General features: G+C 41.5%; 1 protein-coding gene across 1 annotated transcript; it reads left to right on the top strand.

Annotated features, from left to right (window-relative positions):
• The first annotated feature begins 42,816 nt into the window (after nt 1-42,816).
• SPOPL (speckle type BTB/POZ protein like) lies at nt 42,817-102,576 on the top strand. Its single transcript, XM_032801699.2, has 11 exons — nt 42,817-43,041; nt 76,052-76,188; nt 76,379-76,500; nt 76,783-76,934; nt 83,197-83,324; nt 92,483-92,660; nt 92,763-92,818; nt 95,847-95,969; nt 98,938-99,080; nt 99,180-99,233; nt 101,726-102,576. Exons 2-11 carry the CDS (start codon nt 76,111-76,113, stop codon nt 101,868-101,870), a joined length of 1,179 nt encoding a protein of 392 aa, XP_032657590.1. The 5' UTR covers nt 42,817-43,041; nt 76,052-76,110; the 3' UTR covers nt 101,871-102,576.
• Nucleotides 102,577-144,179: the final 41,603 nt, after the last annotated feature.

Here is a 144,179-nt window from a genome sequence, read left to right as displayed (position 1 = left end):
TTATTATATTTAACCACAAAACAAAGCAAAAGCAAACACTTACCTTTGATGTAGGTCTTACATGCATTACTATTCATTTAAAGTAATAGGAATTTTTGAAATCTTTGGAAGTAGAACTGGACCAGTAGAGAAGATGCTAAATATACTGAAAGCTGGTGGTGGTGGTGGGGACTAATATCTTTTATAGGACTAACATCTGTTGGTTAAAGAGACAAGCTTTTGAGCTTACACAGAAAGGTGACAGACAAGAACTGGTGCTACTTCTGCTGTGAGCTATGTGGCTGGATTTCGTTGTACTTAGTTTAATGATTGCATTACAATTTAAAATGCAAGAAAATCCTATTATTAAGCCTAGTGCTCGATCTGAGATAACACAGAAACATCTTTCCTTATTGGTGCCAACTTCTAAAATGTCAAATCATATTGATGCAAGTCTGATGCTCCAGAGAATAAAGTGTGTGTGAGAGAGAGAGAATATGAAAAGTTCTCATTTTGCTGTTTCTGCTTTTTTAGGTACATCCCACAGCTCCTCCTCTATACAACTTGGGGCTCCTACATACTGGCATCCACATTTCTGTCTATGTTTTTTGATAAGGAAATGCAATACCTAAGAACCAAGGTGGGAAAAATCCTCTGGTGATGAATTCATTAGTAATGCCCTAGATAGAAATGCTTTAATTATTGCCTTTTACTGTTATATTTAGGGAATGTCCATATGCCCAGCCAGATGCATGGTCACGTTGCACTTGGCACTATATAAACATATATCAAGACACAGTCCTTGCTCCAAAGTACTTACTAGCTCTGAAGTCACCAACACCTAAAAAGATTAATTCTATTTACTTCTCATGAACTGAAAGCCAGACAACAATACAATTAATCACAGCCTGTCTTGATTATGCCTGTTCTTATGGTAGGTAAATTGTCCTCCTTCTAGCATTTATTCAAAACTCACTTTCACTGCAGCTGGGAATGTTGACAGTAGCCAAGCAACTGACCTCTAAAAGGGTAGCAACAACACAGAGACCTTTCACTCAGAAGATGCTGCTACTGGTACAGATGGTGATGTAGACTTTGACCGAGTTGTGCAGTTTATATAGAGTCATATCAAAACCAAACACTCCCTCTTAACATTATTCCCATGGTTTCATACCATCATTTGCAAATAAAACCTGACTTTCCCATGGACCATCAATGCTAACCTTACATTGCCAGATGGTTTTGAAAATATATTAATAGCAAAACACATAGTAGTTTGTTTGGAAAATTTACCCCATTCTGGTACAATTACTTCAGTATAAAGGGATAACAACTGATTATAGTTGGCAGGGGTGACTCTATGTTTTTTGCAGCCCCAAGCACGGCAGTCAGGGAGCCTTTGGCGGCATTCAGGGAGGTCTGCCGGTCATGTGGACTCGGCAGCGGTTCTGCGGGTGATCTACCAGTCCCACGCCTTTGGCATCCCCACTGCCGAATTACCGCTGAAGCTGCGGGACCAGCAGACCTCCTGCAGAAACGCCGCCTAAGGCTCCCCGACTGCCGCCCTCACGACGACCGGCAGGCCTCCCCCCCGGCTTGCTGCCCCAGGCACGCGCTTGCTGTGCTGGTGCCTGGAGCCACCCCTGATAGTTGGACAAAGGAATAAAGGGGCTATAAGCAACACTCCTGGCCAAAGGACCAATATTTCCAGCAGTCCTATCAAAAAGAAAGGTTTCAGAGTAGCAGGCATGTTAGTCTGTATCTGCAAAAAGAACAGGAGTACTTGTGGCACCTTTTGAGACTAACAAATTTATTTGAGCACAAGCTTTCGTGGGCTACAGCCCACTTCTTTGGATGCATGGAATGGAACATATATTGAGGAGATATATATACACATATAGAGAGAATGAAAAGGTGGGAGTTGCCCTACCAACTCTAAGAGGCCAATTAAGTAAGGGGGAAAAAAAACTTTTGAAGTGATAATCAAGATAGCCCAGTACAGACAGTTTGATAAGAAGTGTAAGAATACTTACAAGGGGAGATAGACTCACTGTTTGTAATGGCTCAGCCATTCCCAGTCCCTATTTAAACCTAAGGTGATTGTATCTAGTTTGCATATCAATTCCAGCTCAGCAGTTTCTCATTGGAGTCTGTTTTTGAAGCTTTTCTGTTGCAAAATTGCCACCCGCAGGTCTGTCACTGAATGACCAGAAAGTTTAAAGTGTTCTCCTACTGGTTTTTGAGTGCTATGATTCCTGATGTCAGACTTGTGACCAAACATTTCCATTCTATAGCCAACCATTCTATTAGAGGACAACTGTATGTGTACTGACATCTTGCTCCAATTTTCACAGGATTGTCTCCCTCCTTGCTATAGTAAAGCGACTGACCCCTCAAATCTATAGTTAGCGTAGAGCCCTCTGTTTTCTACCATAGTGTTAGCAACTGATCTAATTGTTTTATACATATTTCTTGCTGATCTGATTTTTTCCAGATTTCATTTTTAAACCTCAAATGCCTTAAATTAATCTTGCACAGAGTTTGTAAGCCCGGGAAACTCATTGAGTTTGAAAGAGATTGCCTATAAACACAATGGATGGTAGTAGAAACAGTAAACGTCTTCTCCCAAGTTTATTTTCAGTGAATTTCAGAAAGGTTAATTACCTTGTGACAAATGTAACTGACTTATCAAATCAAAACCCAAGAATGGAATGAAAGATGGCTAAAGAAAAACTGCACATGATAAGTCGTTTCAATTCAGGTGAAAACCTCCTTTTGGAGGTTACAGTATATTTGTCGCATGGGGAAATTAACCACACACTTGTTTCTACAATTAAGGCATAGCCATATCTTTATGTGTACAATTGATTTCCGTAAACAAACTCTTTTCTTACTTAGTGGTATGTTAGGATGGCAAAATAAATATTGGTTGTACAATGAACTCCAGAAAATTCTACTAAAGCATATAAGTGGTAGCACCTGCTGTTTCTACTACGATCCATTGTGTTTATAGGAAACCTCTTTCAAACTGGGATTGAGACACACCGTGATACAGAAACAGTGCTTCTGTTCACGTTACCAATGCCAGGGAATGTAGGGGCAATAGAGCTGTGATGTGAGCTCCTGATGAATATTGTAGTTGCATTTTATAGCCCTATTTTCTAGGGAAATAAATGACATGTTTGAGACATTTACTGTAGTACAATAATCTCTTGTTAATTATGAAGAACCTCTATTCATAGTAATAACTCCTAACCTTTCCCTATGTCCTGTAAAGAATGAAGGTCCAGATACTTCCATCTGTTCGCCTGGGTAAGAGGATTATAAAAAGCCATCAGCTGTTTTTAAACCAGTGGGAAATGCTCTTGATCAACGGAACATAATGTGTTATACATCAGTCAATAAACCCAGATGAGGAGCTGCCTACCCGTTTGCTAACTTTCTAAATAAATGGCTGCATATTCATTCTGTAAAGCAAGGCAAGTTCAGTACAAGACTCCTTGATTAAACGGGTACTGAATGGATATTGAATTGAGGGAGAGAGGGGCAGACAGATATAGCCATTACACCGTATACCATTTTCATGCTAGATTTCTTGCCACCAATACATTACCTGGAATATTCTGAGCTGAGGAACTCTACTGCTAATAAAAGAAGGGTGCTGGTCACCAAACTCCCCCCCTATTCATTTTATACTCACGTTAGCAGCGTTACAGAACACAGAGCGTTTGAGCAGGCCTGTGCAGCAGTGTAATTAATTTCCAGGCATGCTGAGCCAGCTTGAGCACCTGTTCTGGGTTGGCTGTTAACAGCAAGGTTCCACCTATTACACAGAGGCAGAATTTGCCATGGAAATTACCCCTTGCTTCAGAATTATCCCTTGGAATCTCAGCTTTCACTTGTTAAAATAAATAAGCATCTAGGCCTTATAGTTATGAAGAAAACAGTAATCTAGTGTAAACTGATGCAGTGATGCCCACTGCCTAAGCCTACAAAGAGCTGAAACAATGGCTCTGAGTGGTGTGAACTGCTCCCATTCATCTCAATCAGCACCACATGCACTTGGAGATTCTGTGGCTACAGAACTATGCAATTCAGCAATACTATTTCCCATTTGACATTTTGCTGTAATAGATGCCCAGCATTTTTCTTCCTGGCCTGCTGGGACCTTCCTGCAGCTGCTTCTTGTTCTCCAGCTTTCCTAACAAGGTAGAATTCATTGGAGTACAGCATATATGCTCGCTACATTGTTCCATTGAGCCACAGAGCAGGATGGCTGCAGAGCTAAAGCTGGAATCCAGCTTTCGGTCAGGGAGCAATGGAAGCCAGAAGTATAGGCTGGCACATAAAGGGTGTTCACGTACTGTGGTGATAGGTACAAGAAAGACCCAGATAAACTAGGTTCCAGTTGGTCTCTCTGGGATGGATAAGAGAGTCTTTACAAAGTGTACCAACTGCTTCAATAAACAAAATGTATGAGGATAGGCCTTGGGTTACTGTAAAGTGTTACTAGTTTCAGACAAACCCTAACATCTAATCTTGAAACTTCCCTTCTGCAAAGTACTTGATATGTTAATTACAGTCATATTAAAAGAGGCATTCTGGAGATTATGTGCACTACCTCTTTTTCCTTCTTTGTTATTAGTAGTCTGACTCTGAAAGCTAGTTTAGACTCTTCTAATGATTATCTAGCTCTGTGTAAGTGTTTTTATGCAGTATCCACTGAGAAGACTACCAAATTTTAAAAAAATCACTCATATTTAACTGCAACAGCAATCCTATTACCTTATTGCTATTCTGACAAGACATTAGGCTGACAAGATTGTGCATATAAATTACATATCCATTTATTAGCTAAAAACCATTAAAATAAGCTTGCAGAATGGACCTTTAAGAATTGAGAAGGTAAAAGAAAGTAAATTATGCAGGTGGAACAAAAATGAATGTTTATTGATCTTAAAGTTGTATTCAATTCATGCAATTTCACTCTACAAAAATGTTTCATTGTTTTAAATGCCATTAAGATATCCATATTAATTGAGAGTTTGTGTCTGTGAAACATTTAATTTCTCCTTGTCAACTTTTCGATATTTGCACTAAATACGTATCAAATTTACTTCCAAGATCTTCACTTCAGTCAACTCAGTTCTGTGTATGGCTTGTTTGTTTTTCCACACCACAAATAAATTTAAATGAGACCTTTCATAATAGATATAAAACATCAATGTATTGCTTGCAAACAGCCTGAAATAAAGCTAAATGGGCTCTATGGCTTCAAATGAATTTCAATCTAATCAAATTATCACGGGCCTGATCCTGAAGAGCTCTGAATGACCACAAGTCCCAGGGATGTGCTAGAGGATGGACTCTACAAGTAGGCTCTTGTAGCCATGATACAGGTGGGGTGGGTCTCTCTACCACCTCCAAACTGTGATGCAGGAGTCACACTGATCCCAATGCTCCATTTTTCTCTCTTAACTTTGTCTGTTTTAAATACTTCAAAGCCCAGCTCTCTATTCATCTCCCTGGAACAGCCCAAGACAGGTGTGCAGTTTTAATGCTCCACACAAAGGCTCTAAAATTCAAGTTGCCAGTTTTCAAACCTTGACTGTGGTTGCTGCATATTGCTGCTCCTTCTTAGTCTGCCAAATTCACCCACAGAAGGAGCTTGGGACTCTTAACTCATTTACTTGCCCCTCTGAATAATAGAGCCAGTCAGCCAAATAGCCAAAGCATGGATTAAGGAGAGAACCTTGGCTTTCCTAGATGATCCATTGGGTTGACAAGCCTCCAAGACACCAGTTTGGTTTAAATGATGAGCCAAACAACTTCCGGATACACTGAAGCAAGTGCTGTTTGGACTATTGTTAAATTAATAACAATGGAGCTACTGTAAATGGATAAAGGTAATCTGTTTATCCACTTGCCATTACTGACTGCTCAGTGCTATGATGCTAGAAACCGCTTAAGATACTCTGTACAATGCCAGATGTACCATGACTCAGAGGCAAGTGCTGAAGGCATTTTAGCAGCTAGATAGACCCAAGTTTTGGTAGGTCCCAATAAGCACATAGCTACAGCGAAGGGATATTTTACTAGGACTGGCAAGAAAGAGAAAGGTTGTAAACAATCCCGGGTACAGTGGCTTAAGCAGTTACTCTTCAAGATAAAACAGTAGCAGTTCTTAGTTTGACCCTGGGGCCATCCAAAAGAGGGTTGGGCTCCTCAGGCCTAGTCCCAGAGGTGCCTGTTCCAGTCCATTTATCTATTAAAGGCGAGTAAGTGTCTGCATTGGGGTGCCCTCTGTGCAGGGCCAGCTTCAGCTTTTTTGCCCCCCCAAGTGGCAAAGAAAAAGAAAAAAAAAGATAAAGCCGCAATTGGCCACACTTCAGCAGCGGCTCTACTGCGCTGCTTCATTCTTTGGCAGCAATTCGGCGGCCAGTCCTTCCCTCCAAGAGGGACTGAGGGAGTCAGCGTCGAATTGCCGCCCAAGACCTGGACGTGCCGCCTTTTTCCATTGGCCGTCCCAAGCACCTGCTTCCTGCGCTGGTGCCTGGAGCTGGCCCTTCCTCTGTGTTGTTCCCCTGCTGCTGCAGCAGTGCTTCCTGCACAATTCCTTGAATGAAGTAGCTTATAAATAATGACCCTCCTCCCCCATATTAACTTGATTCAGTTTTTGTTGTTATTCATATCCATTTAAAGTCATTATAATTGATTGAAGGCATGAAAGATTTACTGGATTCTGAAGACAAATTTGGTCAAGATAAACACTCTCATATTCTAATCCAGACAAAGCTGAACTGCCAGGACTTCTTGCATATAAAGAACAGTGGTACAAATCTAGCCAAAGCCTATTTTCTTTTGAGATTTCATACGCTTTCTGGTTTCACTTGGTCTACAAATACTGGAAGAAAGAATGATCTGGCTCCAGGTCAGAATCAAGAAGGGAAGAAGCACAATTCAATTAGGTTCTAAAATGTTTGCAGTTTGTTTTGTTTTTAACTGGGTTGATTCAGATTAGTTCTGTTTCTGATGAAGGTTCAGATCAGTTCTTCTTTTATCCTAACCACCTATCACTATTTAACATATGCTTAAGATTTGGACCTGTAAAAAATCAAACATTTTAGATGACTCAGACGCATAGTACTATTGTATATATTGCAACTTCATCCATTAATATTGTGTTTGATTTAGCACAGCCATGTTATAATTTTGTAAATTCTGTATCATTAAAAACACTATTGACCAGCTTAGTTGAGCGTTCTAAGACTCCATGTAAATTATCCTGATCATTGAAATAATACAAGACAGCAATTTTTGCTGCCATAATAATACAGTCTCTGGAAGAATTGTCTTTTCCTGGGTATATCATCACATAATGAGATTCTGCTTGCATTTCAGAGTAAAAACTGAACTAGGTGAATGTCAGGAAAGAACCTAGCTATTTTAAAATCATAACTACCCATTCACAGCCAAATATAATTCACTTTCATTTGCCCAATTGGCAAGGAAAAGATTTAAAATTTCCTAAAATGTCTTAGGCCTATTTATCTTCCTCCTGGCCTAACTTACTTCCTCCTTTTGTAATGGGAGTTCTAACTATTATCTGCTCTTGTCTCTTATCACATTATCTAGCACTCCTCCAATGATATCAACCTCAACCACTTTCATTTGCCACTTCTTCCATTCCACTCCTTATATATGGAATGCCCTCTCTGAACTGATCCCTACAACCACCGCTCTTCAAATTGCTTCTCAAGGTCCACATTTACCATGACGCTTGCAAGCTATGAGCCAACTAATAATGGCTCAACAGAGGGGCAACTGGCAAGTACTTCATATTAAAAAATATGTTTTTTTCTAAAAGCCTTTGTATGGTTTATTCCTCTTCCCCTCACCATTCATATGTTGCCTGCCTATAATACTTAGTCCTGCCATGAGTGCAGGGGACTGGACTAAATGACCTCTTGAGGTCCCTTCCAGTCCTATGATTCTTAGAAACCAAATCTGCAAATACTCAAGCATATAATTAACTGTACTCATGGGACTAATCCCATTCAAGAGCTTAAGGGTTTGCTCCTGTGAAGTGCTAAGTACTCCCTAAGAGTTACTTAGGGCCCTAAACTCTCACTTGTCCTAACTTGCACCTTTTAGGATTAAGCACCAAATGCTTGCAGGGTTCGGCCAACAGATTGTAACATTTGTGGGTTAAAGGACTGAGTCTAACTATACATGGGCTGACAGTGCCTAGCACATTGTAAGCCCTCCCTTAATGGAAATATTGAATAATAATGACTTCTAACATCAGTCAAGATAGCTCATGTCACATGAGTGAGTATTTGCAGGATTGGGATTTGAATGTGTAATTGTACAAAAGAACTCAAGGCAACAGTTACCCAGGGTCAGAAAATGTTAATAAATTATGGCATCAAATTATCAAAATCTTGTCCCTTCCCATCTTTGCCTCTTCTACACCCCTCCTCCAGCCCAATCTCCCTGAAAGAAAAGCCCAAAAGGAAGAAACTATGCCATGGGTTGGCAGAGGAGGATTGGCTCTTTAAGGCTATAATAGTATTTGATTAACAGTACAGCTGGCACTGGACAAACAGCAGCAGAATCTTCCAAAATTAAAACAAGTAGCCTTTCAGATAGATGAGCCATAGTACTTATGGGCCCAAATCCTGCAAACACACATGTGACTAGTCACAATGAAGCCAATGGGACTGCACATGTGAGTAAAGATACTCATATACATGCTTGCAGAACCAGGCCCTGTAACTGTATGTTGTGCCACCGATGAAAATTATCTCAATACAAACCCTGTTTACAGGACTATGTCTCTCCGCAGGCATGACTATAGTATAACTCTCAGAAGTATGGTTGCTGCTCATGCTGCATTTTACAGGAAGAATGAGAAATGTCTAGTGTTGGAACTGAAGGAAAGGCGATGCAAATCTACTGTACGTGACTTGAAATAGTGGTCTGAGGTCTGGTCTACACTAGCAAATCAGGTTGGTTTAACTACTTCAGTCAAGGGTGTTAAAAATCCACACTGCTGAGCAGTGGTGTTAAGTTGATCTAAGTCCCCATGTAGATAATACTAGATAGCACCTCCTGGTAAGTGGATTACCTACACCAACGGGAGAACCCATCCTTTTGGCGTAGGCACTGTCTACATTGAAGCACTACAGCAGCGACTTAAGTGTGGACAGGCCCTAGGAATCTGTGTATTATTAAATCTACACATATCCATAGTATAGAGAAACAATGTTTGCTAAGAACAAGTAGCTAGAAAACTCATATTGCAGTAAAGGAAATCCACACAAGGTCTGAATGTCACAGAATGGTATAAAGCACAGGAGTAAGTGAGTTAGCCTCACAGATAAATAGCATGTGGGATTATTTTCAGGAAATAATCTCCTTGTATACAGGACTATATGATTAACTAAATTATTTATACTAAAAATGATTTGCTTCTTACGATCTAAAACCTTTTTAAAGATTTATAAACTATAGTATGTGCGCGCATGTATATAGGTATAATATATATGTAAATAAAATGTTAAATATGTTTAAAGAAAGTTATTTGTCAACATTATTGAATCTACAAACATTGAGGGCCAAATCTTGCCCTGAGGTGTGTGACTGCAACTCCCACTGAAGTCATGGCTACACGGCTATCTATGTGGAGGCCACGAACTGTGGTACTTGGTTTCCAGAGGCAGATTAGGGGTTTGTGGGGCCCTGGGCCAGAGCAAGTGGGGGCCCCTCTTCACCCCTTCCACCTGACCTGCAGGCCCCTCCACCCTTCCACGGGTGATCCTGCTGGGGAAAAGTGGTCAGGGCACAAGGTCTTCCTCTGCCTGCCCGGCACTCCTGGTCAGGGAGTGGGGTAGAGGTACGGGGGCTTCCCCTGCTCCCAGGCAGGACTGTCGGATGGGCGGAGCAGGTTGGGGCAGCACCCATTTTTCCAGGGTCACGAGCCCCATTGGCCCAGTGGCTAATCTGTCACTGTCAATTTCAACAAACTGCTAGGCTGCTTTCCCCTTATTTTTCATTTGTAGTAGGACAGCTTTTAAGATTGATCAGACACCTGAGCTTCACTGTAACACTTCCTCTTGACATCTGTTTATTGCTTTTTCATACTAGAAAGTCCAGGAATAAAAATATTATTTAAATTAAATGAGGATTTGGTATTTGATTTTTTCTAATAATAATGTTCCATAGAAGTTTCAAAAATATTTTTATTTTCATCACCTAAGGTGCAAACACATTTTTAAATACAAATATTAATTTGATTGTCAAATACATATAAACAAAGATACTTTGCCTCTGGATCAGGAAAAATATATATACTGAGTGTGTAATGTTGAATGAGATCAACAAAGCAGCAATAATGGGAGACTTCTACCACCCATACATAACCTGGTCCTATGTCATGTTGGGACAAGGTTTAAGGAATCAATGTCTCAACATCTTGAGACATTGCCTCTTGAAACAGCTACTTCTACAGCACAGTAGAGGAGAGACTATTCTCATTTCATGCTCTGTCTACATTGAAGAAATTTGCACTGGGGTAAATTTAAGTCCTGTCTATATTAAGAAAAATATACTGGTGTAAAAACATGCTTTTCTGTACATTGCTGGCTAAAGCAAAACTGGTGTGCAAATTCCACTTTATGATAATGCAGTGTATTTACATAAGGGCTTTGTATATATGCACATATATATGTATATATGTAGATAGGGTCGTAGTATGCAAGGAATTTGGTTCAAGAAGTAACTATTTTCAATCAAAAGTATTAGTGACCGGAATATCAGCTACAGCTATATAGCTTATGACACTCACTCCACAAAGGGATTTTAGCCAGTGCATCTGGCTGTCACCACTCTCCCAACCCTCTTATAAAACCCCTCTGTGAAGTTCTGCAGAGCTGACTACTAAAGAGCCTGGCTCCATTGCACACAGGAGACTTTAGAGTTCCTCCACTAGGCCCTTTTGTATCTCAGTTCCCTGAAAAACCTAGTCTTAATCTCATTGTTTGGTTTACATTGAGGCCTCCTGAATTGCTTCATGCTGTGGGGCGGGAGGGAGTGACATTCTTTTGGTAAAGCAAACTTCTGTGTGGAGTCGAAAGGGCACCCAGCCTCGTGACGGGTAAGTTGGGTGGCTCCCATGTTGTGAAAGGGCATTAAAGGACAGCATGGGCCAAGTTCCTGTAAGATTTCCAGCTCCCATAAGACTTCTGTGGCAGGCCGGAGATCTCGCAGGATTTGGAACCATAACAGGAACCCTGCATTCAGGACCACTTTCTGTTTGCCAGTTTGCCTAGCAGTCAGGAGGACCAGAGCATGCGGAGCAGCTCTGTTCGGCATGGAGCATAGGCAGCTGTCTGGCAATAGCCCAAACCTGCTTGACTGTGCTGGGCATATGGCTGGCAGGCTGCAGGGCTGGGACCATGGGTGGCACAATGGTGTGCCAGGGCTAAGCAAGCATGAAAGGCAGCCACACCCTGTGATGCTACAAGACCAGGTGGGCAGCAGGATGGGCTAACTGACTCGTTACAGCTGCTTGATACAGAGGGCCATTTGTTGCCTATCCTGGACCAGGGAACAACTGGAAAGGTCAGGAAGGAGAAAAAAAAGGAGCAAGAGGCCAGGAAGGGAGCCGTGTCCTAAGCAGCCAGAGATCGGGCAATTTGTGAGATGATGCAGTTGTAACCCTTCTGCCCCTCTGAGTTGGCAGCAACAAGGGCCAGGTTCAGTATCCAGGGGTTCCGTTTCAATAACACAAGGCATAACCGGCTCGAGCCCCCACCCAGTGACCTGGGACACTTACATACCATACCCTCCTGGGCGCCTCTAGGAGGCAATACTTCCCCTCTCGCAAGCACGGAGTCTGAGTGTAGCGAAATCTTTTTAATAAAGGAAGGAATCAATGCGGCATCCCATTGGAGAAACACCACAAACAGAGTTATAACACAAACCATAACCACCCCCCCAAGTACATTTGGCAATGTCCTTTTCCCCTTAGGGTCTTAAGTCCAATCACTCCAAAGTCCAACAACCCAAAAGTCTCTGGTCAATGCCACCCCAGAATTCAAGAGTCTATCTGTAGAGGTCCCTCCCCCCAGCCTGGGTGAAAGGGGCACCTTACGTGGTCCAGGGCCAACTGCCCTGCCTCTCCGTGGGTTCTGCTTCCGCCTTCTCCACGAACTGCTCCGCCTTACCAGCCGCTCCACTCTGCTCCTCCGGCCGTCCTCACAAACTGCTCCGCTCCACCAGCTGCCTCGTGAGCTGCTCCAGTTGTCCCAGCAAACTGCTCGGCTCCGCTCGCTCTGTGGGCTGCTCCACACGCCCCACAGCTACTCCGCTCTGCCAGCCGCTCCACTCCACCAGCTGTCCTGTGGTCCGCTCCAGCCATCCCCATAAACTGCTCCACTCCGCCAGCTGCTCTGTTCCACAGTATAGCTTCAGGCTCCCCCACTAGTTAGCACAGTACTCAGTGCTCCCAGCTCAGTAATTTCAGCTCTTTTGTGATTTCAGCTCTTAGTGATCTCAGCACATAGTAGGGGAGCCCAGTGCTAGTGCACCATTAGCCCAAAGTGAGTTCAGCTCAGCAACCTGTATCTAGAGTCTTAAGGGAATAAAAAAATCAACTCTGACATTCCACAGTGGAGAGAGGAGGGGGTGCAACTGGTGCTTCTAGCTCCACAAGGAGCCTGCACCACCAGGCACAAATACCTGTCCCCAACCTTTCTCTCTCCACAGGGTTTTGGAACCCATGTCCCTTGTCTAGCAAGTACCACCCAACTGAGGTAGAGTCATTTCTGTCACAAAGCAGTCCCACAGCTCGGCAGTCTGGGATGGGGCAGGCATGCCTATGCAAATATTTGAGATTTCGCATTCCAGACATTCTTTCCACACTTCCCATACTTCACCACCAGATGTCAGGGTCAAATATTTGAGATTTCGCATTCCAGACATTCTTTCCACACTTCCCATACTTCACCACCAGATGTCAGGGTACAGCTCATCCTGACTCTGCTTACACAGTCCATTTCAGATCCTGCAGCAGGATGAGTTCACAAATAGTCAGGGTCCAATGGGAGTGCAGGGAAAAGATCCAGTGGTCCAGGTGTTTGGGGTTCAGCATATTCCCTCAGTGTGGCTGCATAGTCTCAGACTGGCAGTTCTGGTGTGAGGAATGGGTGAGGTTCCGGACGGCTTCAGGGTCAGGCCTCTGGGGGATCATATGAGGGAATATGAACAGAGGATCATAGAATAAGCCAGCTGCCTGCAGGCATGCGGCATAGGAGCACCCAATGCCCAGGCACTCTAGCTGCCAGCTCTCCGTCTGATGGCTCCTCATTTGGCAGCCTTACAGCTTTCAGCAACACAGCTATTGGCCCCACAGCCCCATGCTCCACAGCCTCTGGTTTCCTTGTTCCTGGACCTAATGCCTCAGGATCCCCACTCTCTGCCTTTATTGCAACAACCAAGAGGGTCTACTAATGTTAGTCTGAATATGGTCTCATATGCAGCCACTTCTGATCATTGGGGGCGCGTCTTCTCAACACATAAGACGACATGACGGATTGAGTATATGGACATATTTTCTCTACTGTTCTGGAAACCTGTAATGGAGGAGAGGGATGAGGCCCAAAAGGAAAGAAAAAGATAGGACAAGGCACCCCAACATAGGAAAGAATTGCAGCCTACATGTGGGTGATGGTGCAGTTATGGCAATGTATGGGCTGAAATATTTGCTTATTATATGTAGAGCATATAATTCATTTTCAGACACTTCAGGGCTTTTGCATGATGAGCATGTTAGAATGAGAGCCACCCAGAACGCTTCTTTGCATTGGGATAAAATTGATCAGGAACTATGACAGGAGAGCATGGCTCAAGGGCATTCTTTAGCGGAACCCTGCACCAATAGGGGACATATACTGATAAAGTCAGGGCATGAGAAGGGGGACAGGTCTTAGCTTAAGGATTTCATGCTGGGAATATAATGAGACGGGGGAAAAAAATGTGTATCTGGTAGGTTTTGGCAGGAATGTGGGCATTGTGGAGGTGGGCACACATCTCCAGGTTGCCGGTGTGTTAAGTGCATCTTCCCCAGGGGATGTGGGCAGCAGCCCAAGCCCATGCAGAGTGGGGCTTGGGCGAACATGGCTGAAAAAGGCAACATATCCAATTAACTTGGGTGGTTTAGCCCCCCTTTTAAGGGATAGTCTCAAGAAGGAGAAAGCGATAAACTTGTGGGATGGCTTTGTTCAGGATTTTAGGATCCCCTATGAAGGGAAGAGGATTCACATCATGGCAAATAATCTCAGATCTGTTAAAGGCATAGGGGGCCCAGCCAGGGACAAGATCCACAAAGGAGGCTAGTTTGGGCAAGCATGCGGGTCTTTTCCAACAAATACCATTATCTAATCTCCATATTTCCCTTTTTTTCTTGATAAAGTATCTGGTGAGTGTCACCTCATTCACCATCTCTCATAGCCTAAAGAGGGATCGGTAAACAATGCAACTAACCCCAAGCAGTGCACCCTGTGCTATGCGTCATTCAACACAGTGGTGCACATGATCAACTCATGTGGTCCTGCTATTTTGTTTTCAAAGACCAACATAAGTTGGCATTCTACTTCCTGTCTATCCAGCAGACTTTGACCTCTTGGGCTTTTTTCCCCCCTATTGTCAGTTTTATGTGGACAAATGCCCAAGGGCTGTGCTATTTTGTGGGCAGCCTTTGAAAAAATTCAGTACAATGCTGGACTAGGTGGTCAGGAGGCACCCAGAGTACCCATGGATAATGCACTATCTGGACAATTTCTTGTTTGTAGGGAGGGCCAAATCAGGTGAGTATGAGGGCTGCTTTGGGTTTTTCAGAAGTGGATGAAAGAATTGGGCGTGCTCTTAGCTAATGAAAAAAACTGAAAGCCCTGCTACCACATGCCGTACTTTAGCATTGAGCTCGATACAGTCCAGGGCAGTCACAGACAAGCTCACAGCACAAAACCATATGGTTGTCAGTGGCAACAGGACCAAAGAGGTTTGTCTGAGGGATCTCCAATATCTATTGGGCCATTTGAATTTTCTGTGCAAAGTCATAGCCCTCAGACATGCCTTCTGCATGCAGTTTGCTACTGTGACAATTGGGGCATAGGCCTCACATCATTTGATAAGGGTCACTCTGGAGATGAAGGAAGACCTGGGATCATTTCCTCATTCACTGTAAAGGGATGTCCATCTAGAGGTTTGTTTACATGTTTGAGGTTGACCTGCAGGTCCACTCAGATGCGACAGCTGTGAGAGCTTTTGACTTGTATTTCAGAGGCACTGGAGTGCCTGGAAGTGACCCTGGAAGTGGATGGAAGCTGAAATTTTGAGGAACATCCACTTTTGGTGGTAATCATCTTCTGGGGTGGAGAGTTCAGGGACAAGATGGTCAGGTTTGGATGCCACAATCAAGAGGTTGTCCATATAGTGGACCCTCAGTTCGCTAAATCTGCCAAGATAATGAGGTTGGTGAGGCCTTTCATTCTCCACAGGTCCAGTAAAAGATATTACCTCACCCACCTTGTCTCTCTAATATTCATTTCACTGTCAAGCATGTACCTGGGCTTAACAATGGCATCACCTATGGTGCTTCTCATTTGCAGGTTGACAAATTCTGAGCACTGGACTCTGTGGAGGTGCCTGAAAAGATATCAGCAGCCCTATGGAATCTTGGTTGCTAGAAGCAGTATCCATGGACAAGGGACCACTTAAACCACACATCTTTTTGGCTTACATGATGGTGTTTGAGGAGTCCTTGTATATTCCAGGGGATTGTAGGTCTATCCATGGCCTACCCTATACCCCAAATTTGTTGGTTTGTGATCTCACTACTTAGGCAGGGGCTCGCACCACTGACAATAGCTAACCAGTTAGCCACGATGCCTTTTCCTGCAGGTCTGGGGGTCTTTCAGATCCTTGTCAGGGATTCATGGTCTGAAGGATGCTGGAGGATTGGGCCCAGGCTGCCGGGACACTGAGTGATGCCAGAATGCCGCTGACCTTGCACGTCCTTAGGAAATTAATTAAGGTTCTTCCTCAGATCTGCCACTTGGAGGTGGGGGATTAGGTGGGACTCTTCAAGGCAGCTTTTCTGTTGGCTTTCTTCAGCGCTTTCCAGGTCAGTGAGCCAGTCCCTTCCACCAGAGGACACTTCCGAATGGGCTCTCAGACTAAAGAACATAAAGTGGGAAGCAGACTCCATCTGACTCACAGTCCACATGTCAAGAACTGATCAAATTGGGGGTTGGCAAGGCTATTGCTCCACTCCACTGTGGTGAAGCGAACCTGTGACTTTTGGACACTGTGGGCATAAGTGGCTCAATGGCCATCCAGTGGGAGTCCCCTCTTCAAGCATGGCAACTGCTCCTTCCTAACCAAACTCCAGTTTGTGGGAGTGTTTAGGAAGGGACTGTCATTTTGGAGCTTGCCACCCAGAAAGTATAGCTCCCACTCCCAAATAGGGGCTGGGAGAGTCACTACCCACTTGGGTCTGTGCACACGAGAGCTCCAGGCTATAGAACACTAGCAATCCAGGGGCTATATGTCCTACATGCAGTTGCCTAATGAGAGGCCAACACAGGTGCTGGGCCATAAGTGTCACAGCTTTTAACTGCATCTGCTTTCTTCCTCATGTCTATTATATAGGACGTAATGGCGCACACTCTAGGCTGAGAATATGGATTTGTGGGTACAGCCTTGTGCATGGGGCATAGAAGAGAGCATATAATTCAGTTAGAGGTTCGCAGCCTGGTCTTGGGAGGGATGTGATTTTGTCATTATTCTCTCCATGGTGAACAACCTGGGAACATGCTCTGGGCTCAAGATGATTCAGAAGGCTTAAAGAAATATTGGACTGCTGGCAGATGTGTTTCTTGGTATGAGGATAGTTTGGCTGGAGATGCTGGCCTGCAGTCCATCCACAAAACTTGGATAGGGCCAGGGAAAAGTCCAACCAGAACAGTGGTGGGCTGCATGCAGCCTGTTAGCTGCAGGTTGCCCATCGCTGAACCAGAAGGTATCAACATGGCTGGAGTCATGAATGCAGCCCAGCTTTATCAAGAGGATGGAGAGTGCCTCACCAATACAGGTCCTGATTTGTTCCTGGATGATTTCAGTATTGAATTGGCCAAACTCCTCGATAGCCTATGCAGACAAGCTTATGCTGGCATCTCCTTGTGGCAGGTGCCCAGTCAGGAATTAACTGAATTACGCTTCCTATCCAAAAAAGGTAACACAGTGGACATTCTGAGGACATCTCCTTACATCACAAACATCTCAGATGACTGTTCTCCCTATAATTTAGTTGGTCAGAATGCAGTTTAGAATTTCATTCTTCCTCTTTTGTACGCAGTGTTGTACCTGTGTTGGTCCCAGGATATTAGAGAGACAAGGTGGGTGAGGTAATATCTTTTATTGGGCCAAGTTCTGTTAGCTCAAAAGCTTGTCTCTCTCACTGTCCCCACCTTCACAAAATACATTTTTCCTGGTGTGCTTGTTATTCACACTCTGGCATCTAATTTTCCCAGGTGGGTTACCTGAACATTGATTTAGACTGTGCTCTGAAATGACTCATTTCTGCATTAGTGTGATAACTCTGTTAGACATCACTCATTCAAACAGATCCAGATGCCCACTTTTCGTCTCATGCTGGAGGCCCTACCTCATTCGTTGAATGTACTATGAGAAACAAAGATAAGCTTACCAGTAATTATAGATGCGTTTACACTGCTCTAATTAAGGTGGTATCAGTGGTTCCACTAACCTTTAAGTTGCTAGTATTTTTAGATTTTGTCATCTAAGTGAATAAATAACATACAAGAAAAAAATATCAGTGGATTTAGTGCATATAAAGAAGCTAGAATATCAGAACAAGGTGCAACATATCCCCAATGCCAGAACAAGCATCTCTCCACAGTGCTTTTACCTGGAAGGACCCACAGCTCTCAGGATTGGATCCTCAGCTGGTATAAATTGATAGTGCTCCACTGTGTTCATTGGCACTATGGCTGTAAGGCCAGATCAGTTTTCATTCCTTTTGACTTCTTGGCCAACATATTTCTCATAGGCCACTGAACGGAAATTGGATGATAGAAATTGCTACTGACATAAGCCCAAATAAATAAATAATAAAAAACCTCATAAAACTAAACATTCAAGAACACAAAAATAGAAATTGTTTGTTTCCTTTTTTATGGTCCAACATTTAGCTGTCATGAAGTTTCATTTTTTTAAAATCCAGTACAAAGCCTCCTGTATTTTTGCTGCAACTGACCTCTGAATGGAAAACTTGCTCACATTTGGAGAGTTACAGAAAGGATGTACATGACAGAAACAATGGTTTGTGAAGTAGAAGAACTAAATCTTCTGGATGTTCTGAAAAGGATGTTTGCAGATGTAGCTGTGTTTAAGCAAGGGAAGATTTTTGTCTTTCTATATTTCCCAAACACTTCAAAAACCAAGATTCATTCTTCAGAAGCAGTCTATGAAAACACTTCCCACGAGCATATGAACATCCAGGAACAAAACATAGCCTTTGGTAGGATTTTTTTTTATTTATTTTATTTATTTTATTTTTTTTAAAGACTGTTTCTGCCAACAATGCCTTTTCCCTGACTGAATGTCCTGCTCTGCAGGTACAATGACAAGAAGCACTCCTGCAGTTATGTAATCAAAAATTCTGTTAACTGTAGTGCATTCAGCAGCTTTGTATAGTGAGAATACAGGAGCATCAACATTGGAATAGACAACCATGCCACCTTATAAACCACTCTAAAAACCAAAATAATTCTATTTCCCTGAGAAATCATCTACCAGTATTTTATTTTTCTGACAGCCCTAACTCTAGAGGGAATAGTCCAGAAAAAATAGTGCGGAGACCTTTGTGGAAATTTCACCTCACTGGATCCCACTGCAAGAGGTAGAGATGTAACCTATCGAAACCTTACCTAAAATTGAACAACATTCACAGTGTCTTGTATCACCATAGACTGACTCTAGTGTCTTTAGCAGCACATGGATAATTTGGATATCCTATGGATCATCCCTTCTTTCCCTCAAATAGTATGGTGAGCTTGTGTAACATGAGACTCGCTGTTCTCCTTTCTTCAGTGTTCACAGGTTAGTCTAGGTTCTGCCACACAGACTCCTGCCACCCCTTTTCTGGCAGGACCCTCCACCAGCACAGTCAGGCTACAATGAGGGGCGGCAGCAGCAGGGGAGGAGGCGCACATGTGATGGCAGACCCCCCTCCCACAGCACCCAACACAGGGGAGGTGAGAGGGTCTTCATGGATCTGAAAGGGGCCCTAAGATAATGTGCAGTGACAGTGGTGCAAGGTGAGTGTGCTGCAGGTGGGGAAGAGAGAGGAGGACTGCCCCCTGCATTCGCCCCAGCCCCGAGGCAGCCAGCCTGCACCCTAAACTCCTCATCCCCAGCCCTGCCCCACCCTGAGCCCACACTCCTAGCCAGAGCCCTCACTCTCACCCCCTAACCCTCTGCCATAGCCCTGATCCCCTCCCACACCCCAAACCCCTCATCCCCAGCCCCACCCACAGCCTTCACCCCGGCACCCCAAACCTCTGCCTGAGCCCCTCCCACACCCCAAACCCCTCACATTTTTACATTATTTTTAAATATATATATAGGCTTACAAGGCAGGTGTCGGGGGGGCGAGGGTTGTGACTTGGACCTGTTCTGGGCACCACCAGAAATTACACAAACCTGCCACCCCTGCTACCACCTAGTGTACAGGAGCTGAATACCAAACTCTCAAATAAAGGCCAATGACCAGAGAAAATTCAGAAGCTAGAATTCCTACTTTCCAGGGTAATTCCATGATATCACCCTTCAAGGTTTCCAAGCACATGGCTAAAATGGCAAACTATCACACTTCCCTCTGTTTCCCCTTGTCATGGGTTCCACTCACCATGAATGACACCTCCTGTCAGCTGTCCTGGGGATTAGTTCTGCCAGCTTGTGTTCTCCCTCTGGTGTTTTCTTCTCCCATCTTGTCTTGCTCTGCTGCCCTGCTCACTCCCAGGTCTGCAGCTTCCTCTCCATGGCTAGGCCCTCCAGCCAGATCACTAAAGTCCTCCCCTTCAGGGAAATTCAGTCTTTCCAGACTTGCAGACTGGCTAGCACCTCCAACATCCGTTGCCACTCCACAGTGACTGGAAGGAGAACCCAGGTCTTCCCTCTACACCAGGTTCCAGCCACAGGTACCAACTTTCCAAAGTGCCAGGGGGTGCTGGGCCCCTGGCTCTGCCCCAGGCCCCACTCCCACTCCCACTCCACCCCTTCCCCCAAGGACCCATCTCACCCTGCCTCTTCCCACCCCTTCTCCCCTCCCAGTTCAACCCCTCCCCCTTCTTCCCACCCAGTTCCACCCCCTCCCCCAAGCATGCCACAGCCTCACCCTTCCCCTCAGCCTCCTACACACCTCTGCAAAACAGGTGATTGCAGCTGGTGGGAGGCACTGGGAGAGAGGGGGAGGCACTGATTAGCAGAAAGGAGGTGCTGCTAGGGGAAGGTGCTGACATGGGGCTGCTGGTGTTCAGCACCCACCATTTTTCCTTGTGGGTGCTTCAGCCCCAGAGCACCCACAGAGTTGTTTCCTATGGTTCCAGCCCAGAGACCCTATAACAAACAGTCACAGTCCCCGTGTGGTCCTATCTCTTGCTGCTGTTTTCCTGGGCTTCTTCCTACATATCTGGCTTTCCTCCTCTCTGGGTTTGCCAGCCTCCCACTCCCTCCACTCAGAAAGTGACTGCACCCTGCAGCCAGCTACTTGGCTTTATACAGATCCTGCCTGCTCCTGTACAGATGAGCCTGTCCTTAATCAGCTGCCTCCAGCCTAAATCTCCCTTGCTTGCAGCCTAATTCAGCTCTTGCACGGCTAGTGTGAGGAGTCCACCCCATCACAACCTTCTCCCTGAAGACTGCAACCCAGGAGTGGGCAGGTATTCTCTAAATCAGCTACTCCTTATCTCTCACAGCTGGGCTCTCAGGTCACCCCTTTCATATCTTAGGTTCCCGAACATGAGCCACAGCCTGTCCTCTTCCTCCATTGCATCTCTACACTTTTTCTCCAGGGTCTGGGCCCCCACATTAGCCCATTTCACCTCTGTGGTCATTCCCATTTCAACCTGGGCCCCTTCTGTCCCAATCAATTTATCTAGCAACCCCCTTCTTCCTCTCTCACTGTGGTCCATGCCTTCCTCTTTCCTACTCGGACCTTTTTTAAGAGGGCAATGCCTCTTTATATGGCCTACTTCATGGCAACCGAAACAAACTCTTTGCCTCTTGTTGGCTATAGGCATCCCTTTGGCCTATGACCAACTTACACAAAGTCTCTTTTCACAGACTGAAAACCAAGAGCCAGTAACAATGTAACTGAGGAACACCTGTGCTGAACTAAACTAGCTTCCCCGTGAACAGGCAAAATCCCTGCCTCCCTTCAGACACTGCACATACATATGCTAGGTTAGAGGTCAAAACTAATTATTTTAGTGAAGTTTTCTTTAGGTTTAATTAAACCTAATCTAGCGGTTTTTAGGGATTCCTCCCAAAAAGAGACCAATAAACCCTTATTTGTACCATAGATTAGAGCTCATGGGTGGCACATAACTCCTGCATTTGGGGAGGCTGGGCATGAGCACCGGAAGCTTCCTAGAAGTATGGGGGAGCCACTAGTCATTAACAGTGTGGTTGGTGGTGCTGTGGGGCTAAGGCAGGCTAGTCCCTATCTGTCCTGGCACCGCGCTGCACCTCGGAAGTGGCCAGCAGGTCCAGCTCCTAGACAGGGGGACCACGGGGCTCTTTGCACTGCCCCTGCCCTGAGAACCTGCTCCGCACTCCCATTGGCAAATTCCTGGCTAATGGGAGCTGGGGGGGGGGAGGTACCTGCAGGCGAGAACAGCATGAGGAGCCTTCTCGCCCCCCTATCTAGGAGCCAGACCTGCTGGACACTTTCAGGTTGCAGCATGGTGCCAAGACAGGCAGGGAGCCTGCTTTAGCCCAGCCCTGTAGCACCGCTGACCAGGAGCCGCCTGAGGAAAGCCATCCCCCAACCCCGAGCCCCACCCCCCTAACAAACCCCCCAGCCCCCACCGCAGCATGAACCCCTCATCCTCAGCCCCAGCCCTCATCCCCCCGCCCCCCTATCTAGGAGCCAGACCTGCTGGACACTTTCAGGTTGCAGCATGGTGCCAAGACAGGCAGGGAGCCTGCTTTAGCCCAGCCCTGTAGCACCGCTGACCNAGCCTAGAGCCCTCACCCCCCTGCACACCAACCCCCTGCCTCAACCCGCAGCTCCCTCCTTCACTCCAAATCCCTCAGCCCCACCCATTAGCCTGTAGCCCCTGCCTGCACCCCAAACCCTTCATCCTCAGCCCTATCCTAGAGCCTGCACTCCCAGCTGGAGCCCTCACCCCAACCCCCTGCCCCAGCCCAGTGAAAGTGAGTGAGGGTGGGGGAGAGCGAGCCACCAAGGGGGAATTAGTGAGTGGGGGCGGGGCCTTGGGGAGGGGGCGGGGAAAAGGGAATGAGCAGGGCTAGGGTGTTCAATTTTGTGCAATTCAAAAGTTGGCAACCCTACTTTGCCCCCTCCCTCCCAGGCCCCCTGTCTGCTGCTCACACTTCTTCACCCTCCCTCAAGTGCCCCCACCCTCCACTTGCACCTCTTCGCCCCTCCCCTGATGCCTCCCCACCCACTGCTCATGCCTCTTCACCCACTCTCCTGAAGGGCCTCCTGCCTGCCACTCGCACCTTTTTGCCCCTTCCCCCAAGAAGCCCCCCCTTTCCTCACAGAACTTTGAGCAAGTACAAAAACTGGGGGAGGATTCACAGCCCTCAGGTGCCCCTAACTGCTGCCTGCTGCTTACTAGAATTGTTCTGAAGGGCTCTGCGCCAGGTGGAAGTGGCAGGGGATCCTCCTGTCCTGGCCACTGCAGTTGGTATTGCTCAGCCACCCAGCTTAACTGGCACTGGCCCATGAATGGCAGATGGGAGGGGCCTCGGGGGAAGAGGCGGACCGGGGGTAGGAAGAAGAGCAGCATGGGCAGAGCCATGGGGGAAGAGCGAGATGCAGGAGGCGGGCCTTGGGGTGGAGCATGGGCAGGGCCGCCACCTGGGCACCTTTTTGGCAGCAGCACTCCAAAGGCAGCAGGCCTCCAAAGGGAGATGTGCTACATCCTGTTTGAGGAGGTTTAGCCTCCCCTGGCCTTTTACGCCTGCCATCCATGTTGGAGCAAATGAGTTCCATTGGGCTTGCACGAGTCAGTAGAATAGCTCTGCCTCTCTGTTCAGACTCCTAGTGTCTTCCTATCATGTTCTTCTGTGGTGGAGGGGTCATGTTACCCTTCCCTCTGCAGCAGCCAGTTTAATGCATGCTGCACCTGCAGCTCTACCACTGCAGCATATGCCCCCTGGAGTCCTAAGAGAAATTCTGGTTGGGTCAGCTGCAATTCAGTACGGAGCATGGACATTTCTACACTCCATTCCATAGGGATGTTTCCAGGGTTTAAATTCAGCTGGAGCCATCCAGAGCAGAGTTCCAGTAAATATTTTCAAACCAGCTGTAGCCCTGGCCCCTCCCGCAGGGCTGAAAGTCCTGAGTCTGGCCCTCTCGTGGGGAAGGAGCCCTGAGCCCAGGCACCTCCCACAGGGCTGAAGCCCGAAGTCCCAAATGGGGAGGTGTTCTGGGAAATAATCTCTGAGAATTTAAGCCCTGGACGTTTCAGTCTTGGAGAGCGAAGTAGGAGATGTTTGAGATGGGAATATACATAAATGCACAACTGAGATACTCCATCTTTGTTTGTTTGGATGGTTAGTTTGGTAATATGTACTGGGTCATGGTTGGGTAATGTGTTTCTGATACTGTGAGGGGGGAAAAACCCTGAACTAGCAGGATTTATAAATTCTAAGATAAAATGATATATGATTAATTCAAAAGCTTCCCTCAACATCTTAGAAGCTGTTCTCTACTATGACATATTGAGAGACTCCAGTACAATTTGTCTTTTCAAGCTGTCCCTGAAAGAAGATTGTGGTGGATATTTTTCAAGTGCAGAAATGTGTGCTGTCTTCTTAGCTTTCAGTTTATATCCAAGTTATAGAACAGAGAAAATTTTATATCCTGTCAGTTTTAATGGCATGGGACTATTTTTATAATTGTGTCGTTTGTGACATTTTGTGTGAACAGAAACACACTGATTTGTAAAACTGTGACACAAGGAAGCCATTTGCAATGATTTAAAGAGAATTTTCTTTCAGTAATCACTGAAACAATGGGTCACAAGCTATAAGTTCTCCTATGGAGGGTCTTGGAAACTGTGAGTTTCCTCCAGTTCTCCCATCTGGGTGATAGGATTTGCCCCCTAACCCTGTGGCAGGGGGTTCTGCTCCCTAAATTTGCAGGTGTCCTGTGATCTGTGGGTCTCAGGATACAATTCAGGAGTCACAATCATCATCATAGAAGCCAAGTGCTTCCATGCAACTGCCTGGACTTTTTTCTTATGTGGTGTCTTCCAGTAGCTGTTGCAGAATTCCTCTTTGAAGTGTAACAGCATGAGGGAGCTGCTGCTGGCTGAACCAACATTAAATCCTGGATTAAATTCTGTGTGGAAATTATCCGACACTCAGAAAGAGCACGCCATGTCCAGCAGCTGCTCTATGGCTCCGTCTCCAACTCCTGTCCTGCCCACTCAGCGTGGGAAAGCCCACTCCCATGAACGACTTTCCACAGTGTGTAAGGTAAAGAAGAGTAAATGCTGCACAGTTGCTGCTCTCCTTCACTGCCAGTTTAAGCCTTCTCTACATTGCAACATTTTGGCACTGCCAGCACTATTCCCTCTCCTAGCTTGCCTCTAATACATCATGCATCCAGCCACAAAAGTTTGCAGAGGCACACAACATGCACAACTCTTATGATTGCACTTGTTCTGAGTAAGCCCTTGTCTTCACTGCCAAAAAGATGTATTATTTTACCTTGGGATAATTAATACACATGAGCTACCCCAAGATCAAAAAACACAGTGAATAGGAGGCATTTTAATCTTACCACATGAGGCAAACTTGGTGAGGTCAGTGCTACAGGTCTGGTGTTTAACTTGTGGCAGGGATTCAGAACTGATCTCACAAAATTTACCTCACAGTAAGACTAAAGTGCCTTTTCTTCACTGTTTTGTCACTTGGGGTAGCTCACATGCATTAGTTTTGCCAAAGTTAAAAAAATACAGGAGTTTTGTTTTAGCAAGGAAATCAAGGCCTAGTGCTAAGCATGGTGTTAACCAGCATGTCACACTACACAATGCTGCTGTATGAGCTACACTGGCTCAAATTGATCCTTCCAGATCTGTCCCATGCTGCACCAGGCAACCTTTCAGGGCCTGTGTGTGTTTTCTAATGGCATGAGGTCAAATCTTCTAGAAAGTCCTTCATCTGTACAAAAATAGGTGCAGAAACCTTGGCTCTCATTGTGTTCCCTTTTTTTCCAGCATTTGCTACTGTGGGATAGCTGCATTCCAGGGTATTTTGCTAAACTTTCCCACACAGAGAATAGCATATGTTTCAATGGTTGTAAAACACTCTGAGATCCTCTGATGAAAGGCGCTATTTAAATGCAAAGTACCATGATTAGTAATACTTGTTATTTCAAGTAGATATTTTGATATAATTGTCTTTTCAAAACAATCAACAAAACACAGTGCCCTTGAACCATAGTCTTTTCATAGGTAGAAACATCTGCCCCTGCTGAGAGAACATCACACACTAATTGCTTTCAGCTTTCAATTTGCTATTGTGTGATCCTGCGCATTTGAAGAGAAAATAGCCAAACCTTTAACTTGAGGTGAAAGGGCACGAGGAGTGGTGCATATACTTCTGAGATAAGGCTTATATGCCTCTGTTTCCAGCTGATGTCCTTCTGGCAGCACATTAACACTTCCCTTACTCTTTGGGCATAATCATAGTTCCTATGAAGGCTTGCTCCTCAGAGAACAGGAGGCTGTCTAGAGGGAGAAATGTTGCTCTAGAAATGTGACTGGGATAGCTAACTAGGGTTTAAAATCCATTTGATAATTCTTCCTCTTGCCTAGGTCGGAGACCACATGGTTAATGATGGGACTGGTTAATATAAACTGACATTGGAAATGATGGTTATTTTAAGCTGGCTTTGGAGAAAGCCTGCTTGTTAGAAGTTTGGTCAGCCTGGACTGGTTCAGAAGTGACAATTTATCCTCCTAAAGGCATTCTATTGATGATGTTTAATGGACAGTGTGTTGGAACTTCCACAACCTCTTTCAAGGTTTGGAAGTCAAAGTTTTAAACTCCTTCCCTGGACTGAAGGAAGGGAATCAGAGATGTTTCCTGGGTTGTCAAATGGAGAGATTAAGACCTCAGTTGGGCGAGGCTATAGAATCTAATGGCAGAAAAGAAGCAGCTGGCTATAATAGGGTATAAAAAGTGAAACTGGATTGTGTTGACTCTTGTGTTCACCAACTCAGAGGTGGAGGCTTATTTTTTCCAGTCAAGGAAAAAATGAAATCTGTATAAAGGACCTGTCTTTTTCACCTGATCACATGCATAACCCTGAGAACATTCCTAGTGAAGATGTATAATGTGTGTGCACTTGTGCAATGGGGAAGTGTAGCCTGAATGAAGCCTCTCTGCCTTTGGTCTTCAGTTTCAGTGAATGTTTCACCTTCCCAAACATAGCCAGGGATTTACTCTGTTCTCTGAGCATCAGTGCTGAGATTATCACAAAGATGAAGACAGGTCTTCAGGAAGGCACATCTTTGCAGGAAATTCTGGGAGTTGGTCATTCATCAGAGGCTTTTCCATCACTTGAAGTCTCTATGCCAACAGTGGAGTACCTTCTAAAAGATGCGCACTAGCTCAACCGGAAGTTAGTTATGTTGATGCAGATATTACTGGTTCAGTGGCTAGGGCACTAACCTAGCACTTGGTAGACTTAGATTTACTTCTTGTCTGCTCTGCCACAGATTCCTGTGTGATTCTAAGCAAGTCACTTAGTCTCTCTGTTCCTCCTCTGTAAAATGGGGATAATAGTTCCCTACCTCACAAGGGTGTAGTGGAGATAAACTCACTAAAGACTGTGAAGCACTTTTAAATCTAGTAATGAAAAGTGCTATATAAGAGTTAAGTATTATTACTCAGTGAAATTCTATGGACTGTTTTATGCAGGTCAGACTAGATGATCACATGGCCCCTTCTGGTCTTAAAGTCTATGCATACTCATCAAAAATGCACCTTCGTTTAGGCCAAAAGTGAGAACTAGGGGCTGGGTCCACATTTTTTATGGTATTCACCATACCCATCAAAATTTACAACCATAGATTACCTTACCAGAATGGCAGACAGGCAAATTGGGAAATAACGGCCCCTTTAAACTACAGGCTGGTTGATGTGATTTTTCTGTTGATTCACTCTGATTACCTGCCCTTAGCTCCTTGAGAGCAGTTGCAGAGAAACCATATTGAAAAAAACAAGTCAGAGAAATTAATGTCCCTAATGGCTGATAATGTCCCCAATTGGCCAACAAAGAGAGAGTGATCAAAGTGTTAAAACCAGTGATCTTGACTATCGCTCCAGACACTACCAAATTATTTATTCTTTCATAGACTATTGGCTGAAAAATAAAAGCAGATGTCTACAACAGCCAGATACCAAAGCCACAAATCAAAAGTATTTTAAACAGACACTTTGATTAACTGAACTAAAGCTTTCTCTTGTGCCAATTCATCTCAGTTTCTTTTCTGCCAGGTATCATTGCTGATCTATACCTTGCCTCTCAAAACACACTGATCATATTCAGTAGTGTCCTTAAAATTATCATTAGCGAGACATGACTCGAAGAACCTTGGATTGCCTCAAGCTACACTATGTGTCTGTGACTATTGCTTCCTTTCCATCTCTTTATTTTCAACCCGCTGTTATTGTCTTCTAATATCTTACACCTTGTTATACCAAATAGATGTTTTGGATTACAAGCCTACTCTTTCACTGTACAGTTTGAATGCATTTTTTAAAAGTTTCATTTATGGCTGTCAATGACTTTGAGATAACACACTTTGTTTTCAAGACTGCTTTCAGGGTCAAATGACAATTCGGTTCTTTACACAATAGCACAAGCATCTTAATTTTAGAGGGGAGAGAAACAGGAGTGATTAAAGGAATTTTATCTTGCTCTAAAAGGACACTATCAGGATTGATGTAGATTTTCTTTTAACTAACTTCCTCATCTGTGTTAATAATACCAGCATAGAGTATTGAAACTGAAAGAACGTAATATGTTAGCTCTTGATCAGGCAAAGACTTAAACCCGTGCTTACCATGGCATTATGCATGTTAGTAGTTTCGTTGTCATTGCCATAAAGTTAAGCATATGCTTAAGTATTTGTATAATCAAGGCCTAAATCTTTGCTTAGAGATCTGACAGAGATTTGGACTTGCAACTGTTGCTCTAGTGATGCTCAGCCACATTTGGAGAAGCAAGGGTATTGCTGTGAAGTGTGAAATGAAATTGCATCAGTCTCTTGTTTTCAGTATCTTGCTATACGAATGCAAGACATGAACGCTAAAGAAACGAGAGTAAGAGGCATTCTGCTGTTGCACTGAAATACTACAGGTGATTGCAGGGTTTTAGCTATATGTCACACATGACTAGTGAAGAGATAGTCACTTGAATTTACAGCATAACCATGGAGTGATACTTCATATCATCAAGACGATCAGAAGTACAAACCTTGAGTTTGCAGGACATGTGGGTGAGATAAGCAGGGGAAGATTGCTGAAACAAGTTTTGCAGGGGATTGGACGAGGTTCAACAAAGTGGCTGACCGGACTGAATGTGATATGGTGTACTTCTCAAGTCCATGCGAAGACTGGCCAGTGACTCCCACGTGTTGCTTTTACAGTTCGTTGTGATGCCACTTTATGGTGCTTTGCACAATGAGAATAGTCTGTGCAGGTCTAGAGCCTCAGATCTGCAATTGCGGATGGACCTTTGTATCTGCATGGAGCTCTTAGCTGGGGCTCCCTATGAGAGCAAGTATTCACCAGTGTGGATCCAACTGCAGGATCAGGGCTGTAATTTCCTCTTTGCTATTTTTGCTAGCTGTTGTTTACTTTTTATACTTCATTAGGCTTATATAACAAAAATACACTAGTCAGCTTGACATCCTGCCTAGCCCCATGTATCAATGTTTGGATTTCAAATACTTCAGGGAAAGATTTAAAGTCAAACAAAAACTGTTTTTCTTGACATTAAATTCTAATACTATTTATTATTTATAGTAAAATATTATAAAACCTAATTTTAAGTCGAAATTACTTCTCAGGGTCTCGTTGAGAGAAAGAGAAATAATTCTTTATCAAACACATATTTACTCAACAACTTTATCTGAGTCTGTTATTCATTACACAACAAAAGATGATCACAAGCAATAAGAAACTAATGTAAACCATATAGGACCCACCATTGTCTCTGCAAATTAACCTATGTTTTAATTTTTTAAAGTTATTTTATTATAAAATTCATTTAAAAATCCCTCCTCGTAAGTTGGCACTTGTGGAGTGTGGGATACATATCGAACTGCTCATATAGCTGAAATGAAGTTCCTGGGTCAGGCAATGTAATCATAGAAGCAACAAAGAGAAGGATTCTCCTGGGAGACAGCAGACTGTGATGGCACCTGCTATCACTGACAGCGTGAAGGGCCTGACAGTCCTTTTAATATAAATGCCTAGTTTCAGATTTTTATAACTGTTCATAAAAACTCACTCTAAGCTGAAGGTCTCTGCCAGAGAACAATTTTTTTAAAACAAATGTTCACAAAAATACCTATGGCCATCTTTAGTCACCGTGGAGGCAGAAAAAAATAGCAGAGTATCTGCCCTGTACACCTTTTCGAGGCATAAACAACTCACCTAAACATGAGGTTCTTGTTTTAAATAAAACCCCCAAACATATTGTAGACTTTAAGCGATGTAAATATGCAGCTTTGTTTAACAGTGATATAAGAGTTTATGTTCAGTTGTAAGCGCTGCACCTATAAAAGGGAATTGGTAAAACACATTCCCACCAATAGGAAATTGGCTAATTAGTGGTTAAAGGAGGAGGGGGAGTGTGCCAGTTTTGTTTTCTCAGGTCTCAGTGATGTGGCATTGCATCTTGTGGTAAACAGAGGCAGAGCAAATGGAAGAAAATGGGGACTATCTTACCTGGGTTTTTAATCTGGGCCCATTACCATGGTATCTGAGCACCTAGGGGACATCTACACAGAGATAAAAGGCCCTTGGCATGGCCATGGCTAGCTTAGATCTGCTGACTTGGGATCCTGATACTTGGGCTGTGAGGCTAAAAATTGCTGGGCAGCCCAAGCCTGAGCTCTAGAACCTGCCACCCTTAAGGGTCCCAGAGCTCGAAATAAAGCCTGAGCCCGAACATCTACACAGCAATTTTTCAGTCCTAGAGCCTGAACCTCGTGAGCCCGAATCAGCTGAGCCAGGCCGGCCATGGGTTTTTTATCCTTGTGTAGACAAACCCTTAGAGAGAAAAGAGAATAATTATATCCAAAGAGTTTGTGTTCCCAAGCAGACTCAATGTCAAGCAAGCAAAAGTGTATGTGTGTCCTGTGTCTAGTTACATAGGGGCACATTTCCCACTCCTGTTTCCATAAATATTACCACATAAAAGTGACTAAGATAGAGAACATGTATGTCTCTTTAAAAAATCCAAGGGGTCGTTTCCCAGAAAGTTTTGAATTATCTGATGGGATTTTCTGCATGTTAGAAGATTAGGACATTTCAGCAGATTTTATACAAATTCTGTGTCATGCATCTGCAGGTCTGGAACAGTCCCTTCAGATCTCACTGTTTCAAGGTAAGCCAGTTGGCTTCACTGCCTTGGACCAAACTTCGGAGCCTTCAGCACCTCTGCGTCACACCGTGAGCTCCCTTCAGCAAGTCCACCTGACTTGGACACCTGACATATACCTGTACACCAAAGGGAGCAAAGCACCCCCACCGTCAGCATCTCAGCCAGCACTGTAAAAACAGAAGGATTTATTCAATGTCTGGAACACAAAGTAGAAATTCCTTAGTTAGCACAGAAAAGAAAGTTACAGCCTGGGCTATTCTAATTACCCAGAGCCACAGCCAAGTGGTGTCCACCCTTTGCTTTGGCTCTGTCTAACTATCTGTCCTCTTTGCTGCAGTTTCTGGGACAGTCCCATCTGGCCCCTCCTCAGTCCTTTGTTGTCCAGCTGGTCAACATGTAGCATATGGGGGAAACTGAGGCACTGCAGTGTTCATACAAAATATTACATAAAATTCCCACTCCATCACACTCTGTTCTTTATCATTCATCTGTCTCGGCATTCCCACCGGGACCCCAAGAAGTGTGTATGTGTATCTGTGCAGTCTGTCTTCCACTCTTGTCCTAGAGAAGAAGGGGAAGCATCAAGGGATTTCTCTCTTCCTTTTCCATCCCGGAGGGAAGGCAGAAACACAGGGGGACAGATTGTCCGTTAAAGAAAGAAAGAGATGCAGGACTCCTGATTGGGACTTCACTTCTCCCAGCAATTGCTGCTCCACCTACTAGCTGGAAAGGCTTGGAGCCCCAGAAACTCCTCAGCCAGGAATCAGATCTGCGAGCTGCTCTCACTTCAGGTTCCCTTGCCGACTGGGTCTTCACCTCACCAGCCAAAGAGGAGGGGAGTACTGTGATAGCAGGGCGCCCCCAAGCTGGGGTAAGGAACCAGGGGATGTTTCCTTATTACTAAGTAATACAGCAGGCTGAGTTTCAGGGAAGAGATCTCTATTAAGTATGTTGAATGGCAGGTATTATGTGCTAAGGCTCTACAGTTAAAGAGAGAGCAAGAGCAGGTGCATCCCCACCTACAGTCCTGTGCCTTTGATGTAACACCAAACTAGGTCTCTTTTGAAACTTCCATTCCAACCTTCTTTCTCCAGGTCTACTCATACTACAGGTAGAGTCACACTCCTCTTTAATTTACATTCTCCTCTGGGGCTAGTTACCTGTGAGATCTGAACTCTATAAGTAATCAAACAACAACACAGATGTGAATCATTCCTTAAGTTCGCCTTAACAAATATAGTAGGTACAATCATACTCTAGCCCCCCGAAATAGTGTGTGATCTTGCATACAGCAACACACATGCTGGTATATCCAGGCTTAATGTAGTGAGTTACAAAGGATTTTCATACTTAAATCTGACTATCTGTGAGTTATTTAGATTTAATTCAGCAGTCAATGATATCTCTGAACCCAGTTTCCTATTAGGATGATTCTTTTAAACTGTAAGCATGATGAAGGCTAGTACTGCTTCTTCTTTGTAAGTCTGTCATGGTGTTGAGAAGACTCAGCCACAGCACTAAGATGTCTTGTATGTTCTCAAAGCAAAGTGTCTATTAACATCACTAGCAGCAGAATGACTAAATCACAGTATACCACTTTGATAATGTAGGGGGAAGAGGCTAAAGTGGCCTATAAAGTCATTTTGATCTGAAATGTTTTTAATACACATACTGAGCAGAATCATTGAAACTCATCCTTTGATTGTAACTGGATAGGTCTAGTGTATACTGGTTCAAACTATTACAGTTTGCTTAAATGATACGAAAATTCATTTTGCAATACCCTCTTGTTCAAAAGGGCTACAATATATTTCTTCAATGCATACCTCAAATCATATCTTGGCATTGTTTCTCTAGTTTATCTGAAGTTATAAATAGCTGAATATAGACCATGAATTAACTCATCAGAATGCAGTACCATTTTCATGGACAAAGATATCAATCTGGCACCCATAACCAGCTTATGCTACTGAACTATTATTTATAAGTAATTTATTTGAACAAAATAACGTGTAACCATTATTGTTTTATGGTCAACCTCAGTTTTTTAAAGTTGTGACCACTGTACAACCAGCAGGCCTGATTATCTCTCCTTTACACAGATGTAAATCAGGTCTAACTCTTGAAATCAGTGGAGTAACTCAGGTGCAAAACTGTCAAGAGAGAAGTTCAGACCCTAAATTTCCTAGTATTTAGTGAAAAATGTTGCCCGAATATCAAGACAGAAATCAGTTAAAACAAGAAAAATGGTTTATCTTTGAATTTTAAAAATCCAGGGCTTTTTATGGACTTAAATATGAAAATCTTAGTAACTCTAGCACTAAAATAAATAATGGGAGAAATCTGCATATGAGAAGATACAATACAGTGCAACTACCAGAGCAGGGGTCAGCAACCTTTCAGAAGTGGTGTGCCGAGTCTTCATTTATTCACTCTAATTTAAGGTTTCACATGCCGGTAATACATTTTAATGTTTTTAGAAGGTCTCTTTCTATACGTCTATAATGTGTAATTAAACTATTGTTGTATGTAAAGTAAATAAGGTTTCAAAATGTTTAAGAAGTTCACTTAAAATTAAATTAAAGTGCAGAGCCTCCCAGACCAGCAACGAGGACAGTGTGAGTGTCACTGAAAATCAGCTCATGTGCTGCCTTTGGCACGTGTGCCATAGGTTGCCTACCCCTGTACTAGAGTCATGGCTTCCTTTTGTTCAGAAAAAAGAAACAAAGTGTCAATAGATTACTTCAGAAAATTAATTTTCTCCTTTGATAAAAAATGTGTTTTTTACCTTATCTGAACATAGCATGAATGAGAGTTTACTGTTTAATTTTCCTCACTAATTAGCATTTATGTTATGTAAATTTGGTGTAGCAGTTGACGATAAAATATCTAAGACATCAAATATAGCATTCATCCAATTACAGTATTATAGAATGATTCATGGGGCAAACAGGAGCTATCAGATCATTATAATTTATATCTGTGACTCAAGAGGCCAGTGTCTGTTTTAATACATTTCTCCTGACCACTAGTTTTAAACTTTCTATCTAGATGGCACATACAGTATTGAATGATGCATTCTACTTATATTACATTATTTCTCTGAGCTATTTGAGTTAATGCTGCTGCTCTAGGAATCTGAATGTTCACATTCTGATCTATCAAACTCCAGAGTTAAAGAAAACTACCAGAGTTATGTATTATAATATGTCACAAGATTTAAAATGCTTGTCACCAAGAGGACAAAAATTACAAGAAAACATCAGCAGTGGGATACCCCTTATTAATGAGAAATATAGAACTTACAACAACATTGAGCTGTAAGAAAGATATTAAATCTGGACTAGTGGCAATAACAGTCTATGATAGGCATCAAACACTAAGGAGATATTTCCATTGTTTATGACTTCATAGCAGCATTCTATGATTTTCCACATGAAATTTCAAGTTTGACTCCTGGAAATGTTAGCCCTATTTAACAATTAATTTCAACAACACATTAGAGTGTTTACTTAAAAATAGATATTTTGAATCCTAAAGACATTTCTTTAAGATTACACCCTCTCCATGGATGTGAATTTGTTTTACAGGTTTATGTGGGACTAAATTAGTGCATAGGACTTGTGCTGGCCTTCCACACGGGCTGAATTTTATTCTTAAAACTTCAGCTCAAAATAAACTACTTATAGATAAAACTTTCAAAAGTACTTAGGTAACTTGAGATCCTAAATCACTTCAGTGTTTTTGAAAATGTACCCTATGTCTTTTTAAAGTAGTAATTTTAGTCTGTGACAACATATTCTTCTGTCAGCCACCTAAATCAAAACACTCAGGAACTTTTAACAGAACTCAGCATTGTCTTAATACAGAACACTTCCTCACATACCTGCATTAGTCAACACTACACAATCATTTAATATTTGTATACTTGGATTCAGCAACTTTATTGGTGTCCTTTGTGATAGTGATGCAAGATATTATTACAGATGTTTGTGTATATAGTATAAAATATTGTGTATCATTATTAGAGTTGAAAATGAGTAGGGATTCAGATATTCTCTGAACTTCCAAATTTTGTTTATAAGGGAAAACTTCTGTAGCCATACTATATCTGCTCTTTAGACCTCAGAAAGCATTGCACTAAACATCATAGATATTCTTATAGCACTTTTTATTGTACCTGGGTTATACAAATTTGTTTTTGTTCATTAATAAACTTATATTATGTATCTGTAAGCTGAATAGAATGCTATTTAAATGCTCTTTTCCCCTGAGCTCAGAATACTTGCAACCCAAGCCAGAGCTACTGCAAAAATTTCACACCGGAAGTACAGACCAGATTGAGGTGAAGAAGCTGAATTCAGCAGGAGCACTGAATGGCAAAACTTCAAAAAATAGAGGCCTATTTTTTATGCAAAATATGCAGAATTGGACACAAACAGGTAACTGCATGTGTAAGTACCTCATGCAAAAGGGATAACGCATGTGTAAATGCACATTTTCACAAACTAATGCACATACAGTTATCTGCTGGTATATTTGGCAGGCACAATTTAGACATCTGTTAAAGGAAAATATTTTGCTTTAAGTATTTATATGGTTTATTAAAAATCATGGGTATAGTGTTTTACACTTAAACTGTACTTTACAAAGTAATTTTTTTCTAATCCAAAGAATTTACAATTTGAGCCCAGTACTGTGAGATGCTGTGTCTCTCAGGACTGGGTCCAAAGTTAGCCAAGACATGGTATAGCAGTTCAAGATAAGGTGAATGAGGGGCTTATTGATGAGAAGGTAGAAAGGATTCCTCCTGAAATAAGTGCTGTGTGGGGGTGTTTCCACCTAACACAAGTCTTGAAAGAGTTAAAGGAGCTTGCAAGTGCTAGTCACCTTGCTGATTGCACCTAGGGAGAGGGTGATCAGGTGGAGGATGGATTTAACAGAGGAGAGAGGAGGTCAGTAGAGAAGGAGACGTAGAGGAGAGGATGGAGTGGGTGCCTGCTGGCTTTGAAGGGGCTGGCTGGAAGGGCAGAAAAGCAGAAGTCTATTCCTTAGATGACCCTGAAGGCTGAGGAACGATCAAAGTCACTGACGGGTATGGCCTTCCTGAATCCTGATTCCCTGGGAAAGTGGAGAAATAGGCCAGCCCAGGACGCTGGGTGGAGTGAGGCACAGGAGCCACAGGATAGAGGTGATGATATTGGGGTGCACCTCAGGCTTGCCTGAAAGGGAGAGTGGGTGGTCAGCAGAGTGAGAGCTGAGGACTAGAAAGATGTGAGATTAGAGATGAGGATCCTCTTGTGACGGAGAGGGCTGGCCAGCTGACCCCAATAAGGGCTGAAGATTTAATGGCCTTCTATTTTTGTTGGTCTTATTAAAGGACTGTATGGCCGCAGAAGGGGTCAGACTCTTGAAGGTGATTAGACCAGAGGGTCAGACCATGCCTATGGCTAGACTAGGGTGAAGAACAGCAGGAAAACTGAGGCACAGATGATGAAAGGTTACATCCAGCCACTGGGGGTGTGCTAGAACAGCAACTTTGCTACAACCACACTTATGGATATTGCTTAGGGCTAAAAAGACAACCATTTCAAGGGGCAACATGACAGAAGTCACAATGTCCAAAATAACCTACTGCTGAAATACATATCTTTTCCCCTGGGGTGAGATGCATGTGGGGATTTTCGGTCGCCCCTAAACATGACTTTGGAGTACAACATGAAAGCTGGCAATATGATCTTTGTTTAATGACGTAATACTGAGATGTCATCAATGCTATTTGTGATGCCACTAAGCTGTTCATAAGATGAAGGTCTAAACATAATTCTGGACATGGAAATGGTGAAGCTTGTGTGCCCATAACAAAAGACTCAGGGCTTGGCTACACTTGCAAGTTGCAGCGCTGGTGAGGGGGTTACAGCGCTGCAACTTACTCGGTGTCCACACTTACAAAGCTCAGCCAGCGCTGCAACTCCCTGGCTGCAGCGTGCTGTACTCCTGGTCTGCTACGGGTGTAGCGAATCCAGCGGCTGGTGATGCAGCACTGCTCATCAGGTGTGGACACTCATCATTGCTGTTATTGGCCTCCGGGTATTAAGAGGTATCCAGAATTCCTATCTACAACAAACCGGAAGTACTCCCGGAGCTACCAACACGCTGCTCTTGCTCCAGCGAGCGAGCTGAGCCGAGCTTTGGAATGTACAGCTGTTTGCTTGAGGAGACAAACAGACACAGCGGTGGGAGGGAGTCCGTTGGAGAAGCTGCTTATCTGGTCTGAAAACTTTTTACATTTAAGAGTGATTGAGAGAGGGTGGGGGAAAATGGCCAGAATGTGCAAGCAGGGAGCTCACAGTGTCTGTCCAAAAATCGCTCTCTTTCTCCCCGAGCTCCCTGTCACACTCCACCCCACCCCCGGCTTTTGAATTTGCAAGGCAGAGCTGTCACAGTGTCTGCTCCAAAATCCGCCCTCTCTGTCTCCCCCACGCTCTCTGTCCATCTCCACCCCACCTCCTCTTTGAAAAGCATGTTGCAGCCACTTGAACGCTGAGATAGCTGCCCACACTGCACCACTCCAACAGCACTGCAATGCTGCAAATGTGCCACACTGCAGTGCTGGTAGCTGTGAGCATGGCCACACAGCAGCGCTGTCCTACAACAGTCTGTACGACCACAGCTGTAACTCCCAGCGCTGCACATTCCAAGTGTAGCCATACCTCAGGCTTTTGTTGTGTGTTTTTGCATTTGCTTTCTTGGCTGAATGTGACACAGACTTTAAACTGTTCATAAGCCATAGCCAGTATCTCTTGTCACTTGTAGTGTGAGAATATGAAGTTTGAATTTGCCAGAGATATGAGTATGTGCTCTGTTTACTTGGGCTCCAGCAATCGTCTTCTAACTGCCTAAACTAAAATAAAGCTTTCACTCTTTTTACTGTTCTTTTGGTGTATGAAATTGCCTAAGGGTATGCTACATTAGAAATTTCAAGCGACTGCCTGGCAGCGCTGCGGACGCGCTGCACGGCAGCGCTTTGAAGTGTGAGTGTAGTCAGAGCCGCAGTGCTGGGAGAGCTCCCAGCGCTGCTTGTAACCACATCCTTATGGGTGTAGCGTGCAGGCTGGGAGCCGCGCTCCCAGCGTCGCCCCTGATTACACTGACACTTTACAGCGCTGCATCTTGCAGCGCTCAGGGGGGTGTTTTTTCACACCCCTGAGCGTGAAAGTTGCAGCGCTGTAAAGTGCCAGTGTAGCCAAGCCCTAAGTGTGCCCTGAAACAAAAAGGTTTTGTTTTTTTTTCACCTTTAAAAATATCAGCTCTTGATTTCCATTTTCTTTAGGACTGGAAGGATATAGATATCACAATAAATTTAAAACTGAAATGTGGCTTTCTTGCTCTTTAACTACAGGAGAAAGTTGAAGTGAGTCTATAAGACCAACAACAGACCACCTCTCCTGTACACTTGAGAATTTTCTAGACTTCCTCACCAAAATCAGGAATTTAGTCTGTCCCAGGTGACTTCCTCCAGCAGATTCTTTTCCTAAAGAATCAAGAGGTTGTTCTTCTGATAGTTCTGATTTGCAGTCTTACTTTTATCTAGGGGGAGTGTGTGGTATTGATCCCCTGTTTTTGGCTGCCTGCCGCTTTTCATTATGAATAATTTCCCCACTATTTGTTTTTGTGCCTTGTTTGTTCATTTTTGTTTTGGAAATACCTCCATGGTTTGCAGCAACAATTTGAAATTTGCCAGAGTGATAACACTGCGATCAAGGAGTGTCTTTGCCTAGTTCTGTGAGTTTGTTCCTACTTCACTGAGTTATAAATTTAAGATGCCAAATATTGCCATTTGTAGTCTGCACTATACTGCTAAAAACTGAGTATTCCAACTGCACAGAGCATGCTCCGTCCCCATGGAACCTCCCCCTGGAACTTATCATGCTAAGCATCCTCCCTAGCATTTTCCTAAATAACCACATGGAACCATAGCCCCAAAACACAAGAGGGGTGGAATGGGAGTCATAAGACAACCTCCTCACAAATCACATTTTCCGGCAGTGCTTCCCAAGCTCTATCTCCTCTTTCTGGGGAATTAGTATCTTCCCTGACCCTCAAAACATGTTGCCCAGGGGGGGAAGACAGCTCAGTGGTTTGAGCATTAGCCTGTTTAAACCCAGGGTTGTGAGTTCAATCCTTGAGACAGGCCATTTGGGGATTAGCCCTGCTTTGAGCAGGGGGTTGGATTAGATGATCTACTGAGATTCCTTCCAACCCTAATAATCTATGATTCTATGATATTGCAGGAGTGTCATGCAACAGATTTTCTGCCCATGCCTCCCAACAGCTAATAGCACTAAGAGTGCTAAAGAAGCAGGAGAGTAGAGAGAGCATGGGCAGGAAGATGACAGAGCACAGCTGCATGGATGGCTGAGCTGTGAGTGGATTCTGGGGGTACTTGCACATGTTTGAATATCTGCTTGATAGGATGTAGGGGAAAAGAAGGTATGGGAGACTTCAAGAGGTGGTGACAGGAAAGACCATGTGCAATTTTGGGATGAGAGGCAGCAGAGTACATCTCCATTAGAAAAATACTGTGGGGAGCAAAGGACCACTTGTAAAAAAAAATTTGGTGGGGGAGAAGCAGGGGAAGGGTGTGGAATTGCTGAAGAATGCATGTTATTTGTTGTAGCAGCCAAAGTCTCCAATGAGGATTACGGCTCCAATGTGTTAAGCACTGTCCATACATGTACAGTAAGAAGGTATGACCCCTGCTTCAAAGAACTTGCTGTATAATTTAAGACACAACCAGTGAGAAACAAACACAAAACTGGAAGGGAAGGAAGCTATATACATAAGTTACCCTGTAACCCTTTGTTCCAATGTGTTAGTCATCATCCTTTAGTGGCTGGGCCATAAGGAGAGCTGCTTATTCCTGCTGCTATCTAATGTTGTTGCTATATTAGCTCTAGTGTGGTACATTTCTCTATAGTGGTGAAGTTCCAGCATTTGAATGCAATTTATGTGCAAACTAATAAATCATGCAGTACAACAGAACTTTTCCCTCTTTCCTTTTAGGAAGAAACCCTAGAAAATTACACAAACTGTTTAAAAGAAAACTGTTCAGGTTGTACAGTCAAGCATGGAAAGTTGGGAAATGCCTTGATCAGTGGCCCCCAGGTAGCTGCAATTGAAGGCAGCTGTGGCTCTTCTTCCAGTAAGGCAGTGTGGTCTGGAAAAATGGATGTGAAATTGGGAGTCAGGTGGTCCTGAGTTCTACATCTGTTTCTGTTACTGACTAATTAGATGGCCTTAGGCAAATCACTTCACCCTTCTCCCTCCATTTTCTCATCTATAAAATGGTAGTACTAATATTTAACCACCTACTACTCAGAGGTGTTGAGAGGATTCATTATTTAATGTCTGTACAGTGACTTGAATATATAAAATGCTAAGTATTCTGAAAAATGCCATAGGTGTCTCACATTCGACACTTAAACTTAGTGGACACTTTCACAAGTTTAGACTTTCATCTGTGTGCCTCATTTCCACATCTGTTAAGTTTTTCTACATAATTCCACTCTGATATATGGGGTTAAAGTATTTATGAAGAACGCAGGTATTATGGCAACCAGTGCCCCAGAAAAGCTCCAGAGTAAATGAATAATTCTGTGCAAATGGCATCAGAGGGGTAGCCGTGTTAGTCTGTATCCACAAAAACAATGAGGAGTATAGTGACACCTTAAAGACTAACAGATTTATTAGGGCATAAGCTTTCATGGGTAAGAAACCCACTTCTTCAGATGCATGGAGTGAAAATTACAGAAACAGGCATAAATATACACCCTGACTAAACTGGCCTTCAACATTGGTTCTCCACTTGTAAGGTAACTCTTAAAATAAATTTGCTTGAGAAAGAGGTGATCAAACGACTACTTTAAAACTTGGCTGAGACTTTTTAAAATTATGGTTGATAAAATCTAGCAACAGAATGTGAAAAATATTATTATAGCAACAACTCTTAATACAGGCAATATTACCTTTTTAGATACTGCCTTTCACGAAACAGGCTCCCAAGGAATGTTACTATATAGAAACATATAGTTTCACCTCTGAAATGCAGATAGCTATGGGTTAAAGAATGATAGTCACCTACACCCTAATCCTGCAGATCATATATTAGTAGCAAGAAATCTGTTCCTTATCCACTTGAGAGCTTTGGTTAAAAAAAAAAAATTGTTTGATAATCAAATTTAAACCTGATTGAAACAGAACAGTTGATGTAAAACATCTTCTAGACATGGCAGAAGCCTAGACTACGGATTTGACTACATCTGTGAAAATATCCCAAAGGAGCATGATTGCATCTTGATGCCATGAGACAGTATTTTAAGCGCTGAGATGGCCTGCAGTATGGTCTAGGCTCTTGGCATAAGTGTACAAACTTTGTGGGGAGCCCCTCTGAGGAGAGGGGACACAAGGTAGTTAGCAGGGGCATGTGAGGACCTGGTGAAATAGAACAGTTCTGTATCCTTGCTGGTGGCTAAAGATCCTATTAAAACCAATGAGACCCCAAATCTCGCATGATATTTTTGGCCATCTTGTTACATTTTCACATATATCTAGTAAAATATCATGCATATGGGGTGGGGACACAGAACTTCCCCCTGTAGTTTGGGGGAAGGTGCACTGTGTTAGCAGCCAGGAGACTCTGGATTGTAGTGTCACCTCTTCTATTATCTGCTGTTAATATTTTGGTGTAGCTCACAAGTCATATTACCATCATAGATCTTAACTTGACTAGGATTTAAAGGTGTGATGTTAGCTAATGTGTTTTAAAGATCTATTGTAGACTAGGCATGCAACCTTCAGTGTGTGATAAATTGATCATTTTAAAGCCTGGGCTGGGATTAGAACATGTCTCTAAACGACAGCATTCCCCTCTAGGAGCTGGGTCAGGTATCAGCTTAAGGCTAACAGCCAAAGGCCTGTGCTTTGGAGTTGAAGATCTTGCATTCAAATCCTCCAGTTGCTCATGCAGGAGAAAAACAGAATGAGCTCATTGCTCAAGACTGTCTACACAAGGGCACAGAGCCAAGGTCATAGGGGTAACCTTACTTCTGGTATTTGCTAACCATGGTGTGTAAAAATGACCCTTTCTTAAGTGGCACTTTTGAGAGGTCTGGATGCCTTCGGGTCTTGCTAAAGAGCCTTCAAGTTACAGGTCACCTCCTGCACGGACTGAAGCTCAGGGGGCATTAAAAGTAGTTCCCACTGAGTGGCTGTTGGACGCCCCCTCAGCAAGCTAAGCCTGGTGGGCCTGAGCTGGAAGCTGACTGCTACGGACACCCTGGGTCCGTGCCCCTGAGACACAATGCTCCTTTCTGCAGCGCTGCCACCACTCAGGATGTTAGGGGAGCGGGGGGCTGGGGCTGTCTGGACATGGCCTCAGCCAGAGTGGGTGAGGGCCCGAACTTGCGGGGTATGTCAGGGGGTGTCAAAGCTCGGGAGCTGGAGAATCGCGGAGCGCCCCCAGGTGCGTTGTGCCAGCCCCCTCCTGCAGTCTGGCTGGCAGGGCACGTCCAGCTCCGACTTGGGTCCCTAGGCAGCGTTGCCAAGGAAACCGGGCAGAGGCCGCCCCAATCCGAAGGCAACGCGACCCCCAGGCTGATGACAAAGCCCCCGCCCGTCACACTGGCTGACAGCCTGCGGGCGCGAGGCACATTCAGCGTTGCTGGCGCCGCCCTTACAGGGGCGCTCAGAGTGCGCGCGGGGAGGACAGACCTCATCACCGCAGCACGTGGCATCGCCCAGCCCGGCGAGAACCCGGATGTGAGATCATCCCTGCACGCAGCGTGACCCCCTCCCTGCCCGGAAGTGAGGCTGCTGGGGCTGTACGGGAGCCGGGAGGTATCGGGCAGGGGTGTGTTGGGGAGAGAGGTCTCGGCTTCGTCCCCGGCGCTCGTAGCGAGGAAGCTTGTGAAGTGGAGGAAATGTGGCTCCGCGACCATCGTGCCTCGCCGCTCCAGTCTCCCACCGGGCACCAGTGACCGCCCGCCAGCATGAGACCCGCTGCCGAGCCGCCTCGCCAGCGCCGCGCTCCGGTAAGTTCCCGAGCCCCCAAGGCTCCTCAGGCTGCACCCGCTGGGGGGTCTCCGCCCCTGGCCTGTGCTAGTAGCCCGGCGCTGTCCCCTAGGGCCGCGGCGGAGCACGGGCCCCGCCGGCAGTGGGGAGGCCCCGATCCCCGGGCCAGTGGCTCTCTGCGCCCCTGGGCGTGCCCGGGACTCCCGGGGGCAGGTCTACGTACCGCACCCTCCCCCCGACAGCACTGCTGCGACCGCGAGCTCTGACTGTCCCCGTCCTGCCCCCAGGCCCCAGCGAGGGGTCGCGATCTCGGCCCTTCTCTCCCAACACACCCCGGTAGTCATCGAGTAGCGAGGCCTGGCACGCTGGATCCCAGAGGGGTAGGGGTAGGGCTGTGCCCTCCCCTCTCCCCCATCCCAACACTGAATCCCAGGCAGGGGAGTGAGGCCTTGCCCCCAGTCCTGCACACCGGCTGGGACTCTGAACAGGCAGGCAGGCCCTCCACTCCTCTTCCCCTAGCAGCTACTCCCCAAGATGGGGGCATTGTGCAAGGAAGGCGTGTGGAGTTCAGCTTATCTGGGGGGTGATGCAGGGCAGAATCACAGAGAAGGGTCAGAGTCCCTCCGTCCCCCACTTTTTCCATCCCTTACACATCCCCAAGGAAAACAGGGGGGAGAGGGTCTTTTGGCTTTTCCTCAGAAACCTCTTACATTTCTTTCTGCTTGAAAACTCTCAGATATTCAACCCCTTCCCCTCTTACCTAGGGGTTTGAATAGGCAATGATAACTGTGGACTCCTTGTTTCAAATGTGGAGCTTGTATTCCCATTGGGGTAGTAGCTTGGAAATAGGGCAGGAAGGTTGCTTGGTTCCGTTTTCTGAGCTCTTGATACTTATGCGTATGAGTGCTGCAGTAGCTAATCAGTGAATGAGTGCTAGTCTAACAGATGAGTTAATTTTGGGAAATTTTTTAATGAACAGTGACTGTATAAAGCACTGGTCTCCATCCTTCCTTACATCAAAAATCACTTGTCTCAACCTGGTCATAAACCTATGAGAGGTAGAAAGGTCCATTTGTGATTTATTTCCTCTCTGTATATGTCTGTATAACATCTAGAGAGAGAGAGAGACACTCTAGTATGTCTGAGGGAGACAAGAAAGTGACTATCCAAAATCTTATGTCATTGTTTGTTTATCCTGTACTTGTTGCCTGGACTTTCCCTCCTTATTGTAACATAGTTGTCTAAGAAAATTCCACATCTTCCTCTTTGGAACAACAACAAACATTGTTTTTGTTGTTGCCTTGTTTTGGGTTGTGTAACTTGCTGGGGCCTGGAGCCCCCCGCGTGCACGCCAAGCGCGTGCTTGGGGCGGCATGTTGCGGGGGGTGCTCTGCCAGGAGGGCGGCAGGCGGCTCCGGTGGACCTCCCACAAACCGACTGGCAGAGTGGCCCCCGCGGCCTGCTGCCCTGCTTGGGGCGGCGAAATGTCTAGAGCCACCCCTGAAGTTGCAGAGCTTCATTCTAACTGATGGCAATGAATAGTATTTTCAATTTCACCCTTCATTCATCCACTACAGTTTGGGCTGTTAATGAATATAACTGTTAGGGCCTTGGTCATAACACAGTTGTCTCTTACCTGGTTAAAATTGCTACAATTTGGAGCATGAACAGGAATGCTGTCTCACGTAGTTATGTGATCCAATGAAATCCAGTTTATACCTCAAATTTTACTGTCAACTTCAGTGTCCCGATGTGGTGGTTCTGTATTGTAGGCAAGGCATTTTAAGACACGTGATAGTTAAAGGGCCAAATAGTATTTTAACAAGGGAAAGACTATGAATAAACTAAATTAACATGAACAAAAATATTACTAACTTTTTCAAAAGTATAACTTAAGAATGAAGTGTATTGTTTTGTATTATAATGAACTCTATTAACTTTGAAGATATTGTGAACATAATAGCTTAGTTTATTTTAAGTGACATTCCGCTCTGTAAAAGTATATTTGTATTCCTATTAATGTCTAGCTTTTATATGATGTCATTCATCCATACATATTTACGGGTTAATTTAAAAAAAAAATCATTTGTCCGATGTTTGAGGGTCAGTGACTTTCAAATCAAATGTGTTTACATGAATCAAAAGATGGAGTTTCTACCTGTCAGCCATGCAAAATCAATGTGGTATCTGAGATTCAACCTGGGTTCTTTCCTACACTTTACAATGGTTCTGCAGAATAAATTACACTGTCAGTGTTTCATGTAGTTAGAACAGTACAAAGGAATTCTTCTGGTTCTGGAATTGAAGTTGAGGAATCACGTGGGACAGTGTGGGGCTTTTTTAGTTAAAGTTTTCAGACAGAACCATCAATTTCTAATGGCTTTTCTGAGATTGATTTGTTCCTATTTTCATAATTTTGCAAATTGTGTTTTACTTAACTCTTTTACTTAACTGTTCTGAAGGAATAAAACATGGTGAGGATGTTAAGGGGGCTGGAAATTTAGAAATCACACGCATGTCTGAAATTTACTTAATGTTGTTACAGCTAACTCCTAGGAGTCCTATACCTAAGAGTAGGGAAATGCATTTTTTTCTCCAATTCTTGGTTTGTTCCTTGCATTTAATAGCATATTTGTATGCCAGGTTCACTGTTTCTGCTGCATATGCTGCATAGTCATTTTTCCCTTTTGTGTGGATCTATCAGACAGCCATAGGGAAAAGAGAAACATTTTAAAATAATATTTGTAAAACCACAAAACACTGCAGTGGCAAGTATAGTATCTGAAACTACTTCTAACTCAGTCCTTTGAAACCGACTAGATCTCAAGTTGACATATTTTTAAAATATCCTGAAATATTCTGATTGGGTCTTTGTGCCACACTGAACATATTAAACAGGCTTCTACCATGTTTTAGTTTCAACAACTAAGAATTTATTGTTGTCAAAGAATGTAACTTGTTGAAATTTTAGTTACTAATCAAGGCCTTATTTAACTTGTGATATTGCTGATTCTGCTATATTAGGCTTCCTCTGCATTTTTGACAGTGGGAGCTCCGGGGCACCTCTCTCTCAGCCCTGGGCCGCCAACAGTGGGAGCCCCCGCTCTGAGCCTTGGGCGTCTGACAGCGGAAAATTGCAGAAAAGTAATAATGGACTTTATTACCGCAAATAATGAGGTTCATTATTACTTTTCTACAATTTTCCATCGCTTGTCTGCAACTCAGCTGCAATTTTTTGACAATCATCCCGCAATTCAAGTACGGCCTTGCGCATGATTATCTATGAGGCCCTAGAAGACCATGGTAAATTAAAGCGGTTGCTAGCTATCCATAAATTTGTATGCCAGCCCCCTGCCCCCCCGCCCCCCGCAAAAGAGGGAAAATGAAACAATGGCAAAAATCTACTGATTACAAATCTTAGAGGGATACTAGCTTGAAGGCTAGTTACTTTTATTGAATTTTCTGAAAATAATTTCAGTTAGTAAATCCTTTTGCCATTTTTTGTGGTTTTATGAGTATCTGAACTTTTTGAGCTGTAAATAAAAGAAACTGACTAACTTATGCCGGGAAAATAGTTAAACCAGCTACTGTCAAATATACAAAGTAAACATATTTGAAAAAATATTTTTTCAAATGTTATGTTTATTGTAATAGGTGTTCAGATTCAGTTTTGAGTAATGTTTAAGTTGATTTTTTTCTACTGACTCTTGTTTGTTTGTTTTTTGTCTCCTGTTTGAGCTACAAGCTTTTTTTTAAACCTCAGCCTTCTTGTACTGTACTTCACTTTTCTTTTTACATCATGCATCCTTGCAGAACTTTGTACTCTGAAACTGTTTCTTACCATAGTGAGTTCTAGGTGGTCAGAAGCTGTGATGATAGGCCCTATATAACAACAAAAGTTTCAAGTACCAAGATTCCTCAGCATTTTCCTATTCTCTGTTTTTTCCACTGTACTGGTGAGAAGTAGATTTGGGATGGCGTTTCCTCTAGTAGCATTCTCTGACTGGATCATGCTATTGAGAAGCATTCCTGGGTTTTTGAAAAAGAAATTCCTTAGGCAAAACTTCAATAAAGTTAAGAATAACGAATTCTAAATGAGGCCATTAGATGTTAAACTAAGGTAACTGTTTACAAGCAATGTCAGAGTAAGTATTGCTTTTGTAAAATATTCTGATTTGCAGAGTATATTTAAGAATCAGTGTCTTTTTTAATTAATCCATCCTTCTTTGCTTTCTGGGTATCTTATTTAAATTTTTATATATGCAGCTAAATATAAATGAAAAAGACACAAATGTATTTATTCATATGTATATTAATTACTTGGGAATGTTACCCAACACCCAGTAAGGCAAGGATTAAGCCTAATCGCCAGTCAAAACACGAGTCCAGAGCCATGCCTTCTCCTGCTGCTTGAGTCCCTCCCTCACCACATGGTCCAGAAGACCCTGGTAGAGGCCTGTGAGGGACTATGACTGTGCACACTTTACAACAGCTCAGCTGTGCCACTGTAGCTGCGCCGTTGTAAGCTGCTCTTTATCGCTGGGAGCTCTCCTGGTGACAAAATAACAAGGCAAGGTGACAAGGGTCAGTAGCTTCGTCACTGGGAGCATAGCTCCTGCTGATGAAACACTGTCCATACTAGTGTTTTTCATCGTTAAAACTTTTTTCATTCAGGAGTATTTTTTCACACACCCATCCCCCTTCTCCCCCCCCCAAGCGACAAAAGTTTTAACAATGGAAGTGCCGTTGTAGATAAAGCCAATTTTTTTTAAATCCTACTTTCGTTCCACCCCGTAATATCCACTCCCACCTGCCCCCACATTGTTTCTTGCAAGTTTATCCCACTCCCACCTACAGAAACCTTGGATCCTGCAAACCCCTCGTGCTACAAAAAAAAAAAAAAGGGCCGGTTAATATATAAAAGGAATTCAGACACAATTTTTACTAGTAAAAAAACCAAATCTTGCTTAAACCATGTAAAAATACTAACTCCTGTTTATAATAGATATCACGTCTCTTTCTATCCCTTGGTTAAATTTAAGTATTGAAATCTTTATTTAAAAAAACAAAACAACACCCTTGCTTTACATTGCTGAAATTCTATTTGACAGACCGATGAGAGATTTAGTGTTTTCCTGCAAATTACTGCAGTCTGGTGGGTTTTTGTTTTTTGCCCACCCAGTACCATCCACAACAAAGTACATTTTACCTGGTCCTGCGATTATGGGAATGGATCTGGCCAGACCCGCCAGTTGCTGCAGGGCTCTAGACCCTGGCTTTCCATTGGCTGAACTCTGCATCCTGTTATCTTTCCGTTGGCTGAACTCTGCATCCCGTTATTCCTGCCCAGCCCCCCCCCCCCAATTATGCTGCCCTTCCACATCACTGTCTGATATTAAGGATTGTGTAAGGCAGCTGTTTATAAAAATTGGGAGTTTAGATCATAGAATCTTGATGAACTTCCAAGTTTCAGTGTCCTGTAGTAAAACAGATTTTACAGTGGTATTAAATATTCAATTTCAGTTTGGAGGACAAGAGCTCTGTTTCTCTTTTTTGGCTTTAGGGTTGCAAAGGCATGTTTGGCTTTTCCTATTCTAGCTCTAATATCTTTCTGTTCCACGTTTTGTTTACAGTGCTGCCAAGATGTGATGTCAGACCTGTTGTGATAATTGAACCTACAGATTTACCCTAATTGTGAGCTCAGCTGTGACAAGTGGAAGTTCATGAAGTGGACAGGGATGGTGTCCCTAGTCTCTGTTTGCCAGAAGCTGGGAATGGGCAACTGGGGATGGACCACTTCATGATTACCTGTTCTGTTCATTCTCTCTGGGACACCTGGCATTGGCCACTGTTGGAAGACAGGATACTGAGCTAGATGGACCTTTGGTCTGACCCAGTATGGCTGTTCTTGTGTTCTAATGACCTATGATAAATGTTGAAAGGACAAGGTGAAAAAGGGAGGAGACCGACTGAATTAGTGTAAGTGAAAAGGCCTACTGATATAATTCAAGGACTGTGTTAAGATAATGGCTGGTAATGACTGGAAATCCATGAACCAAAATTGATGTGTTGAAAATTAGGCCTAATTGGTGGCTGAAATAATTAAGGATATTCCAGCCATCATTCCCTTTTGAGATCCTTAAGAGGGGAATTTTTTGGGACAGATGTGAATTCTGGATGACTGAAAAACAAGAGAAGGGGAAGGAGCAAGCTTCACCATCGTGGCTACCACCCCATCCTCCTGGGCCTTCTTTGTTCTAATTCTGAAAGATGTCCTGACCAATCTGGGTCAGAGAAAGGGACCTCAATGACATCTTCTCTGGCTCTGGCTAAATCCCAGGATGTGAGGCTTTGTCACAAACCTCCCTGCCCAGTGTGTGTTCTTTTCCTTCCCCACCACATTTCTTTTTTCCTATCCTGTTTTTGCCTACTTTTTAATAAGAATCTGGCTCAATTGGCCAAGACTATATTTTACAAAACTGCAGTAAACCTGTGACCAAAGAAACGGCTAAAAGCAATGCCCTAAACAGCCAGATGCTGGTGCAAGTTTGCCTGCCTTGGGAGTGGCTGATAAGACGCTGTGCTGTGCTTGTGTTTTTTCGATCAGCAGGGTTGCAAGTGAGAGTCAACACTAGAGAAAGAAGCTGAATTTTCTATCTCTGCTGTTCTTTTCTTTCCCCTGTTGTGTGTTTGTTTTGTTTTGCCTTCTAGGAAACAGAATCAGTCTTGAACAGCAGCAGCAAAAACGTCAGCTTCAGCCCATCTTGGCTAACTTCTTTTTGGCGAAAAGAAAAGGACAGTTATTACCATCTTTAATACCATTAAAGATGGTAATAACTTTGAGACTGTCAGACCACAGCATTTTCTTTCTAAAAATTCTCTCCAGCTAAAGAGAAAACGAAAACCTTATTTAATCTTTTTTGTTTCAAATTATTTAACTGTTTTGCTTTTTCTGTATCTTTAATAAAAGTTACAAAAAATTAATGGTATGGTTTCCATGGTTCTGAATAGATTGTCTCCATATACCGAACCCTGTTTAAAACTGTACAGTTTCAGGGTCATACTAACACTTTTGACTCTTTGGACCCATACTCTATCAGAATTAATATACAGACCGTATCTATGTCAATTCCAGTAAATACTGTTGGTGATTTTTATTGTGTTGATTCTCATGGTTTTTGTTTTCTTGGTGTTGATTCAGCCCTATTAGTTGTGCCTAAGTGTGGAGATCATTTGTTTTATCTTGCCTATCTCTGTGGGTATAGGACATTACACTGATGCCATCTGCAAAGACGAGGTCTTCTGGCTTCTCTGTGAAAGTCCATTGTGTCTCTCTCGGTAGTTGGTTTTTTCTCAGTACCCCATCCATTACCAGAGGATGAAGGTCTTGACTTAGGTGACGTAAGACATCCTTGTCTGACTCTGGTTGTTACCTCTAATGGCTTAGTCAATTTGCTGTTATGTATTATTTGATGTCATATTTTTCAAAGAAACTCTGAATGATCAGAGTCATTTCTGGAGGAATTCCATAGTGGCATAGTAACTTCCATAATACATGTCTATCCACTGTGTCAAACAAAAAGCTTTTTGGAAATCAGTGAAATTCATAGTGTGTGACTGATATTTCATATGTGGGGCTACTGTTTGAGCTATGCATGATTTCTCCTGTTCAGCCCTGCCTGTTGTCATACCCATAAATCTACAGCTTTCTTCATTCTGTCTAGAATGATGCATGTAAATATTTTAATTGGGATGGACAGCAGTTGAATGCCTCTCCAGTTTTTGCACTGACTGAGGTCCTTTTCTTTGGCAGCTTCACTGTATGACCATTGTCCCTCTTGTTTGCTATTTTTCTTCCCCATATCTTTATAAGAGGCCTGTCAAAGTGTCTTCTGCGTTCTTTGAGTCCTTCTTAAGCAATGCTGCAATAAAACTAATTAATCCCACCCAACGAATGATTCTGTGGCAAGTTCTTTTTGTCAGAACCTTTCACTGCTACTCCAGGACAATCCTCTGCATGTTGGAGTGACAGGAACCTCTCACCTCCTTTCCCCCTGTCCTACCCCACATGTCTCCTTGCTAGGTTGTTTGAGTTTCCCAGAATACTTTTTCACAACAAGGCAATGTAAGGCACCTTACTTCCTGTGCGGTGGCTGTTCCCTTCAGCAGAGACGGTGACACCACAGTGCCATAACTATTTGTGTACACATTGGGCAGACATCACTGCTTTAATTTGATCCATGTTTGGAAGGTAATGTTTGCACCATAAAGGCTAGAAATTTTTTTAAATGAAAGCCTGGATTCAGTAGAAATTGTTTATCCTGAGAAGATGACTACTCACTGTAGCTTAGTAGATTTTTCTAGTACTGTGCTTGCATGTGTGTATAAGCAGAGTGTGGAGCTGTGCCTAATATAATGCAGAAATGTCTCAGTTTTAGTGACAAGGTGGGTTAGGTAACATCTTTTTTTGGACTCAATTTTGTTGGTGACAGAGACAAGCTTTTCAAGCTCTTCAGGCTCTGTGTAAGCTTGAAAGCTTGTCTCTGTCACCAACAGAAGCTGGTCCAATAAAAGATATTCCAGACACAGGGTGGGTGAGGTAATATCCTGGGATTGACACAGCTACAATAACACTGCGTACAACAATGGAAGATATTATTTTTAGGGGTCATTTTCATTTGTTTGTAACTTTCGCAGTTTTTTTAGCTTCTAAAAATGTACAAGATATCATGTATATAAATTGTTATGTGATCTCTTAACTGACTGCCAGTGTTCTTTGGATTTGTGTAGGCATGTGTCGCTTAGGAAACTTAATAGGGAGTGTAATGCATTTCTCTCTGCTGATTCAGAAACTCATTGCTACTACCGGATCTAGAAAGATTGAATCTACGAGTTTAGTGAATCAAGTTACTTATCTACATCACTAGTACTGGCTTATTGCTCTAAAAAAGTAACTTACTTTTTAAACTTTCCTGTCAAAATGAACAGCTACTGTTCTGCATTTCTGTAAAAATCCTTTGTTGCAGGAGTGACCAAAGTAACATGGTATAAAGCATGTTAACTAGAAACACAGTTTAATAATTTGACCTTTATTTTAATTTATCAATACAGCTTCCCTTCGTGTGCTGTTTTTTCGGAGGGTGAGGCAAGGCTGTGTTGATTTCAGGTGTACTCTACACAGACTGAATTCTAGTTACCTTGACAGAAGTATTGCCTCAGATACATTGAGGGTAATCAGTGTGTTCTTCACTGTGTTTTTGGTGTTGGATTTCTTGTGGGATTGAAGTGGGGAGTGGCTAGTTCTAGGGAATGTAAATTGTGAGCTCGTGAAGGGTTAGAACATGTTAAATTTTTTAAAAGCATCCTTTTTATCAGACATTGACAATGAGCTAAATATGTTTTGTTAAAATCAAGCCAAGAGTTTTGGGTTTCTGCTCTTTGTCTAGACTAGAGCACTCATTTAATTGTGCTTCAGTTGATAGCATCATATATACTGAAGTATCAACAACTGAGTGTTTTCACCATCAATTGGTGTAACATTTGCCCTTGCGAGCATCCTTGGGTTGCCCTACACCAATGTGAGGTGTGGGTTGTCATCTGATATACAACTTAACCCAGTGTTTTTACAGAGGTAAATTCAACATGCTGACACAACTGGGGCTCTGTCAAATCAGATTGCTTCCTCAGTTGGCAAATTCTACGCTGCAAAAAAACAAAACAAAAAATCTACTGCAACAGCGAGTCTCCAAGCCTGAGTCAACTGATTCAAGCTCACACTATGAGGTGAAAAATAGCAGTGTAGGTGTTCCTGCTGGTGCTGGAGCCTGAGCTCTGAGACCCACCCTCCTCTCTGAGTTTCGTTGCCCAGGCTCCAGCCTGAGCAGGAATGTAGCACAAGCCTGCATCAGTTGATCCAGGCTCTAAGACTCATTGCAACATTTGTTTTTTCCAGTATAGATGTACCCATAGTTTACAGGCTAAGAATCCTCTCTCTGAACTACTGCCACCATATCCCCTTCCCTCTCTGCTTTTCAGCAGAGGATCTCTGGCTGAGACTGCACTGTTTACCTCTTGGTCATAAGTGAGAGGGCATGTCTTCTTTCCAGAGTTAGCATTTCAGCCGGTGAACCACCGTTAGCTGAAGATTTACAGAGTTGGGGCATGGGAGGAGGGGAATCACGGTTAGGGAACATTTCTAGGGTAATGAGGGGGACTGAAGAGCCAGGCAAGGCAGAGAAATTGTTGCTCTGTACATGGACAGCTGTCAGAGCAGACAAATTGCTCATTTGACGTTGACAGTACACCAGTTGTTCCTTTTGTGTTGAGATAAAGCCTAGGACCCTGTTGTGCTGGGCACTGTGCAAACATATAATAAAAAGACTGTTTATGTCCCAAAAAGTTTAAAGGCTGTGTTCCAGTGTGGTTGCGGCTTAATCATTTAGTTTCTTAACTTTGAATGGACTAGTCATTGAACTGAAATAGTTGAGAACTGAAATGAAAAAAATATTCTCTGTACCTGCAGAAAAGGCTAATGGTATCTAAAACAGGTTTAGCACTTCAACAAACTCTGGTTCCAGACTTAGCCACTGCCTGCCAGGAGCTCAGTGATTTGACTTGCTTTAAAACTTATCAAATATGTATTACTTAATTTTTTTGGATTAGTCGATTTCAAATTTAATTTTCAATGTGTGTTTTTTAAAAAAAAAAAAAGCCTGTATTTAATTTAAACTTAAACTGATTTACATTTTAAAAAAAATCTGATTCTTCTTTCTTTTAAAACCCCCCTCAATTTTTATCCACCCTGTTCAAAAGTTATATTTAAGTTTACATTCCATTTTTGTGTTGCTTTAAAGATTTTTATAAGGGCACACTTTTTTAAAAAAAAAAACAAACAAATTGTTGTGAAAAAGTCTGGAGTTGGCTTGTTTGATGATTAATTGTAACCTAACGCAATCTCTACAAAATAAAATTGCAAATTTACTATGACAATGATTTGGCAAATTTGTCTGTACAATTTAAGAACCCTGTGTTAGATTATGAACTCTGCATGTATCTTGACCAGATTGCAAACTCCACTTTGAAGTTGCATGCAGCCTGTTGTCTTTACTGTTCTTTTACTGCCATGTTGGACTGAAATTCCAACAGGGTACTGGCAAAGGTGTAACAGTAGAGGATTGTTAAACCTTGATGGTGTCCTATTAAAAAAGGAAGCACTCTAGAAAAAAGGCTGACCCCTTCCCTTCACAGATGAACTGTTATCTGGGAGAGGTCACCTAGCAATGAAATCACCTGGGGGATTACCTGTTCTGGCTGACCAGGGAGTCACCTGACAGAGGAGACTGACTAGAAGGTTATAAAGAGGCTACCTTGTTTATTTTCTCTTTGGCCTTTTTTTTCACCGTCTTAAGATGAGGAAACTGCAGGAGCAGAGTGAGTCAACGGGGAAGGGGAGACACAATTTGTCTATTTGAGCACATATGGTCCCCCAAGCACTTCTAAGGGAAGGATGAGCTAGAGAGGGGAAATGTATATAAGGTTTGGGTTTTTTCCCTTGTATAGATCTCTGTGATTCTCATTATTAAAAGTCAATGCTGTATTTGAGTCCTGTGCAAACTGTGTCTGTTGTGTTCTGCACCTACCATGTGCTCTTTGAAGAGATAAATCAGAATGCTCACATTTGGATGGAATTCTAAGAAAGGGAATATTTAAGTTATGAGGGGAGTCTGAGGAGTCCATACTGGTTCCATAGGCTAGGTGTTTGGGCCATGTGGTAAGTTCTCAGGAGGGAGTATTAGATGAAGGATCTCACTCTGACAGTGCATCTAGGACTCAAGAACTGAGACATTGCCTGAGCCTGGGCTCTGTGCAGACTTTGAAGTCTTAAAACACCCATGAAAGCAGAGGCTGGGATTTCTTTCCTCTTTGGGCTGCCAGCAAGAGAAGCTCAACTGGGGCTGTGACAAATTTGGCATATAATAGTTATAACTGAAGTAGAATGGACAGAATTCAGTTTATAGAACTTGTATATCCTTCATCTTCCTGCAGACTATCTCAGAGCTTGTTCTTCTATCTGTCTGAATGCATACATTTAACAAAACTTTTTTTCACTGATTTTTGAAAAGAAAGTAGTAATAGTGGCAAGGGGCTATATTTATAGTAATCAAATATGTGGATGATTCATAGCTGGGAGGGACTGCAAATACTGTGGAGGTTAGAATTTAAAAACACTTTGAATAATACATTGGAGAAATAGCTGAAATTAAAAAAAAAAAAAAAGTGAAAGACATTTGAAGAATCAGTCAAAGCATTGGACACTCTAAATGGCTACTAATTTCATGGACAATTACACTGCATTCTTACTAAAGACACCTCTCGCTCCTGGGGGCTGTAACTAATTGAGATGAGTTCTCTCTGCAAGAACTGCATGAATATAAGAGGTGGGAGGAAAACTACATTAGTAACACTACAGAAGAGTGTGAGTAAAGTTGATGAGTTAGCAGTATAGCTTTACAAAGAGCCAAATGTTATGTCGGGTTATGTTAATAGGATTATCATGTGACTTGTATTCTTGCCAGTATTGGCTTGTCCTCAGTTTGCGTACTACATTACATTTTGGGCATTGTTTTCTAAAAAAAATCTTTTTATTAAAGCAAAGTTGCAATAAAATGTTAACATACATCATACAATCCTTTATTTGTTCAGCATCAGGTTAATATTCTAAGAACCTGTCTAAAGATCAATAAGAAATTGAAGCATTTCCTAGCAAAAATTGCAGCAAGAAACAACCTCCCAAAATAATGAGGCACTCACTGCAGTTAACTGAATTTTGTGAAGGAACAGTTATTTCAAATACCTGCATCATCAAATATACTTCTATCAGATACCTGATAACTGTAGTTTGGATTTATCTATAAGTGTTTCAAATAATACACTGTAATACAGCAGTTTTAAACTGTGTTCTGCAGAGAGCAGGCTGGTCACATGATGCTGGCTCTCTTCTTGGTTTCCAACTACTAAATTACATTAAACACTTCCCTATAATTTTTTTATTAAAGCAATTTTCTTTAGTTGCCACAGGGATAGTACATGATCTGCAGTGGGTCGGGAGGTGTTTGTGAGACATTCTAGGAGTGATCCATGCCGTGTGTCTTTGTCCATGCTATTGACGTTCTTCTTTGCAGGGAAAGCTTGCAGATTCATTATGATGGATCTTACCCCAGCATGCAAAACCTTGGAGGCAGAACCAGACCTATCAATCAAGGCAGTAGTCACTCCTGTGAAGATCCAGCCAGATTATTCTGCCTCCAACAGTTGCGGGGAGGCTTTACAAGACTTCCTGCTCAGAGCAATTAGAAAATAGGGCAAAACAACCAAAAAGGGATCCTTTTTATTGTTAGTGTTTGACAAATTTGATTATAAGCATCACTGGACTGTTTAGCAAGCTTGCGGGAAACACCTCTTCTGATACTGAGGTAGCTGGCTGTAGCAGATTCTAGTGCGGTCTATCTGTGAAGGCTTTGGTAAGGACATCTCTCACACAACCAGAGAAATAAAGAAGCTGACAGAACAGAACACAAAAATGTGTGGGCTAACTGGATCCAACTTGATGTGGATCAGCTATGCTACTCCTGCTGTGCTAACCAGAGCCTCAAACCATCCATGGACCATGCAACCGCTGCTTTCTCACTCTCTTCCAAACAGCCAGCTTTGGAGGGATGAGACGGAGAGCAGCCCACACATGGAATAACAAGTAGGGAGTAAGGGGCTCCATTTCTCATGCCACTCTTATGTAACTCCGCCTTTCTCACTGAGAGATAATATGAAACAAAAGGGCTGTTTCGTGTTCCTGCCCTTCCCTTGAGCAGGAGGTTAGGGAACGTATGTAAAATTCAAAGCAACTTAGGGAGTCCTGAAGAGTGAACCTTTCAAGTGTTATGCATACTTCTACAGCACAGCGGCAGTTGCTGTTTCCCCTTTCAATTCCCTTATCTCTGGGCATAGAGGCCATTCTCCCTCTATACTACAAAGAAGGGGTGAAAACCCTATAAAGAAAAGATATACACTCAGGGTATGTCTACACTATGGAATTATTCCGATTTTACATAAACTGCTTTTGTAAAACAGATTATATAAAGTCGAGTGCACACGGCCACACTAAGCACATTAATTCCGACGATGTCCATGTAGCCAAGGCTAGGCGTCGATTTCTGGAGCGTTGCACTGCGGGTAGCGTATCACCGTAGCTATCCATATTCACAGTTCCCCACCCATTGAATTCTGGGTTGAGATCCAATGCAAAACCAGCGTCGCGGGTGATTTCTGGGTAATGTTGTCACTCAGTCCTTCTCCGTGAAAGCAATGGCAGGCAATCATTTCGCGCCCTTTTCCCATGGAATTGACCCGCCAGACACCAGTAGCATGGCAACCATGGAGCCCATTCTGCCTTGTCACTATTCAAATCGTATGTACTGGATGCTGCTGACAGATGCGGTACGGCAGGGATGCTACATAGCAGCATTCATTTGCCTTGCAAGGTAGCAGAGATGGGTACCATCCCTATTGCGACTGTCTGGCCATTGTAAATGGTGATGAGATGACGGTTATCAGTCTTTTGTACCCGTCTGTGTTGCTGTCAATGGGTGCTCTGGCTGGCCTTGCTGATGGTCGCCTGGGACACATGGAAAAATGGGATGACTCCCCAAGGTCTTCCGCTTCTTTATGTTTTGTCTAAAATAGTAGTCTTGCCTGAATAATGGGCAATGTACTAGAGAATCAGAGAGCACAGGCTGCTCCGTGTAGAGCCCCAGAGATTCCGGCAAGAATGATGAGCTGCATGCCATCTAGGGGGTGCCCTGCAAAAACCCCACCGTTGCTTCCTCCTCCCCAACTCTCCTGGGCTACCGTGGCAAGTGTCCCCCCATTTGTGTGATGAAGTATAAAAGAATGCAGGAAAAGAAACACGACTTTTTAGTGAGATAAATCGCGGGGAGGAACCTCCAGCTGCGTGATAGTCCAGGCAGTACAGAATCTTTCTTTAGAAATGAAAGGGGGGGCTGATTAGAGCTCAGCCTCCAGTTGCGATTGATGAGGAACGGTTACCAAAAGCCATTTGTACCATCTGCCGGGAATGATCTAGGAGTCATTTCCATTTTTACCCAGGCGCCCCCGGCCGACCTCACCGGAGGAGCTGGAGGGATGGGGGGGGCGAGGGCGGTGAACGGGAAGCGGGTGGGCATGGGGGGGGGACCGGGTCGGGCCACGGAGGGGAATGGCGGGGGCAAGGCCTGCGGATTGCGTGATAGGCTATGTCGATCTGCCCGGAGTGCGGGTTCGGCAGCACTCCGTCATTCAGCAGCTATGCCGTAGACATAGGGTGACTATTGAAAATGGCGGAAACATTTTTTTCCCTTTCGGGGCGGGGAAGGATGAAATATGACATATACCCTGAAACCCCGGGAAAATGTTTTGACCTTCAGGCTTATTGGAGCTTCAGCCTTAAGAATGCAAATGCTTGTCGGGACTGTAGGATAGTGGAGTCCATCAGTCCCCCTCCTCCTTCCTTCCCTCATGAGCATCCATTTGATTCTCTCGTGCTTTCCGTTACGCTTGTCACGGAAGCACTGTTGCTGTGAATCTGTATCATAGCCTGGAGATTTTTTCAAATGCTTCGGCATTTTGTCTTCTGTAATGGAGCTCTAATCAGACAGACCAGATTTGTCTCCCCATACAGCAATCAGACCCAGGTATCTCCCATCGGTCCATGCTGGAGCTCTTTTTTGATTTGCGGACTGCATGCCACCCGCTGTTGATCAGCAGTCATAGCTGGGCAAACAAGATAATTACATTCAATAAGTTTGCGGGCTTTTCCTGTCTACCTGGCCAGTGCATCCGAGTTCAGATTGCTTTCCAGAGCGATCACAATGGTGCACTGTGGGATACCGCCCGGAGGCCAATACCGTCAGTTTGCGGCCACACTAACCCTAATCCGACATGGCAATACCGATTTCAGTGATACTCCCCTCGTCGGGGAGGAGTACAAAAATCGGTTTAAAGAGCCCTTTATATTGATATAAAAGGTTTCGTTGTGTGGACGGGTGCAGGGTTAAATCGGTTTAACGCTGCTAAATTCGGTTTAAACGTGTAGTGTAGACCAGGCCTCAGTGTTGGAATCCTGAGAGGTTAATTTCTTTCTCTGTGCTGCTCCCCGGCCCAGTAAATCTGAGAACTTGGGAAAGAAAATCAAAGGCATCAAGGAAGGACACTACAGATTCTGACCATAGGGGTCACTCCTCCACAGAGGAAGATTTCTAAGGCTTAATCCTCCCTGCCCTGGGTAAAACAAAAGTAACATAATATAAATCCTTCCAGTGTATAGGCTCCAAGAGGGTCAAGAAAGGGCGCATGGAGTACAAAGAATGTTTTTCATATTCATCTTCCTGGGAGCAAAGACAGTTCTTGGAGCCAGAGCTCATGGAGGAGGAAGAATCTTAGAAATAATTTTTTTTAATTATTATTTTTATTTTTTTAAAGGCAGGTTGTGTTGAAACCATTCTCAGGAGTACTTTGCAGACTCTGTATTCCTCCAGAGGAGCCCTTGGAAAAGGAGTTAGTCCACCCACAAGTAAACTTGTCCTGATACTCCCAGAAGTCTCATTTAAAATAATGACAAAAAAGAAAATGAAGCTACATCAGCAGCCTTTAGTAGACATGCTGCCTGCATGTCTGGTGCTAGTGCCATGCGTGCATGGTCAGATTCCTTAGTGCCCACTTAGTGCCATTCAAAATCAAAAGATCCTCTGGACTAGCAGACATTTTTAGGCAAAATTTTCATAACAGTGGCTGTTGTGGGAGATGCTCGAACCCCAGCAAGCCTGAGATTTACAGTATGATTAGTGTATAATACTTAATTCTGTGTGACAATACCAACTCCGCCTGCCTAAGGCCTTGGAAAGCCCATCCATAGACAATCACATACTAGATACCTCTAAATATCCTGTCAGGTAGGCTCTCGTGTGAGTCTGTAGATAAGCACTATCATAGAAACCACTTTTAAATTAAGCAAATAAAAAAAAATCAAAGGATACCTTGGAGCGCAAAAGGAAATATAGACCCTACTATAGGTCTTGGCACACATACCAATCCAGATAATTATAGGAAGGGTATCCACTTGGCGCAAAGAAGAAAGGAGATGTTTCTGGAAAGCCCTCTATATCAGGCAAGCATGACTACAGGATGATTCTTTGATGTGATGCTCCCCAAATAGGGGTCAAGTAGCAGAGAATCTCAAAGTGTCAGATCAGTACTACATTGGAAAAATGGATCTTAGCAGAAATATCCAGCCTCAGTTGCACATACACTTAAAGTCAAAGCCAACATCAAAATGGACACCCCCTTTTTCTGCTAACCAATTGGAAAAAAAACAGTAAGAAGACTGACATATATCATCTTCCAATTGGGGAGAATTATTTTCCAGCAAACAAGAAGGCTTAGTACTCTAGTCCATCTGCTTCCGAGTACCTAAGTGTTCCAAAATCAGAGGAGTGCTTAACCTGAAGTTTTTGGAAAGATTAGTCCAGAAGCCACAAATCAGGATGGAAAATCTAAATTCTGCCATTGCAGGAATTTTAAAAAGGGTATATATATATATTTTTTATTGTCAGGTGTTCTTCAGATCAATTATCTGTACATCATTATATGAACTCCCATAGGTGGTATCTCAGCTACACATAAAATGGACAATGTACAGTATGCTACTTTACTTGTTAACCTACCTGCTTCTCTTAGGGTTCTTTCTGTGAGCAGAGAAGGGGTCACGTATACCCATTGTAAAATGTCTGTCTTATTGGAGCAGTTGTCCTGGAAAAGGTCTACAAAGCAGCAATCACATAACCCAGGTTGTATTCTGGAATAATTTGGATTTGTCAATACAACCAAGAGCCAAATGATTCTATGCAATCTGTTGTTTATGGGAGTTGTCATAGAAAAACTTCTGTAGGGATTGATATCTGTCAGAGGACAGGATTCAGAAACTAGTGGTCACAAGGCAGAGTGATAAAAGCAACAAAGAGTCCTGTGGCACCTTTATAGACTAACAGACATATTGGAGCTTAAGTTTTCATGAGTGAATACCTACTTCGTCAGACGCACATGAATGATGTTCATTCTCCAGCCATATTGATCGTGGCTCTGATGTCTTAGATCAGAACAATGCTGAGTGAGGTTTCACATGGGTCCTCTCCGAAGTTTCCTAATTTCTTGAGCCTATAGGACTTATCATTCCTGTCAGCCCTTGGTAATGGGACCACCACCACCCTGTGTTAGAACTGGAAGGGGTTGTGGGGAGAATCCATGCCAGGTTCAAGAGCAGGAAGCTCATTCAAGGAACAGCTTCATCCAGAATTAATGGAAGAACAGACCTCAACAACGTATTACTTGGATCAAGCTGAGAACAATCAGTTATAACCTAATATCCATAGTACTAGTCCTGTTCAGCCAAGATGGCTGATGGCTTACAATACTTTGGCAGTGTTTCTTCGACAAAAGGAGGTACCAAATCCCAACCTGGCTCTGGGTATCGTAATCTTTTCTTTTTCTGAGTGACCACAATAGTTCCCAGCCTAGGAAAATTCTGCTTGCTTGGATAATTCACCACTCCACCCGACTGTGGCAAACAGTGGGCAAATAAGTGTGCACCTATGCTGGTGTATTTTCATGACAATTTTGCAGAGTTGACTTAACTTATAGTTGAATCTGTGTCCAGTTCATAATTAACTTCTCTGCCGAGACAGCCAGCAAGAGTACCTCTCAGTGCCAAATGTGGTGATTGACACTTACACACTAGAAAGCTGAGACAAACCCCTCAGGTTATATCCTGGTTCCAGAAATTATGTTTTTATACAAAGCAGCAGAGCATGGTAGAACAGCATTCACTGCCAGCATCACCAAAGGATAATGTTAAAACAAGTTACACTGCTTACCTACGGCAGTTTTAGCTCAAATAAGGTTAGTTTCTTGGCCAAACAGTTATAAAGCACCTTTCATCTTCAAAGCACTTAAGCCTCAACACCAAACCCTGTGAGTTATAATCTCTTCCAGATAGGGAAAATGAGACAGAGGTAAGGTTCCCAAGAGCACAGAACAAGTCTGTGTTAGAGGCTAGATTGGCATTCAGCGTTTTTTCCTATTCTTGGGTCAGAGATAAGACATAATTTGTCGTTGTGTTGTGCTATTAAACATCTGCTGCACTTCAACTCAGTGATCTTTCAGACATCATAATGTAGTCGCTCTCCCTTCTACTCATGTTTGCATATAAATTTGTAAACATTTCAGATAACGGGAGCTATACATATATGATTTTATTACATTTTGTACAGATTATTGCAAGAGTAATCACTAATGATAACTATGAACTTTATGATCTACTAATATAATGAGGCTGTGGAACGTTCCCTACGTCTGTCTGTCTCTTTCCTCATACTGCACCGGAGAAGAAAAGTGGCGGCAGAGCTGCACAATATTGATAAACCACAGATTTTTCAGTTTGCAGTGTGACAGAGTAATATTTGTTTGGTTAATAGTGTATGGTTCTACACTGAAACATTTTAAATGTGGCCATTTGCAAAATACCATCTCTAGTGAATGGGATTAATTGCTTTTGTAAGATATGCTTGTAAATTATGCTTTACACTATTTCATTGTCTCTTCCCTTGAACAACCGCTATACATCTGAACTACATATATTTTATAATATTCTAAAAAAGGAAATGAGTCCTGTTAGGACAAGGTCCAACCCTCTTTCTAAATCTGGAATACAAAAACAATTCTAATCTGTGTATTAATGTTCCAGGATTGCCTGTGTGTCACTCTAAAGCCTAGAATGTCCGAGTCAGTGGAAAGTGATGGAAACAGCTACAAACATGGTTGAGAGCTCTTTTTGTTCAGAATATCACCAGGTTCAATTATCACTGGGATTTGTGGTCAGTTACTGTCCAGTTTTAAGTTCTCAGTCATTTTGACTTTATGAATTACAGCCCTGCAATAGTAAGGCATGTATCTATGCCTTATCAAGAGTCTCTTTCATTGAGCTATCAGAGCTAACTTAATCTGTCACCATCCTTACTATATAGCTCATTTGCTTACAACAGTTGCATTGATTGTATGAGGGAGACTAGACAGATGGTGAATTACTTGGTCCAACTGCTGCCATTCTTCAAAACCACCCACATAGGAAATCCAATTACATGTAGCCCCTCACTGCAGCATGCACACCCCTCCTTTGCCACAGAAATTATCTTAAACTCCCAGCACAACACGCACACATGCTCACTCTCACGCATGCTTACTGTCAAACCATGCAAATGAGCATCAGAGCCACAGGTCATCACTAATACACGTGAAGAAAACAAAGGTACCGAAAGATCTTCCTATAAAGGGACCACATTGGTACTGCTGAATCACAAATAGTTATAAAGGATAGAAAAGTCCTAAGGGCACTTCTGACCGAAGAATCAACAGGATGCTTAGTCAAGGTGTTTAGTAGAAGAACTAGGTCCTCAGAGGGAGTTTTTCACAATCCCATATGAATGAAAAGGTAGGCAGCTATAAGAAATCTTATGTCTAGGTAAGAGGACAATCCTGCGCCTACTTGCTGTCTAGTGAGCTGGAAATGTCCATTGCTTGAATTTGAGTGTTGGGTTTGGGGCCAATATTGAGACTTTACTATAAGAACTTTTCTGGGCGAGGTGGGGGGGGGAGGAGTTTCCTTACTGTCACCAAATCCATCCATGCTAGGGACTAAAGGTTTGTCTACACTACAGTGGCATAGCTACAGTGATGTTGAGGGAAGGGGCTTTTCTGTTGATGTAGCTAATCCACCTCTCTGAGAGTCAGTAGTTAGGCTGACAGAAGAATTATTTCATCAACCAAGCTGTATCTACAGTGGGGGATCGGTTGACCTAACTACGGCACACAGGGTATGCAGATTTTCACAGCCATGAGCAATGGAGGTAGGTTGATCTAATTTTTAGGTGTAGACCAGGCCTCTGGAGATGCCCAATTTGTGGGATATTTTCTTGCACACTCTAGGGGTGCCCACCTTTACCCTTCCATGGGCTCAATGCATAACCCTGTTAATTTATGTACCCATCCTTACCGAATTCCTAGGACTCAGGGCGTACTCTTTGTGGGTTTACAGGACCTTTTTACCAGTGAAAGAGCCTTACACAGTAATATCCCTAACCTCTATTTATTAACAATTACCAAGCAAATTACACAAGCTAAGCATACAATGCTGTGCTTACCAATCCTGATCATGCAGGCGGACTTTCCTGTTAGCCAGGCAACGTCAGTCTTGTCTGGATTCTGGTTGCTGGATTCACGGTTGTGCAGAGGATTCTTAGCAGCTCTGATCTTAGGCTGTGTCTTAGAGGTGACTACTTCTTCTTCCAGGTCTTTTCTTATTATTATTCTTCTGTTCCTTCTGCTTGTCTCCTTCTTGGACCCCAGTTGATATAGTGAAACTTGAGTCCTGCTTAGCTATACCTTAGCCCAGGGGTAGGCAACCTATGGCATGCATGCCGAAGGTGGCACACAAGCTGATTTTCAGTGGCACTCTCACTGCCCGTGTCCAGGCCACGGGTCCGGGAGCTCTGCATTTTAATTTAATTTTAAATGAAACTTCTTAAACATTTTAAAAACCTTATTTACTTTCCATACAACAATAGTTTAGTTCTATATTTTAGACTTATAGAAAGAGACCTTCTAAAAATGTTAAAATGTATGACTGGCGCACAGAACCTTCAATTAAAGTGAATAACTGAAGCCTTGGCACAGCACTTCTGAAAGGTTGCAGACCCCTGCCTTAGCCAATCATTTAACTGAAATATTAGTAAACAATTCTCTAACCAATTCTAACATATTGTAAAACTATTCTTTAACCAATCATAGCCCACCGCATTAATTAATTTATACCTAGCAAAATTATGTAACGGAAACCATACAGATAATAGAGAAACGGGGAAAGAAGTAGGGATTTCACAACCACAACTTGTTGATAAGTGATTGCTTGCCAGACAGAATGCCATCAAACAAAGTTTTCTTTAACCATCTTAAGATCTGTTTCTTTATCTGGTGATGGTGAGTACTATTAGGACAGGATCGCCTTCTTAACAGCCCAATGCTACGTTGTTTTTATATAATTTAGATGGAATGTGAGAATGTGACTCTCTGCCTCTTGGCTGATGGCTGCTGCTCTCCTAACATGACTGCAGACAAAGGCCTTAGGCCTTAGAATATGGCTACAGGAAAAGGCCTTATCCTTACAAAGGCTGATAGTGCAATATAAACACATCTGAATAACTAAGATTGTTAGTTGTGATCTTTAATTCAAAAGTTGCAGCCATAGTTTGTTACAGTTGTGACTCAAGGCATGCAGCCTGCCTTCCAAAACAGAGCAGCGGGACAGGAGAGACGCTGTGTAACCTGCTTGGCTCTCGAAAACAAGCATGACAGGAGATATAGCTGGGCCATATTTGAGTAGCATTGTGTCCCCGTGCAACAGGCTGCAATGACAAGGGGTGGCCAGGCCAAATTTGAATGAGCAGTGTTGCTACCTGGCATTTAGGGTCTCAAAGTCACTCAAATTTTCAGCAATTATAAAGAGTTGCAGTGTATGTTAAAAGTTGTGGTTTCTGCAACAAACTTATCGCCCATGATTTTCTCACAGCTTTATGACGAACTATTTTAAAATTGATGTCCCTGAAATATTTTGTAGCTAGTTTAATTGTTCTAGGCTTGGTTGTATAATTTATACCTTGGGAGCAGATATTTCCTGTTGAGGCATAACTGAGGCCTGGTCTACACGGGTAGGGGGGGATCGATCTAAGATACTCAGAACAACATTTCTTAGATTGACTGACTGACTTTGTGTCTTCGCGGCATGGGATCGATGGCCGCCACTCCCCTCATCGACTCTGCTTCCGCCTCGCCCTGGTGTATCGTGTCTGGATGAGACACGATACATCGATCCCTGATAGATCGATCACTACCCGCTGCTTGAGTGTTAGGTGCCTTCTGGATCCTTTGCTGGATCCTGGATGCAAATAGGTCCACTACTGGGGACAGGGTGAATGATCCAGGGTCCACTTGACATCCGAAACTTGATGGGTGGTGCTGGCAGCGAATGCTGTTCCATCATGATCTGCTACTTTGTGTTTGTATAAAGCTGATTTCTGGAACCAGGATGTTACCTCTGAGGGGTTTTTCTCAATTTCATAGTGTATAAGGGAACGTCACGTTTGGCAGTGAGAGGTACTCTGATTGGCTGTCTCGGCAGAGAAGCTAATTATAGAACGGGCGTAGATTCAACTATAGGTTAAATCAACCTTGCAAAACTGTTGTGAAAATGTACCAGCCTAGGTGCACAAATTTATTTGCTTGCTGTTTGCCATGTTTGATGTTGAGGGGAGGAAAAATACGTTAACCAAGTTAGTAGAATTTTCCTAGGCTGACACAAATATTGGTCACTGAGGTTAGATGGTACCATTTCATGTGAACTCTCAGAGTTACGAAATACTGGTAGAACAGCATGAGGAAGATTATGCTAGCACTGCCTGTTGTATCTTTTCTGTGGCAAAATAGGGCTACTGTCTCCAGAGAGGACAATCGAGCCCTTCCCAAACCTCCAAATTAGGGAAACACTCTTTATTTTCTTTGTTAGAAAATGTGAATGATAAATTTTATTTACTAGATTAATTTCTTGTGATTTGTGTCAGGCTCTGTTTGGATGGAAATTCAAATATAATTAAAATGCACAAAAACAGTATTTTAGTTTTATTAAATAGTACTCTTCAATGTGCTGGAAACATAAGAAAAGTTTATCGGAATATGTTCTGCATTTAAAACTAAGTAACTTATTAAACAAAGGAAGTACCTAGTTAGCAAATTGAACTAGTTGTTTCCGATCGTCATTCCTTGAGGATTTTAGAACTGGTAGACCTCATCCTCTCACATGTTCACACCTAGTTTTTATTTATTTTTGGAAGAGGAAAACAAACTTTTCTGCTTTTTCAACTCCAATTGGTTTCTTAATTGTAAATGAACTGGCCATTGAACTGAACTAATTGAATAAACTGAACTGAAGAAGATGCTACTGCAGTCAAAAGCTGGTTTAGCACTTCAGCAGACTCGGGGGTTCCCAGTGCATAGTCACTGACTTCCACCAGTTCAATGACTTCTTTAAAAATTGGCAGTGAACTTGTACTGCTTAATATTTTTTGTATTTCATTTAAATGATTATAATAAGCTTAGACCTTAACATAGGCTGTCAATTTCAAATATAATTTTAAATTGATGTATTCTTCTATATTGAATTTACATAAAACTGATTTTTAATCAAATTTGTGTCCATGTTATGAAATAATTGATGCAAGGATAATTCTGAGTTTTGCTAATAGGAATATATGTGAACCAAGAAAGGATACCACTATACTTTTTGCAGCAACTGAGGAGAAATTCACTAAGTACAGCATCTAGTTTTGCACACCTCGAAAATAACAAAAAATAGAGAAAATTCAGAGTAGAGCACAAATGAGAATTGGAAAATAAGAACTGATAAGATGGGTTAAGATAACTAGGATATTGAGTTTTCAGTCTTTACTTGAAATGCATACATGGTTGGAGGAAAGTGGTGTTTCCTTGTCCTTTAGCAATCGCTCAGTATAGCTATAGTATAATTTATTTCGAACTGAGAATTTTTATCTGGCTCCTCCCCACTTTTCATTGTCATTGACTTCAGTGGATAGATGACCTCATTCTCCAATGCATGTTTTGGAACATAAAACTGAGTTATTGTGAGTTTAAACCCTCCCAGAACGTAAGTTCATGTCTGTTCTACTAGTAGCATCAAAGAGAAACATGGAGAAGATGGCATTTTATAAAATGAGAAACTTATAATCAGCCAGCTGTAAAGAACTACATTGCTATTAACAGTTCTGTTGTTTTTAATCTAACTTCATGTTGAGGCTAGAAATATACTGGATTAGAAATGGAATATTAGAATTATTACAGTAAACTCACATGCTTAAAGCCTCTTGTATTAATGGGTATAATACTCATCCAGTGTTACTAAAATAATGACTGTTAACTGTTGGTTTGAACGGGAGGGTAAATGTAGTTGTGGGGTGGTTTTAAAACTCCTATACGTATTTCTGATTCCAGTGGGAAGACTTGTCAGTTTCTGGTAACTCTTTTGATTAATTAAATGTCCAGAAATGGTAGTTTTCCAAAGATACAAAAACTTGATGTGAACTTTTTCTTTCTCCTACTTGACTACACCAAGGGTAGTACAGACTGGAAAAAATCCTATTTCTCGGACAAGAGGCAGCTAGGATAGGTGACTTAGATGAAGAGCCATATTGCCTGTAAGACCAACAAATTGAAGATCAGGCTATTGTACGTTTTTGCTGGATAACCTGGGTCTTGACTAAAGCAGTTTTACAGTTAAAGTGCATAGAAATTTAAGAGAACTCATGCTCTGTTGCTTTGATTTTAGAGCAGAAGTGAAAGTGAACCATCTTGTCAATTTCTTGCTGCTTCAGTGGGTGCTCTGATCAGGATCTGGGTCATTGGACACATCTGGGTGTTCAATGTGGTATGGAGTATGTAGCTCTAAATCTGCTAAAAAGAAACTACAATGATGGAAAGGAGGCAGAGGTAGGTAAGAAAGAGAGTGGGACTCGAGTGATGTAGAAACAGAGACTAGAAAATTGTCCTTGTCAACATCTGTTTAAAAGTGCTTAAGAGAGAATCTCCTTTTAAGAAGTTGACACTCTTGCTCCTCATACAAGTTATCCAGCAAGTCCTCCAAAAAATAAAGCAAGACTTTATATTTCTAATATTTTTAAGGTATAAACATCTAATTTAAAGATATATTTAGCCACAGAATATTTCTAACTGCATGTAAAAATAACACATCTAACAAAAAAAAAAGTTTAGTAGTTGAAGTACAGTAACTGAATTAGCATATATTAGGTGCTTAGATACCAGTGTCAGAGTAGTTGGTGTGATAAGAATTAGTAAATATTAGGTAAATACTATTTTGTATGTGTTTTTTAGAATTACTTGTTACTTTCAACATCCTCTTCTAAGGAACAAATGAACAGATTGGCAAATTGCATGGCCTTTACTTTGCAAATACATATTGAGTAAATGCTGTGCATCTTCTAGCATAGTTTGGTATACAGGGAATGCAGTTTGACATTTGGAACAAAAGTGTACTTAATCTTCATAATTAGATGTAATGATTATATTATTTGTATCATGCAGTGTTGTTATTTACAGACAGAAGTCTGGATAAGGTTAACAGATTGGTCCTTTTAATTAGTTTTTTGACTGTCTTGTCCTCAAATTAAGATTTTCTTTCCAATAAAATGTTGTTAATTATTTTTAAAGAACAAAATGGTCAGTTTACAAGACTAATATTTCGACAGAACAACTTAGTAAATAAGACTTCTCGTGACTGAGGAATTTTTTTTTTTTAAGTACACCTCTACCTGGATGTAATGCTGTCCTCAGGAGCCAAAAAACCTTACCACTTTATATCGATCTTGTTTTGATCCACCGGAGTGCGCAGTCCCTCCTCCCGTGGAGCACTGCTTTACCGCGTTGTATCTGATATAACACAAATTCAGGTGGTGTTATAGCGGGGTAGAGGTGTATCTTAGGATTTGGGAATACCAGGAAGATTGCCCTGGTAAAGTGATGCTAAACCCATCTTAAACAGGCATAGGTATATTGCCCTACTGTAAGAGACCTATATCTATTGACAGCTGGTACACTGCTCCTGCATGCATGCCGTTGTGCTTAAGGGGAAGAGGACATTTAACACAGTTTTGCATACCGCATATTCTGAGTTCGTTATGCGCTGGTTTGATACTGGGATACGTCCTTCATCCCAAGTTGAGTTTTTGCACTGTGTTTTAACCTAGAATTGGGAGCCAATGAGATTTTAAATGATCAGGTATTTGAAAACTTAATATTTCCTTCTTCCAAATAGTAAATGACAAAAATTATTATATTGACTACAATCATAGGAAACGGTAATAAATTAAAATCCAGCGGAACTGCTTTGGTTATGGGGGTTAGAATGGTATCACTGGAGCTAGACCACGTTAATTTGAATCAGCTTGCAAACTCACTTTATTGTTTGGGAGGGGATTGTATTGACTTCAGATTAACAAATCAAATGTTCAGTCATCTAAACATGCACACTGGAGCCTTTATCTGCTTTCTGAATTTAGAAATTTAATAGAAATGAAAGCAAGAATTACTGGTTTTGATTCATATACACTAGCTGGCCTTTGAGCAGTAGTCTGCATTTTTTAAATTTCCGTCAAAGACAAAATTTGGTAGGTCTAAACTACAAAAGATTACCTTGTTTGTCAAACTTCTTTAGGATGATAGTTGAAGCATGTTCAGTGCATCTAAATGCTCAAAAATATTTTGACAACTCAAACACGTAAAATACACACTTAATATCTGTTGCCAATACTTTTATTATATTAGTCTTTTCCTTAATATTTTCTTAGTAACATTACTGCCAGTTGCAGTAAGATCTAAAGACTCTTATCTTGGAGGATCAGTTGACTAAAGACAATATTGCATATTACAGTATTATTTTAGGTAATTTCTCTTGCCAAGTTACTGCTGCTATTGTATTTTGTTCGGCTTCCAGGCTAATGTAAAGAAGAATCACTCTGGTTATTAGTTGACGGTTGTCTATGTATTCAGATCAGCGTGGATAAAACCCAATTTTTTAAAAAATAAAAAAATACTGTTTTTGCTTAAGTTGAATAGTTTTGATTGAAACTAAAACCAGGTTCATTTTAAAAAAACAAAACACTTAAAATTATATTTGAAAAAGCTGACCTATGTTAAGACTTAATGTATTATCTATTAGTCATTTAAATTAAATTTTTAAAAAAAAAAAATGTAAGTACGTTTGCTGCCAAGTTTCAGAGAAAGTCAGACCACTGAGCTGGTGGAAGTCTGGAGCTTAAGCACCTGAAAGTGGAGTTGTTTCAACTGCTAAACCAGATTTTGATTGCATTAGCTTCTTCTGCAGGTACAGAAGAGAATATTTTCTTCATTTGTTTATTTTATTACTTTGTTTCATTCAAAATTAAGAAGCCAATTAGTAGCTGAAAAAGCAGGAAAGTTTGAGTCTTCCAATCTGAATAAAAACTAGGTGCAAGAGGATGAGGTATACGTGTTCCAAAATCTTAAGGGAATAATGAGCAGAAACAGTTCAATTAACTAATTATAAACTTCCTTTTTTAATAAATTATTTAGTTTTAAATGCAAAACATGCTTTGATAAACTTTTCTTCCGTATTTAGCACATTTATTTAATACAAAGAATTGTGCATTTTTAATTATATTTGAATTTCCATCCAAACAGAGCTTGACACTAATCAGAAGTAAAAAAATTGCCATCTATTAAATAGTTAAGCTATATAATTGCTTAAAGAAATGTGTATTGATATAGTATATCCTCCTGATTAGCAAGAAGAAGCACCAAATTTAGTGTTAAGGCGGTGTATGTGCAAATCGGATATTTTAATGCTTACCAACCAATGAGAATATACCTTTCTTGAGGAAAATAGCTAAAAAATACAAATGCAAAACTCAGTTAAAATCACAGATTAAAATCTTACTTTCCTGCTTGCTACTTTTAATCATAATTAAAATTGGTGATTTAAATAGCTTTGATTTAAATCCACAGCATTCAAAGTTTCTGGGGAAATGGCACTATTTCCTTGGGCTAAATATTTATCTAATCTTTTCTGTATTGTTTTTTCTGGATTAAAAAAGATTTATTCTCACTGTACTATTCCTACAGATAAAGTGTGAAAGCACTATACTTAAGGTCAATATTAATAGCTAAAAGCAATTAACATATTAGTTGAATTGATAGGTGAGAGAGACAACCAAGTGGTTTCAGACCAAAAGCTCTTTATAACCTGTAACACAGATTTTTTTTTCCACAGTCTGTTCATTCATTTACTACAGGAGACATGTAAGAATTTCCAGTAGTACAGTTTTCATTGTATGGTGGTGGAATGAGAGAGCAGGCCACTGAAGAAACTTCGGTGGGGAAAAGGCTATCAAAGATAGTGAAGTGAGCATTAGCAGTCTGCCTTGCAAAATGGTGCTATGAATATAAGTGTATTTTCTTTAACTGAAGTATTTTTCTTTAAGATGGAATGGTCAGATACAAAATGCTTCAAAGTCTGTTTAGAATAGAGCACGTTTTCATTGACTATATTATTTTGCACTGAGTGTCTGTTGAGAACAGATCTTACAGGATAACAGGTGTAGGTAAGTTGAAACACTGGTCCTCAACAGACTTCCTATTTCACTGCTTAACTTTTGGGGAGGAAAATATAAGTAAACTTCAGATCAGAGGTATTCAGTAAACTTTATTCTGTGCTTAGGAGTGGAGTATGATCTGAATAGTTAAAGGATAAATTATTGGAGACCCATTATTTAAATAGGTATCCATACATCTAATTTAAAATGTTATATTATTGCAATACAACTTTAAAGGCCTAGCGTGTCATCTCATTTAGAACGATGTATAATAAAACTCTTTTCCATAAAGATTTCACCTGTGCTGTGGCTCATTTTAAGGTGCTTAACATCTGATACTTCAAGTTTTAGACTCTTACAAATGCTACCTAGATTTGTTTTGAGAGTTAAAAAGTATCTAAAATGAGAGACAGACATAGATGATCCTCTGATAGCTGAACTACAACCAGCAGCACATTAAAACCCAAGTAAAAATGTTCTGCAATAAAATTGAGATTGTATGCTGCATGTACAACTTAAAAAAATCTCATTAACACATTGATTTGGAAAAAGCTAACTGAAAGTCTGGTTTTGTGATAGAGAGGTGAAGATTTTGCTGCTGCAGAAAAGCATGGCAGCATTTACTTTTAGCTGCTTTTGAGGTTAAAACTGTTGAGCCAAGACTGATGCAGGGAGGAAGCTAGTTACTTTGGATCAAAGAATATGGATGTGATGCACTTTCTGACTTTCCTCTCTTGGTGGTAGCATGTTTCCTGGAATCTTAAATTCCAGGAGTGTTTTTGTGGACGTTATTTCCCCCATTATACTGGGGCTCCAGTTTTCTTTAGAGGATTACATGGGGAAGCTGCATTGTCTGTGCTGCGAAGGATTATGAGGGTGGGATGGGATGGGGGGCTTCTGTTGATGGCACTTCTGGCCAAGAAAATTAAACCAAGGCCAGGGGTTTTCGGGGAATGTGAAGGGGATGAAGATTCTACCACCACTTGTCCTGTGTGTGGGGAAGGATAAATTTCTGGCTACTAGAAGCAGAATAACTATTTGACCAGAATTTGTCAGAGAGCACAGCTAAGGAAAATTGCTGAGGCTGAGAAGGAGGAAATATCTTCATCATTTAAAGGTCCACAGATCTGTTACAGTGGGTGCATCAGCCTGATTTCAGCTTGAGGACAGAGACAAATCTATCTGCCGCTGGCAGGAGGGGAATGTCCTGTTCCCTGAATTCCCTCCACTCTTACCTGCCTACCATGGTGATCTAGCCAGATCTTGCTGCTGCAGAATTTTTGAGGGGAAATTCCAAACTTTATTCAAAATTCTAACAATTTGGGGCAAAATTTGTCCATCTAATTCCTGGCTGTACCCAATGATAGCATTTGTAGTTAAAGAAGATTGTCTCCTCAGCACTGCTTCCCCGTTTCAGGCATTTCCAGCAGCTGGTGCCCCTTCAGGGAACAAGCTAGGCTGGAAAAGGCCAGAGGCAGAAAGAAATCTCTCTCTTCTGGAGCTCAGCTTGCTCTATGAACAGCACATAGTTCCCCCTCACAGTCCAGTCTGAGTCGGGTCACCCAGTTCTTAGCTCTTGGGCAGGATTGGGGAAAACTGGCTCCTGGGCAAGCAGCTCCTTCTCCTCATCACCATAAAGGGAGTGCTGCCAGTGTGTCTATGGGAGGATCATGCTTATTATAAGTCCATAGCGTGGCTGCTGTTGGGAGGCTGTCTTGACTAGTCAGTCACTGCCTTCCCTCAGGCTTCCAATGGAGGAGAGTACATACAGCATGGATAACTGCCACCACCACTAGAGTGTGGTAAGGGGCCTTTTGGCCCAGCTCCCTCCTCCTAGTCCATCTCTGTAACAGAACTGCTGGGGTTCTCTATGATATCCCAGGCTGGGTCTTGCTGGGGAAATGCAGAGCCCTCTGGCTTTTGTGGCTCCCATGTAGTAGAGGGGTTCAGTTTCTGCAGACTTCATTCTGAATTCCAGACCAGTACCTTCTTTGAGAAACCAGTGAGGAGATACAGTAAGCCTAGTATCTTTGAGGCTTGGGGAAGAACATTCAAGCTCAGTTGTAGGAAGACAGCTGTAGGAAGAAGAGAGAGAAGGTGACAGACCTGAGGGAGGGAGGAAGAAGGGGGAAAAAATGCTCTTTGTGTATTTTTAACCAAATGGCACAACTAATCAAATTTGTGTTTTTAATTTGGTTGAAAGGATTGGCAATACTAAAACTTAGTAGGGAAGCAGGCAGAACGATGTTGGTGTTGGTTTTTTCACTTACAGAAAATTTCATGCATTTTTTTCCCTGTTTCGGTACCATCCGCAAGACTGTGCTTTCTCCTTATTCAGTGCAATAATTGTCAATATAGACGTCTTTAGTTACTTGGTAGACTCAAACATGAGTAAAATAAGATTTCAAAACTTAATCTGGATTGTACTCAGTCATTACCATTTTAATACAAATATGTATGCTTTTTCTGTTAAGAGTTAGCCATGTTGCTTTATATATAAACCATACTGAAACAATTTAAAAAAAATTGACTTTGGGACAAAATTGGTTGAAATATACTTGAAGTTAGGCAAAAATCCATATTTATCATGTCTCATCAAATACTGGGGAAAATATGGTAAACTTATTTAAGTCCCTTTTATCAGAAAATGTGAAGTCTTTCTTCTATTAAATGTTTGTTGAATTTATTTAAATTTTGGTATTTAGAGAAACAAAACTGCTTGTGGTTATCACACCTATAGTGTGGTGGTCACGGTCTAGTTTCAGTGATAGTTAGGGACTTGGTTAAAAGAGGCTTCACATACTGAGAAAATTTTTCTAAAATATTTTATTGTAGGAACATGCTTTACAAAACTCCAGTTTGACTCAACTTCTAGTATGTTGGAGAAAACATGATACTGAGATGTAAGAGTAAACCACAGCAAGAACATTTTAGGCTATACCTTGGAGGCACTTAAATGAGCTCCCAACAACATAATAATTGTGGCAGTTGCATACAGATGTACTCATGGCTTATTGCCAGTAATATGACTACTTCGTTTAAAAAAAAAAGTTTATATGCTGTTTCCTTAATTCTACTTAATAGAAGTATGAAGAAAATACTACTCTTTAAAATAGCATACTTTTTCTTCTAAGGATCCCTGTACCATTTGACTCTCTTGTGGCCCCAAATGACCAGCATCCCTTTCAGCCACAATTTGTGGCCTCCCAGGCATTTTCATTCACTTTATCGTTATTAATGTATTTACAAACAAAAAGACCCAGTCCACCATGTTTAGAATATGACTACAGGGGTCAAGGTGGAAATGGTGGTGATAATATTTGAATAGTGCAGTTATTTTTGATATACGATATATGGATTGTCTGTACTGTTACAAAACTAAATATCACGGTAGGATCCAGCTTGCAGATCTTTGGGTAAAATGTGCTTCTCAATGAGTGTATGGGACCTAGCTAATGTAGATTTGGACACAAACTATTGCCTTCTCTGCTAGATGTTACTTTTGATTTTTTTCAGTAATTTACCTTAATAGAATTTCAAAATGACACTGTTAAAACAATAACCAGGGTACCAAAATGTAGTAATAGCCATATTTCCTCCCCCACCATTAAACTATTCTTTGGTCACTCTATTTTATTAAATATAGTAATCTTATTTTTTGTAGGAAAATTGCTGAAGCGTGGACTGCTGCCTTGATACTGTAAATCTGCAATAAAGGTGGCAATGTCGAGAGTCCCCACCCCTCCACCACCTGGAGAGATGTCCAGTGGACCTGTGGCCGAAAGCTGGTGTTACACACAGGTAACTTATACAAACTTCAATGATTTGGGTTTTTCTTTTCACAAGATCAGTCTAGACAGATGTTTTTCTTATAATAATTTGAACAGTGGTGACAATTCAACTAGTTCTCATTGGTTGCAGTTACCTATATGACAAGTGAGTTAAAAACTGAATCATCAAATTGAAGTAATTTTCTACATCTTTTATTCAGGTTAAAGTAGTAAAATTTTCCTACATGTGGACCATTAATAACTTCAGTTTTTGCCGAGAAGAAATGGGTGAAGTTTTAAAGAGTTCTACATTTTCATCAGGGCCAAATGACAAAATGAAGTGGTAAGATCTCTTGTTTTTGTCAATTGCTTGTGGTCCCTTTAACTTAAGGGGTTGAAAAGTTAAGTAACATATTATACACTGAATCAAGAGAAGTTTCTGAAAGGCTTATAATACTAAGTATCTAGTGTTTTTCAGATAAGTCATGGTTACAGCAATCATAGAGGGAAAGGGAAATACAAGGACAACATTAACTTGTTGGTGTACACCATCATGATGTATTATCAAAATGTTTCAAAATTTATTCTGTCCAATTTAAAATTTAGTCCTTTACATTTTTTTCAGGTGCCTGAGAGTAAACCCAAAGGGTTTAGATGATGAAAGCAAAGACTACCTGTCATTATATTTGCTTTTAGTCAGTTGTCCAAAAAGTGAAGTCAGAGCAAAATTCAAATTTTCTCTTCTGAATGCTAAAAGAGAAGAAACAAAAGCAATGGGTAAGTGGAATTACAAATGGTGTAATGCAGGCTTTTAAGGAAATCCCCATGAAATGAAACTTTGAAATTAACTTGCTTTTACTTTTAAAATAGAGAATTTAACATTGAGGCAAACTTTAAAGTATCTAATGTTTAAGATCCTCATATGATCTTCATTCAATATTAAAAAAAAATCTTATTTCATATTTTGTATCTCTATGAACATTGAGCTAATCTCGTTAATTGCTAACCATGGTCATTTCAGATTCAATCTTTATTCTGTTTTCTGGCTCTTGTAGTGGGTTCTGTTTTATGTTACCCTAATTTTGCTTCTTTTTATAGAGGATTTATTTACTTATTATTGATCATACGCTGACACTCGCTGATTGATTTCCATATTACATTAAGTTGAAATACTTTCTATTGGCATCTCTTTACATGTGTGTAGAAAACTCTAAACTTTGGTCTACTTCTTCCCAGTTGCAGTATAGTCAGTCCCAAGCTTTCAGAAATCTTGAGCAAGGTCCCCAAAAGATAATGAGATTAAAAAAGAAAAAAAATGGGGTTCTTTGTATATATGCCTTTTTGGTTTTGAGCCTTTGCTGTCATGTTTTCAAATTTTTTCTCTCACAGGTGAGGTCTAGAAACCATTTTTTACATGAAAGTTCAGATTATCCTGTAACTACATGATTCTAGGAGCTGGAGTGCTTAAGAAAAACACCAAATATGATTAGATTGTGCAGCAATGCAGTTAGTTAACTGTTTAAATGTTCAGACACTCAAAATGATTCTTGCATGGGTTGGCAGATCTCTGCATGGGAAATTCAGAGCACCCCAGAACCACTGGGCTTCCTTGAATGTTTGGGTCCTTATTGTTTTCTGTCTCTGGATGACACAGACTCCTCAGGGTATACCTCCTGTATTTTCTCTCCTTACATAACTACACTGGTGTGCATTACTTAAATAATTTCCAGAAACAGAACACAGGCCCCAAATAATAGAACATAGAACCCTGTACAGATGTGCCTTGGGATAACATTATAATATGCAAATTATATGCCTGCCAGAGCTAGTTCTTCCTCTCCCATCTACCATAGGTGGAAAAAACATATTCCATCCCTTTAAGCTTTCTAGTTTACTCCTGTATGTGTTGACAGGAAAACATCCTTTATTTAGTTTAATACAATCTCCCTATCCATTCATACAATTAATTAAAGGTGTAGTTTATGATGTCTAATAGATATGTCCATTTCAAATAAGACAGGTTTTCTTAAACAGGGGTCGCTGCTTGTGTAGGGAAAGCCCCTGGCGGGCTGGGATGGTTTGTTTACCTGTCCCGGGCCAATGGGAGCTGCTGGAAGCGGTGTGGGCTGAGGGACTTACTGGCCGCCACTTCCAACAATTCTCATTGGCCCGGAGCAGCGATCTGCAGCCCGTGGGAGCCGGGATCGGCCGGACCTGTGGACAGGGCAGGTAAATCCCTGTTTGAGAAACCCTGAAATAAGAAGTGAAGAGGGATCATATGTTGGCAGAGAGCTATTACTTTTCACTCATTTTTTATTTTAAACACTGACAAGCAAGAAATGATGAAACCAGTGTTTTGGGTTTACTCTACTTTGAAAATCAGAAATAAGCAAACTTCACCCCTTGCAGTTTTTGTAGTGGCAACTCTTAAGTTTAGAGTCTACAGCTGACTCACTTTCTGGGCCCTATGGTCAAATACCTGTACTCTTGAATCTTGTTTTCATTGCCTTTCCATTATTTTATTTAGGTTCCTATTGGCTCCTGAATCTGGAGCTGCTTTATTTTTAGTTAGACTTAAATACAACACAAAAGGATGGCTATCCAAGCTCTAGGCATCCATTATGTTGACTAAAGATGCAGAGCCGTGTCCACAATTCTCGTGGATGTGAAGAAAGTTGTGTGTGGAATGGATAAAGAACTGATCTTTTAATTTTTTTAAATTCTCGTGTAGTAACTATTTTCATGTTGCTTCACTTCTCTGGTATTGTAAACCCCTAACAAACTGCTGTGTTTTCAGTTTAATTTTGGTTGATGATTTTATGTAGATAGCTTTCTGATTTTAACTCATGAAGTTGGAGGTTATTGCTAGGCTGATTCTAGAAATATTGAATTTGAACATCCTTTGTTTTGTTTTCCCTCTTTCTGTAAGTTATTTTGTGATTGAAGTTTTACAATGTTATGTGTTTTGAGATGTTGGTCAAGAAGAATCAAAAACATGCCCCAAGGCACCTTAAAGTTGAGTGGATTGACTCTAATCAAAGTAATTAACGCCTCTGATTTAAATTATTTAAATCAGGAAGCGGGAAACCTTGATTTAAATGACTTTAACTTATTTTTCATTTATATTTTTTTGTATTTCCCTAAAGAGAGGGTGAGTTTCATTGGTTGATATTCTTTAAAACGTGGTTGACTTGCAACTAAATACAGCCATTATACTAAACTTGGTACTTTTTGCTAACCAGGAGGATATATTATATTTATACGAACTTCTTTAGGCAATTTTATAGCTTGATAGCATTTAGATTCTTGATATTTAAATTTTTTTTATTTTGTTAAATGGTGAATGGTGCAAGCTCTCTTTGGATGAAAATTCATTGAAATGCACAAAAACAGCATTTTAAAATCTTTTGGTTAAATAACTATTTTAAGTGTGTTGGATAGACAATAAAAGCGTTTATTAAAATACATTTTGCATTTAAAACTAACTGATTTATTAAACAAAGGGAGAATTTTCTGTAGTTACTGAATTGAACTCACAGACTGTAAGGCCAGAAGGGACAAATTGTGATCTGATTTTTTCTGGTCACCATGTCCTTCAGGATTTTAGAATTAGTAGATCTCTTCCTCAGACCTAGTTTTTTATTCATAAATTGGAGAGGAAAACCAGCCTTTTTGACTTTAAACTCTCAATCAGTTCCTTAACCTTGCATATACTAGTTATCAAACTGAAATACTTGAATAAGGTGAAATCAAGAAAATATTCTCTCTGCACCTGCAGTAGAGGCTACTGTGGTCAAAGGCTAGTTTTCAGTCTGGTTCCAGGTGCTTAGTCACTGCCTTCCACCAGTTCCATAGTTTGATTTTCTTTAAAACTTGACTACAAATATGTATTGCTTCATATTATTTTTGTATTTGATTTAAATCATGACAATAAGCTTAGGGATAACATAAGTTCTGATAATTTCAAATTTAATTTAAAGAGGTTGATTTTAAAAATATAATTTGCAATTAAATATATTTTAAACTACTTTTAGCCAGGCTGTTGAACAATATATTATTAAGTGGCTAAGAAGGAGGACATCATCTTGCTGCCTGGCAAATGCAGATTTAATCAAAAGGTCTGCAGGAGATCTTCTGCTATTCTCCTGCCTCTTGAAGCCCTGATTAACATTATACTGGTTGAATTTGCCTCTGCTTCTGTACTCTATGGTAGTGGCTGCTTGACTAGATTTTGTAGTCATACCATAAGGGATGGCAGTTTGTTTTCCCAGTCCTTTATATCATGCAATCAAATCTATTGCAGTTTTCAATTTTTTCCCATCCAGTGTTGCCACAAAAATAAAATTAACTGCAGAAAAAAGAAATTAGACCTTCCTATAACTTTATATGTGAGCTTATTTGTATTCATTAAACTATTTTGACTGACAGTACTACAGTTTTTTTACCTTACCATATTATAAAAGTTACTGAACTGTCAAATGAAGATAGCTGAAGTAGAAATTGAGCACTCCTTTATTATAGATGGATTTATTTTGAAAAAATTTCACTAATGATTTCATGTCGGCACAGTTCTGAGAAGGCTTCTCCACATGCAAACTATAAAAGTTTCTGTAGGAGGTAGTTCTTGAAGTACTTTTCAGAATTCTCAGGCATCTCAAAGCTGTCTTTTTATCCAAAGAAGGTGGTGATTAACATTTTCAGTACTATTGGGTTGGTTTTTGTGTTGGGAAGCAAGTTGTTTTTAAAATAAATCTTGATATTATAAAACTTGATATTATAAAACAGGCTGAGGCCTAGTGGAAGAGGGGTGGAGGGGAAGTATAGAGATGCTATATCTTGATTTCAGTAAGGCTTTTGTCATAGCCCATGTTAACTCCTCATAAGCAAACTGGAGAAATGTGATCACGGTTAAATTACTCTAAGGTGGTTGTGAAACAGATTGAAAGACAGTACTTGAAGTAGTTATCGGCGGTTTGCTATTAAACTGAGAGGACATATCTAGTGGGGTCCCACAGGGGTCTGTCCTGGTTTGGTACTAGTCCATATTTTCATTAATGTATTAGATAATGAGAGAATATGCTTATAAAATTGGTGGAGGACACCAAGCTGAGGGAGGTTGCACACACTTTGGAGGACAGGTTCAGAGTTCAAAACTACCTTGAGAATTGGTCAGATATCAACAAGATTGAAATTGAAGTGTCAAGTATTATGCATAGGAAAGAAAAATTTCCAGTGCAGAGCTACAAAATGGGGAAGCACTAGCTAAGAAGTAGTACCGCTGAAGAAGGTCTGGGGTTATAGTGGATCACATATTGAATGAGTCAGCTATGTGATGCAGTTGCAAAAAAGGCAAGTATAATTCCGTGTTGTAGTAAGAGTAGTGTTGTATGTAAGATGTAGAAGGTAATTGTTATGCTCCACTCAGTACAGCTGAGGCCAATTCTGGGTGCCATACTTTTAGGAAAGATGTGCACAAATTGGAAAGAGTCCAGAGGAGAGGTTGCATGAGAATGTTGTTGGGGTTCAAGAATTCTAGTCCTTGTTCTGCTGATTCACTATATAGCCTCTGGCAAGTCAGTTTGTTTGTTTTTTTCCCCATATCTGAAACGGGGATTCTAGAGAAAATGTGAAGATGAATAAATGTTTGAGAGATTTTAGGATGCTACAGTGATGAGGACACTAGAAAAGACTGTGAAGAAATGAATAATTTTGTATTCAGTGCAGGATTTCAATATTATTGCAGTAGACAAGGCAGGAGGCAATGAGGAAAGAAATATTTAAAAACTGCCTTATGCACTGAATGGAACAGGGTCTTGTGTGTGGGGGGAGGAATAGTATGTGATAATGGAATTAAAAACTGTATAATTATGCCCAGGAGGGGAGAATTCAGGTTGCCCATGGAGCTTTATTTGTGGCATTTCCTCACTTTCAAGTGCCTGGCTTTGCAATCTAAATAACTCGGGGTGTGTTGGTATGTAATTTGACATACCAAAGGCTTGATTACTAAAACATTTAGGATGTCTGATCCCTAAATAAGATCCAGGTAAGCCTTTTTAGCCATTATGTTTACCAAAGTGAGTAACATTGGCTTGCATGTACACTGATCTTCAGCGTGTTCAGAATGACGACTAATACCAAGGTAAAGTGAAAAGTAGCATTTGGTGGTGTAGGGGTAGAGGTTTCCATGTTTTGTGTCTGACTTCAGATCATATGATCATTTTTCAAGTAAAAGATTGCTTTTCAAACTGCCAGTCCTATAAACTCAATATAGTTATTGAGAGGCAAACAAAGTTCTCTTGTTCATTATTCCCAGTAATGCACATCATATTGTGCCTTCGTTAACTCATTTATACCTGTGCAGTCTTTGACACAATGGATTTATAACTAAGATTAAAGCTTGCATTACTGTTTTCAAGATTTTGAAAATTTTTCCTGACCCGAAAGGGGGGAGAGTTGAAATCTTGAAAATTCACGAAGCAAAATCTAAAAAATTCAAATTATGTCAGTTGACATCAAAATCAAAACAATTGCTTTTATTGTTTTATATTTTATCATAAAATAATTTTAAAATACCTAAATGAAAGGTCATTTTGACCTGAAAAACAGGACATAATTTCCAAACTTTTTTCAAAAAATTCATCAAAACCAACTCTTTCTCACAAACAGTTTTGATTTTGAATAATCAGAGCTGTCTGATTGAAAATTTTTCCCAACCAGCTTGGGTGACTACACAAATTAGCTAGTAGCTAGAGAGGAAATATCTAAATGAATAGTCCTTGATTTAGAACAAATAAGATTATTCTAGACAATTCTAGGCAGCAATATAGAGAAAATTATTCTGGACAAGTCTTTTTAAAACAAAGTAAATATTTTTTAGGATTTTCTAACAAATGACACAATACATGAACTAAATCAATTTAACTCTTAAGCTTTCTCAGTATTGATTTTTTTTTTTTTAAGCTCAGTTACCCCTTATCTTTCTGTTTAACAAAATGTTTTGCTTGTGCATACCTGTTGTGTTTCTTTTGTCTTTTACCAGAAAGCCAAAGAGCGTATCGATTTGTTCAAGGCAAGGATTGGGGTTTTAAAAAATTTATCCGAAGAGATTTTTTACTTGATGAAGCTAATGGTTTGTTACCAGATGACAAGCTTACATTATTTTGTGAGGTATGGGTTTTAATTAATTAAGGTAGCTTTTAAAAATCTAAGCAAAAAGATTCTATTTCATAAAATTATGCACTTCCTTGTGGATAATGGTGAATCAGCAAGTTTAAAACCATAAATGTGAATATGGTGTGTTGTGTATTTTCTTCTTTGATACATGTGTACTAAATACCAAAACGGGTGTGATCTTATTACAGTGAACCTATTAGACTTCTCTGAGTGACTACGGAATGAGCTGTAGAGTATCTTATACAAAAGGTGGTTGATACACCCCATAGATGGAAACTCAATCAGACTGTTCTCCACTAGCTCAGGAATACATTCGGATCCGAGATTATTACAGAACAAGCTAAATGTCAAGAGGAAACAGTACTACATTCATAACTAGTATATGCTAGCAAGTGAGCAAGTTTCTCAAATAAAATGGACATCAGTTCTTTAATGAATAGCTGTCTTAATTTTTCAGCCAATGGCAAGGTTCCTACAGCAACTTCTGCTCATGAGAGGGGAATTTAAAAACTGATATATTTAAATTCTTAAAATCGAACTACTGTAGGTATACTGCTCTGATTTATATTTTGGATTTTAGCCTGAAGGCTAGTTGCATAACTTATTACTTAACACATTAACACATTGCTTAAAAACGTTACTTAAAGCAGAACAGAATAAATACTTAGTGCATATCATGGAGTTAATTTTAGCCTTATGGAGAAACATATGAGGAAATAAAATGTAAATCATAATAAATTATGTCAGTAACTTAAATGGTCTTACTAAAATCCAGTAAGACAGCTTATGACTTTTTAAAAATGGAACCCAGAGAAAATGGTTGTGATCTTAGTGCATCCTGTATTATATATACATTGGCAGGTTATCACTGCTGCCATGGACTGATTAGTGGCTTAGGGGGATAATAGATGTTTAACTGCTAATAAGTTTGCTTTGATCTGCATATTTACAGGAAATGTGTAAAATTGTCTTGGCAAGATTACAACTTAATTATATGTCATTATTACGTGTAGGAAGAATAATTGAAATGTGGCCCCTGAGACTAGATGATGCAAATATAGTGCATCTTATTTTCACTTAGACAGACAAGTTAAATTAGTTGCATGATGAATTTATTCTGAATACAATTATTTGGTTGATAAAAGCAAATGTAGCAAATACTTGAGCTCTTTTTAAAACCTGCCCAGTATCAAATAATTTACACTGAACTAGCTTTACCTGATAGCATTTATATTTGAAAATGACTTGCTCTACATAATTGTAAAGATAAAATACATATATAATTTTGAACGTAGAAGACTTATCTGTTCTATTAAGAAATAGGTATTTCTAACAATAAATTCAAACATTATTTAATCTCAAAACAAATATTTCTTCCCTATTAAAATTCTCCGTATTTTCAAAATATCATTGGCTAATATTAAGTGTTAGAGATATTCTGCCTCTAAAGGCAGAAAGAAGCATCATATTTAGTAGTTTGCAATAAATTTTGTTAAAATAACTTCCAGCTTAACACTTAAGCAAAAGCTATATAATTAAGGCTGAAATCCTGCTTAAACTGCACTTATTCCACTATTCCACTGTTTTAGGCTACTATGTGAAAGACTTTACACTGTTTTGAGGCATTATGACAAAGGAACCCACCTACAAATGACAATTTTTTTTCAACTTTAATTCTGAATCCCTGTTTTTTACATCACTTATACACAGGCCTGGAGATCGTTCCTACCCAAAAATTAGTAATTACTATATTATTTTAAATTACAATGATATACTGTGGAAGCTGCTGTGTAGCAATCCTGATATTGACCACTTCTGGTAAATAGCAACTTTTGCCAGTGGCTTTAATGTTAGTGGGATTTGGATATTGGCAATGGCATACCACATACTGAGAACTTTTTTGGGAAGGAAGCCCCTGGCCGCAGGTAGATTGGCACATCCCAGTGCTTCCTTCCCTGGCTGCAGTCCTGTAAACCTGCCTTTATCTGGTGACCATACAGGAAGTAAGGGACTGGGTAGCCTGCATCCCCTGCTGGAGTCTTGGTGCTGTGGCTGGGTGGGGAGGCTGTGAGCAGAGCAGCATTGGTGAGGTAGGCTGCAGTGCAGGTACTAGGGCTTTCCTCAGGAAAACAAGGGTGTTTCGGGACCTGTGGAGCTACATGGTTTCTCTCCCCACAGCCTTCCACTCTAGCTCACAGGGATAAGTATATTGCATAGCTCAATGGGCCCTCATGCTCCCCTGTTGCTGCCTCCCACAACCTCCCTCTCACCTCACAGGGAGAGGTGACAAATCTGAGGAACTGTCCCAGTTTGAGATGTCAGTAGAATGGGTTTTGGAACAAATTGATCAATTAAATAGTTAAGTCACAAGGTATTTTACCAAGAGTCCTGAAGGAGCTCAAGTATGAAATTGCAGAACTGCTAAGTGTAGTATGTAACCTCGCACTTAAATCAACCTCTGTACCAAATTTCTGGATGATGGCTAATGTAATGTTGATTTGGGTTTAAAAAAAAAGACTCTAGAGGTGATCCTGGCAATTACAGGCCAGTAAACATAACTTCAGTGTCTGGCAAATTGGTTGGAACTATAGTAAATAACAGAATTATCAGACACCTAGATAAACACAATATGTTGGAAGTGTCAACATGACTTTGGTGAAGCACGATTTCCATTTACAAATCTGCACCCAGAGAAGGTATGTTCCCAGCCTTCCTTCCTTGGGCCCCACAAACCTATCTGCTTCTTATTAACTCCTGGATAATGGCAACTTTTTTGCTGGCAACAAAGAGGTTACTAATACTGTAGCTCCTCACTTAATGTTGTAGTTATGTTCCTGAAAAATGTGACTTTATGCAAAATGATGTTAAGTGAATCCAGTTTCTCCATAAGAATTAATGTAGCAGGGGTTAGGTTCCCAGGGAAATTTTTTTTGCCAGACAAAAGACATTATACAGATATACAGTATAAGTTTTAAACAGTTTAATATTGTACACAGCAATGAATGATTGTGAAGCTTGGTTGAGGTGGTGGAATCAGAGGGTCGGATATTTCCCAGAGAATGCCTTGTTGCTAAATGATGAACTAGCACTCGGCTGAGCTCTCAAGGGTTAATATGCTGTTAATGTAGCCTCACACTCTGCAAGGCAGCATGGACTGAGGCAGGAGGGAGGAAACACAATAGATGATCATGAAGATGAGCCCACGCTATCCAGCTAGAGCACATCACTCCCTTCTCCTGACAGCACATGCACGGCTGCACAGGTGCTGACTTTCCAAAGTGCTGGGGGGTGCGTGCATGAGTGAGAGAGAGACATGCCTTGCCCCTTTTAAGTACACCGACCACACTTCAAGTATGTTGCCCTTTTAAGCAGATTAGCCAGTTCAAACAGAAAGCAACAGCTTTCAGCGAGCTCCCTCCTTTCTGTTCCTGAGCCCTGTCCCCTCCTCTGCTTTGTTGAGAGTGGGTACGGGGTACAGGATCAGGTGGACATGCTGACATCAGCACCATTCTTACCCCTCCCTCAGGAAGCTCCCAGGAACAGCTTCAAGGCAGAGGGCGGTGCAGGAGCAGCATGGCAGTGGGGGAGGGACAGCTGAACTGTTGCTGAGCCACATGCCTTACAGGGAATTTAGGGGAGCTGATTGTGGGGGAGGGAGCTCTTCCCCCCCCCCCTTCTATTCCCCATGAGGAGGGGCTGCTCTTCCAGAGAATCCTGCAAGCAGTGGACAAAGCAGGCAGCTGTCAAACAACGTTACAAGGGAGCATTGCGCAACTGTAAATGAGCATGTTCCCTAATTGATCAGCGACGTAACAACATTAACCGGGACGTTAAGGGAGGATTTACTGTAAGTGAATCTACTGTATGCACAGTTTGGAAAGAAAAAAATCAGTAGATACACTTAACCCTGGTTTTCAGGGGGAGTCGCAGCTTAGGGTTCCAGAACTCCAAATCAAGGAGGGAGAACTTCACACACTTCTTTCTTCCTTGCAGGCTGAAGGGGAATTGTTCAGTTTGCCTCAGATTTAATGTAGAGTGCTGCACACAAGACTCTCTTTTGTAATATGCAGCCTAGTGTTCCTGTGACCAGCAGGATATGGTGAAATGGTTAAGATTTCAGTGACAGCAAAGACTGGCGTGCCAAATAGCCAAGCAGAGTTATGCTCAGCTGCTTAATAAGCTGAGTCACCACTGACGAGTAGCAGGATGGATAAGAAACTGAATTGCTTCATTGGGCCACACTCCTCTATGAGGATTGTAGTTTGAAGACAGTGGTACTTGTGCCAGTGAGTCATGTAGGTGCTTTTGAAAATCCTACTCTGGGGTGCCTAAATACAGGTTTAGGAGAGAGAGAATCTTAAAACAGATAGATAAATAAAATCCTGGCTTGTACATCTAAAAAAGGTCATAGTGACTCTGTTTACATATTGAAAGTCTAAATAACTTTTCATTGTTAATATTGGAGCAACTTTGTTTTGAAATGACACAGATTTTATCATTGAGTTCAAAAAACACAAATATTTGTGTATTCTTAACCTTTAAGCAAGCGTAGGCCCACTTAAGTCAATGGAATTATTCCTGTGAGTAATTTTATGTACCTTTTTGAAGCATTTACAGGATTATGGCCTTAATTTTCAATATTACAGGATATTCTATCAGAAATAGAAAATATTCTATTCAGAATATTCTCAGTATGTTCAATATTTTGGTTTTTTGCCTATGCCAGTTCTGTAAAATTTAAATAGGAAACTCTACCTTCAGTGGCATTAAAAAACAACAACAAAAAAACCAAAAAAAGCCCTCTTACAGTTTAATTCATATAAATTTGTGGTTGCTAATAATAAAGTTGGGAGGTATTGCCAAAATGGAGGAGGACTGGAATATCATACAGGAAGATCTGGATGACCTTGAAAAGTGGAGTGATAGAAATGGGATGAGATTGAATAGCGCAAAGTGCGAATCATGCACTTAGGCACTAACAAAAAGAATTTTTACTATAAGCTGGGGATTTACAGTTGGAAGTAGCAGAGAGGAGAAATACCTAGGTATATTGGTTGATCACAGGATAACTGAGCCACCAATGCGATGCAGCCATAAAAAAGCCTAGTGTAATCTTTGGATGCATCAGGCGAGGTATTTCCTGTACAGATAGAGAAATGTTAGTACCATTATACAAGGCACTGGAAACACCTCATCTGGAATACTGTGTGCAATTCTGGTCTCCCATGTTACAAGATTGGCAGAGATCCTAGGGTTATTTTTGCCTTCCTCTACAGCAGAGTTTCTCAACTTGGGGGATCATGGACTGGGTTTAGTGGGTCACAAGTGCAGGGCTGGCATTAGGTGGTGGCCCCTTAAAACTAAGTTGCATGCTTCAGCCCCAGACGATGTGGCTCAAGTCAGAGCCTGAGCTGGGGCACAAGCTCAAGCCCTGTAATCCGGGGCTGAGGCATGTAACTTAGCTTCGCGGGGCCTGTATGGCCTGGGCAGTTGACCTGCTTGCCACCCTCTCATGCCAGTCCTGAGCATTATGCATAATTTACTCAATGGTATGTAGGGCAGGGGGTTGCAATTTTTTCAAGTGTTGGTGTGGAATGGAGGTTGCACAATTTTTTTGAGTCCAAAGGAAGTCGCCAGCACAAAAAGTTTGAGAAACACTGCTTTGTAGCATACGTTTAAACTCCAATAGAACCTCAGCATTACAAACACGAGTTACTGAACTGACCAGTCAACCACACACCTCATTTGGAACTGGAAGTATGCAATCAGGCAGCAACAGAGCTGCTCCCTGCCCCTCCAGCACGCACGCACGCACGCAAATGTAGTATAGTACTGTGTTTAAAAGTAAACTACTAAAAAAAATAAAGGGAAAGTTTATTAAAAAAAAAAATTGACAAGATAAGAAAACTATTTCTGTGCTTGTTTCATTTAAATTAAGATGGTTAAAAGCAGCATTTTTCTTCTGCATAATAGTTTCAAAGCTGTATTAAGTCAGTGTTCAGTTGGAAACTTTTGAAAGAACAACCATAATGTTTTGTTCAGAGTTATGAACAGCTTCCATTCCCTACGTGTTCAAAACTCCTAAGGTTCTACTGTAGTGTAAAATGGTTGAATCTCTGTAACTTGAAGTCTTTAAATCATGATTTGAGGATTTCAGTAATTCAGCCAGAGGTTATGGGTCTATGACAGGAATAGGTGGGTGAGTTCTGTGGACTCTGTGTGCGGAAGGTCAGACTAGATGATCATGATGATACCTTCTGGCCTCAAACTTTCTCCATTCTTATAGACTCATGAAGAAGGGACTAAGGAAAAGAGGACTGGAGGATGGAAGAGTGGGAGAAGACAAAGATAAACCTAACATAAGAAATGAGTGGTGTAGTGTGGATGGTGTGATTGTCGGTGAACGGGAGAAAGGCTCGGAAATAAATGAAAGACTGCTCGGAATTATGTGGGCTGTTACCAAATTGCACCATTTATGTGCAGATTAACTGTGGCCCTCCACTTTGCACATTGCCATTGGTGGTCTTTTCAGTAATACTAAAGCCCCATATGCTGTGTTTTCACTAGGAAAATGTATTAGTTGCAAATTTCTGCCCTGAGAAGTTTTTAATGGTTGAGTCACAAACTTGTGATAATAAGGATTTATATGGAGGTGGGGAAAGAAACATAGTTCAGGGTTGTTTTAAAACAGCCATAGAAAAAATGCGTGTGTAAAAGGCATCCAGAAACTGATACAAATCATTATGGCTATAGCAGACATTGTGAAACTTAACTTTGGAGTCAGTATGTAATATTTAAGTAGCTAATTCATTATCCTTTACTGTAATAAAATGTGTAGCCTAACATGTTATAATTGTGTAGATGAAAAAATTACATAATATCCTGTTAACTTAAGCTAAGGTCATAGATTTTTTTCTGGATCGTGAACTATATCACCTAGGTACTTGTATGGTCTTTCTTATCATCATGTCAGCTTATCACCATCTTTAAAGTTTTTATCGCCTCAACATCCCTGTGAGATAGGAAAGTACTGTTGTACCTCATTTTACAGAGGGGGAACTGAAGCAGAGGGACATGCTTAGGCCTTGAATACCTACAGAGCCTTTTATGGACAGAGCCCCCTAGTGTAAATACAGTGTAAGCCAGCAGAAAGAGTTCCGCTAGCATAGCTACATCACCTTCCTGAATGACATTAGCTTTGTTGCATCTATGGTGAGGGTGCCAGAATAACCCTATCAGGGTGTGTGAGGTGTGACACCCCCACCACCACCACTGTAGCCTGACAAACTGGCAGCATTTTTGTAGTGTAGACCCAGGCCTCAGGGAATTGCCCAAAGTCACACATGAGGTCTATGGTGAAGTAGGGAATTGAACCCAAGTCCTACGTCAGTGTTTTAACCACTGGACCATCCTTCCTTTCCTTATCTAACATTTGGACTGCTCAGATGAAGTTTAGATTGTTCAACTCAGACATGTCCATGGGTCTTAGCCACATCCTTCTGCCTTTGAACCATATTCTATAGGTCTAGAGATCCAAACAGAGCAGTCAGTTGAGTGCTCTCACCTTATCTCACTTCTAAATTTCTGTAGCTTAGTTTGGAGAATCACTGATCAAGATCCTTGAGCTCAATGTTTCTTAACCTTTTTGATACTAGGGACCAGCGTGCTTATGCCTTCCTAAACTGTGTCGAGGCGATCTCAGGGACTGGCACCAGTTCAGTGTTTCTCAGCACTGCTTTGGCTCAGTCTCTATTCTCCTTTAGGGAGCTTAATTTCCAGGCATTTGTCACCAGATCAGACCCCCTGCTGAGCTGTTTCTCATTTGTTCCCAATCACTATAGAGCAAAAAGATAGTGTTCAGTCTGTGAGCAGAATCTCAAGGTATGTCTACACTTCAGTTAAAAACTTGTGGCTGGTTCATGCCAGCTGGTTCATGCGAGCTGGCTCAGGCTTGGGCTTAGGGATGTTTCATTGTGGTGTAGACATTGGGGCATGAGCTGCAGCCTGCATTCTGGGACTTTCCCACCTCACAGGATCGTAGAGCTTCGGCTGCAGCCCGACCCCAAGTGTCTACTCTGGAATTAATCAGCCCCTATGGCCTGATCCCTGCGAGCCTGAGTCAGCTGGCATGGGCCAGCCTCAGGTTTTTAGTTGCAGTATAGACATATCCTCAAAAACACATCAGAAGAACTCCACTACCATCTTCCCATTCCTTCCCAAAGACACAAAAACCCAGCAAAATACAGGGAGAAAAGTCAAGAATCACTTCAGATGCACATCTTTCACAATCCTCTTGGTTTAATTTAATTTAAAACCAAATTTCACATCTTAGGCACAAACATTTGAGTTTACATGGTGCCTTGATGTTACGTTATAGACTCATTTTTTTCTAGAAGAACCACTTTTAAAATCTTTAAGAGGAAAGTGTCCACATTTAATTTGTGCCCCAGTGGGGCAAAGGCAAAGTGAATAATGAAGGGGCTTTATTTTACTGCTCATTTCCTTTATCAGTCTACCATTTTAAATAAAGTTGTGCAAGTCCATTTTGACTAATTGGGGTAATTTACTGATAAGAACTACCTGCGATCACTTTTATGAAACTTTGCTTTTTCTCTGCTCATGTAATCAGATTGGATTCAGTAAAGGGAGAGCCTTTAAGTGTTGTTAGTTTACGAATGCGTGTTCTGTTTCTCAGGTGTGTGAAGGGTCTTATATTTTGTTGATTTGTTTCTGAAATAGCAATAATTTTTAATTAGAGATTCCATTTCTCTCCCAAGCATAGTGTCTGCCTTTGATTGATTTAATCTCTGACCTTTTTATCATGCTGTTTGTGGCATCATGCTTTTTTGATTTTTGTCTTGGTCCGATAACTATGCTAAATGAACAAATGTTTGTATCATTGAAAAGAAAAAGCTTATTTCTTCTTAAAAGGTTTGTTTCTTTGGCTCTAGTATTGTTTCATAAAACCTAGACACTCTGAAATGTAGTCTTTCCCACTATTGAATTTTGACTGGTTTAGGATTGTGAGTGAGAGACAGAAGCACCAAACATATTTTTGCTTTGTCTAAGAATTACTCAAGTTCTAGTGTAGGTGCTATAATTTAATGATTCAGTTATGAAGGAGTTTCTATCTTACTGTGATTTTCTGTTAGGTAAGCGTGGTCCAAGACTCAGTAAATATATCAGGACAGTCTAATACAAACACTTTGAAGGTTCCTGAATGTCGACTAGCAGAAGATTTAGGGAATCTCTGGGAAACCACAAGATTTACAGATTGCAGTTTTTATGTAGGAGGACAAGAATTCAAAGCTCATAAATCTGTCCTTGCAGGTACTTTTTTTACTTTTGTATTGTAACATTTTTGTTTTATTAAATAAAAATGTTAAAATCCAGCTGTTTAATTGTATTTAATGCTTAATTCTTTTGCTACAGCTCGTTCGCCAGTTTTTAATGCAATGTTTGAACATGAAATGGAGGAAAGCAAAAAGGTAAGCATGCCTGAAACTCTCGTTCTGATTCCAAAGAAAAGGAAAAACTTATACAGTTGTACTTCATGGATTGATAAAGATAAAAGTGAGTACTTAACATGGAACAGTTATGTTAATCAGATAAATATCTCAAGGTATCATTGAATTGACACCACCCTACGTCAGTAACTCACGTTATCTTCTCTCAAGCTAGCATAGCTCAAATGAGAATGGCCACATTGCGAAATTATACTTGAGCTGCTCTGGCCGTGCTGGGGCTGCACTCATCTTTGTGTGACCCTAAGACTTTTGGGGCATATCCCCTGGTTTTTTATGCTGCAGTAAGATGAGCCACTCAAATTTTCACAATTCATTGGGAAAACTCTGTCGTTTCTGAGCACAAAAGGAGAATTGTGGTATGATGCTGCAGAACTAGTGGCATTCAAGTGGAGCGACACCACGTCTACACTAGTGTAAGTGTATTAGCAGCTGGCAAGTTGCACTTCCATTAGCAGTAGCCTATACGTCAGCTGTAGCCTTATAAGCCAGCCAACTAGCGTTTAAAGCCCCACCACATTTGAGTTAAGGGATTTTATGTGTACGTGACTAGAGTTAGGTTAGAGTTGTAAGTCAAATTAACTTTGTAGTGAAGCCTTGAGAGAAGCTGAGATCCTTCTCTTCAACCAGAGATTCCACAAACACTTCACGCATACAATTGGTCTACAGGGATAGTAGTTTAATCAGTCCAGACTGCTTTGTGCTCTTTATATCTCCTGTAGTAAGGAGCCATCTACCTATAATGTGGAAAAGAATACTTCAAATTCTAGCAGTTCTCCAGGACCATAGAATTGGGGAGCTAGTGCAGAATGGGTGACTGTACTGCTTGCTCTGACTGGGTTTGTACTAGCTTTGCTAGCACCGATTCTAAAAGCATTGAGGTAAATCAGAGCCACTTCATGCAAACTGGACCCTTTCTTCTCTTGATTAGAGAAAACTAGTTCTTGTGGTTGGGGCCACTTGCGTGAATGTCATCACCTCCTTAAGAGAGATAGGGCAACCTAACAAATTTTGAAAAATCTAGGAAGGACATACATTCTCAAGAAACAATCACATGCTAGTCATCCCAAAATCTTATTGTCTCCTCGGGCACAGTGATCATGTAGATAATGGCTAAACTATTCCAGTTGTACCTTAGCTGTAACATCATCTTGCAGCCTTTCTAGTCCCTATTAGATCTGGAGATGATACTCATCTGAATTGTTCTAGACCTGAACCTGTGTATTCCATAGTTCTGCGCCTATAGAACTTGCCATGGATTTCAGCCCTTGGTTCTCTTTCTAGCCTTTATGGGTGTGAAGATGACATTGAAAATATGAAGAAAGCATAAAACTATGCAGTATTTTCTTCCTGGGTTTGCTGGCTACCCTTCATCACAATTAGTGATCTGTGAATTCAATGATTTCATGGCCCAAAATTTTGCATTTTTCCAAGATGACATGGAATTTCATATTTTGCTGCATTCAGGTGCCTGAAAGGCTTTTTTCTATCTCTCTGTTGGGACTTCCTGCAGCTCTCAAGTTAACACCACAGGACGGCATTAATCAGATTACAGGGCATGCTCTCTATCCTGTTCCGTGTAGCTAGGCAGCAGCAAGATTGACTCCAGCTTGCAGCCAAGGAGCTTAGGGAACCATAAATGTAGAGTGGGCAGCTGGACTGCCTGGCGAACGCCACAGCAGCTCAAGCCTGTAGTTGGTTGCAAGCTTCCTTCTTTCCTTAGCGTACATGGGAAGTAAGATTTTGAGGCAGGCCACCTGGATAACAATGCAACTGCGAAAGCCCCTGGATCTGGATCACCTGCAGAACCTAGCAAAAAATAAAAAATCCATAGTTGACTATCACTGACTAATTTTAATGTTCATGAGGATTTTCAACTAAACCATCATTGGGTGTCTTTGGGGAGTGAGAAATGGAATATGAAGTGCATTTCATGAAGATACGAGTTAAATTCTGTGGCAATATTAGGATAGCTTGCAAAAGAATTTTGTCCCATTGAGCCTTGGTGAACATGAGTCTGTGATTATATGCTCAAACGTATATGCGTATATATTGACTCTGTTCTTAATGGTGTGCTGCTAAGAGCTTGCATGGTGCAGCAGCAGTAGGTGGAATTTCATTAATGTGGATTCACGCTTTGCTCTTGGTTAGAGCCCAAAGGATTTTTAATGAGCAGTTCTCACTTTCACTGAAGGTTTTCACCTGGAGTCCTGCAAGGAACAATGATGTTTTCCCTTGTAAGTGAATCCCACATGTGAGGAGGACCTGGTACTAAAAACTACAGCTGCTTCAAAATGCATAATGGCCTTTCCAGTTCTGTATCCATTTCAGATCCTGGTCCTTGTCTTTTTACAGCCTGTGTCTCAACACCCTATGCTACTGCAACAGCTGTATTTAGGGATGCTGATGAAATTCAGGTTCTAACTTGCAAAGACCAGGGCCAGACATTTCTTAATGGAGGGCCCTAAACTGTGGGATTCAGGTGAGGTACAAATACAATCTTTGCCAGGCCTCCTTTAAGAATCACTTTCAGAACAAATTGGCCCTGTTAAACGGAGCAAATTAAGGTTCACTCTCCTCTTTGTTGCTGGCTAACTTTTTGCTCTCTCTAGTGCGTGTAGTCTCAGGTGTTCACAGGAATGTTGATGGATTTAAATCCAGGCCAGGATGTATTTTTTAAAAACTCCGTAGACCATATTTAGGATTCTCTGTATATACTCTTAAGATAACTTTTGCACTGCAGATTCCATACAAATCCAGTCACATCTAAAAGGAGCTATGATGTCCATGTAACTAACTGGTAAAGCTGCTGGCAAAAGAGGAGCTTGACTATAGGTCTATAGTTGAATCTAGAAGTGCCAGCATAACCTTGTAAGGTTCTATATGGTGGATATGAAATAAAAACTTGTAATAAGCAAACCAGGTGATCGTAAATTTTTACTCCAAAATTTATAGATATTATGGTTTTCCTCTTTTTGTTTTTATTCAACAGAATCGTGTAGAAATAAATGATGTAGACCCTGAGGTTTTTAAAGAAATGATGAGATTCATTTACACAGGGAAAGCACCAAACCTTGACAAAATGGCTGACAACTTGTTGGCAGCTGCAGACAAAGTAAGTAATTAGCAGTTAAAGTCCTCAGAATTGTTGTTGTTTTAGAAAACCCTGTTCTAAAAATGTATATTTTGAATTGTTTAAATGCTACCACAATTGGTATCTAAGAAAAATAAACAGATGCACCAACAGATAAAAGAAATGGATTGGCTTGGAGAGTGACAGATTTTTGAATGGTGAGAAGATTAGAAATGTATAAAACCTTCCATGGCTGCTAGGAGTATGTACTACCAAGATTTTTTCCCAAGAAATTGGGGGAGCATTAAATATCCTTAGAAAATCAGTATTGACAAAAGTGTGTCCTTGATCTTTGTATTATGAGACAGGATAAATAACAGGGCTTTAATGACCACCTTCTCTAAACCATTGCTACTTCTATAACATCTTTCTGTCTTCTTACTACCCTAAATAGTTCTAATCTGTCCTTGTACTTAATTCTTGCCTTTAAATGTTCACCCTTTAAGCCTACCCTTTAAATATTTTCACTGTTCTTCTGAAACGTTCCTCCTTCTGCTCTTCCCTTCTTGAAATGGGGGGCTTAAACAACAACACAGCATTCAAGGTGTTCGTATACCATTTCATATTTTAACATACTATTCCAAAATCTTTTACAAATACAAATGTAATATCTTTTTTTGCTTTTTCCACTGCTGTTGCATATTGAGCTGAAATTTCATCTAGCTGTCCACTGTGAAGTCTTAGTGGTTTTCTTCTAAGTGGGTATAGCCATATGTGACCTGTTTGCTTTGTTCCTTTCGAAGTGCATTACCTTAGACTTGTCTCATATTATCTGTTATCATGCTCAATAATGTAGCTGTGTTACCAGGTCCTTCACCAGCTGTTTGGTTGACTTTGCATAAAGACTCCTACTAGCTTAGAGAACCAGATATTTTCTTATATGGAAATTGTACTGGTTTGTTTATTACAATTTCTGGTTAGCATAATATATCTTGAAGTAATTTTCCTGGTACTGAAGTAAGGTTTGTAGCTCCCATGATCAACCCTAGCACTTTCTTTAACATACATCCAGCACAGACTTGGCTAAATTTGTTAAAAACTTCATTCTTAAATTCCTTCTGAACTATTAGATTAATGCTATCCAGGCTTTGATGATATAGTAGTTTAGGTCTCTTCTCATACCTCTCTCTGACAGTGTCTCATCTTCAACATTTCATTGAGTTCGAGACAGATGTTAAAGGCACTCGAGTGGAGAGAACTGGAGACGTAGTGTTTCTGTATGAATGAAGACTTTTATCGAAGGCATGATTGCTAAATACAGAGAATGCGATAACTGGGAACTGCCAAAGGCTGCTTGCTCTGCCTTTCTCATGAATGAAAAATAATAGTCTGAATACTAGTTCTTCAGTGTTACAAAAGTAACTCTATTAAACTTCTATCTTGTCTGCTAGGAATGGCTTTATCATAACTGGCTTTTATTTATATAATCCAAATAGAAGCACCCTAGATAACAGTACAACAATACATCTAAAATAAAAATAATGTGGTCTGAGAATAGAAACATTTGGCTAAGAAATAAAGCAGTAGAGTTTTCCTTCGTCTTGTGCAGATAAATAATATAAATAAAATTCAAATGAAAAGTAATAAATACGTGTGGCAGTATCAATATTTTATGCAGCCATTGTTTCTAAATTTGTTGTGGAGACTTTGGAACTACTTATACAAATGATGGATTCTAAAGTAAGTAACTACACAGAAAAAAGATCTGGGCGGTGTTATGTACAGCGTAATGAAAACGTGCTCAGTGTGCAGCAGTGGTCAAAGAGTAAACTGTTAAGATGTATACGATACCAAAGACAATACACAAAATGATTCCTTTACATATCAATAGCATACCTTTACCTAGATTGCTGGGTTCAGATCTGGTCACCCTATCTCAAGAATATAGCAGGTATGTGAAAGGTGCAGAGATAGGAAAACTAAATGATTTGAGGCATGGAAAAAATTCTGTATTGTGTGACTCAGGCTTGGGATTCTTTAAATTAAGGACAGATTGTGATACTTTATTTGCATAGTACCTATCATTTTCTATTAGGGGCTGCTATTGTGTATTATGACAGTGTACAAAGGCCCCAGCCAGGATCAGGACTCTCTTGTATCAGGCACTCTGCAAATACACTGACAGGCACAGAGTTCTCATTCTGATATGAAAGAAGAGGCAACAAATAAGTGAGACAAGCAGGAAGGGGAGGGAGAAATAAGGTGACAAACATATTTCCAGTGCTGGGCATCTATATAAGAATTTCTCCCTGAAAGAAATGGTTGGGGTTATTGTAAAGGTATACAAAAAAAGAAAGCTTTCGATAGGGAAATTAGGTACTCCTTATTCACCCTCTACTTTGTAAAAGAATTATTGAACATTTAATGAAATACAAAAAATTTATAACTGACCAGGCTTTTTTTGGACTCATGTATACCTTTGGAACTCATTGCCACAGTATACCATTGAGGTAAGAGCTCAGGAGGAGTTTAAAAGATGTATATGTCTAATAATGCAATTATGGATGTTCTGTCTAGGGAATAAGCAAATCACTGGCAGGGATTAGGAAGAACCTTCCCCTCCAGTGGAATTTTACATAATTTTCCTCTGAAGTTTCTTGCACTTCAATCTGAAATTTCTGGGACTAGACACTGTCAAATATTTTACTAGATTATTGAGCCAGTGGTCTGATCTGATATTCCAGTTCCTATAATCATATTTCAGTAATAATAATAATAATAATAAATATTTATGGCTTTTCTTCATGTTAGTATGGGAGGGATGGGGTAAATTAATTTTAAGTTAGCAGTTTTAATAATTCTCCTGTAAGGGACACTACCAATCATCAGGAATGATGCTAAGCACTTCACAGGATTGGGGCAAATTGTTTTTTAGATTTGTTATACTTTACAGATTACAGCAGAAAGAATAAGTGTGAAGAATGATTAGTATAGTTTTTTCTTTCATTAGTATGCACTGGAACGGCTGAAAGTCATGTGTGAGGAGGCACTCTGTAGTAACCTCTCAGTAGAAAACGTTGCTGACATTCTTATCCTCGCAGATTTGCACAGCGCAGAACAGTTGAAAGCACAAGCAATAGATTTTATTAACAGGCAAGTAATGTTCCTTTATTACACTTGAAATAATGCCTTAAATATCTGTACTTAAATATCCCTTCCTTCTAAATGTTTTTGTATAACTTCCCGTCATAGGTGCAGTGTTCTTAGACAACTTGGGTGTAAAGATGGGAAAAACTGGAATAGCAAGTAAGTAAAATGATTCACAAAGTTTAAAGTTACCTTTTCCTACAGAGGAGTGTATCCCAAAGTACCCACTAGTACAAGAGAGCCACACTCTGCTTTGACTGCCAGGGCAGTAAAGATGAACCCGCTATAGTCTGTTTAGCAGTGGAGGGCGTCTGCCACCTTCATTCTCACATGATTGAGATAATTGCTGATTGCAAATGAAGTAAAGCTGCTGCAACAGCAGCCTTGCTTTCTGGGAGATACTTCCCCACAGTTCTTCACCCACTTTACTTTCCCTTCCACAAAGGAAAAGAGGTGCAGCTAGTCTGTTCTCTGGCAGAAGATGACAACAGCAGCCAACATTAGCTTTTACTCAGTCACTTTAGTTCAGTTTGCTGCTGTGGGGAGCAGTGAGAGAGCAGCAGCAAACTGTGCAAACACACCTTTTCCTCCCTTTATATATAGGCCTGCCAAGTTTCTCTTTGTGCCCAGGGAGGCTGCAGCAAAGTAAGAGGCCCTAGGTGGGGGGAGTGGGGCTGCTATTTTGTATTATGACAGTGTGCAAAGGCCCCAGCCAGGATCAGGACTCTCTTGTATCAGGTATTCTGCAAATACACTGGCAGACACAGAGTTCTCATTCTAATATGAAAGAAGAGGCAACAAATAAGTGAGATAAGCAGGAAGAGGAGGGAGAAATAAGGTGACAAACATATTTCCAGTGCTGGGCATCTGTATAAGAATCTAGATAGATAAGATCACACAGCTAGGTTAGCTGGTACATAGTTTGGCTGTTCCAGATCATTTAGAAAGGTAACTTTAAAAACAAAGATATCAAAATCAGCTGTCCTCTGCTGCTGTACAACCTAGCTCTCTATGGTTGCCTGCTTTCCTGTAAGTATTGTAACTGAAGTGGGTCTTAAGGAGGGAGTTGGCCTGGCCTGTCAATTCTTGCCTTCTCCCAAAGCATGCACAGGGGAGCTGGAACTTCTGAACAGTTTCTAAGGGTACCTTTCCTTTACTCACCTGTAACAAAAGGTTTTTATATCCATACAGGGCCGGCTCTGGCTTTTTTGCCACACCAAGCGCAAAAAAAAATAAAACAAAAAACCTGCGCAGTGGCCGGAACAGCAAAGTGGGGGTGGAGTGGGGAAACCAACCTGCTGCCCAGCTGGAGCAGCAAGGTGGGGGAGCGGGAAACCAACCTGCTGCCCGGCCGGAGCAGCAAAGGGGTTGGGGGGAACCAACCTGCCGCCCGGCCGGAGCAGCAAAGGGGTTGGGGGGAACCAACCTGCCGCCCGGCCGGAGCAGCAAAGGGCTTGGGGGGAACAAACCTGCTGCCCAGCTGGAGCAGCAAAGGGGTCGGGGGGAACAAACCTGCTGCCCGGCTGGAGCAGCAAAGGGGTCGGGGGGGAACCATGTCGCCCGAGAGCACAAAGAGAGGGGGTGGGAATTCCAGGAACCTGCCTGCTCGTGAGCGACTAAAGGGGAGGGCCACAGTGAAACATAGCACCTGCCCGGCCAGAGCAGTGAAAAGTGGGTGGGTCAGTTCCAAAAGCCGACTTCAGAATAAACCTGCCTGCGGCCGGCTGGAACAGCAAAGGGAAGAAAAAAACAAAAAGAAAAATACCTGGCGGCGACAGGCGCGCAGGTGCAGGGGGACTCCCCAGCCCTGCAGACCCGAGACAGCGAGTTGCACACACTGGCCCCAACTAGCGGGGGGGGAGGGGCAGAGAGAGAAAAGGGGGCAGCCAGGCTTCCCTTAAGTGGGGCGATCGCCATGCGGCCCTCCTGCTGGTGCTGCTGCCTGGGGGGGGCTCCGCGCCGCTGCAGTGGGCGGGGCTGCTGTGTCCCGGCTTGCTGGCAGACCTGCACGTCCCAGCCACTCCCCTCGCTTCGTTGCTTCTTCTTGCCGCGCTACCCCTACAAGGCGGCAGGAAGCCAAAAAAGCCCCCAAAAACAAAAAAAAAAAACCAAAAAGAAAAAAACCTGCAGGGGTGGCGGAAGCGGCGAAGCGCAAAATAAAAAAAAAAAAAGGATTGGACAGAATGCTGCCCCTTGGAATCTGCCGCCCCAAGCACCAGCTTGCTCGGCTGGTGCCTGGAGCTGGCCCTGTATCCATATGTCCCTCAGGATACAGCATGTACTGCCACAGTGTCACTGAGCTCAGTAGTGAAGAATTATAACTGGCATATAAAATATGTTGATACTCTTCTTAAAGATTGCCACACAATTGGTGTACAATCTCGGCTGAAGGCATGGCATAGATCATTTCATTCTGGCAAAATTCCATTTGCAGAACAATGCTAAATATATTCCTTCCAGTTAATCTGTAATTTTACTAAAGTATAAGCGAATACAGTGTTGGTTACAAATAACATACAGCTATAGTCAATTACAGCATTCCACGTGTCAAATCATTCTAAGTATTTTCCAGATTCCGCTTTTATACAATTCAGCATTATATGGACATAATAAATTTTAACTGAGATTATTCTTAAACCTTTTGTTTTCAGCCAAGCAACAGACATAATGGAAACAGCAGGCTGGAAGTCCATGATCCACTCTCATCCTCACTTAGTGGCAGAGGCCTTTCGAGCATTAGCATCTGCACAGTGTCCACAGTTTGGCATTCCACGCAAACGGCTAAAGCAGTCATGAAATCTTCCATGAACTTTAGAGAAACTGAAATGACTCTACTCCTCCATGTCCAGAGGTGTTTTCACAAACCATAACAAGAGTTTTTGTTATCCTTGTCCACAGAACAGAAGCTGAAAAAGCCTATTGTTTGCTTTTCAGTTGGATAATTTATGGTTTAATCCTCAGCTTTAAATTAGACTGATTACTCTCTAATTCACTGAAAGGCCTTAAATTATCTTCAATGACTTTCTAGTCCATATAGTCTAATGTATCTTGATTTTTTTTTATTGTGCCTTGTCTTTTTGACTAGGCTATGCAGGATTGCACTAGCTCCATAATGCAGTAAAGTTGATAACTGAAGATTAACTTTTGAAAGGGATCTTCCATTATTTAAAAAAAAAATAAATGAAGATTATACTTTGGTTCTGTGCTAACTGGAAGGTTTCAACTAGACTCTCATTAAAAGCACTTGAACTGAAGGCACATAATGTGCCCCTAGTCCAAGTACAATACATAGGGAGAACCAGTTTACTTAGAAAGGATGCCAACAGGCTGTTAATGGCAATATACTGCTTTGAACATAATTTATTTTTCATTGTGGGGGCAAATATGCAATGGTTTGGCCCAAAAATGTATTTTCAATATAGTTTGTAATGCCTATTGTGTGTATGTCAAAGCTGTCCAACAAACGTTAAAAAAGAAACACATAATAAACCTTTTGCCTGTGTTTCTTTATGGTCCATCGCTAGTTTACATTTAACGGAGAATAGGGTGAGAGGTAAAGATTTTTCTGTGAAGAGAGAATAGTATTGTATTTGAAAAAAAAAATATTTATATCCCACATATATGGTTACATAGAAAAGTAAAGGACGCATAGAATGACCAAATGTAAATTTAAGAAATGGGCCAAATGGATTCTGAATATGCACTTTTAATGCGTAACTTTTGTATGTTGTGTGGTACATATATATTTTGCTTTTGATGAATTAATGAGGTACAGGTAATTGTGGCGTAACTTTTTAAATACATTTTAAGATGCCCACAGCCACATGGGATTTAGTTTTGTTATTATGAACAAGAAAAGCATGTCTTTGAAGACTTAATTGAACGTGAATATTGTAAATGCTCATGTTCTATGTTGTTGAATATTTTCACATTTTTGAGAAAGGCATGTGAATCACAAAACAAAACTTTGGAAGAGGGTCTGTTCTCCACTCAACATGTGTGCACAATTTTCATTCTCACCAGTGGAAGTAACATATAGTAGGAAGAATAGGTCCCTGAAATGTCAGATGATATTTGCAAGCATAGACTTGCTTTTTCTAGCATTTCACTTACTGTACTAGCATTGTGGATGGTACTGAAATTCTGCATAATGTGAAAAGGATGAAACATTTGTAAACTGCTTATCATGGGCCAGTTCTTTATTATATGAACCTTAGCTTTAATACCAACATTTTCAGTGTTTGATAGCTTTGTTTACATTTGGGGGGGAAATCTGCAGTAGTGCACATTCTAAATGTTTCCTGAGTTATAACATTGAATTTACTGTAAGGGTAATAATATGCTATATTTGTTGTTTGACAAGATTACATTTAACAGTGGGATATGAGGAGATCTCACTGTAATTTCTAAACACATTATTAAGACAAAGACTTCAGTTTGCCTGTAGACTTACATGAAAAATGAAATTTAAGAATTAGCTTCTGAAAAGATCTCTCTTTCCTAATCTCTTAAAGATTTCTCTGAATTAATCCTAGGGAAGTTTTAGGAGGGTAAAGTATATATGTTTTTTTATATTTTGTTACCAAGTAAACTTTTAGCATAGACCAACCGGAAATAAGTGCCCAGTCCAGTTTTTAAAAAAACAAACCTCCAAATGCTTGCACACACTGTTTGAACTAAATCTTTATGTGGCTTAAATATAAAATCAGAAGCATTCTTAGACAAGTGTCTGAACGGTACAGGGGGCAATTTATCATTTATCAATTTTTTCTTTAAATATTTATCTAAATTTAAGATTTTTGTAAGTATTCTTCATGTTAGGGTTTATAAGGATCCTTGTTCCCTCCAAAATAGTGAGATTTTTGCTGCAGTGTGTATAACAAATTAGAACTAATATATTCGTACTCATCATGAACAAGCTCGCTGTTGAAACTTGCAGCTCTAATATACAAAGTGACTTGAATATTCAATATTGTAATTATTATTGTCCAGTTCAGCGTGTTCTAAATTACAACATACAGCTATCTAATGCGAGCTTAAGGATTTTGTTCTGAAGATTTTTTTTAAAAGCTTAATCGCACACTTTGTACCAAAAAATGTCAAACACTGTGCTGTAAGAATATCTACATTTGTGGAAATGTCCATTTTTCCAGTAAGGCAGTTCACACCATACATTACAGCAATGGAAAATCATGACTATTGATCTGCTTATATGTGGTTTAATTTATTATGTATAATTTTAAGTTTTGTCAGCTCTTAAGAAAAAGGTAAAACAATTGCTGTATTCTTAAGTGTGCACTAATTATGCACCTCATTCTTGGTTGAACCACATGCAGTGTTCTCACTGGACCCAAATAAATAGCTGGTAAGAACAACTTTCTCCTTTAGATTCAGCCCCTTGTTTTTATTCCCCATATCTCAAGAGTGTGTCCTTTAAAAACACAGTGACCAGTTTTAAGTTCAACAGATGTAAAACTCTAGTGTAAAAATACCAGGGGGCGGGGGGTTGGGCCAACATACCGAAATCCTGAAAATGTATTTAGTATGTTTAAAGGATTTGGAGCACAAAGTGTGAGAGTATCTTGTTTTGGCTTTCTAACCCTACTCTTTTAACTACACAATAGCTATCACTTTCAAACTTTTCTAGGGAGAACCCTGCATGTGTTTTGTGTGTATCTGTGATTTTGTGTGGTAGTTTGTTTTTTTTTTGTTTGTTTGTTTTAAACAACTTTCTAAAAATAAGCACTCAGTTCACTATTGGAATGATGGTAGAGCTGATTACATCATTTTTCCATTTGGATTTTTTCTGGGGAGGTGTTTTGAATGGATGAAGTTTAAAAAAAATCCTTGTTTTATAGTCCATTTACTGCATTCTGAAGTATGAACACAGAGTGCCTTTTCTAGGATACCCTTCCAGTGAATACAAGATTAATAGGATATTAAATCTTTTTTAAAAAAAAAAAAAAAAAGTATTTTACAAGTTCTTAAGGAGAATGCTGTTTGGCACAAAAATAACTAGAGTTGAGGTAGATACAAGTTATGGAATACTGATTTGAACTCCACCATGTTTTGCTTGGTTCTTATTTGGTTCTTAAATTCAGATTACTGTCTGGATAATAAATACTATAACTTTTAGCAAGGTATACAGACTTGTGTATTAGATAATGGTCTCCTGCAAAAATATAATACTGGTTGTATGATTACAGTCTGATTTTTTTTTTTTTTGTTTCTTCTATGATTTCTTAAATGTGGAAATTGCAAACACAAAGGAAGGTTAAGTTATCTGGGGTGATTTGGGTCTTACACTTCAAGTATTTGATTCTCATAGTGATTTAAATATTTAGAGTGAAACTCACCACTGTGTTTAGAGACAGCGTAAGGCGTATGTACTGCCTACCCTCATAGAATATCCACCCTTATGGAATAAGACTGTTATAGAAGATACCAGAGTGCAAAATGAGATACAACTAATAGCTATCAGAACTAACGTTAAAATCTACACTTTACCCAAATTAAATATTCTTTTAATTGTCACTAAAATTGACTAACTTTTTTTCTTAACTGGCATTGATCTCACTGTAGGTGTGTAGTTTATATTCTGTCTTAATTAATCTCACAACTTGGCTTTTGTTTGCAATAAATGGACTTAGTTTGGAAAGGGAATTCATTTTTTTAAGTGTTTGCATTGGTAGGGTTCATCGCACTCTGTAACCTAGCTAATCCTGGTTTTTGAGACTTCAAAAAGAAGGCTTAACATAAATGCGTCCTGTTTTAGAAATGAAACTAATGAAACGACTAAGACCTGTTTTTGAGGTGGAAACGATTTAAGAGAATTCAGACACGTGAAGACTTGCATCAAACCATCCAGCATTTTTATCAGCTGATGTTAATGGTGAAATACTTTTTGTATCTTGTTGCTGAAAATATTTTTTGCATTTCAGCACATCAAGTTACAATAAAGTTGTTACTTATACAGAATTCTTCTGTGCAACTTGTATTTTCTTTTGGTTTTGAACTCACTGTAGTTACCTATGCCTCTTCTCTTGAGATGAGTATATTAATACACAAATATACGTAAGACATTTCAGAAATTTAAAATGGGGAAGAATGTTGTTGGCCCCATAAGTGATGGTTCTTCCAGTAGAGAGCATATCGCAACCTTCTTCCACAATCTTCACTGGCTTTTGGTTAGTCTTCAGGCTGGCGTTTAAATGTTTTGACCTATAAAACTCTAAATATTTTGAGGCCTGCATACCTGAGAGACCATTTTCTCCCCATGCAATACCTCCAAAGTAGTGATCATTGAGGGAGGTATCCAAGCTAAAATCCTTTGGTATAAAAATGAGGGGGTAGTGGAGGCTCTATAAAATATCCTTGTGTGTCTTCCATTTCCACCACATTCCCACAGAACCAAGACCTTAAAAGGATCATATATGACTCACTTAAAGCCCAAGAAAATGATGAGTGGACATAGGTATATGACATATAGATGTGCTGGTGACATTATTAACATTTGTTTTAAGAAAATTTTTGGGTTTGACCTGTGTTGATAGCTCATTTATTTAATGTATTGTAGATATTCTGTATCCTGATTTTTTTCTTTTTTAGTATTTGCAAAAATGCATAGAACTATTTGCATTGCTGATGTAAAGAATATAAATCACATTGGATATGGAGGAAAACCTAAAACTTTAAGAAAGATAGACTTTCAGAAATGGACACTACCGAGATAAGTTACTACGTCAATTAACAGGGACCAAAAGATAGTCTTGACTGTAACAAAAAGAGATACCTGTGCAGCAATGCCTAGGCAACTTAAACTTCAACTGTTTTCCTGACACTGGGCTGCACCAAAGGCCCTTTTCACCCCCTTTGCCTCTGACTAGGCTCTTAAGCAAGTGAGCTCAATTAACTTCTTTCTGAGGTCCATGCCAACAGTTAATAACAACGTCCCCACACAGTTAAGTTCAAAGCAACCCTTATTGATCTAGCACAGAAAACAAACCTACTATGAAATTTAGCTTATACTGTGGAGGTTATTACAAAACAATTCTTTAACTAGGCACTATGTTTTAGCTGATGTTAAAGAAAACTCTTCTGGTTAAGTCCTCTGACTCTGCCTGCTTGAGACGTACTGTATTTTTATCAAGGAGCACCTTATAAGTCATCTTTCCTCCTGTGGAGATGAGGCATTTACTTTGTCATCTCACAATAATTCCTTGCTTTGTGCGGCTTACTATATTTAAATTTAGCATTGAGACAAAATTGTTTTCTTCCTGTGCTAAAGTCTAGTGAGTTGCTTCCTGTTTTCATATTGGGAAACTGATGGGCATGTAAGAGAGCTTTTCCTCACCGAATACCTTAGATCATAAATACTCTACAGTAAAGATATAACAGGATCTTATCTCAAGACTCATTAGCAACATTTATTGTCTTCAACTTTTGGAGGATAGTTTACTTGTTTCAACATCTATATTTCAACTTCATATTTTAAGAGAGAAAATTGAGTAGCAAATCTTGATGGTGCTGGTAGGATAAGTCATGGAAATAAAAGGCACTTTCGCTATTACACAGTATGCCAAGCATGCAACAGTCTAGACAATTGGTTAGATGAGGGAAGTGCCATTTCATACAATGTAGATCTTGGTGCTACTCACTTAAATTTTATAACTTGCTCTTGTAGTTATTAATAGCCATGATAACCTACGCTGGTTTTAAAAGCTTCATTTAACTATCTAAAAGGTTGATTTGTTTTTAGATCATAATCTACCTTCTTGTAGCCTTTATTTTAAACCAAGTATACAGTGCACTCAATTATGCTCTTTATTGAAAACCATTTAATTTTGAGGTTTTCGATCTGTCAGTCTGAACTTCCATTATAAATGATGGAGTTGTTTGCAGTCTGTGTCACAAGGTTATTGGACAATTAAATTCCAATACAAATATTACTGGATGAGTTTATTTTTAACAGATTGTATTAAAGATAAAACTGACTCTGTGCATCATACAGAAATGACTTGGCATTTAAAATTATGATCATACAGCAGTTGAGGAGACTGCTCAAATTGTACCAGATTTCTTAGACTGTTTATCTTGCTGTAGGCTCTTTTGTAGTTTTCCACTGTCTACCTTGATTGGCTTATTGTATTGTTGCATGATCTATTTTGAAGATTCATTCTTCTGCTAGAGAAAGCTGGAAGAAATACAAGCACAGAAATGGAATAAAGCACTTCAGATCTATGATGCAAGGGACTTCCTTTTCTACTGCTACCACAAAAGACAGATTCTGCTGACAATATTTATGAGTGTTCTGGAAAAGAGGAGATGGCATTGCAACTACAGGCAAACAAGTTACCTCAATCCAATATTTTACATTGGCAGTTTTATGTGAAGCCATGTTTTCAGTTATGTACAATTAGGGTTGCCAGTTTTGGTTGAACATATTCTGGAGGTTTCCTCCCATGACATAATCTTTAATTAAAGATTAATCTTCAAGAGATGTCCCTGTGGGTGCTCCACTTTAGGTGTCGGTGCGCCCCTGCGCCTTTGATCAGAGATTTCTGCAGCAGTGGCCCGCATGCTCAGAGCCTGGCCCCCGCTCTGAGTATACCTTTAGTGAGCATGCGCGGCCGGTTCCCTCAGTTCCTTCTCTACTGTCCCCGGCTTGAGACGGAGTTCAGCAGACTCCTTAAAGAATTTCTTTCCTCATGTTAAAATAACTTGTAGTTAGACAGTTTCTTGTTAGTTAGTGTTACCTACCTTTTTTTCTACTGTTAAAAAAAAATATAAATTTGTTCTCTCAGCCGCTTCAAATATGTGCGGCTCCACAGGCTTTAAGCGCTGCTCCTCCTGTAAGAACGCTATCCCTCTCTCCGATGGACATTCACAGTGCATAAAATGTTTTGGGGAGACCCATATTCCCCCAAAATGTGCTCACTGCACTAAACTAATCTCGAGCGAGAAAGGACAGGGAGATAAACTTATTTTACTTCAAAAATCCCTAGGGTCCGCCTCAGACTCCGGCGCGGACTCTGCCTCCGCTCACCGACACAGCTCTCCCACTTTTAAAAAGCAGAAGAAAGCAGCAAAACGAGGACACCTGTCAAATTCAAAAGAAGCCCTTAGACACAAACCTCCGGTCAGATCCACAGTCTCCTTACCGGTGCTCCCCTGCCTGAGCACTTTCGACAAGCTGGGCTCCTCCGGCACCACGTTAAACCCGCCTGTGCTTTTGGCGGCAGCGCGAGGCTCCAGTGCCGAGGCGACAGGCTTTCAGTTGCCTGCCTCGATTATGGCACCTATCGGCACCGCGATGAACGCAGTGCTGACAAATCAGGCCCCCCCGAGGCACCGCAGCCTGCTATTAATAGCACAGCACCGACTACGGCACTGGCATTAACAGCGCTACTTGGCACGGAGCCAAGACTAAGAACTCCGGTGCAAGCCTGGGTTCCCTCACAGCAATTCTATCAGCCTTCACCTTCAGCTGCCTCAGCGCTGCCGTTTACCCAGTCAAGTGACCTCCTAGTGTCACCTATGCTGCAATCACCCTTCCTTAAAGACTGCTTCTCCCTTACGAATGATTCTGGGTCCGAACAGCCTTCCTCCAGTGAGGAGGAGTCTGAACCTACAGGTGATGTTTCAATAAAATCAGAATTCCATCCTCGGAGTCCTGTCACCCACGGGCACAGGAAAATTGTCTCAGACTACCCTCGAGACCCTGCCTCCTGGTGTTAATCCCTGGATGGCACCACCTATGCCTTTTCCACCACCATGGCAGTATTGGGCCCCATGGGATCTTTCCCTCGGCAGCACACCGCTATTCAATCGACGAGACGCGAACGTCCAAATCGTATGACTCACTTGGCGGCACCCTCCCATTCTCAGGATCAAATTAACTCCTGCTCCTGACCAGTACTAACTGAAGTACCAACTGAAGCCATGCCTGAAGAAGCTTTACTTCCTCCCCTCCCCACCCTCAGATGATTTTCTCGAAATTCCAGATCTCTTTTAAAGGGTTGCCAGTGAGCTTAGAATCAATCTAGAGGAAGTACCGGACCAACAACATGAGTTAACGGACATCCTGAAACCCTCTTTCTTCATCCAGACTGGCATTACCAATTAATGCAGCCCTTCTGGAACCTGCTAAGTCCATCTGGCAGGCTCCAGCCACAAGCCAGCCTACCTGCAAACAAGCGGACCGTAAATACTTCATTCCCTCTAAGGGCTCTGAATTCCTTTTCTCACATCCTGCGCAAACTCACTGGTAGTGGACGCAGCCAATCAAAGAACAAACAACAGTATTTCCGCCATACCCCAGCCAACAAGGAAGCAAACGCTTTAGACCTGCTGGGTCGCAAAGTGTATGCCTCTTCAACCTTTACAATTTTGAATTGCCAATTATACCGCAATTCTGGCAAAGTACGGACCAACCATAACTTATAACAAGTTCATGGACTTTATTGTAACCACATTTCAGACTACTAAACAAGGTTACAGTCTGTTTCCGAGGGCGATCATATTCACCTAAGGCTCTTCAAGCAGCCTGAATCAGCCAATACCACAGGCAAGATCCATCACCGAACAGTGGTCATGTGCGATGTTCATGCTTCTCTCCCTCTTTCCTCACGACTTCAGGCAGCACCTAAGAGGATCTCCCTTTTGATGTGATAAACTCTTTGCTTCCCCACTAAGATGGTGTCCACTCAATGAGACCAGAGCAAACTTCGATCCTTAGGCTCAAACCTACAAACCAGAAGGCGACGTACAATATTCAACCTTACCACCGTCCACACTACCCCCATATACTCAGCATTTCCCAATATTCAGCACACAACACACACCCGCAGAGTGATAACCAGCGGCGTCGCCCCAATTCTTCCGGGAGCCCCAACTTCCTCCAACTAATAAGCAGATTGAACCTTTGGTCGAGTGTCTCGTAAACATCGTCCCAACTTCAGCCTTATGCACTGCCTACAACTATCTTTGGACACTGCCTACAGCCATTTTTGCACCAATGGCAGAATATTACCACCGACAAGTGGGTTCTAGAGGTCATCACAACTGGGTATTCTATCCCCTTCCTCTCCTTACCTCCCACCCATCCACCATCCCCAGCCCTCTTCAGGGACACCTCTTACGAGCCACACCTCCAGCAAGAAGTACAACGTCTCCACCTGGATGCTATCAAACTTGTGCCCGAATGCCACAAGGGGAATGGGTTCTTCTCCCCTTATTTCTTAACAGAAAAGAAAACTGGAGGATGGCGACCGATCCTCGACCTCAGGAGGCTCAACAAATTTGTCAAAAAGCAAAAGTTCAAGATGGTTACTCACCACCATAATTCCAGCCCTGGGGCAGGGCAATTGGTTTTCAGCCCTGGACCTACAAGACGCCTACTTTCACGTCACTATCCACCCAGCCTACATAAGTTTTTTCTTCGTTTTACCCTTGGCTCAACGCATTTCCAATACAGAGTTCTACCATTTGGCCTTTCCACTGCCCCTCCAGTTTTCTCCAAGCTCCTAGCGGTAGTCACTTCCTACCTCAGGAAAAAAGGAATCATAATATTCCCTTACCTCGACGATTGCCTCCTGAAGGCCTCCACGTTTGACGAGGTCCTCCGCTTCACACAAATCACCATCGAGTGCTTCCAATCCCTGGGCCTGCAAATAAACGAAAGCAAATCCACATTAAGTCCTACCCAGCACCTGGAGTTTATAGGAGCGAGCCTCGACTCCACAACCGGACTGGCATTTCTCCCACCCGACCAATTCAATACCATAAAACTGCTGGCTACAAGACTTCGCAACAGCCCCCGGGTAACCTCTCGAGACTGCCTCCAACTACTAGGGCACTTGTCCTCGTGCACTTTCGTCGTCCAGAACACATGTCTCTACATGAGGTGCTTCCAAACTTTGCTGGCTACAGTTTACAAACCAAACGTGCACTCACTAAACAAACAACTGGCCATACCCTACCGAGTCAAAGACTCTCTCATATGGTGGACAGTCCCCTACAACCTCTGCTCTGGAGTCCCCTTCCTCCAGACTCCCCCAACTCTGATGATGATGACCGATGCATCCCTCACGGGCTGGGGGGCCCACATCTCTCACCAAACAGTCCATAAGCTATGGTCTCATTCTGAGACTCCCTGCACATAAACGTTCTAGAACTTTGAGCTATATGGAATGCCTGCCGCTGCTTCCTTCCACTAATCAAGAATCAGCATGTACGCATAATGACAGACAACATTGCCTGCATGTTCTACGTAAACAGACAAGGAGGGGCTCGTTCCCACTCTCTTTGCTCAGAGGCCATAAAACTCTAGAACTGGTGCCTTGTGAACCACATCCGCATATCAGCTGCTTATCTCCCGGGGTGATGAACACCACTGCCGATGAGTTAAGCAGACATTTCCCTTCGGAGCATGAATGGGAGATAGACGAGGGAATCATTTACAACACATTTTGAACTTGGGATCACCCAACCATAGATCTCTTCACAACTGCAAAAAACATGAAATGCCTCAATTTTTGCTCCAGGGCGGGACTGGGCAAACACTCCCTCGGAGACGCATTCATGATCTCATGGCACTGGGACTTAGCTTATGCATTTCCCCCAATACCATTGCTCAACAGGGTCCTCATAAAGATACGAACATATCGGCCATGACGATCTGCTCCACTTCATCTAACAACCGTAGTCCCTTCCCGTCACCAAATGTCAATTCAAACAATCACTCACCTGCCTCTATCCAAAACCTCTTATCACCAGCACCGCGGCTTCTTCACCTTAATCTCTCCAGCTCACTTAAAGCTTGGTACCGCTTTTCTCCAACTAAACTAGCTGTTGCGACCAATCGATGTACCTCTACACAGCAAACAACAATCCACCATAACACCTATCTCCAAATTGAACTTTCAATGTGCTTAACTAACAATTCTACCTACCTCGCACCTCTTCCTGCAACTCGACATCATTGACATAAGCATCCGTCCTCCTCACTATCAGTCACTTAATCCATCAAACCTCATGGTACATGACAATACCTCGTTCTTCGCTATCCATCACCAAGCTTACCTAAAGGACTCCCAAATCCATATCCAACATTAAGCACCATACCTCCATGGATCTCACCTTATTCTTGGTAAACTAATCACACTTTGAGCCCTTCGCCACTGCTTCCCCTGCAAGTCTCTCATGGGAAAAACCTTTTGTGCCATTACCTCCCCAGACGGAGGCGAGAACAGCCCTTATGGCAGTCCACCTATATGCTCTTCTTCAAGACAAATTACTCACACCACACCCAAATTCCTTCAAAAGTCCAACTGTCATCACATCATACCAATACATCTACAAACTTCTTTCCAAACACATCAAACTCCCAACCACAATCACACACCTATTTCCAGCCTATATCCTTTCTATGACAGAAACCAACCCTTCCAGAAACTCTCTCTAGACTCTTCCTCCATCCGTATCACTCAAAGGGCTGCTATCTCTACCCACAACTACGAACTGAATCTCCTATGCCATATAACTCTGCTATCAATAAAAAACGTTTACTCCGCATGATTCAGAACACATCCACAATCTTATCACCTCGTAGCCTTCTTACCTAATACCATGTCTGAAATATGTAGGAGCACCACTTGGATCCCCGAGACAGCACTCAACCCTATTCCGCTCAGCCTCCTCTGACATCATAGCAGTCAGTTATACTACTCGCATTCCTGCCAGACCACAAAGTACTCTACTCCTGAGGATACACTGCTTCCGAAGTCACTAGATGACACCCACAGAGACACTCTCGAAGGAAGAGAGTACTCACCTTGTGCAGATAAGTTTCTTCGAGATGAGTTCCCTGGATGCCCACTACACCCTCCTCCCTCTACTCATTGTGCCTCCTTTAGAAGAACTGAGGGAACCGGCTGCGCATGCTCACTAGAGGTATACTCAGAGCGGGGGCCAAGCTCTGAGGATGCATGGCTGCTACGAGTACTGCTGCAGAAATCTCCGATCAAAGGCGCAGGGGCGCACCGACACCTAGAGTGGAGCACCCACAGGGACACTCATCTCAAAGAACGTCAGTTACTGCACAAGGTGAGTAACCTCCTCTTCCTGGAGACTCCAGGACAATCCTGGAGGGTTGAGAACCCAATGCGCAATGTGCCACTGAATTTTCATTGTTTCAATATTATTAATGACAGACAAGTTACTTTGCAATTGGAATTCCTGGGAGGAAAAAGCAAGACTGCAGAATTTCTGTTTGTCATGACTTTATAGAAATAGTAGAAAGGCTTTTTGGTTTTGAGTCAGTACTAAAGTATTCCACTGCAGATTAGGTTAGTATCCTTCAAAATACATCCTAAATCCTGTGGAGTAGAGATGATCTAACTTGCTTTGAAAGATTCTGTTCCAAAATAAGGTGTTGAGGCCTGACACTGGTATTTGTTTTGGATTCTGCCTAGACTTTTGGAACACAGTGATGCAAACTATTTTTATGTAGCTAATTTTTATTGCAATAAATTATGAATTGTAATATGGCACCAACTGATCAGAATGGTGGCAGTCAATTAAGTCAGTGGCAGTTTAAGTATGTTGCTATTCCTACTGGCTCTGCAGAGTCAACACTCGTACAAGTGTGTGAGCTGGATTCTGTTATGGGTTGTGAATCAACAAAATTGTTAAATTGTTCTATCAGAATTTACTTATTACTAGTGATGAAGAGCAAGCCAAAAAAAAACAGCTTGACTTTTAATTTGCTGTCCCAGAAGTTAGGGAAGCACATTTTTGTGGAAGTCCTTGAAAAAGACACATAGTTGTTGTTATGACCTTGATCCTGCAAAAACATATGCACGTACTTAACTTTATGCACCGAGAGCAGTCCCAGGGAAATTAATATGACTACTCACAGTTCATAAAGTTAAGAAAATATGTAACTCTAGAGAATATTGGCCTATACAATTTTTAGTCATTCTTCAAAGAGTAACTATAGTGTAAGATGAGTTGAAAATTATCAGTTATTTTGCTCTCTGACATCATTGTTCAGTTATTTTTAAATTTCAATTGTTGAATAATTTTTAGGCTCACAAAAACACACTGATAGTTCTGTCTAGACCGTAGTAGGATAGGCAGATACTATGCAAGTTTCCATGCAAAATATTTTATCCTGATTATCTAAAAACTTTCCCAAGGTCACATAGTAAGTCAGTGGCAGAACTGGGAGTAGCACCCCTGTGTCCTAGAGCAGCACCCTGTGGCCTGGAACTTGACGTTCTTTCCTTGTGTGTATTTACATATATGAATATTCTGTAACTTCATTGTTAAATGTTTTGCAATACCGTATCACTCACTGTAGCTTACTGGTTGCTATTAACAGCTAAAAGCACATTTTAGAAGTATTTGCAAAGACTGGTATGTTTTATTTGTCAAGGCAGTTTGGCATCTTAAAGTTATTGAGAGCCAGGATATTTTGACCTTTTTCCCAAGTAAATCATTTTGAGGTTTAAAATGGTAACTCTGAAAGGTTTAAGGTTAATTTGTATGTATTAGGTGCACATAATTTTCCAACCGAGTTCAGTTATATTTATCGGGCCTTGAAATTCAAAAACAAATTACCTGCTACTGAAGCATGCAGTTTAAAAGCATGGCACACAGCAGGCAACAAGAACTAGTCTGCAGTATCGTTGTGCCACCAGCACCCACCCCTACCAGATTCAGACCCGAATAATGTTTCCAGACACACCATGCAATGCACTGTAGAAAGTAAGATGCACATTAAATGTTGCTAATCTCACGCTGCAATGTTGTCTGTATGTCTTCAGACACAAAATAAAAGCCTGAAGGAAATAACCTATGAGGAAAGATGGAAAATACTGAGGCTCAATCCTCTCCTGCCTTAGGCCTGCTATGCATTATACTAGCTCATAAAACCAGGATAGCCAACCAGGATCACCCAAGTGTAGGGGGGCTCTTCCAGTGGCATATGCCTGGAGCTGTGGCTCCTCTTATTTCTTTGCCTACAACTGGCATAAGGGCCCACAGCTGGGAGAAAGAGGGAACATGACCGGAGTGTTTCTACACTTCAGCAGTGCCTTGCTGCCATAACTGCTCCTAGTAGCCATCTCTTGAGTTGTGTTGTGAGTTTCCTGGCTGCAGCCAGTGATCTGCACATAAATGTATGCAGACCTTGGCTAAGCTATCATGGGAGGATAGGGAGAAGATACAAATGCCAGAAAAGTGTGGGGAGAGCTTTGGGTGTGTAACTAAGAGAATTGGAATGAAAGTCCAAAATTAAATTCTAGGCTCAACATGAACAAGTATTACTGGTCTGTAAACTGCTGTGAAGGGATAGTATAGAATAGATCTAAAAATTCTACTCCCCCGCCCCCTCCAGCAAGTCATCTACTATAGAAAAGCTTTCATAACATCACCTCTACCCTTACACTATAGAAGGAGTAATGAATGAGACTCCCATCAGATCAGTCACCAATCCGTAATCGTTGTTTAATAAGACAGTTGAATTCCATACCAGGAAATAAGTATGCTGCCTTTGCAGATTGCAACTCCTGCCAATTCAGGCAAAAGGCTGAAACCACAGCTCTAAAAGACCATTAATGATACTTGGAACAGTTTAAATTTGCTGACCTATCATAATCAGCTTTCATCGGTGGTACTGATTTTGAAGTCCTATATCGAGAAGTTATCAGAACTGTTTTAATTATATTCAGGGACAGGCTTCTAAACTAATTTTTTACTGTAATTTTAAATATTGAAGTGGTGTTATCCAAATCCTCCTTAGATGTTTGAGTAAAATATTTGGAAGGTGTTGCATGTTCACAGACTAATCTATTCAAGGTGAATTGGTGCAGAATGTAGATATAGAGCAACATAAATGCTTTGTTTTGGATCTTATGAGTAAATTCATTCCAGTTGCATATCTGGCATATTTATATGACTGCACCTTCCAAGTCAATTGTGACAATACAGGATACTTCATCTAGCAAACTCGTTAACTAATACGCAGTGTTTGTAGCAACATCGGTCCCAGGATATTAGAGAGGCAAAGTGGGTGAGGCAATATCTTTTATTGGACCAACTGTTGGTGAGAGAGAGTTTGAAAGCTTGTCTCACTCACCAATAAAGGTATCACTCACCTTGTCCCTCTAAGCTTTCTAATAGTGAGAATCACACCTAATTAAGTTTCTTAAAAACTATGCTTTACAAGCCTTTCTGTTAATCTTGTTTATAATATTGCCCATTAAACAGAAAATGTACCATGCCAGATCTATTTAATTTCAAAGCAAATTATAAGGAGAGCGAAATGGTACACCAGTTTGGCGGAGGGAGGAGGGGAATGAAATGTTTAACCCAGTAATACTGGAGTAGCAGACATCTACTTTTGACAAGCTGACAGAACAAGAGAATTGAAACTTGATGAATCTTAATGCGTTCTGTCACGTACTTCAATTTTCTCAAATTATTTCTCCAATTACTTCTAGTCTTTGTGAAGGAATGACTAATGATAATTAATACATTCTTACCATTTGCATATTCAGGCTCCAGTATTTCTGAAAAATGCAGATTTGTTGTGAGGACAAGCCAAGTATTTTCTTGGGAGATCAAAATACTTTAAATGCACTGCTGCAGTATATTTTCAAATGAACAAGAATCTAGTCGTTTGATTAGAATGAGTTTAACCTATTTTTCCCTAGGAAATAGATTGCGCATAGTCCAGGACATGGACCCATTTGTGTGTTTTGGTTTTTTTGGTCTGTAAAGCATCTTTTGTCTCTTATGTACTGCCCTTTGCTTTGTTTAGGCGGAGGGGAAGGGCTCTCTCTACCAATTGGCCATTTAGTGCACCCACAAGGGGAGGCTAAATTTAGTGTTTAAAAATATTGTTTGTTCAAGATTCAGAAGAAAACTGTCCACATAAGACACAAAGTCCATATGAGTGCAAGCTTCTTTATGTTGGCTCTGACAGCGTGCCTCAACTGTGACTCTGAAGGGCCATCTTTTAGGGGTGAGTAGTACAGCTAGGCGGAAATGATTTTCCCTTCCTGCATCAGGACAAAACCAAGACTGTATGAAGTTGTTTGTAAAAAATCAGAGCCAGACAGATCTCAGAATTCCTAACAGCCTGGTGGTTAGGGCACTCATCTGGGATATGGGAGACCTCGGTTCGTGTCCCTGCTCCAGTGAATATTTAATTTAAGGGTGGGTCCAACAGGAGATGTTGAAACACACCTCCTGCCACCCCAGAATAGTCAATACTATTGTGGTTAGGACTCTTATCCTGGATATGGAAGATCCAAGTTCAAGTCCCTGGTCTGAATGAGGCAGAGCTTGGGTCTTGCATGGCCCCTAGAATAACCAGGTGGGATAGCACTCTCTCCATATAGTATGGACATCTATCCTGGACCTGGGAAACCTTCCTTAGCAAAAGTTTGTGTTGAAACTTGTAACGTCCTACAAAAATTTTTTCCTTTTGACAAATAGTTAAGAATTTTCCTATTTAAAAATAGTTAAGAAATCCCCACTTGATGTAGTGACATAGTTCAGTTTGTGTGTCTACTCAATCTTGTCATCTCTACTGATATGGCCAGCAAGAGAGCCCTTTCCGATACTGACACATGTCTACTTGCAGCTGAACTGAACTAAAAAACAAACAAACCACAATCTGTTAAAGCCTGTAGCAAAAAAGATCCGGAAGGCAACATTAAAGCTGGGACTGAGTAATGGACAGGAAATTAAAATGAGATTCAACTTGGAAAAACCAGACTTAATTTTTGTCAGAATGGTCCACTGATACAGATTCAATGGAAGGGAGAGACTTCATTCCAATCATGCAGAAAAAATGCCAAGAGGAGATAATGAACAACACAAGATGAAAGTTTGCAAAAAAGGCAATGCAATTCAATTAAACATGGAGACATCACACCAAAGTCTGAGGAGGTGACGTTCACTCTGATTCAGCTCTCGACTTGGGCAAGTCTATGTCAGTCTTTTCCAGCAGATCACCTCAGTTCCAGAATGTTGTTGCCTTGGGAATGGGGGGCAGGAAGGAATAGCACGATTCAGTTAAGGGTGACAAAAATGAGGGCTTCAGGCAGCAGTTGTGAAAGATCAGGGTGAGCTGGTGGAATACTAAATATGTACATCTTTTTCGAGTGCTTGCTCATGTCGATTCCAATTAGGTGTGTGTGCGCCTCATGCATAGTAGCCAGAAGGTTTTTCCCCTAGCAGTACCTGTCAGCTCAAGTGCCCCCTGGAGTCGTGCCTTAATAGCGCCATATATAGGGCCCTGCCAATCTGCCACCACTTCAGTTCCTTCTTACCACCTATGAGAGTTAGCTGGAATGCTTGTTTCTCTTGCTTCAGCAAGCCTTCTCCCTAGTAGTCTTCAGTTTTTCTGTAAATACTTAAATCAGTTAGTAGTTGGTAGTTAGTTAAGTCATTATATAGTTAGAATTCCAGTAGGGAATTGTTCTGGGGGTACCCTCTGTTTGCCTCCTCCCACCCCAGTCCCAGGGCATGCCTTGATCCCCGGGGTTTAAGCCTATGCCCAGGAACGACCCTCACACTTCCTGCTTGAAGTTTCTGGGGGAATTGCATCAGAAGGACCATTGCAAGATCTGTAGGGGTTTCTGTCCTAGGATTCAAAAACAGAGACCCAACGGTTGAAGATCCTTCTGATAGACGCTGCTCTCCATCCCCACTCAAAGCCAAGATTAGCTGAACCGACGCCTAACACTTCAATATTGGTGTGAGGTGCTCCAGCATTGGCACAAGAAACTTAGGCACTGAGAAAGGACGCAGATACAGACACTCAGTACCGACAGAAGCTCTCTGCACAGGGGCTCCATGCATGGCAGCGTGCAGCACCACTCCCAGTCCCCAGTGCCCCACAAGAAGAAGCCAGACGGGGCACTCAGTCACACTGAGACTGGGACAGAAGGACTCATAAGTGTTGGTCCAAGTAAGTGCAGCACCAGTTACCCCAGCACCGTTGACTCCTGCCCCGACAAGGGGTCAGTCAAGTTTGGCTCCTCAGGACTCCCCTCGCCAGGAGAGTCATGGGGAGCTTCCCTCCACGCTGGAGGTCTTTGAGGTGGCAAAAGAGCTCATTGTCTTCACGGCACCACCTTCCTCACCCAGACGAGACAGGACACTGAAGGCAACAGCACCTAAGAGACTCTCAGTGCCATCCTGAGGCAAGACAGCAATGGTACATGTCTGTCACCATCAACTCGGCAACAGTCCCCAGTACTTTCTGGCAGCAGATCAGCAGGGGAGTCATACCAGTCCCCCATCTCCCAGCACCACTCTGTGGCACTGGTGGGCACTGCTCCCCCATGGTCCTCCCAGAGTGAGTCCTCTCAGTCAGAATTGGAGGCAGAGTCCTTTGTGTCCAGTTGGAGCAGATTGGAGCACAGACACATGAGGTCAGACAGGGATACAAAACAATTCCCCCTGATGCCATGGCCCATGCAATGGTAAGCTCCAACCCAATGGCCATTTTGGACCCCGTGGGCATTCCCTCAAAGCCAGGGGTCCTATTCCAGGAGTTTGGTGTCAGTGGCTTCAGAAACCCATGCACCTCCCCCACCTGTGTCGGTGCAGGACCAGCCACCCCACACCGTACCAGTTATGGCACTGGAAGACCTGGCACCATACAATCCCCATGGTGCTGTGGGCCAGGAGCAAGAGCAGGTCCCAAGTAGAACCTCGTCGTCTTCATTGCCAGACGAGGCAGTGGCTGGAACCTCCATGGTTCCTGCACTCGAAAACAGTAGGGTCCACCAGCAGTTCCTGAAGAGGGTGCCTGAGAACTTGGGGTTCCAGATCAAGGAAGTCTGAGTTATCAAACCCTAGAGTTAACATCCTGGCCCCCTGGGCACCCTCCTGAGTTGTCCTGCCACTTAAGACCATACAGCATATCACCAAAATGCTGTGGCAGACTCGCGCCAGTGAATGGACAGGAGGAAGTATTTTGTCCCCTTTAAATGGTTTGAATACTTTCATTCACACCCGCCACCAGACTCTTTATTGATGGCGGTGACAGCAAATGAGCAAGAACATCAAGGATACAAAGGTCCATCACCTAAAGCCTGAGATGCGAAGAAGCTGGACCTCTTTAGGAGGAAAGTCTGTTCTACCGGGGGACTCCAGCTTTGGATTTCAAACCACCAGGTGATCCTTAGCAGATATAGCTTCAATTCCTGCAGGGCTATGTCAAAATTCAAGGAGCTTCTGCCAGAAGACTTGAGGGCAGAGTTCTCCGCCTTGGTGAAGGAGGGCAAGCTTGTGGCATAGGCTTTGCTACAAGCAGCCCTGGATGGTGCCAATTTGGCCACTCGCATCATGTCTTCAGCAGTGGCCATGAGGAGGAGCTCCTGGCTACAGGCATCAGGGCTTCCATATGAGGTCCTACAGACCATCCAGGAGCTCCCATTTGAGGGCTCGACCCTCTTCTCTGAGAAAATGGATTCGTGGCTTCACAACCTTAAAGACTCAAGAACTACTTTCAAGTCCCTGGGCCTCATGCCTCCACTGCATAGATGGAGCATCTTTAAGCCCCAGTCACTGCCTCAATTCTACTAACTGCAGAATAGGCAGGATTATTCTAAGAGGCATAATAGAAACACCAGGAAGAGGCTGCCTCTTTCATCTGCTCAGAGTTCTGGGCGGGTGAAACAGTCATCTGGTCAAAAACAGGACTATTTTGAAGGTGTGCCCGAGGGAGATGTACCAGTTTTAACACCAGATCCAACGTATCCCATCCTCTTTGTGCCAACTGTCCTACTTCTACTATGCATGGGCCCAGATCACATCAGATAGCTGGGTGCTTTGCATGCTAGAACTGGGATATTCTCTTCAGTGCAGTTCCTTCCTCCATCCCTCTTCAGGAACCCCTCTCACTAGCATCTTCTAATGCAAGAGGTGCAGCTGCTCTAAGAGTAGAAGCAGTGAAAGAGGTTCCTCGGGAGCTAAGGGGCAAGGGTTTTTACTCCAGTTATTTCCTCTTCCTGAAAGCCAAAGGCGGCCTCAGACCTCAACATATTCATGAAGAAACTGAAGTTCCGCATGGTGTCTTTGGCCTCCATTATTCCTTTCCTGGATCTGGGAGACTGGTATGCCACCTTTAACTTGACGGAAACATATTTTCACATATCCATAACCCTGTCTCACAGAAAGTTCCTTGGGTTTGTGGTAAGCCAGAATCACTATCAGTTCACAGTCCTCCCCTTCAGCCTGTCAGCAGCACCGTGGATGTTCACTAAGTGCATGGCAGTCATGGCTGCTTTCTTATGGAAGTGCTAATGCAGATGTTTCCATACCTCAATGACTGGCTGATCAAGGGCCACTCCAAAACACAAGTGGAGGCACATGTATGTCTGCTAAGAACAACTTTTGATGACTTTGGCCTTCCACTGAATGTATAGAAGTCAACCCTGTCCTCCGTTCAGAGGATAGAGTTCATAGGGGCAGTATTGGACTCAAAACAGATGAGCATTTCTACCAGAGTCATGGTTTCAGACCCTTTGTGACATCATAAAAGATCTCAGATGATTCCCTACCACTACAGCGAGGAATTGCCTGAAGCGCCTTGTCCACATGGCCGCCAATACTTACGTAATGCAGCATGCCAGACTGAGGCTCCAACCCCTTCCTGTGTGGCTAGCCTCAGTGTATCGACCAAACCAAGACAGTCTAGACAAGGTAGTCACTGTTTCCCAGTCAGCTCTCGAGTCTCTCCTATGGTGTCTCAACCTGCAGGCCGTGTGTGTGGGGATTCCCTTCTCCAGATCTCAACATTCTCTTTCCCTAGTCAGGGACACAACAGTGATGGCATGGGGAGGGCTTCTGGGAGAGCTGAGGACTCAAGGCCTCTGGTCCCAAGCAGAGCTCTCAGTTCACATCAACATCAGGGAGCTGAGAGCATGTCCAGACATGCTACAATCTGGCAAAAATACCTGCCCCTGCACTGACAGCACATTCCTTGCTGGTGCAGGCATCTTCAGTGGCATTCCTGGCCCAAGTTCTGACCCAGGAAACTTGCTGGGCTGCGACGTGGTCCTCAGTCCACACTTTTACCTCGCCTTATGCTATTACCCAGCAGGCTAGAGACAATGCAACCTTTGGCAGAGTGGCGCTCCATTTAGCGAACCCCTAAGCTCTGACCCCGCCTCAGAGTTCCTGCTTGGGAGTCACCTAAATGGAATCGACATGAGCAAGCACTTGAAGAAAAAATGGTTACCTACCTTTCGTAACTGTTGTTCTTCGAGATGTCTTGCTCATGTCCATTCCAAGATCCACCTCCCTTTCCCTCTGTCAGAGCAATGCCAGCAAGAAGGAATGGAAGTGGCGGGGGATTGGTGGGGCCCTATATATGGCGCCATGGAGGTGCGACTCCAGGTGGCGCCTGAGCCGACCCGACAGTTACTGCTATAGAAGAAACCTTCTGGCTACTGTGCACGCAGTACGCACACATCTAATTGGAATGGACATAAGCAACACATCTCCAAGAACAACAGTTACGAAGGGTAGGTAACTGTATTTTCCCCAGAAATATCTGTACTCTTTCACAGTGCCCAGACACTGGGAGTTATTGGCTGGAGATCCCATCTCACTAAGAAGTTAGATGATGGGAAAGCTAAAAACCTACCAGGTGGCCTTAGCTAATATTTACGGTGCTCCAACATGAACGCAGGATAAAAACACGGCTAACAAGATGCCATATATCAGTGCAGCAAATGGATTGTTGTCATTTTTATCACTTTTTCAGTAGTTAACAATAAGTTGGGAAACTACAGGATGTCAGGAAGTTGTAAAGGGAATCCTTATTGCTTACAGAATCTATATATAGCAATAAAGAATCTCTGGCACAACCCAGGAGGAAAAGGGTGCAAAAACACCAGTAATCCTAGTGAAAATAGGGCAGGGAAGTCAGAGTGTAGAATATCTAAACTTGATGACATTGGCCCAGATTCTTGGGGGTTGTGCCACACCATCAATAGGGTCTGGCTGTCAAGCTGTCATAAGTAGTCTTGGGAGAGTCACTGCAGTGCAGAGGGGCTTCTCCAGTGGCACTTAGATGGGCTCCTGTGCTTCACCTTTCCTGCTGCCTGCGTAAAGAGCATAACTGCAGCGCCAGTGTCCCCTGTCAGTCACCTGGGTTTGTGCGGGGCTGCTGAAACAGGCTGCTCTTGTGCCTGAAGAGTAGGTTCTGCTGTAGCTGGCCCAGCATCTGGGTAGTGCAAAAGTGAGCCTCATATGAGAGGAAGAATGGTCCATTGGATAGGACGCTGTCCTGGGACTTGGGAGACCTGGTGTAAGGAATGAAGGCCTGTAGGTTAGCCTGGGACTAACTAGCTCAGTCTCCAGACAAATGAACACAGATGAGCTACTGCAGAACCACCTGACTGGCCAACCCGCCTGTGCGGCTGAAGGAAATCAGCAAGGGCGCTCTTAAGCCCAGCAGCAGGTCACTGGCTGTTTAATGCTTATGCTTGCCCCCATGATCACTCCTGTGCTTGACTTGTGCCCAGCCTTGTTCCTGCTTCTGGGCATGCTCCCCTTCTCAATTTCTGACTCTGGCTTTGACTTTTGACTCTGACTACTGGTTCCTGACCTCATCTCCAACATCTTCATCAGACCCCTGTGTCCCGGTTGCTGACACCTGGGTTCAATTTTCTGCTCCACCACAGACTTCCTGTGTGACTTTGGGCAAGTTACAGTATCTCAGTTCCCATCTGTAAAATGGGGATAATAGTAATCCCCTACCTCATGTTATGAGGAGATATACCCTGAAGATTGTGAGGCACTTTGATACTATGGTAATGAGGATCACATAAGTACCTAGATGAAATATTTATCTCTTTTGCATCTAACTCCCATCCCTTGGTGTGTGCACCTCTGCATAGCCAAGGATCTGGCCCCCAGACTGAAGTAGAGATGACTGATCTCTTAGCTGCACTGGAGGAGGAGAGTGGACTGGAAGAGGCTCTACTGCTAAAAGATGAAAGGTGATGTGGGAATGGGCAGGAGGCTGAGAGTCTGTGACCACCATTATGAGAGCTCAGGAAATTAGCAAAAATCACAAAGACTTGTGAAAGAATCCTGTATCCAGATTTAGTGCCTCTGCTCCTGGAATTTCTGCCAGCAGATTTCAGTTAGTTAATTTTCAATTTTTGTTAATATTTCAGCTAATTTATCTCTGCAAGTGGTTTGCATTACAGTTCTGTTGGCCATTTGGTTGGTCAATTAAGTCACATGCTACTAGTTTCAGTGCTCTGAATGGGTGAGCGTACAACTACTTCCATGAATGCTTTGTGCATTTTTAAATACCGAAGACTAAAATTTGCTTTCTAAAAACATTGATGCTGGGGGAATATTTGTTCATATGAATGGTTGGGTAGAGAAAGAGGGTGTGAAGGTGAATAAATCAAATGTACTTAAGAATGTGCTGCTGGGATTTTCAAAGTAGACTAAAGGAGTTACCTGTCCATATTCCATGGAAAGGCAATAGAAACGAAGTGCCTCATTCCTTACCGTACTTTGAAAATCACAGCCTGCGTGAACTCAGAGAAAATCTTTGTTAATATTTACTCATGTTCCATTATTGTAGCTCTCCCTTTGAGTGACTTGCATTTTTAGAAACCAAAGTGCTGATACTGAAGGACTTGTTCTTTCTAGGATTCCCTTTGCTAGTCCATCCTTGTCTCTCTTACTAAAGTCAAGATATACCACATCTACCCCTTCCCCCCCCATCCATCCACAAGGTTTGTTAGCCTGTTAAAGAAAGCTATCCAGTTAGTTTGACACAATTTGTTCTTGACAAATCCATGCTGACTGTTACTTATCAGCTTATTACCTTCTAGATGTTTTCAAATTGATTGCTTCATTATCTTCTAGGTTTTTGCAAATTGATTTCTTAATTATTTGCTCCGTTATCTTTCTGGGTACAGATGTTAGGCTGACTGGTCTGTAATTCTCCAGATTGTCCTTATTTCCCTTTTTTATACATGGGCACTATATTTGCCCTTTTCCAGTCTTCTGGAATGTCTCCCGTTTTCCATGACTTTTCAAAAGCAATTGCAAATTGCTCAAATATCTCCTCAGTCAGCTCCTTGAATATTCTAGGATGCATTTCATCAGGCCCTGGTGATCTGAAGATATCTAACTTGTCTTAGTAATTTTTGACTTGTTCTTTCCCTATTTTAAACTCTGATCCTACTTCATTTTCACAGGCATTCACTATTTTAGACATCCAACCATTTTGGTGAAAACCGAAACAAAGAAGTCATTAAGCACCTCTGCCATTTCCACGTTTTCTGTTATTGTCTTTCCCCCCTCATTGAGTAACAGGCCTACTCTGTCCTTGGTCTGTTAATTCTGATGTTAATTTGCATGTGGGTGTGTATGTATTTCTTTTGAGGGCAAAAAAAGCTAAAAGGTAGCGTAGACACTGACAACATAGTCACACGTTTGTCATTTTCTTTAGCACATTGTACAAACAGCTTCCATTGTGTCTTGGCAAATTTAAATCACTGAATGGGACAACTGAATAGTAATCACACATATAAATGTCATATGAGAGAATGAGTGTATAGGTGTTTATCTTCTCTGGGTTTGGATTGGGTGTAGGAGTATTCTTAGGAGGATCAGAAGGATGTATTTAGTGGGGAGTTCTGGTTAGGAATAGCAATTTCTCTTTGGTCCGGACATAGGAATACTATTTTGTTGTCATGTAAATCCAGCCCTTTGGATCCCGGGAATTGGGAATATACACAGGAGTCTGTAATGTTAAAAATGACAGTGGCCACAGGCCTTTAAGCAACATGCTTATTTCAATCAATGAAAAACATCCTATTTTAAGGACAGCTAGTGCAATACATTTAGTTTTTTCTTTAGATGTACTGCTATACATGAATTTAATTTAAACCTTATAAATTTTCTGTCACTTTTGAAAGCTATAGATTCCAACCATATAGCTATTGGACTTCTAACATAATTAAAAAAACAGAGATTTTCATTCCTTAAATATTGCAATAATACATGATTCAAAGTATCTTTACAAGTGAGGAAATTTCCAAGAATCAGTCAGGCAGAGGGGATTTCTTTTATGGAAAAGTGAATATGTACAAAGTAAAGAAAAAAACAGATCTTAAGCATCCAGGTTATATCTGTTGGAGTGCCATCATAACACCTACGTCACATAAGAATTATTGACTCTACTAATGTTTACCAAAGTATATGGGCAAATATTTTAAAAATGTCTAGTGATGCGAGGTGCCTCCATTTTTGGATACTCCGTTTGAGACTGCTTTTAGGAGTTCTACCTTTCCGATGGCAGTTGCTCAGCAATTTCTGATAATCAGGTCACTTCAGGGTTTCACGTGTTGAGTACCCAAAATCACTGGTCACTTGAAAACTGTGGCCTATGTGTATATTGAAAAATACACATTTTATGTTTACTTGTGTATATAAAACTGTATATAGTTAATTTGTACTTCTTCCCTCCACACCCTCCCTATGTTGCTCCTACTCTTTTATAGGATGATCTTTTGGTGATAAGGACAGTGGCTTTTATCTGCTCATCTGACTCCTAGAACAAAGGAATCCTAATGCTGATGGGCTAGGGGGGACCTTTGGCCACTGCTGTAGCACAGCAGTAGTGTACTTCAGAATCATGTTGAAGGCAGTGGGCCCTTATTAGTGTTTCCAAAGTGCTTTGACATCTACAGAAGAAAGGTGAAAAGTATTTAATACAGAACACTGAAATTTTTTAATACTTGGTATTTTAGCTGTAGAATGATGGTCATGCATTTTTGGAAAATACAAGGCAAGTGTTTTCTGAAGAGGAATGACTGCCATTGAATGCCACCTTTATGAATTCAGAATGTTATATTTAGCACAACACTTGCCATACCCATTCCCTGCAAAAAAAAGTGTTTGCTAGTAAGAGTGCAGAGGAGGCAGCAATATTTCACTACCCAGTATTGGACCCTCTGGTTCAGAACTTGACAAGAACTATCAGTAAGAGGAATGTAAATATCCTGTGCCTTTACTCTGCATAAGTTGCAACTGAGAATTGCAGTGCTGACAACTATGCTACCTCTACCTGACTTCATGCTTGCTATAATCAAATTTATTTGTGGTGTTTTTGTGGGGGCTGTAAATAGAACACTCCACTGAACACTTGTATATTTTAAATAGAGCATGAAATTACCCTGTGAGGGTATATTTTTAAACTCGAGTTTTATTTAACCATTTAAAAAAGCAGCACTGCTGCACGCAGGGCTGGCTCCAGGCCCCAGCACACCAAGCGTGTGCTTGGGGCGGCAAGCCGCAGTGGGTGCTCTGCTGGCCCCACGAGGGCAGCAGGCAGGTTGCCCTCGGCGGCTTGCCTGCAGAGGGTCCGCCGGTCCCGCGGCTTCGGCGGACCTCCCACAGGCATGCCTGAGGGAGGTCCGCCGAAGCTGTGGGACCATTGGAGCCTCCGCAGGCAAGCCGTGGAAGGCAGCCTGCCTGCCGTGCTTGGGGCAGCAAAATTCCTAGAGCCGCCCCTGGCTGCACGACCTTTAAAAGAGAGCGTGCAATCCATGGACTAACCCAGACCACATCAACAAAAGTGTGAAGGAAGGAAAAGCCCTGTTGAGATACTCTGAGGTTTAATGGTGGATAATTTTAAAAAGCTTATTGCAAGCTATAGTACTTGGTGTGCCTTCAGTGTACATCCCACCAATGAAATGCAGGTGCCAATTGAGTGGAACATTTATTGTTTATTTGTATTACAGTAGCACATAGGGGCACCAGTCATGGATGGTCTGTGCCCCAATGGGCTTATAGCAGCTTAACACCACAAGTCTGTGCTACACAACAACCTAGGATATGGACTGAAGAATAATATATCTGCTTTAAACTGTGTGATGAGGAGTTGATGGATTTTGAACAAAATGTAATTCCCAAGTAGGTATTTTCTTTACTGGGAATAATACACTCATAGTGCTGAGAAAAGTGCCATGGAATCTCTAATGACTGCTAATGTTCAGAACCTCAATTTTATCTCCCATCTAAAAGGCAACACTTCGACTGGTAGTGTCCTTTATATTGCTGGGGCACTACCTCAGTGTTATCTCAGAAATTAGATTTGTAGTTACTGCCTTCAGAACCTTATGTGTAGGGCCCTACCAAATTCATATCCATTTTGGTCAATTTCACGGTCATATGATTTTAAAAATCATAAATTTCACTATTTCAGCTATTTAAATCTGAAATTTCACAGTATTGTAATTGTAGGGTTCATGACCCAAAAAAGAGTTGTGTGTGGGTGGGGATCACAAGGTTATTGTAGGGGAAGTTGCGGTACTGCTACCCTTACTTCTGTGCTGTTGCTGCTGGCGACGCGGCCTTCAAAGCTGGGTGACCAGAGAGCAGCGGCTGTTGGCCAGGAGCCCCACTCTGAAGGCAGAGGCAGAAGTAATGATGATAGGTATGGCATTGCCACCCTTACTTCTGCACTGCTGCTGGCATTGTGCTGCCTTCAGAGTTGGGTACCCAGACAACAGCCACCGCTCTCCAGGTGCTCAGCACAGAAGTAAGGGTGGCACTACCATGACCCCCCCCCCAAAAGAACCTTGTGGTCCCCCCACAAATCCTTCTGGGTCAGGATCCCCAATTTGAGAAATGCTGGCCTCCCCTGTGAAATCTGGTGTTTTGCGTGGATTTTCCCTTATACTCTACACATTTCACAGGAGGGGGAGATCAGATTTCATGGTCCATGACACGTTTTTCATGGACGTGAATTTGGTAGGGCTCTAGATGGTAGAGCACTCTGGATGTTCCTGAGAAATCGTCCACCTACTACCGAGTGTGCCCCTCTCTACTTAGCATGTGAGAACTTGAAGGATGCATTTTCCAAGTTTCTTTCATCAAACTGACATAACTCCTCACTAACTACATTTCCATCTCTTCCTTGCTGTTGTAATCCCATGTTTACCATCAGAATGCAAACTCTTCTGAGTAAGGAATGGCTTTCTTTCTATATCTGTAGAAAGCACCAACAGTAATAAAATGCTAGCATAAATCATTAAAACTAAACTACAACTGACAAAATGAGGAAAATACATTTTGTGATGGATTATTATTGCCATTCACTTGCTAACTATATCATAGTGTCTCCCAATCATTACTTTTAATTAGTGATGTTTTATTGTCCTGTGACAACTTTCAAAAATGCCTTTCTCCATTACTTTCTGGCATGGAGAAATCATCAGGTTTTTTGGCAGTCAGCTTAAAACTGCTAGTTGAAAAGGAATATTTAAATTTAATATTTGGGATGACTATTTGCTTGTTGTATTGCACTGAGTTATAACAGCATGTATAAACCCATCAGTACCATCAGTGTAAAATCAGGGATGATGGTGCAATTTCTTCTTTGAGAATGTTTTTAGTAGAAATATTTCCTTTATTTCAAAAATGTATTAAACAAATATACCCGCTTATGTTAATCTTCAATATATAATGCTTTCAATATTCCGGAGTAGATTAAAATGTCAATCATATTATTCATATTTCATAATGTATCTCCAGAAGCCTCAGGGAAGGTGCATATGTCTGGCTTTACTTATGTCCGACCAATAAAACGGCCCTCTGGAATGAAATCTGTGCAGGATATACAGCAAGATGTCAAATTAATTGTACCGAAATAATGAGCTAGCACCAAATGCTAATTAAATAGTGATGAAAGTCATACTTTCAATTATTTTCATTGTGGTGCAATGTTTTATGTAGACATTAAATGCTTGGAGTATGGGCATATATTGTAATTAGGTTTGTTGTATAAAAAACAAGAGTTATTCCTTTTCTCTGATGAAATCCATATTAAAAGCATTTGAGGCCTCTGATCTTTCTGAACAGTATCTTTTTCAGATGGCTGAATTTATTAAACAATATTGTTTTCTTATCTCAGTGTTTGCTCAGCCTGTTTCTCACAGCCAAAACATTGACATACTGTGGTAATATTATAAAGGAACTTTCATAATTATACAGCAGAACCAGACTGCCATTGCTATTTGTGATGAGGTGTCTGTCCCACACTGGCCCATAAGGGGTTAATAGAGCCCTTAGGAGGCTGCACAGGAGGCAGTCAATCAGGGCCAGGCTGGCCTATATAAGAAGGGCTGCAGAACAGAGCCACTTCAGTGGCTCCCTGGAGCTTGAGGAGGAGGTCTGGCTGCCTTGGGGGAAGAAGAAAGCTAGCACCTTGGATAGGGTCGGATCATGACAGTGAACTCCCAGCTGACTACTGGCATGCTGAGGCCCTGAGACAAGGGTGGGGAAGGAGCTGGGGCTGTGGGGAAGTGGCCCAGGGAAGTAGACTAAGGGGCTGGAGGGGACACAGCACATGGCTGCCATCTATGGGGTCCCCGGGCCAGGATCTGGAATAGTGAGTAGGCCTGGGTCTCTCCCCCTCCCCCACTCGCCACTGAGGAAGTGGCTGGACGGTGGACTGCCTTTCCCCCAGAAGTGGGGAGAACCAACTGAGACACAGCTGGAGGGCTACGTTCTGAAGAGGATGTCATGGTCCTTGGAGCAACATGGGTCCAGGAGCAGAAGTGACAGTGGTGAGGCACCACCAGAAGACAGTGCACTGGTGAACAGAGCTAATCCCCAGGACAGCCAGCAGGAGGTATCGCAGAGGTGAATCCCATCCAGTCACCCTATTCCACATACCAGTTTCCCCTGCCCTGTGCATGCTATTATATCCAGAGGTCCTTGATTCAGTCCCTGCCAATGATACAATCAGGGATGTCATCACGCATGGATTGTCCATTTTCTTAGAAGATTGTGAACATGAGCACAGTATTAGCTGTGGAATAGGCATGCATCATTAAATTAACAAAACATTCAAAATAAAGTTCTCAAGCCCATCCATTTACCCCCTTATCAGGTCACTTCCAGAACTTTCCTGCTTGTCTCTCACTCCCCAACTTCCAGGTTTTTATGCTGGATCCTACTTGCTCCCAGCAATATCAATATTCGGCTCTGTTCTCCCTGAAAACAATCTGTCTCTTTGGTTGGAAGGCCAGCAGCCTGGCTTCTTCCTGCTGTTCTAAGGGGAATCAGGTGATTCCTGTTCAGGTATGCCTCTTTAGTAACCAGGGTTGGCTGGCCCCAGGCCTCCTAGCCTGTATGGGACAAGCCATCCTATTACACATGGAAGAGTAGGAGTATTTGAGCTGAAGAATTAATAATGCATGGTAGAAAGGAACTGCAGTGCCAGCTGCTGAGAGGGTAATTTCAATACTCATAATGATTTTCAACTTCAATTTTAAAACTATCACTTCAGAGTTATCCCTCACCTAAAGTAAAAAACTTTTCCCAGACCATAAGAATTGAATCTGAACATCTTGAGCATGTGGAATTAATGACTGAATATTATGCAGAGAGCCATTTAATTAAAAACACTTTCATTAACAATGCAGTTGGAGAGTGTATATGTGTTATGTAATTAAAGATAGTACATCAGCAAATGATACTATATAAAACCAATTCAAAAAATTCAAATGAAATAGTGCAGCATAAGGAACTTAATGCAAGTGGGAATAAAAGTGGATGTGAAATAAGCTCTGAGTTCTTTGCTAAACTGGAAGCTCCAATTAATCTACTTTTGGCAAGATGATTCAGTACTTGTATTTTAATAATGGGTGGTATGCTTTTAAAGGTGCTTTACAGCATTAGGTACCAAATATCTTTTCTCCCCATTCCCTTCCTCCAGCAGAGTGAGGACTCTCTGAATTTCCTGACAGCATCAACCAGCTTTGCTGACTTCATCAATCTAGACTGCCTAGCACTCCATTTTAATCTGATGGCACTTTTACTTTCTGCATAGTTATATTGTGTCTGGGTATTTCCCAAAAGCTATGGTTGAAACAGGATTCGTGCAATATCCAATTTCTTCACTTTAGATGCCATTCTCCCCTTTCCCCTCCCTGCTCTTAATCTTAAAACCAGATGAAAAGAACTTTCTTTGAGGCTGAAGCTATCACCCCTCTAGGACAGTCAATAGCAAGCCCTCAAAGTGAGCAGCAATGTATATTTTTCAGGAGTGAAGAACAGTAATACAGGATAATTTGGCTAATCTGAGCATCTTGTGATTTACAATAGAATCTTTTACCAAATTGTGTATCGTGTATGAGATGATGTTGGCATCCTCAAACTCTGATATTTACATTTTTAAAAGAATTTCAAGGGGAAGAGGATTCTATTCCCATAGTTTACTGAATACATAATGCCTGAATGTCAAAAAGAAAGAGTAGTTTAAAATGAAATCATAAAACTTGCATGTGTCTAACACTGAATTGATACTAAGTCCATTAAAATAAACTTTAAAAAATCTTGTATTAAGGGAATGGTTGCAAGAGTTAAACACTCAAGTCAGGAATGCCACAGTTAAGTGTGTATGCATTAAGACTAATTACACAATCATATTTATCAAATAATACTGTAGTAAGATAAGGGCCTGAAACATAAGGCCTTGTATTAGAGGTCTGGTATGAGGCCTGAAGCCTGGGCTAAAGTAATGGTCAAAACTTGCTTATATAAAGCAAAGTTAAATTGTGAGCAAGAGGCAGGCCCTGCTCACAGAATCTGTCAAGAACAGTGCTGATATTCCAGAGACACACATTCCTAAGTAGTGCTAGGCATAAGAATATATACACAAACACATTCCAGAAAGGTGGTACCAGAACACCTTGATACCAGCACATTCCCCAAACATAAGAGGAACACACTGACCCATCCTAAATATAAGGTCAGGATGACAGCATGATGGATAGAGATGCTTTGATCAAACCAATATGTACAAGGCAATGGGCGGCACCCTGATAAGTCGGGGTAATACATAATTTGTTTGTGTCTATGTATAAAGGTGTATCTTGGAAAATATGGAGCACCAGGCACAGAAGCTTTTGCATGTATTTGGTGAGCACAGTAGTAGCTTGACTAACTTAAGGAGGGGGGAAAAAGCCAAAAATGGATGTGTTGCAACCTCCATCCAGTTTGCAATTGTCAGGCAAAGTTGCAGAGAACTGGAAAAAATTTAGAGAGAGATTTGAATCATATGGAGCAGACAGAGGGGAAGAGGAGAAAATTGATAAAGTGAAATGATCAGTCTTTTTGCATGATGTTGGGGAGGAAGCATTAACAACTTTAAATTTGAAGAAGGTGAAAGAATGAAGTTAAGTAAAATACTGACTACATTTGAGGAACTTTGCATGCCAAAAGGAATTAAATCTTTGAAAGACACAATTTTTTACATGCATGCAAAAAACTGATAACACTATAGAGCAAAATGTGACAGAATTAAGGAAATTAATTAAAACCTGTGACTTTGGTGAGCTGACAGAGTCTGTGGTCAGAGAGAGAATCACTTGTGGCTTTAAAGACTGTGTTAAGAGAGATACTGCTCCGTGAGGGCAACTTAACTTAGAAAAAGCTCTCCAAATACGCAGGGCAGCAGAATATGTGAAAGCACAAGCCAAAGAGCTGAATTCACCAGGAGGGTTTATCCATGTACTTAGTACAAAAGGATATAGCCAGAATAGGTCAAATCAAAGAGTGAAACTACTTGCTATGAGAACCACGGCAAGGGGGAAGGCTGAGTACAGTCAGTCACGTGGAAGGTGTGGATCACAGCATTGCCCCAAACAGTATATTTTCTGTGGGAAACTGTCATAAATGTGGGGAAAATAATCACTTTGCAAAATCCTGCAGATCCCAAATGCAGACATGTCAGGTGTATTCAGTTAAAGACAATTTGGTTAGGCGTTTTTCACAGATTTACTGGGATCTAGCAAGCCTGTTGAGAGGGTCTGGACACTACCTATCACAGTGAATGGAATAATTATTCCACTGAAATGGGACACAGGAGCTCAGGTTAATATTCTGTCTGAACAAGACAGAGAGTAAAATTAAGACCAAAACTAGGTACCACAAAAAATAAAAGTAAGTGGTTATTCTGGAATAAATATACCAGTGAAGGGGAGGTGCATTCCTAGCATCAACCATAAAAACACCATGTACCGGCTCCTGCTCATTGTAGTGCCAAAAGAGGTGACACCAATTTTAGGCTTGGCTGCATGTGAGAAACTTGATCTGGTAGAACGGGTGCTCTCACTTCAAGATCATACTGAACCTGGCTATGAGGCACTCTTTCAGGAGTATCATGACCTGTTTCAAGGGTTGGGTTGCTTGCAGGGTGAACATACAATCTAGATAAACAAGCAGGTCCCTCCAGCTATCTATCCATGTAGAAAGGCACCATTTGCACTCCATGATAAACTCTAGGCTGAGCTTGCAAGGATGGAAGCAATGCAAGTGATACAAAAAATTGAGGAGCCAACAGAATAGGTGAGCTCCCTAGTCATTGTGGAGAAAAGTAATGTCCAGTTACACATATGCTTATATTCCAGAGACCTCAATGAGGCTATAAAAAGAGAACATTTCAAACTACCAACCAGATAAGACAATTTGCAAATGCTCAATATTTCAGTAAATTGGATGCATCCTCAGGTTGTGGCAGCTAAACGTAACGGTAAAAAGCTCAAAACTATTCCATTTGGAAGATTCTCATGCTCACCCTTCAGCATAGGTTCAGCACCAGAAGTGTACCACACAACCATACAAATGATTTATGAATATATTAATGGTGTTGACACCTTAATGGATGACATCATCTTGGGCTCAGTGAAAAGGAGCATGAATGTCCTGCATGCAACTAGAGTTGCAAATATCAAACTAAATAGGGAGAAATGTGTGTTTTAGGGGTTACAGAACTGATTTTTGTTGGGGACATTATTTCCAGTGGAGGTGTAAAACCTGATAAGAGGAAGATTTCAGCCACTGAAATGGTGCCACGTCCCCATAGCAAGCTGTCCAGTGGTTCCTGGAAATGATTAATTATCTTGGAAAATTCATACCGAATCTATCTACCAAAGCAGCGGCTTTGAGAAAACTCCTAGAGAATAAAAATGAATACTGCCTCCAGTCTCCCCTACCCACCCCCAGCGTGGTCAGTATTGCGGTGCAGAACAGGAGGAACCATGACAAGGTTTAAAATAAAAGAACCAGTATTGAAGTTCTATGCACCAAGAAGGCCTATTAAAATCTCAGGAGATACTTCACAGTCTGGGCTAGGGGCAGTGATTTTACAGAAGCATGAGGATTGTTGGCAACCAGTGGCATATGCATCCAAATCACTGACTGAGGCAGAAACCAAATATGCACAGATCAAAAAGGGGCTTTTAAGAATATTGTTTGCCTATGAGAGATTCAATCAGTGTATTTATGGACAGACAGTGGAAGCTGAAATGGACCACAAGCCCCTGATCGTGTTATTTAGCAAATTTCTAAATGACTCTACCTTAAGGATTGAAAGAATGATGATAAAGCTGCAAAAAGTATTATTTGGTTGTGACCTACATGCCTGGTAAATTAATGTTCACTGCAGATGCATTTTTCAGAGCAGTAGCTGCCAAGAAACCAGAGAAGACTTTAGAGACAGAGATGCAAGCCTATGTAGATCTGATTGTAAAGTCAACTCCTAGAGCTAACAGGAAACTGTGACAAATAAGAGAGGAAATGGAGAAAGATGAATCATTGGAAATCCTTAAAGAAATGATAATTAAAGTTTGGTCTGAAGAAATAAGCAGTTGCTGTCCAAGTATAAGAGACCATTGGAACTGCAGACATGAATTTACTGTGATAGATGGGGTGATTTTTCCAGGGCAGTAGGATTGTAATTCCAATAAACCTCCAAAAGGATTTTCCTTAGCATGTTTATGAGGTTCATTTAGGAATTGAGAAGTGCAGACAACAAGCATGAGAGGTGCTGTATTGGCTGCGGATCAACCTCGACATCACTAATGTCATAGGAAACTGCTTTTCCTGCTTGAAATATAAGCCATGCCAACAAGCAGAACCACTGAGACCTCATCCAGTTCCACAAAGGCCTTATGAGAAGGGTCGGCACTAATTTATTTACCTGGCAATCAAAGGATTATTTAATAGTCACAGATTATTATTCTCTGTATCCAGAAATGTGCACACTGCACAATACTAATGGTAAATCAGTGATAGCTGGCATGAAGGGAATCTTCTTCCCACCTGGAATTCCAGATGATGTCTTTAGCAATAATGGGCCGCAATTTTCCAGGGCAGATTTTAGGTAATTTGCCCTAGATTTGGATTGTCATCATAAAAGATCAAGTCCAAATTACCTCCAATCAAATGAACTTGTGGAAAGGTCTATATGGAGAATAAAGAACCTTATGAAAAGACTTTTGACAGTGGGGGTGATTTGTATAAAACTTTATTGATTTATTAAAGTACACCCCTGGAGAATGGCTTTTCTCCAGTTCAGCTGTTGATCGGATCCTTCTTCCCATTTAATTTACCAATTACTGATAATCTGCTGCAATCTCATAACAATGGCACCATGCTGAAGATGAAGGAAAATCAGACGTGGAAGCAGAAATATTATTTCAACAAACGGGCCAATGATCTCCCATCTCTTAACCCAGGTGATAGTGTCCCTGAAGAATCACACCACTAATACTTGGGGCCAAAGGGGTACCATTAAAGAACAGCTACATCCAATCTCTTCTATCGTCCTGACAGACTAGGGTGACACACTTCAATTCATCGAAGGGATTTCCCATCTGACTGATCCTTTATCATCGATGCACAAAGGAGAAACTTGTCAAGGAACAAGAGAACAACTCAGACTCTAATGAAAGGCTGACACTAAGAAGATCAGAGTTGGAGATTCAACATCCTGAAAGACTGATAGAGACTTCTTAATCTGCCTTGAGAAGGGCTATTTGAAGAAAGTGAGTAGCAGACTGGCTCCAGAGTGATGTGCTCGTAACCTCTCCTCTCCTCTGACACACCGGGTTTACAGAAGTGTACTAGATGGGTTGAGAATATAATGTGTGTTATTTGATAGTTAACTGTTTATATAAGAATTATTTCTTTTTTCTTTAACAGGGAAGATGTAGAGGTATGTTTATGAAAGACTGATGCTCCCACAAGGGACTGTGTTGTGAGTGTGGGAGATTGGAGATGTGTGCCCTGGAACTGGGGCTTTGGACCGCTGCCTGGCTGGGTGCAATGGTTACCAGAGGCATTCTCCAGTTCGTTTGATTAAAGTTTTATTTCTTTCTCGTTCACTGGTTTGCTGTTTAATGAACCCTAACATTGTGACAGAGACCACGTTTGAAAAACTTCCCAAAAGCTCGGAGTGACTGAAAAGAAAGGGGACTAAGAAGGAAAACATTATGCATCCATAACTACAGCAGTTCCTGCTGCTCCTCCCACAATCATGAAAACAAATTCTTAGACAAAGTTCTGAATAACTTAATCACTATTGTTCAAGGCATCTGGTTGCAAGTTACCTACTTTGGAAACTGGCAGCTTCTGCCTCATTAATGAAATCTCAAAAAGAAAAGATTGCTGGTAAGTAATTAGTGTGCTAATTTGTTTTATCCAAACTGACTGATACTGAAATCTTGGCATATAACCTGTTAACTACTTCTGTGCCTATTTTTAAATCTAGGGCTAACTGCCAATGGCCTCCCCATCTCATATTTCACTTTTCTCTTTATTTCCAATTTGGAACCAATTACAACATATCATCTTTCAGGAAGATCACCAGCTTATTTGGAGCTGTTAAGATAATGTAACTCAAAACTTAATTGACTGCATAGTGATGAAAGAGCCTAAACTGCCTTACATCTGGGAACCAGGCAAGAGAATAGAGAGAAGCAGAAATTGAATTTGCATCTGATGTGGCTAAAACTGCCAGGTACAGACACAGAGATGCTGATTGAAACATTGTTGTCAGTGAATTGAAGGGTCTGTTGATGAACTGAAGGATGCAGTGCAATCGCCTCAGATCAGGATGGCAATAAGCAGGCATCTATCCCAGCTTTTTCAGCCAGGCGAAGTAACAAATATAGGGAGGGAAAATAATGAAATGTCTGGAAAAAAAATCAGAAATAACAACAGAAAGAGCAGCCTTAAGCATTATTTGTATTGTGGTACTGCTCAAAGTCCCAATTCTGAGCAAGGACCTCATCTTGCGGGACTCTGTACAGACACTGTTGCCAGATGAGTTTACACCATAACTTGAAATAAGATACCTGTGGCAACCAGAGCTGTCACTAGGGGATGGCAAATTGGGGCGACAGTTCCAGGCCCTGTGCTTTGGGCGGCCCCCACAGGCTGGTGCGATTGGTTGGCGACACATGGGCTGCAGGTGAACTGCTGACTGGAGGAGGCTACCTGCAGCTCCGCCCCTTTCACCCAAGGGAGTGTGCGCGATGCTACCACCACAGCCCCGGGAAGCTGGTGATGTGGCCCCAACCCACTGGAGCCCAGCGGCACCGCTGAAGTGGGGCCTTGAGGGAGCGGAGTGTGGGCGAGGCATGCCTGGCTGTTTGGGGAGGCATTGCCTCCCCTACGCCCCGCCTCAGTCTGTTCTACCTGCCCCCAGCGCAGTTGGTCCTGGAAGTGACGTACCTTCTGCCCCAGGCCCTGCACCCCCCTAAGGACAGTCCTGGTGGCAACAATAGGAGGGGACAGGGAATGGAGAGGGTGAGTCTCAAAGACTAGATGATAGGATTGAAATGGGTGAACTGTTGAATGGGTGAACTTGATTTCAAATCATCTGAAAGATTTTTAATAAATAAAATTAACTAATCAGGCATAACCTAAGAAGTTGTCTATCAGGGTTCCCCTTAACAGGACACCAGAATTAGCATTAAGGCCACTGTATGCTCTCATCAACATGAGATCTAAACCTTTCTTCACCTCAAGAATATCTGTTCACTCTCCAAAAGGGAGCTCCTGTTTCATGTACAGTCCACGTGCAACAGGCACTTCTAGTTCTTACGTGCCCCAAATGATCTGCTTTTGCTCCTAGAGCATCTCAGCAGTTAGTCCTAACAGCAGGTTTTAAGCATGGCACTGACAGTTTAGCTGCCCATGTGCTGATTTATTCAGTCATCAGGTGAATATGACCATCTAGATTGGATGGTCCTACCTGGCCAATTTATTTACATGTATTTTATTGCATATTTTAACTACTGTAAAAGCACCTGGAGTCATGGATAAAAACTTTCAATAATTGCAGGAAATAAAATACCACTGGTCAACTTCTTAAACATCTTTTAGTTAATGCCCTCTTCTTCTAGACACAAAATATATTTAATTTTTTAAACTATTCCATTTGATCTGTTTGACGGTCACTGATAGATTGAAAAGGAGCTTATGTCATGTACCTTTTTATAAGGACCCCCCCAAGGATATTCCAGTAAGTTTTGTGTCAAATTCCTCCAAATGGTAAGTAGGTAGATATGTTCTGAGTAAACTGTGTTTTTCTGTGAACTTATTGTTTTTTAATTGGGCTACAGCTGGTGCTGGATTTGTGCCAAGTTAGTGACTGGGTTTATGTCTTTGCATAGTTTATTCTCGTTGGCTTTTCCCTTGAAGCTTTTATGTTGTGACAAGGTTACACTGGGACTCGGAACTAGAGGTGCTAGAATTTGGAGTTTAATCCTGATTTTTAATGTATAGATGAGTAGCAAATATGGGGGCCAAAAATCTGTGAGACTGAGAAGCTAGCAGCAGTCTCTGCACTAAGGTGTTTCTATGCCACACTGCTGCCAACCTCCAAAAGAACATGTTGGGGCAGATCTGTTCTCTCTAGGTATAGGTCTTGAAATCAGGTCTAATAGGCCTGTGTTGGAAGATTTTCAAACTAAGGTGTCGTTTGACCAAAAGTGGAATGTTTTAGCCCCTTGCAATTCACATTCTTCTGTCTAAAACTAGTGTATCAGAAGTGTGTTTCATGAACGCAGTGTATTCCATGTACTTGAGCAGCTTCAGGTGCACAATCAATAGGGAGCTGTTTGGTGACGTGTGATTTAACCCCTTTTTGGCTAACTCCAGAGACCTAAATCCAGAACTAGGGGACATTATATGAATCTGTGGCATTCCTTGAACGACTGTGTTTCCATAAACCCATGAATGGATTACACTAATCCTTAGATTTTTATCAGTGACAAGTACAGTGCAGGCAATGTTCTCCAATTATAATTCAAAGCAAGTTTGCCAATATATTATATAAATGTCATTTTATTTAATATGGAATGGAAACTACTTATACTAAATATATGTAAGAGATGATTATCACTGAAGAGATAGAGATGGGAATGACACAGTATAGTTTTTTGAATGAGGCATCCTACAGCTAAAAACCCACTTGATGATATGACTGTCATTCAGCTGTCTGGGATGTATATTACTTTTCATTGCAGATCTTTTCTTATATCTGAATATGGCGAGTAATGATGGGGAACCACATTATTATTATATAAATAAGAAATTAGCCAGATTATGCCGGTCTGCAGTAAACCTACTACATGAAAGGCTAAAACAGCATCTCATTAATGAACAGAATTCTAACATTCTTGCATTGCACATAATTAATAATTCCATTCACAGTGAACCAATGACACACTGATCCCATGCTGAACACTTCCATTCAGGTGCTATGGCAGCTCTGACAGTTGGAATAGAGGGTAAATTTTGGGGTTCACTTTTTATCACTCTAGTAGGTTAATTCACATAGCAAAGAGTGTGCATACCTAGCAAAGCCCAATAAACTCACAAGTGAAAGGTGCTCTGCTGGCCATATAGATTTTTCTATAGCACTCACTGCTTTAGTACCTAAGCATCTCATACTTTATTTATTATTTGTATTATGGTAGCACCTAGTAGCCCTAGGCATGGACCATAGCCCATTGTGCTAGAGGCTGTACAAACATGGAACAAAAAATTGTCCTTGTCCCAGGAGTTTATAATCTAAGTATAAGACAAAAGACAACAGAGGGATATAGACAGATGTGGAAGTACAAGAAAACAATGGGACACTGTTGGTCAGCATGATAAACAGTGGTCTCTGCACACTACCAGCCTAACTATTCTCACAACACTCTTATGAGACAGAAAAACAGTATCACAGGTTTACAAATAGGAAATGGAGGCACACACATTAAGCAATTTACTCAAGTTCACGCTGGAAGGCTGCCACAGAACCTTGATCTCCTGAGTCCTAGCCTAATACCTTGAGCTATCCTTCCTTATCTTCAACATTATGGCTGTGACCTGTCAGCTGCTGAGCACCTTTTTGGCACTTAGCACTCTACAGGCTTAAGCCGGTTATATCTACCAATATAAAAAAGAATTTTCTGGATCCAAATTATCAAAATTCTTATAGAAGAAAAGCAAAACCAGATGAACCAATCCACTGAATGACCCCTATTGTCTAGAGCAAAAGAATTTTTTGTTAGCTTAAGAAAGAATTCTGTCATAATATGCACACATTGGGTTCCTGATGTTTTTTTCAATTATGCATCTTCTTCCATGCATTTAAAGGTAGCATTTGAACCACTGAATTTAAAATGAAGGACAAAGGTGATCTCACACACACACACACACTCTATTGTAATGATATAATTAGAAAAAAAGATTTGTTAGATGTGTTTTGGTTAAAATAAAAGTACATTTTAAGATTTTTTTTTTTAAATAAAAGGTTAGTGTAAAAGCTGTTTGCTACAAACATTTGCAACTTACTGCTTCTTTATTTTATGTTACCAAATGTCATATGTTAACATATTTTAAGTGAAGATGTAAATTGCTTTCAATTTTTAAATATAATTCTAATTCAGATTCACAGAGTGACTATTACTATTAGTCCCTAACATGTCTCAAAATTAATTTAAAAACATCTGCCAGTGTAGCAAGTGACCAGTATATTTGAGCCCACATAGCTATCAGATACAGTACATAATTATATTGAATTAATTCCTACTGTTTACACTGGTAGCCTGAAAATACAGAGTTCAGCTTGAAGCTCTGTCATTGAGCTCCCCTGTTAAGTAGGTATTGGAGGAGGCTCAGCAGTCAGTCTGCATTTCTGGGTTTAAGTAAGACATGGTTTCTTTTAATTCCATTTAAAAATATTTTTTAAAATAAGAGTACAGTATTTTCTCTCGTTACATTAAAAAAAACAGTCTAACAGATTTGAAAGCAAGATGGTCAACTGGTGCTCCACAGGCCAAATGTGTCTCACTGAATTGTGCAGCACGTAGCTCACCTCATCTGTCAATGCAAATGTGCAGCATGTATAGCCTACTATGCAATAAATGCCTTGTCTTGATCCAAATGGTGGTTATTGCCAAGCTCAGAGTTCTTGGCCCACACTATACAGGTCAAATGCTTGTCCTGCAAATATCTGAAATGCCAAAATATATCTGCAGGTTATCTTAGCACATTGTTGGAATATGGCTAGTAAATAAGAATTGTAGTTCACGTCTAGTAATCCTTAGGGCTTGTCTACATGAGGAAATAATTGGAATAGCTTTTCCACTATGACCATTCTGGAATAGCACACTGAATGAATACTCTTATTCCAGAATGTGTCTATTCAGGGAGCTATTCTGTAATAGCTATTCTAGTCTATTTTCCCACATAGAAAATCCATTAAGGTCTAGGCATATGACTTACAGATTGTTTAAACCGTAAAAGAAAAGTTTTATGAATGATAATGCATTGCTAATAGGGGAAGATGAAGTAAAAACTAACTAATTGGAAAATGATCCATGTGTCTCATCCTGTTCACTTTTTGTGAATGTTACCACAGATGTCAGATTTCTCATAGGAGGCAAATAGCACCAGGCCACAGTAATGGGGGAGGGTGATGATTATAATGCTTCTAAATTTTTCTTTTAGCTGAATGTTTTTAGAGATTGTTTTTAGAGATATAATAAACCTTTTATAAATCCAATATTCTTTCAGCATTTGTTTAGTTAACAAAACACATCATTTACTATTGTTCTCTTCGTTGTTAATCTCCATCATCAACAACAAAGCTCTTGTACAGTTAATGTTGGTTGGGCAACTTTTTCTGGAGTTCTCTTTACTAAGTTATCCATTTCTGTGCGGCTTGGAATCTTATCTTCACAA

This window comes from Chelonoidis abingdonii, chromosome 10 (genome assembly GCF_003597395.2).
Source record: "Chelonoidis abingdonii isolate Lonesome George chromosome 10, CheloAbing_2.0, whole genome shotgun sequence".
Classification (NCBI taxonomy): domain Eukaryota; kingdom Metazoa; phylum Chordata; order Testudines; family Testudinidae; genus Chelonoidis; species Chelonoidis abingdonii.
Note: the sequence above shows the minus strand (reverse complement) of the source record. Positions and strands in the feature narration are given on the sequence as shown.

Excerpts from the sequence above, each read along its gene's own strand:
- SPOPL (XM_032801699.2), top strand. The coding sequence starts at position 76,111 with ATGTCGAGAGTCCCCACCCCTCCACCACCTGGAGAGATGTCCAGTGGA. Across the intron at positions 92,661-92,762 it reads TCATAAATCTGTCCTTGCAG|CTCGTTCGCCAGTTTTTAAT; the intron begins GTACTTTTTTTA and ends CTTTTGCTACAG. Across the intron at positions 99,081-99,179 it reads GCAATAGATTTTATTAACAG|GTGCAGTGTTCTTAGACAAC; the intron begins GCAAGTAATGTT and ends TTCCCGTCATAG.